The sequence below is a fragment of the Nyctibius grandis genome, chromosome 2 (assembly GCF_013368605.1).
Source record: "Nyctibius grandis isolate bNycGra1 chromosome 2, bNycGra1.pri, whole genome shotgun sequence".
Classification (NCBI taxonomy): Eukaryota; Metazoa; Chordata; class Aves; order Nyctibiiformes; family Nyctibiidae; genus Nyctibius; species Nyctibius grandis.
Window position 1 is genome coordinate 52941088 of NC_090659.1, and position 121896 is coordinate 53062983.

Here is a 121896-nt window from a genome sequence, read left to right on the forward strand (position 1 = left end):
AAAAGCCCAAGCTTCCCACTTGGGGAAGAGTAATGGTTCCATGAGTCTGGAACAGAGGATCTCCTCTACCATTTAATAAGTTAAAACATGCCTTCCCACATTTTTCCAAACCCTTAACAAGTTGACAGTCCCTTCATTTTGGGAATTGTTCAAACCCAAAGTGAAGCTTCTTCTTACATTACATTTTTATAATTAATATTAAAATGTACATTTACTTCAACTGGAATGTAAATAAAGTTAATATATGTGGATCTTGAATAAAAGCAGAGATGGGGATAAGCAATCACTCAGAGTACCCTACAGTCATGCCTCTGAGGCAAACTCAAGGAGAAGGCACTGAGTTGAGAACTATGGACAAGGAAATAATCCAGAGAAACTTCTCCCTGTCTGGAAAAATTTGCATTTCTATGTTTGAACACATTTAATTTCACCATCAAACTAAGAAATGAGAACTATATAGAGTTACTAGCTGAACCCTGAAGGAAGAAACTATTGTTTCAACAAAAAAAGTGATACCCTGGCACAGTGGAAGGGACAGCTGACCAAACCAGATACAAAGTAAACACTTACATGATGAAAAGGAAACAAAGCTCTGCTCCAAGTTGAGAAGTTGAGCAACCTCACGTGATGGAATATGTGAATGGTGGCACCGGGCACTCGCATGTCAGTCCTGGAAAATCCCAGGCAGAAGTGAGGGTCCCTGTACCCATTTCACAAGTGGGGTGCCGGATTCGCCAAGGACTGGTTTCACTTGTGCTACACAGGTCCTCAGGGCATGTGCAGTTACGTCTGGCATGGACACACCATGGTGCATGGGCAGGATCTGGTTATTTGAAGACAAGAAACATCTCCGCTCCCACCGAGCTGCCAGACGGGCGTCATCCCTCACCATGGCAAAGCCGGCATGCTGAGCTGGCCACAGGGCTCTGGCACTTTCCAATGCCAGCCTGGTCAGGGCTCACCATGAGCCCTGAGGGCAGCCTGAGGGAAAACTGGTGGCCACACAGTGCTGAAGTCAACTCGGTCGCCCTGGGATCACCGCCTGAAGGGGAACTAAACCCAGGCGTGTTGCCTAAAGGAAGTGGGTTGATGCCAGAGAAAACAGGGTTGGCTCAAACTTCGGGGAGATGCCCCCAAGGAGGCCACGCAGGAGGCCACCGTGAGGGCCAGCTCGCCTGCGCCAGGTGCTCGCACGCCCTCGGGGGCCGGTGGGGGCTGGCCGGCTCGCCGGGCTCCCCACGTCCATTCAGCCCACCCCGAAGCAGCCGGCCGTGCCCCCACCCACCGCCAGCAGGCAGCGGGCCGGCCCCCGGGCGGTGCAGGCGGTGGGGCGGGCCGGGGGCGGCCGCTGGCGGGGGCGTGGCGGGGCCTGCTGCCCGCCCCACAGCCCGTCCGCTCGCTGTTCGGCGCGGGTCGGGGTGGCCGGCGAGGCGCGGGGAGCGCACAGAGGTGAGGAAGGACGGCGGGCGGGGAGGGGGAAGCCGCCTCGCTCCTTCCTGGCGCTCGGCTCGGCTTCCAGCGCCGCCGGCGTAACGGGGAGGGCAGCGGGGTGTCCGGCTGCGACGGGGGCCGCTGGGCTTTTCCTTCGCCGCGTGTCTCCCGCCGCTCCGTGGCCCTGCATGGGGAGCGGGCGGTGGCGGGAGGGCCCCCTCCGGCCCGGCGTCCCCAGGCCGGTGCGGGTGTCCGCGGGTTGCGGCGAAGGCGGGGATCGTCTCCTCGACAGGTAGGCTGGAGTGCTGGTGGTTTGCAGAGAACCAACCCCCAAACCCGTCGGTTTCTGTTAATTTCAGGCGTGTTTTGAGGCGGTTTGTTGTGCTGCGCGGTGTGCCAGCACAGTCCCGCTGCCTCTGCGCCCGGCTGCCGGCTTTCCTGCTCTTACGGCACCAAATAGCTCCCTTGGAAGTAATTTTTTATTTAGCATTTCTGTCTGCTTCCTCGTTGTGTAGCGTATTATACAAACCCAGGTAGGAAGTACGGTGTAAAACTGAAAACTGACAGAGTGCCGAACGCTGCCACATTTTTTGCAGTGCTGGTAACAGGAAGCGGGATAAAGCTTGGCGTAAATCTTCTTGACCCGGTAAAACACTGCAGAAACTATTTATTGCACAACTGTGATAAAACAGGGGCTCCTGTTTAACTATTTGCATGATGACAAGAGCAAGGCTTTGGGTTAAAGAGGTGCCTGCAGAAATATCTGTATCAAACCTAGCGAGGAGCTGCTCTGACAGTCCTGGACCTGTGCCGGTCGCAACCAAGACGGTGCCTGGCAGCAGCCTGTGGAGCCACAGCTTGGTAGGAGTGGGCTATCCGTTAAAAGCTACTGAGCTGAATCAAGGTTCAAGTTTGTTTCCAGCAGTAGCTCTTCAGTTTAGAGAGTTTTCATCAGGGACTTGAGCAAAATGCGGGATGTGTTTAGGTTTTATTCTTCATAAATTTGGCAACTATATGTATGTTTGACTTGGACTGTTTTGATGTGCTTGGATTCTCAAAAAAAAAGGTTGGAGTGACTAGATGAGCAAGCTTGTCTTTCATACCGATTGTAAAATTGGAGTGCTATAAAAGCTGAGAAATTGGCATAAAACTCTAGCACAAAAATTGTTTTATAATGTAGAATCCTTAATTCATATATTTTAAATTAATCCTTAAATGAGAAATAGCCATTACTCTTTGTAAACAATATTACTGATTTCCCTTCTCCCCAACATTAATTTTCTAACACTTTGCATCACTTTGGTTTTGGTACATATAGTTTTATCTGCATGAGATCTGGTCCTTTTAAATGCTTCTTAACTGTACTTTGAAAATGTGAGTGGAAAAGTAATTACTTGCTTTGGACTTACAAAAGAAATATTCCACATTAAAGCCCACATTACTTTATATTGACAGGTATCAGGAGTTGAAATGACATGGAAAAGTCCTCAGAGTGCTAACTGCGAAATGAGCTCCTTCCACTTGATGCTGAAGGGAGGTACTGTTTTCAATTGATTTGAATACTGATAAAATCGCTGCTTTCAGGGTGGTTTGGATGCTCTTACTGCCTCCAGTTTGACGTGAAGTGGAAGTGGGTGGATAGGTAGCTCTTCACTGTACCAGAATCAACTGGTGGTGGCCAGTTAAGTAGAGCTACATATATCCATCTTTTTCCACGCCCCCCCTCCTGTGTTTTGGTGAAAGGTGAGGCAGTACCTGTAACAAACACTTTGTTCAGATTTAGAGTGGTTAATACACTCAAATGTCTCAAAGTTGAACTGGCATTTAGCTTATAAAGATTTAACTATTGCAGGCCTCTTTGTGAATATTCTTCTTTGATTTTTGTGACTTCATTTTGATGTAGCTTCAACAGAATGTCTTAGATAATGCGTTTCCCTTAAAGGTATGACTTTTCTGCAGTCCTTCAACTTGCAGGAAAGGAGGCATGTAAGGACTAAAGTTTGTGGTCATCACTTCAGTGTCAGAATACCACCACAGTGGATAACCAGATCCACTTCTAGAGGGTGCTTGTGCATCATTTTGTGTGACTCAGTGTTCACGCATGCCACTGTAAAACGGTCAGCTGCATTTACTTATATATTAAGCATGTTAGACGGGAAAGTTGGGACCTCAGGAAAGTGGTAGACTGGAAACAAGGCATGGTCTGTTAGAAATTTTATCTTGCATTGCTGTTGTGGTTTAACCCCAGTGGGCAGCTTAAGAGGACAAGGACAAGGTGTGAGCTGTATGAATTGTTGTGGTGGGTTGAATCTTGTCTTGGTGGTTGTACTTTTGTGCAAGTGGCCATACATAGGTATGGTTCTCCACACCCTCCCCCCCTCCATTTCAATTAATCAGTATTAAAGTTTTACTTTAAAAGTTAATGCAGTTCTTTCATATAGGTATGCCACTAAATTGGGGCACTTTACACATCTATGCTATTACGTTGTTTGCAGAGACGATAATGAGTTGCCTTTGAACCACAATTTCTCTGTTCTGTATGGCTCAAAGGCTGAGGATCTGTTGGTCCCTGGTGCTATAATGAGTCCTCATAGACAGTGATCAATATTGAATGCCACTTGCATATCAGCACGTTGCTGTCAATTTAATTGAGGGGCTTAGATGCTTTCTATGCTATGTCTTGAGCATTTTTTCATTGTGTTGGCCTTTGCAAGGATCTGTCATGTCCATGTATTTATAAATTATTTGCAAGTAAAATATTTTAAAAATTGGAGACAGAAAATTTGGAAAACAAAGATACAGTTATGTGTTTTGCACGGCTTCCCGAAGGACAAATTTGCTAATTCTACTGCATGCAGACTTAGGGACCCAACGTGTCTTTAAAACCTGTTTTTAAGGCATTTAAAGTTGGCAGTGAGCCTAAGGCAAGCAAAAGGGCAAGTTCTGTGAAGACAGACATTCTGCAAAGAACAAAATGTCAGTGTCTTAAATTAGGTCCACATGTTTTCTATTTCTGTTTTCAAGATGGTAATTTTAGAAATTTGAAGGAGCAGTAGTAAGTTGTGTTTTAATTACAGGTAGATAAATATTAGGGGAGTAACTTGGAAGTCAAACCTTTTCTTTTTTAGTAGCTTGAAACACAAGCATGATTGATCGGTGATGTGGGATTCTGTTTGTTGTTGGGGTTTTTTTTCCCTTATTTCTTAAAAGACTTCATGTACATTTTTCCTTTGAGCCCAGCAAGCTCTGAGCTGAAGCAGTTTTCTAAACTAAGTGTGTAGGCAGTGTCATCAGTGAAATTGTAGTTTTCTCTACATAAGCGGGATTTTTGAGCTTCTGTGATTGTATCACAGGGGCATTTCATATTGCTGAGACTGGGACAGAAGGCACTACAAGGCTAAAGTTGTTAGGTATGTGAACAAACATCTGCTTTTTAAGCAAAATTTGCTGTTTCACATTTGTGGATTTTGGATAGTGTTTATCTGTATATTCTGCTTAAGAAAAAGTGTAAAACCTTGTGTGGTCACTTGAAACTGTACTGACCAGAATAGAAATGCTCCATATACTGTGAGGTATTGCAACTACAAAAGCTAGAGGCCTGTTCTGTTCCTTCCAGAGTTTTTAAGCTTTACCGCTGCAGTATTTGAAGGGGGGGGTGTGTATGAATACTGAAAGAATAGAACTTTTTTAAAGTTGAGCACTAGAAGGACATCCACCCTTGATCCTGGAAACCAGCAATGGGTGCAAAATGTAAAGATTAACCTGTTGGATTGCTTAGTTATTTTTATCTTCCCCTAATTTTAAGTATTCTTTGTTTCCTTTTAGTGATTAAATCTGTTTTACAAAGTGGCTACATATGTCTGATTTTGTTGCTTGCTTGACACTTGTTTTTGACAGAAACTTAATTTTCTAAAGGTCTCTGCTAGAATTCTTGGTCAATCTTTACTGCAAGTTTTGTTGTTGCTCCTTTGTTTAAAGTCATCTCTCTAGTGGAGGCAGAGGGATGCTCTTGCTTCAACATTTAGGATGTCTGTAGAATTTGGTTTTGTATGTGTATGCTGCTGTCCAAATGATGTGTTTTGTAAAATCCTGTTTTACCCTTCTCCACTCCCCTTCTCCACTCTTTACAGGTAAACTGAAAGTCCAAGGATGATGATCAGCTTATTGGCAAGTTACAGGAAAACCACATACAAGGCAACTAAATAAAGACTATGGTATGAGTGCTTTGTCAGCTAAATTGTCCAAAAGAAGTACATACTTGGAGGCTGTTATACTAAAGTGTTGAACTTTGCTCTGTGTGTCCCTGCCTACTGCCCCAATGCTTTTGCGTATGAAGTATTTCAAATGAAGGAGCTGGTGTGGCTTATTTGTCACTAAAGTGAACTACATTGGATATAAAAGCAAGTCAAGGCCACGTGTGGTTTTCAGGGAATACCATCTCTTCTTCCAGTCTAGCTGGGTAGAAGGCAAATATTAACTAGGACCTGTGCAACGAATGTTTTGCAATGGACTGCTATGTGGGAAATCAGATTGCTCTAGAGAGGGAGCGGCATGCAAAATAGTCAGGAACAGAGGAAAGGCAAGACAGCTAAATGCAGACCTTAACCTACAAGGAGCTGTCAGGAAGGGAAAGGGGTTTAAGTGTTTGCCAGCTAGCTGACAGTAGAAGGCTTGGGAACGGCCCTGATGATATTGTTAAAGAAAATTGGCAGAGTCCGGGTCTCTAGGTTTGCTGGTTTTATTAAACAACTCAGAGTTGGACCACCACCGCAGTGAATGGTACCTGACTCAAATTCACTATCGGTTTATATAGAAACTAATAATCAATTACATCATAAACATTTCATAAGCTTCTGTTAATAATCCACTAACTATTTCAATTCCTCTTTCTTCCTTCGTCAAGAGTCCACAAAAGTCCATTCTTTTCCATTGTTTAGCTGATCTTTATGTTCTGGTTCCGCTCCGACTCCGGTCAACACCCCGTCCTCGATGATCTTGCTGTGATCGGCGTCCTTAATGTTCTTGCCGTGATCAGCGTCCCGTCCTGATCCAGGTTGACCAGAGTCCAGTTCCCACCGCCAGTGTCTCCTAAACATTCAACCTTAAAAACAACTGAAGCTATGTTTAAAACCTTATCTATACTAATTTTTATTTCTAAGTGTCCTATATTTCTTTTAAGGTAAAGAAAAGGTTAACCATACATCCCCTTGACTAAAATCATCAGAAGGTAATACTTCTAGGCCTACTCCTGCTTAGCTACTCATTAAGCTTTGATTGATGATTTGTTCAGTCCTAGGTCAGGGTTACACAAGGAGCTTTGAGAACAATATTCATGGATTCTGAAAGCCCACCTGTGTTTATTCAGATAGACTTATATTAATTATTCTATTCTTCATTCTATTTCACCCTTATTGATCCTTGTCTCCCTAACTCATAAGAACTTTTACATTAATTATGTGAAAATTTCTATAACAGATATCTTGCCAAGGAGAAGCAGGCACATCTCAGAGGGGAGCAGGACTTGGTTAAGATTTAGAGGTTTCATGAAAGCCACTTGCGGGCCATGAGGGCAGTCATGTGCAGTCATGTCTTGGAGAAAGCTGCAAAGAAGACTTGAGGTGTGAAGTGAAACTACAGTTCTTGAACACTTTGTTTTGTGTCTGACCACAGCAATTCATATTAGCCGCCATTTCCACACACGTTTGACCTCAGACGACAATTTAAGTGCCAGATCATACTGGAGTTACAGTGTGCTCGTCCTACTGCAAAGAACTACAAGTTCATGTGCTCTTAGAAGCAGTGCTGCCTCAACTGTAGAAGAACAGTTCAAAGAATGAAACCTCATACATCTCTGTGATTGTGTCTCTCACAAACGTGTCGAAAGAGGAGTATCTTAATCAAGCTTGGTTTCTAAATTATACAGTATAGCTTAGATCACTGTATGCTAGCATAACTTGTCTGTGCTAGAGGGCTGAGGGGGATTTTTTTGGCTTAACTATGCTAGCAAAAGAAAATTACACTTTATGCAAGAGTTATTCCAGTAGAAATTTGGAAAAATTCCAGTAGAAAGCTGAAAACTGAGCAGCCTTCTGTGGAGGCCAACAGTTGCTGTAGTTGAAATCTTCAAAGGCTGGGGCTAAATTACCAAACCCATTTTTTCCCTCCCCAAGATGACTAATGCTTCTCCTCATTTTTTTTAAGGAGTAATGCAGGGTGGAGAGGACAGTGCAGCTTGAACACTCTTACCACACTAATGGAAAAAAATTCTTCTTTGCAGCAGAAGATGACATCTACATTTTTGCTCATTGGTCATCTCATTCTACTGATACCTCTGTTCAGTGCTGGTAAGTTAAATACGTTGTTGAAATTACCATTTTAAAAAAAGAAAACCTGCAAGAGAGGAGTTGTGTGTATTTAGTAGAAAAGAGTTACTGAGAGCAAATAGTGGATTTGGGGTTTGTTTTTGCTTCAACATATTGAAGTTATGCTGAATGCCTCTTCTTGGTTTGAAGTTGCACTGGGGATGGAATGGACAAATTGACATAAATATTTTTAAATCTAGCTGCATAAATTTAGGGTACTGAGGCTTTGATTAGCCTCTCCCTGATTCCTATGAAGAAAGTCCAAAGAGGTTGTCTTCCTTGACTTCTTTGAATGCCTTCTTTAAAAGACATGCTGTAGCTCTAGTCCTGAAAGCAGTAGGGCTCAATTTCCTTAATAATTAATTAGTAATATTTTTTAATGGTAGATATAATTTTTCAGTAAAGTTTAGGACTACATAAATTAATGATGTTTGTCTTCCTGCTCTTGGCATAAACAGTGTAATATTAATGACACTGAATTAGTTTAAGCTCCATAGGGACCTACCTGGAAATATTTAAATTAGGTGATAGGAAGGTGGTGGGACTGGAAAGATTACTGAAGACTTTTGTGTTTTGAAATTGAAGACATTAGCTTTGTATTTGTACAGTCATTCAACAAGATTTGTAAAATCAGTTCAGTCAGTTGTTTAGCAGTTTCATAGGAATTCGGTGTTGCACATGTATGCAAAAGTTTGGAAGCTTTTAAAATCTGCTTTATAGCCAAATGGTCTGCTCTGTTTGTGCTAAACTGGTGTTCTCCAAGTAGTTTTCACTTGCATATTTGGGTTCTTAATGACCTCTTGCAGTATCTGTCCTTCTTTCGCTGGTATTTTTTTGGCTGATGTTTAAAAAACCTCTTGCTAGGCTGCATGATTGTGTCTTGTCAACTTGTTACACTGACATAATTATAAAAATTCTGTTTATGCTCGCCTTTTATGTGATGTTCAGAATAATGTTCATAATTTAAAAAGCCTTCTGGATAAAGATGACAGAAATTGCAAATGTAGTAAAGAAATAACACATTATAGTCAAGACTTCTTAATCTAAATACTGTGCCTCTCCAAATTTCCTTTGTATTATGACATTTTGGTTCATACACTTCTTTGGTGTGTTGAGGTCTTGATCTCATTCTGTACTGTCTTGTGCTTCAGGTCAAAAACCATCTTTTTTTTTTCCCCCCTAATTTGTTTTTGGCCCTCCAGTCATAATGGCCAAGGTACTGTGAGGAGCTCTGCACTGCTACTGTTTGCACCATGCTTTTCATAGGTGGTCTCTGCATTAAGAATCTGGTAATTCTGCAAAAGTACTAACATGCTCAAATAACAAGGACATGACAGGTGAGTTGTGAAGCTTGTGTTGCCTGGTGAATCCCATGTATCTTCTTATACCCTGGTTTGCACTGAGGCTATTGGACTTACATGTGCTTGTTGCCGACTTCCTTAATAGAGGGAAGTGGTGGCTTAAGCTTTGTGTGTTTTAGATCAACCAGAAGGTGCTGAACAAACAAAAAATGGTAGCCCTGCGATGTTTTAATGGTAAATTGATACATAAAGTTTATTTTCTAATTCCGTTTAACTTGGATATTAATACTTCTAAAACATAAAAGTACACAGATTAAAAGCATTGATTTTTTTTCTACTTCTTTTAATAGAAGAATGCGTTATTTGTGATTACTTTGTGCTTGTTGGAGAGCCTACAGCTATTAGTTGCCCAATAATTACATTGCCAGTGCTTCATTCGGATTACAATCCGACGTGGTATAAAAATGATAGTGCTACACCAGTAACCACAAAGAGAGACGCCAGGATCCATCAGCGAGAGGGCTTGCTTTGGTTTATTCCTGCAACGCTGGAAGATTCTGGACTTTATGAATGTGATGTAAGGTAAGGAAGGGAGAAGGGAAACAATTGGGTTGCTAACACTTACAAGTGTGATAATATATTCGTGGAACTTGAGTGTACAGGATTTTTCATTTTAGATAGAGAGCTTAGATCAGTTAAAAGCACTGTTTTGACCATGCTTTTTGTTTCTATGTGCTGCGTTTTTTTTCTCTTCCACACTTGCAAAAGTGCTACATACAGAAGACTTTATCTTAAAGCATGGTAATATTAACAATGGTCTGTGTGGGTTGGTTGTTTGTTTTGTTTGTTTGTTTTGAATGAAGTGTAAGGTCCCAGGGAAAAGTCTTAACTGCTTCAGCTTTTACTGTGTTCAAATTGCTGTTTGATACTGACAGATCAGAAGACTATTTTGATTTCTCCATTGGACGTGGTTAAATGGAAGAAGGATCTAAGAGGAGTAAACTCTGCATGTTATGCAGTATCACCACATACAGACTTTCTGGAGAGTGTAGCAACTTTTTGGGAATCCTTTTAGAAATTTACAAATTAAAAGGCAGAAAACCATTCTTATGTTTTATTTTAAAACATTACCAGATGTTACTGGTCAAAAATGAGAATGAATGTGAAAAACAAAGCAATGTGCTAGACAGCTTCAGAGACTGAAAGTAATGCATCCTCAGTACTGCTCAAAAGATCTGAGTGCACAGAGAAGAAGAAAAAAGGAATAGATTCTTTTCACCTCTTTGGTACTTCAAAGCTCTTGCCATATTTACAGCTCAGATTAGTGCACTGGACTTCACCACTTCAGGTTGTCAAATCTTATAATGGCTGAAATTCACTGTGTGCTGAATAGGAAATTAATCTTGGGAAGGCGCACAGAAATTGTTCCTTTCCTCATGGTCTTGCCACAGCACACTGAAACAGTCAATGCAGGCTTTTTGGGTGACCCAAAATTTGTTTTAGTAGTGTGTAGTTATGTGTACTGGTGTGCATACTGCACAGCAGTTATGCTGAAGGGGTTTGCGTTGTGAATGTAGTATCAGTGATCAGAAAAAACTTCCAGTGTAGGCACAGGTCGCAGGCCTTTGCACCTTCCTGCTCCAGAGTCGATAATGAAGCTAAAATTGGAAGTCAGAAGAAATGTAATCCTTTCAAAGTTACCCAGTTAAATAATTTTAATTTAGTCTTTCCTGCTATGTTTCTAGTTACTCTAGGTATGAGATGTGTTCCTGTGGGCACCTCACATCCCTGGCTTGCATAATGTCAGCAGGACAAAACACTTGCTAAAGTTCAGTTGTGTTAGCCGTAGGCTACGTTTTGTCCATCAGTCACTTAAACCTTAATTACAGAGCTTGCCAAGGTGCAGTAGATAGAAGTTAAAGGCAGGACTGTCAAAACATGCAGTTCACTCTTCTGGAAACTTCTCCCTTAGCATAGCATTGGGAAATGAAGAGTTGAGCAATGAATTAATAGAGAGTATTCCTTCACTTCTGGCATAGGCTTCTGGTTTCTAGTGCCATCTCTCCTCTGCAGAGCTACTGTACCACAGGTTCCTGTGAGCTCTTGGTGTGAAGTGGCTTCATGTTGATATTGCACCTTGATGGATATGTTCTTCAAAAGCTCTGTCTCTCTTCTGCTAAGAGTTATAGCATGTTTTTCTTGGTATGACCCCCCAAGGAACACTGAGATGAACCTGTCTTCTCCTGTTCATTTGGCACCGAGAGTGTTCCAGTGCAGATATGTTTTGGGTTACCCTGCACTACTGTGTGTTGGCAAATGTAGTGCTGAAAATGACAAGGCTGGGTTTGTGCTGTGGGCTCTGCAGAGCGTCAGCTCTGCGAAGTCCTGGCTTCCCCTCTGTGCTTCCATAGCAGACCCCACTTCTGCTCACAACACAAAATCAGAGCTCCTCAGGGAGTGAGGAGCTGAGGGTGGTGTTTAAGAGCTAGGGGGGCTGTAGCAGGGGTGTTAGAGGTGAGGCTGGTGGAGATGCTGAAGTCCCTCTCTGTAAACTCCCTGACTTGCTGGAAACAAGGAACCTTATTGTTAATGACCTGACTTGTCTGCTCTTCTCGTTACAGGAGCCTTAACCACTCTAACAAAAAAACTATAAATTTAACAGTTTTTAAGAACGATAACAGTTTGTGTTTTAATGGAAAAATGAAGTTTGAACAAAAAGTGACAAGCACAAATACTGGAAAGATTATATGCCCTGATCTAGAACATTTTAAAGATGAAGACAATAATCAGCCTGAAGTACACTGGTATAAGGTATTGTGCATATATATTTCAGATATACAAGATAGGAACTATTCTGTTTAAAATGTTATGAAGTAACTGTGAAAAGCAGTTTTTGGAAAGGAAGGTTTATTTTCTCTACAGTTTGAGTAAGCTGTCTATTTGCTACACTGCTGGGGAGGTGTAAGGAGGTATGGGAGGCATATTTTAAAAAAACAATTGTCCATTTTTAGATTGCAGGTTTTTCCAGAGTCAAAAACACGTGTTTTGGTTTGTTGAGTTGTGAAAATCTAGTTTACCCTTTGATTATTTTATGTAGATAATAAGTTTAAAAACTTGTATGTTTCCTTAAATACAAGGCTCTGCATAATTATTTCAGCTTCGCAGAATATTATGCTTGTCCAATCTGTTGATCATGGTGTGGTATTCTTATGCCTCTTGCTCTGAATCTGCCAAAATACTCTGTAGACCATGCAAGCTTAGAAACATGTATTTTGTCTGTGTTAAGGTAAAATTCTGAAGTAGTTCAACTCTTAATTCTGATGATGGCATTAAAGTAGCTACATGGGCTTGTACAGGAAAAATAACCTTGGTGCTGCACCTATACATCTTCTTTTGAGATGAAGTGATTCTAAACTGCTTACAGGTCAGGGAAGAGAAGGAAGTTTTTCACTGTATTTGCGTTACCACAGGAATGGTAATACACCCAACAGCACGAGGCACAGCTACAGCAGCTCTCATTCATCTCAGTGAAGTAGGAATCCAGGCACGTATTCTCATAAACTCAGCTACATACATAATAACTTTTATTGCACCTGAGACAGATAACTGTCAAGCTGCTAAAGGAAGGCAGTGAACTAAAACACAGCATTTGAAAACTTAAAGGATTGGCTGCAGTGACTTTTAAAAAGTGCAAATGCAGCAAGACATCATCGGGCTTCATGTTAGAATGTAGTGACGCTTGGATAAGAACCCACATTGTGGCTTACAAAAAAATCAGTATGTGTCAAGTATTTTAATAATCAGTAAAGTTCAGTAACTTACTTATCAGATTATTAGTTTCCTTAAATCACAGATACTTTTGATATATTTAGGAGTGTAAGTCTGGATTTCTTGAAGACAAGCGACTTCTTTTGGCAGAGGGTGAAAATGCTGTCTTGATTCACAACGTAACTGTACAAGACAGAGGAAACTACACATGCCGTATGGTATACACATATATGGGAAAACAATATAATGTTTCACGAACCATAAGTCTAGAGGTTAAAGGTGAGTGCATTGAGATTATTCTTTTCTCTTTTTGGCTCTGCTGTAAATATTTGTATGCAGGCATAAGCTATTTGGCATGTTACTTTTCAGCTCTGTGAAATTAGAGTTGCAAATCTTCTTTACTTAATTTTTTCCTGAATGTAAAATTAAAATACAATAATGCGTGTTGCTGCCCTTGAGCATTGCTTCTGAGGAAGAATTGTCATGGGGAAATGAGAAATGTGGGATTACGAATGAGAATTAGAAGGAAACAGTGGTTACTGAGGTGGGAGGGATTGTTTTTGCTAAAACAAATAATGCATTGTTAAATTAAATAAATAAATAAAAAAAGAGGAACTTTTGCTGAGACCATCACAGCAAAACACCTGCTTGTGGCCCTGTTGGTGAACTTGCTTACAAACTTCACTAGAATCTCAGTTGATGGGAGAGATGTGACAAGCTGTATAAATACTATAAAGTTAATAAATCTTCCTCTGGAAAGGATTGGCTTGCTGTTGGCACTTGGTTGTGCTTTTCTGCATCTAACAGGATGCAGAACTGTCTGTCTCACTCTCCCAGTACTGTCATTTGTAGCTGCGATCGTTGTAATTGCATCTTTTTAGGCAATGTTGTTGATGACCTGACTAGTGCCATTATAGTAGTCCTATCGGAAAAGTTGGCTGGAGGTAGAGTGTCCATCTTTTTAGGTTAAATCAAAACTCTGACTTTAGGTGATACAAGAACAGTGGTTTGTTAGCAGCGAGTCTATATATCGTGCAGAATGATGCAATTCCAGCCCAGTTTAAGTGTGTGGTCGTTTACTCTTTTACTTAAAAAGATGCTTACCTGATCTATGAGCTCAGTGAGACAATCCCTCTTCCTTATCCGTCTCTCTGACAAAGTTCATTGCATTTTTTGGTTTTGTGTTCTGTTTTTTTTATTCCTTTCGTATCAACTGCCAGTAAATTTGAGATTTTTTAAAAGTATTTTTAAGGTAAGCTAAAGAGCTAAAGCCTTCTGTTGACTTGGAAGCTAGAATAGAATAATTTGGAGAGTTCAGCAAATCTCATGAGAAATTTTCTGTTGTAAACTTGAAACGGGTAGTAAGTATGGTGCTACAATAGTACCAAACAGTAAAACAAAACCATTGTAAAAGTATTGGCTGAAGTAAGTTGTGGAACTCTTCTTGCCTGAATATTGTATTTTTCTCTTTGTTTCTGTTAGAAAGACCATTGCAGATGAGACCGGAGTTTATTTATCCGAAGAACAATACAATTGAAGTAGAACTGGGTAAGTAGTGACTATTTAAGAAGTCATTACCATACAGTAAAACAAATAAGCTCCTGGTCTTTCTGAAATAACATGTTAATGGTTCCACTGACTTCAGCAAGACTGGGAGGTAGGTACGTGGATTGAGGATATCTAGAAGACAGATGGTAGAACATGATTCCCACAAGTGATTCATAGGGGGAATAACTGTGTGCCTAAGATTGGAGTCTCTTGACCAGCAGTGTTGGGTGGGGTGCATATATTTTTTTTTTTTATTGCCATCTGTCCTTTGTACCACTTTTCAGTATCTATGTCTTGACATGTCCTTGGTATCTGTGGAAATATAGTTACATATATGTAACATGTTAGAGTAGTTACCAGCTGACCAGCAGTTTTTCCTCCTACTGTGTTTCCTGTCTCCCATTCCTCTCCACAACCTGGATTTTATTCCTTGTTCTAGGGTATTAAAAGGTTTCAGATACTGATCTTTTGTGAAACAGTGAGCTGCTAGTTGATGGATATCCCAGGTATTGTTTCTCTTAGAAATGTCTTAAACAAGAGATTCTGGATATAAGGAATAACTTTTTCCCAGTGAGGACAGCCAGGCAGTGCAGCAAGCTGCCTGGAGAAGTTGTGCAGTCTCTGTCCGTGGAGGTTTCGAACCTGACTGGATAAAGCTCTGACCAGCCTGGTCTGACCTCAGAGCTGGCTCTGCTTTGAGCAGGAAATTGGATTGGAGACCTCCCAAAGTCCCTTCCAACCTCAATTATTCTGTGATTCTATGGGCCAAGTATATGGTATGCAAGTCTTTTCCTAAGCAAACCTATACATGTTCAGATTGCACCATATATTGGACGGAGTTGTGTTCTACTGATGTTGCCCAGAAGAATGAGTTTTGGAGCTGCTTGGACTTTTTCTTGTTTTGCACCAACAACTGTTTCAAACAAAGTATTTGATTAAAAAGGGCATTAACTGATTTTGGAAAAGTGTGATTGGCTCTTTACTAGAATTTCCTAGTACAGGATCTAAGCTGTTTTGTAATCTTTTGAGGAAGGATTATTACCGATTAGGTCATTAGAGAAGCTCTGAGAAAAGGTTGCACTGGGGCTCTGGCACCATACGGGAGCTGAGGCCAGAGCATTGTGGATTATTCTTATGTACATCACACTGATGGGAGCCCTGCATAACACAGCTACTTTTGCTGCTGCTTTTTCTGACACTGAGCTTGAAACACTGTGTATATCAGGTGTTCTTTTCTCATGCTTCTTTTCACATTATGTGAAACATTTTGTCTGGCCCAAATTCTAACTTTGAGTATATGGTATTAAACTAAAGTGAACAGCACTGAAATACTGGTGGGTTTTGTGGTTTTATTTGTTTGTTTGTGGTTTTCTTTGTTGCAGTTGTTTTGGTGTTTTGGGTGGGGTTTTTTTTTCTTTTCTTTTTGACCTCAACAGCTTGTGAAAGAATCTCATTCTGAAGTTGCCAGGTTCTGGTGAGGATCAGTAGATTTTGACCAGAATAAAGACTGAGCTTTAATAGAAATTATGTTCCTCCAAAGTCCAGAAGGCTTTGTTTTAAACAGTGGAAATATTCAGGATCTGATACAAAGAGTATTATTTTATAGACTTACAGTCCTACAGTCTTCAGATGGGTATTTAATTCTGTTGGAAATATTCAGAAATGGCTCAGCAGCCTCTTCTTTTCTGGTAGTTACATCTTCTCAGGCTTCATTACAATTACATGGCTGAAAAGCTTTATTTGTGCTCTTCCACTAATAAGGAAATTTGTTCACCAGATCTTAGATTGAAATAGGGAGACTTGCCACAGTTATTTTTTTACCTCACACAACAATAATCTTTGTGTGAAAACTTACCTTTTCCTTTGTAATTGTAACTGTGGAAGAAATGAAGTAATATTACAGTGGGGCTTCCCTGTACTGCATCTTCCACCCATTAAAATACCATGTAAATCTTGTGCTGACTTTAATTAGTTATGACTTCTCATTTAATTCAGAAAAATTCTTATCAATGCAGCCTCTACTCAGAAGGAGTCTGATCTGCATAGGCCCTTCAAAGGCTCTTTAATTTACTGAAGACATTCTTTAGGATTTTCTTACTTAATCTTTGATAGTACTTGCTGAGAAAATGAAGAACAGAGCAATTATTAGCCCAGGGGTTGCCTGTGACTCTCAGCCTATATTAAGATGTGTTATGCAACAACTTGTTTAGGCTCCTTATTTTAGAATAGCATTTGGTCCATATTTGTTATGACTTGGATGCTACCTTAATTAAAAGTTGCCGGTTGGATGCCTTAGACCAGCTAAGATGAACAAACCCTGCTTTGATTGCCTTACAGACATTAGGAAAGCAGTCACACATGAGACTAAAAGGAAGCACAAAGCCTTCACTCAGAAAGTGGGTTTATTGTGGCTACTGAACAACTACAAATGTTTCCCTACTGCAGGGGGACCCTTTAAAGGAAGGTGGTGAAGTTTTTTTGAGTTCTTTTTGTTTTTAAAAAAGGCACCACCATTCAAAAGTAATATTCTCTGTTTAGTACCTTTAATGGGATGCTGGAAAAAAAATCTTTGCTCCTATTAAATGCCTGCCTGTAGGGCAGAACCTGAAAAAACCTCTGTGAACCTGGAAACACCTGTATTTTTGAATGAGAAATGGCAGGAGAAGGTTGTGCAGAAAGTTAACAGTACGTTCATGAGCGTATAGAAATCGAGGGCATGGGACACTTCAGGGGTTTTCTTCCTTTTGAAGAGCTGTGCAATGTACTAAACCCCATCTTTAGAAAAAAGTCATTATTGTGGCGGAAGAACATGAGAGAAGAGAATGGAGAGCATCTGTGATTTCTGTGTGAACTCTTGTTCAAGTAACTGCATATGAGCTAAAGGTTTATTCCATACTTTTGACAGAGACTATCCCTTGGTGGAAGCATCTAGATCTGATGTGGTTCTAGGTAATGAAACATTGAGATCTTTACATAGGTAAACTGAGAGCCCACCTCCTCCTATCAAATCATAACTTCCATGGGTAAAATACAGAAGAAAAGGACTCCAAGAAAGCTGCTTACCTTCCTATAAATGGAGCCCTCTGATGTACATTGGCAATAAATATATGCTGCAACTTGGCTTGCTTTCTTAATACTGATGCATTCCGTAGGATCTGGACTGTTACAGAATCACAATCACATAATGTTAGGGATTGGAAGGGACCTTGAAAGATCATCTAGTCCAATCCCCCTGCCAGAGCAGGATTACCTAGATCATATCACACAGGAACGCATCCAGGCGGGTTTTGAATGTCTCCAGAGAAGGAGACTCCACAACCTCTCTGGGCAGCCTGTTCCAGTGTTCGGTCACCCTCACCGTAAAGAAGTTTTTCCTCATATTTATGTGGAACCTCCTGTGTTCCAGCTTGCACCCATTGCCCCTTGTCCTGTCAATGGAGCCAGGCTCTTCTCAGTGACATCCATCCTCATGACACTTGCCCTTTACATATTTATAAACATTAATGAGGTCACCCCTCAGTCTCCTCTTCTCCAAGCTAAAGAGACCCAGCTCCCTCAGCCTCTGCTCATAAGGGAGATGTTCCACCCCCTTAATCATCTTCGTGGCTCTGCGCTGGACTCTCTCTAGCAGTTCCCTGTCCTTCTTGAACTGAGGGGCCCAGAACTGGACACAATATTCCAGATGCGGCCGACTGTTGGTGGCAAAGGAGCTGGGTGACAGGTGAGCTTGCTCTGGTGGCAGACTGTGAAGGTATTCAGAAACCATCCCAGTGGACAGTGTTGGCCAAAAGACTCTGATCTGGAGTAAAGATATGCATGGTCACTAAGAATGGGATTCAGCTCCAGGGTGTAGTTGTCTACACATGGGTATCTGCGTATCAGCTCAGGGCCTTAATTCATGCTGTTATCAATGGGGGCTCAATTCAGTTGCCTACATATAGATGTCCAGTGCTGTTTTGGGTGGTCTGGCTACTCTAGCAGTGCAGGTTTCTTGAAGATCTGAAGTCCTATCTGCCAGCTCATTATGGATGCTGGAGAGCATCTCAGATGTCACCATACTGTGTACATGCCACTGATTTGAGCCCTGAGATCTTTCAGTGGAGTCTGGAGAGCCATTCAGTTGATAAGGTACGGGTGTCTAATGTGAGTGGACGCCAGCAGAGCTGAACTGTGTTACTAGCTTAGGCATCTAGCTTACATGTAGACATGAACATTTAGACACCTACATCTAGGGTGGAATTTATATCCAGATTGGAGACACCCAAGCGCGGATTACAAATGGATGAGTTTTAAGGACTCTGCTTTTCATCAGGTAAGTGGGTTTTTTGATATCCCTCCTTTTCCCAGCTGTTCCCTAATCACTTGATCCTGCTTCTGTTACAAGATCTTCAATTGACGTATTTAAATGGTTTTTTGTAGGCTCTCATATAGTTATGGAATGTAATATATCAAGTGGCATAAATGGCTTGATTCCATTCTGGCAAGTTAATGATGAAGATGTTGATAGCTTTGATAGCACCTACAGGGAACAGTTTTATGAGTAAGTATCCTTATACATGGAATTGTAAGTGCATTTCTAGGTGAAGTAATCTGCAGTAATTTGCAGCGAATTCACCATAAAGTTGACTACTAGTCAAATGTCAATAGTCATTGAAAGACTGATTAGAAGTCTGCATCAAGTGCATTATATTCTTATTGCTTGTTTTTTAAAAAAATACATCAGTATTTATAATAAAATATTTATCTGATACAAATGTAATGAAGCAATCTTATGTAGGTTTTTATAATACTGTTGTGAAACATATAATTTTGTAAGGCTTATTTATGCATTTGTTGTTATGCAATCCTTTTTGCTAATAGCTTAAATCCTGTCCTCTTATCATTAATATGGGAAGGATAGATTGTTCCAAGACAAAAAAATCACCCCACTTATTTTTATTTGTGAACTTGGTCCTTTTCTAAGTACAGACACAGCTGCTAATCCTCAAGAACACAAAGCAGAAACTCTTGTTGTAGGACATTTAGGGTTTTTTATATTCGGTAAAATTAAACACAAATTAGGCTGATAAAACCAGCAATTTCTTTTGAGAGATCAGGACCTTGTTACTCAGTGGCTGGTATATGCTGTAGCAGAGTGTGGATGTACTGTTTGCTTTCTCATTATATCAATCACTGCTGTTAAATATAGCCCTTAAAATGTAGTGCAAAGAAGAAAGAAAAAAAAAAATCTCAGCTGATCAGTTCACACTCATGCAGAAGCATTGCCGTCTCCATGAAGTGCCATCATCAGTGCAAAATATGGCTAGAGAGTTAGGTTGCAGACTACTTTTAAAATGATCTTTTTCATTCATCTGTATCTGGCCTCCAGAAGGAATCTTAGTTCTACTTTGTCCCCAGGTTCCTTTGGGGGAATTATTTTCATTATAGATCTGTATACTTGGTTGTTTGCCTATAAATATTAGGGCCCCAGCTTATGGTCTCTAAGGCACAACTAAGTCCATTATTCTTTAGGGCATGAAGTTTCTCAGCTTCACCAGTTAAGACACATGTGCAGCTCTGTGTAGCTATGTTTAAAGTTATTATAACTGCAGATCCTTCTGAAGCCAGCTTGGTGCTGCTATTAAACACATCTTCCTGGAAAGTGTTTAATATATTTAACTTAAAGCAATTCTCTGTTAAGATTTTTGGCTTGCTAGGAAGTGATCTCCATTTCTAATCACTTCCCTGCCTGATAATTTTCCCATGCCAGAGATGGAGATATGCAAAATACATCCTGTGCAAGTTCTAATTAGGATGAATAGCTCAAAGTAAGTTATCCAGTATCAGAGAAATTAATCTAATTGCAATAATAATATTTTATTTCAAAAAATAGTAGCAATTTCTCAGCAATTAAATTTGTAGAGCATTTGCTAGTAGCAAAGCACACTGTAGGCGTGGCCAACATTATGGACTTCAGGGCTTACACCTAGGAGGTAACTCTTTCCTCTGCTGGTAGGAAAGTTAAAACTGACTTGAACAAATCTGAACATGTTACAAACCTCATCATTTTGCATTGGCATCCCATGACAGAAGTTGCTGGCAATTATATATGTAATAGAAACTGGTTCTTCAGGGTGTTCTGCAAAATGAGTTTTCCTCCTTGAGTATGCAAGGTCACATCACTTTGGTATATAGGGTAGGATGCCAGTTTGTAGTTACCTTCCTACTGCAGCCCCTCCCACCTTATACATGTAAATCTACCTTAGAGCAGGATGATATTTAGTAGGATAGCATATTATATCTCAAAGCCTCTTGTGGCCATAGATATCAGACATAAGGGCAGTATCACCATGTCTGTTGTCATTTGACACCAGGGTCACTCAGCTTTTGTGAATTTTGTTCATCATTATTTCCTACGTTGGTTAGCACCATTGACTGTGGACACTGTGGGCTCAGAGAGTCTTAGTAGGCTTGGAAAGGTTTCTGCTTCATTATCAGTATAAAGAATCCTGGAAGATAATTTTTCTATTGATACTTTTATTACTAGTTATTACTGGTTTGAATAATCTTTCATTCACAGAATCATGTAGGTTGGAAGGGACCTCTTGAGATTGTCTAGTCAAATCCCCCTGCTCAAGCAGCGTCAGGTAGAGCAGGTTGCTTAGGGCTGTCCCTAGTTGGATTTTGAATATCTCCACAGGTGGAGACTTCACAATTTCTCTGGGCAACCTGTTGCAGTGTTTGACCACCCTGACAGTAAAAAAGTGTTCAGATGGAATTTCAGATGGGAAAGTGTTTCAATTTGTGCTCATTGCCTTTTGTCCTGGCAGTAGGCACTACGGAAAGGAGCCTGGCTCCCTCTTCTCCACTCTCTCCTGTCAGGTGTTTACACACATTGATAGGGTCCAACCCCTCAACCTCAGCCTTCTCTTCTCCAGGCTGAACAGTCCCTGCTCTCTCATGTGACAGATCCTCCGCTCCCTTAATCATTTTCACAGCCCTGCACTGGACTTGCTCCAGTAAATCCGTACATCTCTTATACTGGGGAGCCCAGAACTGGCCCTGCTGCTCCAGGTGTGACCTCACCAGTGCTGAGTAGAGGGTAAGGATCATCTTCCTCATCCTGCTGGCAGTGCTCTTCTTAATGCAGTCCAAGATGCCTGGGGTCTGGTTATTCCTCCTCAGGTACGGGATTTGCATTTTGCTTTTAACTTGATGAGGTTCCTGTCAGCCCATTTCTCCAGCCTGTCAAGGTTCATCTGGGTGGCAGCACAACCTTCTGGTGTATCAGCCATCCCTGTGAGTTTTGTATCATCTGCAAAACTGCCAATGGTGCACTCTGTCCCACCCAGAAAAAAAACCCCCTAACAACCCAATGTGTGTGGAAAATGCCAAGTCACCTCTGGCCATGAAGCTGTTTGTTACAGGGGTGGTATTTACTGTGTTTCACTGGCTTCTTAGTTTATAGAAGTAAAAAATGAATGTTCTTGTATTTGTGGATAGATTAATCTATCCTGTATTAAGCACTGATATTTCAGTTTCTCTACAGATTATTTCCTTTTACTCTTTTTTAATGACAGAGAGGGGTTGCCTCATGGACTTGCTGTATCTGGAACAAAATTTAACATTTCAGAAGTGAAAGTAAAGGATTATGCTTATAAATTTTTCTGTCACTTCATATATGGTTCTCAACAATTTGTAGCATACGTCAAATTGGAACGCCCAGGTAAGAGATCTCATCTTGATAAAATGGTGATCAATGATGCTTACTTCTCAGTTAGTTTGACAACACCCTACTTCGAGCTAAAACTGCGTGATGTATTGTGGTGCAAAGTGGACAATGCAGCTCAATACCTTTCTTTGTGAATTTTTTGTCATATTCTTAGCAACATTAAAGAAAATAGCACTTTGTTTGCTTTATTTTCTCTCATTCAGTGTTTTAGGAAACATTAATGAAAGACTCCAGTTTATTTGAAGCAAGTATTTTACACACTTGACTTAAAGAAGCGTGTGGATCAGAGGAAATCATGTGTCTAGAAGAGCAGTGAAAATGGCCAATTCTTTAAAAGAGCTGAGGGGAAGACATAACTAAGTGTGGAACAGACTGTCAAAAGGACATGAATGTATATGTGGACCTGGTTGTCCTGTCCTTCAGTAACAAATAATGGGCTCAGATTGCCAGGATAAATAAAAAAAAAAAAAAAAAAAATCTATTAATACAGTAGGAGAAACTCTAACAGTGATGATAGTGAAGGAATGAAATAGATTGATTGGAAAGGTTATGGATTTCCATGACTGAGACATGTGCTGTGTTATCACCTCCTAGATAGGCTCATGTTGATTGGGAGCATCCTGACACTTGTTGGAAACACCAGTCTTGTGCTCAGAGACAAGGATGTTTGACCTATTGCTGGCTAGCGTGAAATTTTCTTTTCAGTAGGTGAACTTAAAGGTAAAGTGCAAGGCTGAAGAAATTAATTCTTTTTATTTAAAAGCAGATACACAGAAAAGCAAATCACCAGGTATTATAAGTGTCCATTTTTTTTTTTTTAAATTTAGCTACAGAAGAGCCTCTGGTCTATTGAGCTTGTGCTGAGCTGGCTTTGTCAACTGTGAGCCAATCCTTTGACAAATGTTATTCTCAAACTTTCCTTTAACTGGCCACATTGTGAACAGATAATTGACTGAAAGTGGATCTGAGCTCTAGTTTGTTACCTAACTGTAAGCTCTTCATAAAAATTGTTAGGGTAGGGTTTAACCTCGGAAATCCTTTAATATTAAAGAACTAAAAAATGCAGTTTGTGGAGGGTGTTTGTTTGTTTTAAGGAGAACAAACCTATTAAGGACAACAAATTAGTAGGTTCAATGACAGATCTTCAAAGAGGCTAGAGACAATGGAAAGCTGGTTGATCTGGGGAGAATAGCATGGTCAGGAAATTACCTCCCAACCTCTGACTTTCCTGCTTTCTGACTGATAAAATTTTACAAGAATTCTCACTCTACTGCTGCACTGGGATGTATGTCAATATTTTGTGTGTTTCAACTGAAGAGTAGCCTCATTTGTCACATTGCTAAGGTATCTTTGAAAGATAAAAGTAGGCTTGTCAAATAACAGTGTTTGCAGAAAGCATACATGAAAAACTTTAGTCTCATTCATTCATTTTTTTTTTAAAATATTTTAATGGCTAAACAATTTTTAACATCTCTTTTGTCTTTCTCTGGTTCTAGTGTATAACTGTGTTTTGTTTGTTTGTTTTTCTCTCTTCTTACTCCACTCTACTGCAGCTTGGAACATTCAGGGTTACTTAATTGGAGGAGGAGTTTCTTTGGTATTTTTAGTATTTTTTACTCTGTTTATCTACAAGATCTTCAAAATTGATATTGTGCTTTGGTATCGGGACTTCTGCCATCCTTTCCTGGGTAAAAAAGGTACATTTGTGTAACAGTGCTGTGTGTTGTAATGAACCTCCACCTTCCCTTGCAAAGTAATGAGTTAACCTCATGGAGTGTGATTGGTCTTCCTTGGGATTTTTGAAAGGATAACATGTTTTTAGGATGTTTAGAATTAGTTCAGATAACAAAAGCATCTACAGAGGAAAAATCAGCAACTTTCCAGGAATCCAGTACTATCTTTCCTTTCCCTGAAGACCCACTTCAGTGCTTTGAATTCTGTTCTGACAGCAGCTGTTCAGATTTCTTTTAATTACTGTTCTTACAGAAAGCAGTAATATAGTGGAATTGTTGGGTGTATTTTCCATAGATAAACCAGGACAAATTTCACTTTCTTTTGTTTTCTATTTGAAGGCACTTCTGCTTATTTTACTCTCTGTAAATTCATGGCATTCAGAAAAATGTTGATAGAGGTGCTGTCTATGAGAGTATGCTGAAGTATTGGTCATTTCCAAACATCTGAGAGGAGGTACATGGCTAGAGAAACAGAAAGTATCTTCTGGAGATATTGAGGTTCTGTTAGACTTCAAAGAAGTCTTTTAAATTTGGTCTTTCTGAAAAGTTTGTTCCAAAATATCTGATATAATTCAGACCTTGAAATTTGCCAAATACTTTGGTTTTGTTTTCATGTCTAAGGGGTTGCTGTGTTTTGAAACTCCAGGTTACAAAAATGACCTATGAGTTATATGGCAGCTGGAATTTGAAGTATTCAGTTGTACTACTGGAACTGCTGTTTTCCAGATAATTCAGTGATAACATTTTTTTTACTTAGAGTTGAAAAAAGAATATGCAAACCTACTTAATTTTGCAGGTGTCTTTTGCCTATTCAGATCCAGAATACTGAATTCTTGAAGGCCTGATTCTACAAATACCTCAGACTTAGTATAGTTATACACACTTAGATAATAGCAGGATTAGGATCTAAAACAATGATTAAAGTGGGGGAAAAAACAGAATTTGGAGATTTTTTTTATTTGTTCACTTGCTTGCTTTTGTGTCTTTAGAATCCATTTTTATATTACTTCTATTGCTCACTCTTTAGTTTCAGATGGGAAGATCTATGATGCTTATGTTCTGTATCCAAAGAACAGACAGAGCTGCTTGTATTCATCAGATATTTTTGCTCTGAAGATACTGCCAGAGGTCTTAGAAAGACAGTGTGGATATAACCTCTTCATATTTGGGAGAGATGATTTACCGGGAGAAGGTAAGCTATCTGAAGACAAATTATACTTGAGTTTTCTCATTGGCAACTGCACGTACAACTCAGAAACAGGCAATCAGATGTGATTCTAAATATCTCCCACCATCGAATGAGCTATGACTTTCTTATTCTCTCTGATGGAAAATGAGAAATACAGCACTGGGTGCTCCCATGAATTCTGTTTATCTCAGCCTTTCCCTTGTCATTATTTAGCTGTTCCAGGTTTTCTCAGTGTCTGGCTAGACTAGACATCTGGAGATGGAAGGAAATATGGAAAAGTAGGTCTTGTGAGTGGTGTGAAAAGAGCCCATTGCTTTGAGGTAGCATTTGACAGGATGAACTCTCTACTGTTTCATTTTTATTTGCTCTGAGAATTGCTGTCAAACCAGCGGGTTGCAATAAAGGGTGTAATGGATGCTTAGACAGTGCAGATGGGGGGAAAAAAAAAGAATACAAAGCAACAGTAAGTTACCAGGATCGATCGGCTGTATCAAAGACTACTTGTCCCTAGTGAAAGTTCTTACAAAGCATTGCCTTCCTTGTGAGACTTGAAAATCCTTGTGGAGATTTCCTCTGTGTGCATATGTGCATCAAATTTAAGTTTCTAGCATCTGATGCTGCAAAGTGAAAGTCTGTCCCACTGACTGCTTATGTGAGGTGAAATGATGAAAGTCTTCTGAATCCTTCCTGGTCTTACGACTTTAAGAAGATAATACTGAGACTGAATACATTTGCAGAGCAGGCCTTAAACAGAAATTTTTGCTTAAAAAAAATTGTGTGTGAACAAACGTATGTGAGGTAGTTTGTGGATCACTTTTTTTACATCTGAAGGCTTTTGGTAGTGGTTTGAGAAAGAAGGATTCTCTAAGAAGTAGAATCTAAAGTGCTGCTTTATTTTTCCAGCTTGAAAAAATGCAGTAGTCTGTTCTCAGGGTTAGCCTGTATGGTTTTTTGTGTGGTATTTACCATATTTTGCTGGTTTAGAATTAGTTGTCTGGAATGCCATTGAAGGGAGGATTCTTTGCTTTCTCTTCCACTTACATGTAACAAAAAACAATTAAGCATATCGGAACAAGCCATTTAAGGAAAAATGTCATAGTTTTATCTAGGCCTATGGTTTTGGAATTTGGTTTTTTTTTTTTGCAGTTGCACCTATGATGGTAATAAAATGGCATGAGTGAGATAATTAGTAGATAGTTGGTAGCTCTTCTCTGTTTATGCAAAACAAGACTGTAGACATGCAGTCTGATGGGGCCAGATTGTGTTGCATTGGCCAAATCTCTACTTGTTGGTTAACGCAATGTAACTGCTTGCGTGCTCTTATCCTGTCCCTGTTTGTAAGGTAAAGTATGTTGGCTCAAATATCAAACAGTGAATGAAGCAGCTGCAACATGTTGGTAACAAAAAATAGAAACGTACAGCCTTAATTTCCCGCAACCTTTTTCTCTACAGCTGTGATCAGCATTGCTGATGAAAAAATCCATCAAAGTAGAAGAGTGATAATTGTTTTAGTACCAGAACCCTCCTGTTACAGTGTTACAGAAGAAGTGTCTGAAAGGCAGCTAGCCATGTATAAGGCTCTTATCCAAGATGGCATTAAAGTGATTCTCATTGAACTTGAAAAAATACAAGATTATGCGGACATGCCAGAAGCCATCAGATACATTAAGCAAAAGCACGGGACTATCCGATGGAAAGGGGACTTCTCGGAAAGGACTCACTCAGCAAGTACCAGATTCTGGAAGAAAGTGCGCTACCACATGCCATCCAGAAAAAATGCATCTTTGTCAGGATTGCATTTGTTACCAAAAGACTTTAATTCTCCCTAAATAACAACAGAAAAATGACACTTATGGCCTAGTTCAGTTCACATAGTTGGTGATGGATTGATTGAAGGTCATATGTATCTGTTTTGTGCAGACAATCTCATCCAAATTTTCTGGATTGAAGGTACTACAACTTCGTCTACGGATGTGAATCATCCTTCCCTCTGGCCAGATCAACAGAACACCGTGTAATGTCATCAGTAGCACAGTGATGACATTGAAACCACGTAGGAAAGACATGAGGCCTTTTCCAAGAATTGCACTGTGCTTTGTTAGAATTCTTTTGGTATTAAACATGGAAGGGGAAAAAACTATCAAAAAACAGAAAACTTGTTTTTTGCAATTAAAGGTTGAATATGAAGGGAACTATATTAATTATAATTGTGATACTATGTAATGGGTATGGTTGATGCCAGTAAATGTTTGTTTCTTTTTTTTAATGAAATGACACAAAACTTTTCTTCATTACAAGTTCATTACTTGCCTTTGCTGAAAGTTTGCTGAAAGATAAATCCCTCTGTGTTCTGCATCAGTCTGTTATCATCCAAGAGAAAAGGTAAGAGACAATCCTAGCCCCCCAAAAGTGCTATTGAACCTGACAAAGCATAAATACTCTTCCCTGATCTTTTTTACACTTTAAAGAAGTGAACCATTTTTAGTCACTTGTCCCACGCAGACATCGTAAAAATACCGTTGTAATGCTGTACTGAGTCAAAAAAAATTCATCTCCAGAGGATTCTTTTTTCCAGTTGAGTGGCTTAATATATTTGTTCCTATTACCCAAGTGGAACAAAGAGCTAATGACACAGACTCTCATGGGGAGTACAGGATGTTTGGCCTCATCCCCCTCACTTTAAAGGTCAGACCAAAGGGCTTCAGGGCACCTACTTCTCTTGGGTCGCTGTTGCTGAAGAAGAGCAGGTCTCCCCTCCTGTTCCCAGCCAGGGTGCTGGCTCTAGCATTTGTCAGCTCTGAAACCTGAACCTGGCTGAACAGATTAATGTGGCAGAAATTCTTTTCCTTGCAATGGTTTTCGCCCAGATTAGTGAGTTTACCTGGTTCCCGGGGGGTTCACAGTACAATTGGAGAAGAAAAGGGGTGGTGAGGCTGTGCTTTTTGGCTCCAGGCACCTTTAGAAAATAGAGCTAAAATAGCATTGTTGCCCAGTGCTCCTTAAAGTGAGAGAGAGATGCCCTGTGTTACCACCTGTAGCTGCTTGATTTTCTCCTTTCCCTCTCCTCTGATCATGTGAGGAATCTGAGGTGACTGTGTACTGAATTTGGCCTGGGCTGGATGCATTCAAGCTGGAGTCGCAGTTTCCTTCCATACAGCTGTTTGGGAAGGGAAGTTGTTAAAACTTACTGTGCATGTTGAATCCTTTCTCTCTCCTTTTTCTGAAAATTTTTTTTTAAACAATATTAGGTATACCACAATTTTGTTAACTCCGAAGGTATGTTTGACTTGTGTGTAGACAGTGATGTAGTTTGTAATGACAAATTCTTTTTTCTCAAGGCAGGGAATTGATTTGATTGGTTTTAAGAAATTATCAAATCTGTTTAATGCCATGTTTATAGCTATGAATTTTATAGGAGCAGGAGATGTGAGAGCCAAATTGCCCGTGCTTTTCAGTCTGTGCTTGAAAGTTACATTTTTAAGTTGAGATCTATTTGTATATGGAAGCTTCAGGATTTGACTGTTACTGCCTTCAAGTGCTGCTTGCAACTCTGAATTCCTATTTGTGTCCTATTAGCTTCTCTCTTGCAGCATCTTTTGCTCTCCTCCCATGCAAACTCCAGCCTGTCTTTTCTCGTGCAGCTCCCTTATCTTGGAACAAGCAACTTACAACTGTGTCAAACTCCCATCACTTTCCAAGCTGTCCTTGAAGGCTGTTGCTAATACACTATTAGGCAGAAATTTTCCCTTTAAGTTCGTCCTTTGATATCTCCACTTTTTCATCTGAAAAAAACAAATGTTCTGCGTCCTTTAGAATCAGTCTACGCATTTTGACACTGCAGTGTTGCCTTTTTCTTCTTTCGTGGCTCAAGCATTTATCTTCTTATGCCTCCATCCTCAACCAAATGAAACTGATAGCGTGAGGTGCCATTCCACGGAAGAACTGCCCAGCGAACGTGGGATGGTGTGACCCTCTTCTGCCTGATAAGTGACAAAACCAGTGGAAATAGGTTCCTCTCCCATCTAACATGCTTTGATTACCTCAGTGTATGCTCGAAGTTTGAAACTTGGCTTCTGAGACACAGTGCCTTCTGAGCTTTGTGAGTTGAGTGTGTGTTTGGCCAGAATGGAATAAGAATCTCTTCACTTCAGGATAAGGGGGGGGAAAGTGCATTTGAAACATCAGACTATTTCAAACTGTTATGGTACTGGAGTGTTTTATTGATGAGTGTCATGTATGTATAGACCAATGCACGTGCTTACATTCTGTTCTCATTCTGTGTTTTAGTCAACACAGAAGTGTCAAGGGAGGAACAGTTCTGATCATGAAGTGCCACATTCACTTAGCTGTTGCACACAGTCTGCTTTTAAATACAATGTGTGTTCAGTGACAGTCTGTTGTAAAAGAGCCTTGAGATCCATCTGCAGTTACTGACATCCATCTGAGCAAGGCCAATTGTTATGGTTCACATCGATAGAAGAATTTACTGGGATGGAAGCTGTACGGTTTGGTCACAGAACTCTTCTGTAAGAAGATCTCTATATCAAATGTAAAGACTAGACACTGGGAGTATGGTAGTTGTACTCTGGGGACTAGGGTACAATACTGACTTTGCACTTCCACGTTGACAGCTTGCAGTATGCAGGCCAACAGGGTTCCAGCAGCCTCAGGCCTCCTGAATTACTACTTTTGCTAACTGGAATAGATGGAATGAAAACCTGCTACTTGTTATCCCTACCTTTAGGGATAGGAAAGTTATTTTACTGAGCCAAAATACTGGTTTTTAAAAAATATTTGTTCCTTTTGATATATTTATACAACTGATGATAAAGTTTTCATGTGTGTTATGTAAAGACACTTTGAAGAAAGGTCCATTTTTAATTCAATAAAGGCACTACATTTTTTTTTCTTACAACACTGCTGGTTTTTTTTCCTCATTCCTGCACTAAAGCATGTGGAGAATGAACAACAGCAAGCAGCAGTCTTGACTTGAAGTGTCTAAAACACGACTGCTATATTAGATCTTCATTCAGGCTGGTGAATGTGTGTGGGGGAAAGGATCTCATTACCCATTGTGTTAATCTTGTCTTGGCACAACATTAGCACTAACCACCTCACCCTGCCTGGGCAAACGGGAGCTGTGATCTTGGCTCTGCTCAGTCCTCTACTCTCCTTGCAGTGAGGTGGAGCTAGAGCAGCCCCAAGGCTGCTGCCTCGCTCTCTGGGACCAGCACGGTCCCCAGCAGTGCCCCACTGAGCAACCTTCTGCTGCAGCTCCTCAAGAGCTGGGGGAAATGCAGGAGACCTCAAAGGGAGGAGATGTGAAGGGCTTCTCATCAGTAGTGGAGAGGCAGCCTTCTCTGCTTGGCTCCTTGGGCAAGCCCTGACTTTCTGATCTGCTCCAAGAAAGCCAGAGCCTTGGCAGTTGGGCTGTAGGGGCTGGTCTTGCAGGAGACCTCATGTTGATTCCAGAGAGGCTAATGTACTTAACGTAAAGTTTACTGAATAATTTTCAATCCTAATAGATAAAAGGAGCTTATAAAAGTATGAGTTTTAAATTTGGTCTGTACTTTTTGCATTTTCATTGTTTTGAACTTCTTTTTGAAAGCTGTTACTGAATGCCATTTCTGCCCCTTTTTCTAGTAAAGGTAATGCCAGCTCTGCTTGCTAGTTTAATCCTGGGCTTGTTTTTTCATGCAAGACAGATAAGCAGATAAGAAAGCCATTAGAGGAGTTCGTCTGAAATGAGTGTTTACATACCTGTGTGACTCTCACAGTAGTTGTTTTTCAGACTTTAACTTTTTTTGACTTCTGTATAACCAGCAGCAATAAGTCTAATTCTATATTTAGACTGTATCAGCATTTTCATGTGAGATTTCCCAAATTAAGTATTTTCAAGACCTGTATTGATAATACTTCTGCTTTTTTTCATGCCTCATCTATACTGTACACCTGTCTAAAACCCAGGCAAGGGTTCAGGTAGTAAATTAATGTGTGTTTGAAGGTCCTATGCATTTGTTGCTTCCTCTTAGGAAAGGGATCACTATAAGCATCGCTTCCATGCTGACAGCAGCACAGCGCAAGTTCTTTTTAAACAAGGGTAGTGGACTATTTGCTTTTGCTAAGGTGCTCTTCATTCCCCAACTCTTCCAAGATACAACAGCTTTGAACTAAGTCTACGTACTTAGAGATTAAAAGATTGTGGTGGAAAGAGCCAAGTCAGAGAAAATCATCATTCCCTGGTAACTGGACTCAGCATGGTTTACTGTGCAAGCTGAAGCCAATCTGACCAGCAGGTTTCCTGCCTGGACTAGAGGAACAGTAGGAATGCGGCCAGTACTGTGACAAAGCTCTCCTATTTGGGCTTTTCATTAGTTTAGTCCTGTCTTCTTCAAAGCCATTGCCAGCAAAGCTTTCCATTCAGTAAGAAGAATAAAGAAGATGACCATGTGAGGTGAGTGAGGCTAATGTAGTTCTTTGATGTCTTCACTGGTAATTAAGGGAAGAAAATTAACCAAACCCTAAGCCCCTGGATGAAGCAAGAGAAAGAAAAGGGGTAAAAAGAACTGTTGACTTCAGGAGGACGCTAAAGCAGACATCCAGTGAATCAGTCTAATTTCTGCATGTAAAATGAACTCAGGAATAGGATTTTAGAAAGGGATTATGATGCAAAATTTACAAGTTTTGGCTATTATATTTTGGGTTGTGTGCATTTATTGTTTGAATGTTTGTCCTGCAAGAGTATTAAAGATACTCTCCAGCACCTACATACTTTTCTTCTGTAGTTCTCTGCTTGCTCTTTTTGAAATTCTTGTTTGATTTTGTTCCCATTAAATGGATATTTGCACTCTCTAAAAATATATAGAGAGATGATTGGAACAAGGCATTGTATAATCCATGTTTAGTGTTTGCAGAGAATGGGCAGCCCCTTCTTACGGATTGTCTATTAAGATCAGGGCCACGAGGGCGCTAATAAGCCTTATTGGCCCTGATCAACCACACCTTGGGCCCAGGAGCCCCATTTTAGCCCACCCCGCTTCCTTGCTGGGGACACTGGGATGGACGCTGCCTGGGAGGGAGCTGCCAGCCCGCATGGTATCCTGACAGGTAGTGAAGTGTCTCATTATTAAATGGACTTTAGCTTGACTTGGTACAGAAGCAGAAGCCAAATGCCTCTGAAGAGAGGGAGCCAGTCCAGAGCGCAGCCCTGCGAGAAGCTGCTTTGGTTTGTTCTTGCGGTTACAGATTTTGTTCCTAAGTGCAAGAAAACAAAGCACAAAAAAAAAAAACAACAGAAGGAATTCTATGCAAAACCCAAATGGCTTTTGTGGAGGTAACTCGGGGACTTTTGTGTTCCTGTTTCCAAAACTGCTGTGATATACTCACAAAGTAGAGCTTTCTGTTCTAATTTTAACAAGGTTAATTTTACTGCGGCTGGTACCCCTCAGAGATGAGCATCTCTAACTACCTTCAGAATTAAGCTAGCTCTATGGTGAGAGATGTTCAAGGAAAGTGATGGTTCCAGCAAAGCTTAGCAGTAGTGTAACTAAAATATTTTTAATTACTTAAATGCATTGTGATTAAATTGACACTAAAGCTGTTTTCTTTTCAGCTTCTGCTTAAATGGTAAATGCATCCTGCTGTAAAAGGCAAAGGTGTTGTTTATGTAAGAGGGAACTTTGTATATCAAGCTTTTTAGATATGCTTAGTTATTTTCTCTGCCCCTCTTCACTTTCTAAATTACATTTAAAAAGGACACCTTGATTTTATGTACATATATCTACACAAATGCATGTGATAAGTGATACTTCCTTTGGCTAGAATGGCTCTATGTGTAGCCAAAAGAAGCGAAGGCTGCTCAGTGCATCTAGAGCGCATCACTGAGCCTTGGTACCCTTTTCCACATGCCTTGTCTTGATGGACTGCTCTGGCTTTGCAGAGTTTGTAGTAGGCTTGTCAGCACATCATCGGCAAACCCAGCAGTTATTTATGATACGCAAAGTGGAAAACGAAGAAAAAAGTTTTCAGAGATGCCTTAATGAGTAAGGAATTATATTGTTACCAGCAAAATTAATTTCTGCGTTTTGAGAAGCAATATTATAGATTTTGAATTAAGTTATTTATGTGTATTATCTGTCCATGTTTTAATAATTAATTGTTACTGTATTTAGGAATGTAATCTGCTTAAAGACATAAAGTTTCTTAGATTGACAGATTATCTTGTACTAACCGATATGACTGTAAAATCAGTGGAGGGAATTACTTATGCAAAATCACATATTACTTGGGAAAACAATCTAACATTTACGTAAAAGTTATTAGTCAGTCTACTTTTCAGTCTTTGTGTAACAAAGTGGTATGATTCTATGGATTTTCTATCATTTCTTTATCTAAATCCAAAAGCTTGACATGATGATTCTCTGTATTCATGAGGAATGTTAAATTGAACCCAAGAAAACACTCTTCTTCAATTATAGTAAGCCTTTCTAAAACATGAAGTTATAACAGAATTACTGAAAATCTGTTAGTAGTTTTGTGTTTTGTGTGTTTAGAAGCATATTCATTTTCAAATTCAGAGCCCAGGAGCCCAGCCATTACCCAGTTACTCTTGGTGCTCTTGTCAGCATCTACTCTTTCCTAGTCAGGTGATGTTGGTTATGAGTGGAGAGTGAAAATGTGAGGTGAAAATCACCAGCCTGGAAGTTATATCAACACTTGCAATTTTTTGGAAGGTGAGTGTGCTGAGGAACAGGCAAGTCACAGTTTGTGGTAGTTCATCAGGCTGTGGAACGTGAATGTGGGCAGTTTGGACACCTTCCTAGCACGACATCGCACCTTCATTGCTCTGGGAATGGATGCAAGTCCAGTCAGGTAAGTCTTCTGGGGACGTGCAGAAAGGTAAATAGAACCTTTGAGAGCTCTCCATGGCAATAGCTGTATTACAGGGCATGTTTGTTCTTCAGTGCTATTGAGTCTAGGCGCACACCACAGTTGTATCCTGACCCCATAGTGGGATGTAATGTGGATTCAAACCAGCTCTTTGGCTTTCCCTGGAAGAAAACCCAGTCTGCTGCTAGAAGGGAGTCATGAGCACACTCTGCCCAGATCTCCAACAGAGCCCCAGCGTGCACTCCAGTGATGAACGGTCAGTGCTTAGAGAGGCTGAAATATTATGAGAAGTTCCAGCACAAACACTTGATTGAGTTAAAGTTGCCAGCCCCCATTTCCCACTGACCCCAAAGGAATAAGCAGCAAAGACCCATTCTGTCTGCTAACGGTGGTTCATTTTTCATTCCTTTTCAGACTCGACTATTGCTTTACTCACTCGGGAGCCCTGGATGTTGCTCCTTCCCTGAGCAATCTCTGTTCTGCCTAGGCTACCAGCATAAACATAAATACTGTTACAGTTCCAGTGTTGTGGATTTTCCAACAAACGACTGCTATGACTACAAACTTTGAACAATTACTAACATAAACCAGTCCTTTGCAAATGTCTTCCTTAATGTTACAGAAAACACTGGTGGTGTCAGTTGGATTATTTACACGGATCTTAAAAAGGCAACAGAGAGTTACAGAAGTCTGGAACCTGTAACAGTACCATGCTGGTCCTAAAAACAGATGATTATTCAAACAGTAAAGGGTGATGGTAAAGGTGCTTGCTTGTTTCTGGCTTAAAAAGGAAATAATGGAAAGGCAGGAGCTGGGTTGAGATAAGAACTGATGAGCAAATGAGGTACTAACCAGCCAAAAGGCTATTTTTTTAGTTTTCCTTTTTTATTATTTGAATAATTTGAATATTTGTCTATAACACAGGATAGGTATTTCACAAGAAAGCTTTATTTTAATCTAAAATAATATTGTTCAGGTATTTCTAGTAACATAACAATGCTTTCTCTTTTTCCCCAGTCTGTAATATTTTCTCAAATCTGTTGGAGCTTTTTTGGTCAATGCTACACTCAAACATAGCAGCCCAGACAAGTAAAGGAATACTAAAAAAAAATGTTATACCAGGCGCAAAGAACAAGAATTCAGGTGCAGACCTGCTTTTTTGCAGTTCATTAGTGAAACAATGTTGCTCTATCAGCTGCTGGTGATATTTCTAGGCTACTGCTATCCCACTTGTTTTGGTAGATATTTTTAGGCTAGTGCTTTTTTTTTTCAGACAACGTTTTGTATTTGCAGCTAGTTTGTTCGTTTGTTTGTTTGTTCTTAGAAACCCTCCTCTCACCCCTTCGGGAAGAAAATGAGCTGCTTTTTCCAAAAAACCATATGATGATTGAAATTAAACTTGGTAACTACTTAACGTATCTCTTCCATCTGTAGGTTATAAGAAGTTAATTTATCTCAGTGATGCACTTGATGCATTTATTGTGATTGTTCAGACTTGTTCTTATTAGAAAACCTTTTCCATACTCTCCACAAATTCTTGGATTTCCCTTTATGTTCACAGATTAAAAAAAAGGGTTCTTTGATTATGTATCTTGTGATATACATACAAAGATAGGCGGGGTGTGTAGGCCTCCTGCACAGTGGAAGTAATTTGTAAGTTTTGTCTCAGTGGAATATTGGGAAACTCACAGTGAGGAGCATAAGGGCGAAATGCCAGAGAAGAGACACATCTTATGGGGAACATGCAAAAAGATTTCTGTGGAGGAAAATAAGTACAAGCTGGCATCTGGTAGAAAATAAATTCACAGATGATGTGCTGAAACATCTTACCTTTTTCTTTCTCTCAACTCATTCTCCTTTAAACAGAGTTTTGCCTTCAGAAGTAGAGATATGCCAACCAATGCATGAAATCTGCTAGGTGATCTGCTACGACTCACGTGGGATGCACTGGGATGCTACAGTGATGAGTAAGAAACTGTGGTCCTAGAACTTATTTTATCAGAGCAGCAGAGAAGGGTACAGAAGACATGAGCCGGGAGTTTATTTGAATGCTAATATTCACAGTGACTATGAGTGATCACGTATTTTTAGAAGAGAAATTAAACTTTCTGAGTTTTGCAGAATCACAGAATGGTTAGGGTTGGAAGGGACCTCTGGAGATCATCTAGTCCAACCCCCTGCCAAAGCAGGTTCCCCTAGAGCACATTGTACAGGGTCGCATCCAGGTGCGTTTTGAATATCTCCAGAGAAGGAGACTTCACAACCTTCCCGGGCAGCCTGTTCCTGTGCTCTGTCACCCTCAAAGTAAAGAAGTTTTTCCTCATATTCAGATGGAACTTCCTGTTTTTCAGTTTGTGCCTGTTGTCCCTTGTCCTGTCACTGGGCACCACTGAGAAGAGTCTGGCCCCATCCTCTTGACACCCGCCCTTAAGGTATTTGTAAGTATTGATAAGATCCCCCCTCAGTCTCTCCAGACTAATATTTGCTGCTCTTAAAAGCATGAAGTAATTTGTCCTTGATCAAACAATCAAAATTCTTATGAAGACATCACCAGCACTAGCTTAGTCCCCAGCATTGCCTTTTTGGCTTCATCTCAGCCTTCTCAAAGGAAAACATGACTGCAATTAGGAATCTTAGACCAGAATTGGTGCCGGAAACATGCCTGTAGGCTTTTAGGTTCGTTTTGGACAACAACATTGTCTCATCTTTTTGCATGAAGAATAAATAGAATTGAATATTGATTGAAACAAGCTCTTTTTAAACTAACCAGTAGACACTTCAAAACCTAAATGATATAAAGCCAACTTTAAAAAAAATCTCTACTTAGGCACTTAAGAATCCAGTGCTTAGTACTTCTGAAAATGCTGAATGCAAACTTCCCTACACCTATAATTTAGGGCAGAAATGAAAGTTAATTGGAAATAACTTCTTTAAAAAAGGAAATTCTGAAAAATCACTTATTCTTCCATATTACTGACATTTTTGTACTATTTTTTAGCAAGACATGAATGTACTGCAGTAATGTCTTCCAGAAGTATTTTGCATCAATTTTTCACATGAAGAATCAGGAAGAGAATGGTTTGCAGTTGTTATTTGGAAGGCACCAAAACATTAGGTAGAAGGAGTTAAAAAAAGAGTCCAGTGTCACTGCTGGTCTCTGAAGGTCATTTTTGGTTCCTTCTTTCTATAAAGGGTGAAGACTACTTTCATTATGGTGTTGATGGTACTGTCTGCACCCATATGTGTTTCCTGTGATAACCAGTATCCAAGCCAGGAATCTTTATTGAAAACTCTGCAGCACTGCTTACTGTCACTTTGACAAAGTGCTGTGTTCACTTTCACAGAATCACAGAATCAATCAGGTTGGAAGAGACCTCTGGGATCATCGAGTCCAACCATTGCCCTGACACCACCATGTCAATGAGACCATGGCACTAAGTGCCATATCCAGTCTTTTCTTAAACACATCCAGAGATGGTGACGCTACCACCTCCCTGGGCAGCCCATTCCAGTGTCTAATGACCCTTTCTGAGAAGAAATGCTTCCTAATGTCCAACCTGAACCTCCCCTGGCGAAGCTTGAGGCTATGTCCTCTCGTCCTATCGCTAGTTGCCTGGGAGAAGAGGCCGACTCCCACTTCACTACAACCTCCCTTCAGGTAGTTGTAGACTGCAATAAGGTCACCTCTGAGCCTCCTCTTCTCCAGGCTAAACAACCCCAGCTCCCTCAGCCGTTCCTCATAGGTCATACCGTCCAGACCCTTCACCAGCTTGGTCGCCCTCCTCTGGACTCACTCCAACACCTCAACATCTTTCTTGAAGTGCAGGGCCCAGAACTGGACACAGTATTCAAGGTGCGGCCTCACCAGTGCCGAGTACAGAGGGACGATCACTTCCCTAGACCGGCTGGCTGCACTATTCTTAATAGAGGCCAGGATGCCATTGGCCTTCTTGGCCACCTGGGCACACTGCTGGCTCATGTTTAGCCGGCTGTCAATCAGCACCCCCAAGTCTCTTTCCGCCAGGGCGCTTTCTAGCCACTCTTCCCCCAGCCTGTAGCGCTGCATGGGGTTGTTGTGGCTGAAGTGTAAGACCTGGCACTTGTTCTTGTTGAACCTCATGCCGTTGGTCTCGGCCCATCTATCTAACCTGTCCAGATCCCTCTGAAGGGCCTTCCTACCCTCCAGAAGATCAACACTCCCACCCAGCTTGGTGTCATCTGCAAATTTACTGAAGGTGCACTCAATCCCTATGTCTAGATCATCTATAAAGATATTGAACAGCACCTTCAGACTTTACCTATCCCTAATCATTAAAAAAGAGAGTGAGGTCTGGTGCTAGTGCTCAATAATCCTAAATTTGCTTCTTCCAGTTAGTAAAATTCTCTCACAGTCTCAGTCTTTCATTCAATGTACTGTTTTGCTTTGCTGTATAGTGTTTGCTTAAAATAATCAAGGCCAGTTTGGGGGCAAATCCAAATGACACTGTTGCATTGTGCAGTTGGCTGGTTAGGACACTTGTCCAAGATGTGGGAGATGTAGTTTCATCTATCCCCTCATTACACACAGCAAAGGAACACCTATGATTTTTTAGCTTTTAAAAAGTAATTTAAAAAATATGAAAAAAAGTGAACACACATTTTTATAGCTGTCTCGAAGATATCTTGCCCTTTACAAATGCTCTTTAAAGGCCAGATTTAATACTGAAACATGTTAAATGGGCTTATTTGTGCGTTAACTTCAAGACCTGGAGAATGTTTACCTGCATATATACTAAACAGAAGCAAAAGTAGGGATTTTAAAACAGCCCAAATGTATTAGATGCTGACTCTGAGAACTTACTCGTGTGGGTAATTCAGGTTATGTGTGTTACGTATTATACTGGCCAACCTTCCACAGGAGCTACTTGTACTAGGACGCTTCTCTTTGTGTGCAGAAACCCTGGGTTAGTCATGTAGGATTAAAGGATTGCAAAAGTTCAGTTTAGAGGGTGTTGGGCTTTCTCAGTGTCCCTTTAACACTTAACTACATAAATGCCACTGGCTCTGGCTTAGGTGCCAAAAGAAGCTTTCTGAATCTCATGTTAAATAAGAGAATAATTTGCAGGACTGGGGTCTCAAAAAGCAAACATAATCTGAAAAGGGACCCAGAAAAGCCTTGTATTTCTAAAAAATGGTTCCTTTGTTCTGTCAAATTCCTCTTCAGCTTTGTGATGTTTCCTATCACTTGAACATCTCAGGCTACATAAAATTAAATAATGGTGTTTTTTTAGAGTATAGTATCACCATAGACTACAATGTATCAAGCTTCAAAGATAACTTGCTTGCTGTCCCTGGAAAGTCAGTAATACACTAGTCAATTCTTTTGTAGAGAGGAGAGTGAAAGAGGAAGATTTGTAGCTGTATTTGTATGTGGTTATCAGCTGTTTCTGAATAAAAATACTTGGCCTTTCACTTTTGTCTTTGTTTCAGTGTTTGAATAGGAGAAATACTAACATGACTCTTCAGAAGATATGGCTTTATAAGAGGACATTTTGTCAAAAAGAGGATGTGACCTCTGTGCATTATCCTTCTGCTTTGCCTTTGCCCTTCTCACTCCGCTTCCCTCACACACTCTGTTGGGCTTCATCAGTCTGACAGTCCTCTTCATTTAAGGATTTGGTCTGACATCTGCAGGTGCAACTCCCGTGTGCCATGGGGCAGGCAGGACAGCATAGGTATCGCCACTTCTGCTGGCACTATTTACCCGTATGCTGGTAGTACCAGCATGCAAATTATTTTTAAATGGACTTTAAAAAAACAAAAATGTTTATTGTAGATTTGGATTCTTCTATTTGTCTCCAGGTTAGTGAGCATCCATTGTCCACTTAGCTTATATTTTTAATTCTTTTTTTTTTTCCCAAAGGAAAATCTAGACACATTTGGTTTTCTTTGAAAGAGAGATTAAATTTGTAAGAGCTGGACATGTGTTGACATCCCAAAAACTGGCAGTGCTGTATAAGCCAATTTCTCAGTCTCTTTCCTCATTGGACTATGATACCATGAAATTTTTGTCTATTTTGAATGCAGCCTGTTTGGAACAGGGGCTGTATGCAACTATGGAGTACCTAGCCACAAAAAGCTCTGCTCACAGTCAATTACTCATGGGTATACTACTGCAATAGAAATATTTAACATTCATAATCTTAGATCTCTGTTCTCGGTATGTTTTGAAGACATTTGAGTGACTTTCAGGTACTTATGATGATAAAACATCTTCACTGCTGTGCTCTCAAAACAGAGCTGTTTTCCTAGCATCAACTTCATTGCTTTTCTTTTTATATAAAAGATTCTTTTCTTGATGGATGCTTCTTTTCTGCAGTGAAGCTCAATATCACATAAGTGCAGACAGAAGGCTACAGCCATTGCTTTGTGTGACATACTGACCATGTTGCAACATACATTGCTTTAAAATGACTAAGTTATTAAAATAGTGAATGCTTCCCTAGTTAGGAACAACAAAGTTACCCCTAATTCCACTAGTGTAACTGAGAACAATTTATGCAGAGACTTGGACAACTGAATCTCTAGAAGGAATATTAATGAAAACCAGAAAAATTTAAGGCATCTATTAAATAGTTAAGTATAACTAAAATAATTAATAAGTATAGAAAGAAAGCATTGAAGTTGTACCGAACACTTGATTCTAAGACTTTTTTTCCCAGTAAGTGAACTGAAATGCTCTGTTCCTTTGCTTCTACTGAAGCAGCTCACATGTTTTCGTGACTTACAGAGAAGTTCTTACAAAGAAGCTTGAATAATTTCTTGACTATTTTTAAATAATAAAAGAAAAACCACCACAAGTGGGAGATTTGACTCTCTATGAATTGCCCAGAGAACTCCCTTTAGGCAGCTTAAGGAGACCTACAATTCTGTGTTTTGCATTTGCTTGAAAGTTCCAGTGTCTGATGCAATACTTTAATTATGTCTTTCTTTTCCTTTTCTGGTTTAGCTCAAAATTCTGGTAGTTGCTTGGTTGCAGGTCTCCTTGCACCGGCATTTTTAACTGTTGCAAGACAGAAGTATTACTCTGCACATTTTTAAAGACTGATATTGTGCCTTGGCATTAAACCCATCATCTTTGCCTGCAGAAAGGGGGTATGCTTGCATAATCACGCAGATAAACTGCAGTACATACTCCTAAGACTGCTAAGAACTTTTTAACAAAGTAAGCAATTGTGAAGACTTGCAGAAGATGACCTCATAGGAGAATTTTGTTTGGTATTTCCCGTGTTATCTTTTCACCAGCTAAATTTTAAGCCCCTGCTCTGCCCTCTAGTTTTTAGAGGACTTCATCTCAAGCCCCCTAGACACAACTTTCTGCCAGTGAATGTCGCGTGTATTTAATTATAACATTATAAATTACAAATGCATTTTTTCCTTGTCTGTGACCAAGAACTTAGTTGTGTATACCTGTGCAGTGTATATATAGCACCTAGAAGGCCTGAGCCTGGGGAACACAGGATAGGAAAGGGCTTCCTCTGGCCTTTGGCTAGTTCATTTGCATCTCAGGTGTTCAGTTATATTCTTCTCTCCATGATTTATCATGCTTAATCCTAACAAAGTAGTTAGGTTTCTCATCTTCATTACTGCTGTTCAAGAATCTCATTCAACCTGATTCTTAGAAACTTATAAATTTGTAGCTTTAATATATTAATTGACAGCTGAGACATATTCTTCTCCTTCCTTGGTATCTACTGGATATGTTATTTATAGACAGCAGTTGTAGTCTGTCTTCAATTTAACCTAGACAAGCCAAATTAACTTAATCCCTTCCTGAAAGGTAAGCTTTTCATTTTCCCTAGTATACCAGTAGCCCTGTGAAGTCTCTTTGAATTTGTTAACATATTGACAGGACAGCACACAACACTTCAGCTGAAGGTGGGCCAGTACGCTGAACAGTGTTGTCAGGGCCCTAAACATAAGACATGTGCGCATGGAAGAGTTCGTGATCCCCGTGAGAGCTGATGTGTACCACATGGCTGCAGGACAACCTGAGACAGCTCACCCTGACGGAGAAGCCTGTAGGCAGCTCCCATTTGGTGCCTGACGATGACTCCACCCGCATGTCTCACATTTACTTGAAGTGAAACAGCCTGTTTTCATAGAACATCCTTTTGATTGACAGTACAGATGATAAATAGAGTTGTCTACTTCTAAGGACACCTCAAAAAACTCTAAAGGCTTCAGGGCTGGCAAATCTCCCCACAGACAGGATTTTCGTGGCATGCCATGCCCTAACTGGAGGTCTGGCTGATGCTGCACAGCTCCAGGTTCGCAGCACCTGAAGAGACATAAGATTATCTATGCTGTCTCCTTTTACCTTCTTGGATTATTTCCAATAAACTGAATTTTAATCACAGAATCATAGAACCATTTTGGTTGGAAAGGACCTTTGAGATCATCGAGCCCAACCATTAACCTAGCACTGCCAAGTCCACCACTAAACCATGTCCCTAAGCACCACATCTACACGTCTTTTAAATACCTCCAGGGATGATGACTCAACCACTTCCCTGGGCAGCCTCTTCCAATGCGTGATAACCCTTTCAGTGAAGAATTTTTTCCTGATATCCAATCTAAACCTGCCCTGGCACAACTTGAGGCCATTTCTTCTCATTCTATCACTTGTTACTTGAGAGGAGAGACCAACACCCACCTCACTACAACTACTGTCATGGAAGGAGCTTGCCAGGCGATCAGCCTGCGATAAGGAGCAATAAGGTCTCCCCCGAGCCTCCTTTTCTCCAGACTAAACAACCCCAGTTCCCTCAGCTGCTCCTCATAAGACTTGTATTCTAGACCCTTCACCAGCTTCATTGCCCTTCTTTCGACTCAATATCTCATGGAGTCTGAACACCATTATAGAACACTGGGTTCTATAATGAACACTTGCATCAGTGCATTACAGGTGCATTAGGTACTTCTCTAACTATACTGGAAATAGTTCACCTGATTTAAGACAGAATTTGCCTTTTTTTTTTTTTTTTTAATAGATATAACATACTTGTGAGTCATGGGAATCTTGACAATCCATTCTTCTCCTTAGTCTGTGATTCTGGATGGCAAGCCATTATTTTTGTGTAAAAAAAAACAATTTAAAAATGTTGTAATTTCTGAGTGCATGAGAAGCACATGAATAAACAACATTATGAGTCAGGCTTCAGGGTCACATAATTCTCTTCCAACTGTTGCGCCATTGGTAAATTACATACGAAAACTTCCATTGTTTTGTGCTGACAGCACTAATGAAAACATCGATATGGAGGCAATGGCTGATCGCCTGGCAAGCTCCTTCCGTGACAGTAACTACTGCCACACACTGGCTCTTCCCTTTTCAAGCATCTGCTGTCACCTTTCACTAGCTAGCTTCCCAGTCAGCCTTGCAATTCTGGTTTTGCAATATAACTCAGCTTTCTCTACTCTACCATGATAATCAGTTTCCAGGATGAAGGTGATAAGGATATTGAAACAAAACAACAGACTAACGTGATGCAACCGAACGGGAAAACATTACTTTTGTATTTTCCATTTCCAATTTTCCATTCCTATTTTAACCTTTCTGAATCAAAAGTTTTTGCATATCTAGCAGTTTACAGTTTGATTGTTTTTGAATATTTCTTCCTCAATGGAAGATTTTCTGTTCTTCAATTCTATAATACATACATTTTTTTAAAGTACTGTAGAATTTTTTTTTCTGCAGAAAAGCTTGTCTGTTCCTTCAATTATTTTAGATGGCCCAAAGAAAGATATTACCTCTTGCAGCGGCTCTCGCCATGCTTCAAGATTACTAGCTAGTGGGCCTGCAACTTCATACAGCTCTTACTCTGGAATTTAGGATAGAAACTGCTTGGCCTCCCTGAATGAAATATGCAGAAAACTTAATAATTTTGCTTTCTTCTTAGTTATCATAATTTCCTGGATCATATCCTTATTTCTGTTAGCCGTGCTGCTTTTGCCTCCCATAGTTGCCATTACCTTTCTCAAAGGAGATGAGAGGATTAATTTAGTTTTGTGGCCACGTGTAATTCTTTTGCTCATTCTGATTGCACTGAATTCCTATTTCATTGGTCATTTTTATAGCTAAAGTCTATTTTATTAAATGTTTTCATTACCTTGTGAAACTAAACTCCATCCGGCTTTTGCCAGTGTTCGTGGTTATGACCTTGAAAACAGATCTTTTACCCGTCTGTCCCATGTCCCATTTCTCTAATGTTTTTTTGCCAAGAGAGACTCCCCTAGCTGAGTTTTAAGCCTTCTAACCTGCAGGTAAAGTAAGAAAACGTAAATTTGTTGGAAGCATGAAAACCGATGAATCATTTTCTTTGGGGGAAAAAAGGATAGATTGTGCCATAAAAAGTGTGCCTGGCTTTTCTACTAGAAACATGCTAGAAGTACAAATTACTTCTAGTGCTCTACTGGTGAATAATTTGTAACTGCAAGATGTTTGATTACCACACTTAAAAGTCCAGAGAAATTATTGTAAGATGGATGTCTGCAAGATGTACATGCTAAGCTAATTGCTCAGTGTTAAAATCAAAAGTGGGATTGCTCAGTAAAACAAAATTACACATTCTCAGCATTGTAAGCACATTTAGATGGCCTGCACATTCTTAGTATTCTGGTTTGGGATAACAGGTATCAAAACAGCCTGTTTTATGCAGCTTTAACTGTATCTAAATAATTACTTGCAATTGTATTTCTTGATGTTTTTTCTTGTAGCTTTAAAATTTTTGTACATACAACAATATTCTTAATGTCTTCCTCAAAGTTATCTTGTGCAACAAAGCTTAAAGTAGAAATGGAAGAAAAATATACATAAAAGGCTTTAAAAATCTGTTAGGTTTTTATTTTCCCTGTTCAGTTTCAGACAAAAAAGATATACGATGAATACGTATTGCAGCCAAAACCAAAAAATAAGATTGTGGCTACAAACCACATAGTTTTGCCCTAAATATACTTCCGGATGTCTTAGAGACACCGTGTGATGATAGTCTCTTTTCATGTAGAAGGGATGATTTACTCGGAGCAGGCAAAACACAAGATTACTGAATTCTATAATTTCCTTTACGAAAGTAGCAATTATGTTTGCTTGTCATCATCACTTGTCCTAAAAAAAAAATCAGGGCAAGCGTTGCCCTGATTTTTGCAGGTTAAGTCAGTTGGTGTGGAGGACCTTGTGTCCACACAATGCACGTTCCAAGAGACTTTATTTCAGACTAACTGTTGTCAGGTACTGTTGACAGCGTGCCCAAGCAGTTGGAGCTTGTCTTCAAGTTTTGCCTCTTCTGAAAGGAATATTCTTCATGGGCTCCAGGATTGTTCGGTGATACAAAATGTGGGAGGTGAGGTGGAGAGGGAGATCAACTTTAAAAGTGTTCTCATGGTCCAAACAAAATTACCGATGCAGCCACATGCATATGCCCAAAGTGATATATGTGAATATATATGAAGAGGGAAAGTTGTCAATATTATAAATCGAGGACGACAAGTGATCTTGGAAGCTGGAACAAAACCACTGGAGGATGTAGAAAAACAAGAGGTTTGTGGTAATGAAAGGCAATGGTCTAAATTCATCCCAGGCAACTTCCCTCCCATTCCTACCTAAGCAAATGCTCTCACTCTGATTTCCTTCTATGCATAACTCAAAAGGACTGAATTATTTATTGCAGGTTGTGGGAAGCCTATTATGCCAGAGCAAGAGCCAAGAGGAACAGCTGAAGCTAATTGCTGCTGTCACTGACTCACGTGATACCACACAGCTGTGTCCAAGCAATCAAGAGAGGTGATGCCACACACAGCAATCAAGAGATAAAACATCCCCAGACTTGAGAAGAGAGGGACTGCTAATAGTTCTGGAGCAGCAACATTCATAGCTACTGCAGCGAGATAACAACTCTGCGATGTTCCTCAGAGCAAGCAGGCATAGATTGTGATAAACCAATCAGTGCCTGAGCTCCATCCAGCCTGCATCAACATCGGGAAGCAGTCCGCGACAGCAGGTAACATTCTTCCTTCATTGGTTATATAATATTTATCATATAAATAAAGTAGATGCATGCAGCCGTCCGATGGAAAAAGGACTTCCCAGTGATACCTTATTTAGCAAATACATTTTGGAAAAATGCAATATACCAAATACTACCCTCAAGTCCAGTCTCTTCATTTGCACACAAGTAGCCTTCTATGAACACCTCCTCAGCTGCAGAAAGATAAGCCACATCATGATCATTGCTCTGCTGCAATCCACTTTCAAACGTGGCACTGATGAGTTGTGTTAGAGCCCTCCTGTGCTAATTACAACAGTCATTCTATCTTAGAGCTTTATGAGACAAAGTACTTCTGAATGTTCATGTAGATTTAAACCAAAAAAGGTAAATTCTACTGCACAAGTCTGATCAGGAGGATGTTTGGAAAACTCTTCCCTTGGCATCACCTTCATTGCTGGAGCTGGTGGTTCTTGGTCTGCTCTGAAGTGTTCCTGGGGATCACATCAAATGTTCAAGCAGACTGGGGTCAATGTCTGCTTTCCTTGGACAACCTATTTCTCTGGTCTTCTGTGCAATTTTTGTCTTGTGACTGCTATATTCTGTATATTTTTGTTGCCTCACGAAATGCAGTCATTTCAGATGATATTCCTTCAGCTTTACTGTAATGTGTTTTTTTGAAATTCTGTTTCACATCAGTCACTGAATAGTTGAATGATTGAATAGTTCTCATTTTACCTATTCATTTTGATAATGTTTTAACAACATCTTTTATACCATAAACATTTTTACCTGAGACATTTTTTCACTATTAGTGGTATTATAATGAAGATATGAGGAAAAAAAAATACCGCATGCAGCAGAACATCTAATGTGCATGTCTCGGAAAGAATTCTTCAAAAATTATTTGTTTTTTTAAATCAGTCCTTCTAGAAAAATGTAGAGCAGATCAGGGAACACCTCATTTGCCTTTATGATAATCAGATTTAAACTCATAGATGTTTGTTGGTGGTGCAAAATATCAATACGGAAACTAGCAATCTTGCATAAAAAATATTTGACCTAATGCAGTGAGTTCATAAGAAACATTTCCAAAATGAAATAGGGATATAATTGTTGATGGAAGAGAGACTAGCTAACTGCATAAATCCTGCTGTCTTTGCTGAGCCAGGAATGAATTAATTCTGTGTTTCTCCCAACAGCATAATGTCTGGAGCTGTTACAACATGCCTCCAGCCAGCACTGCATACCTTGCATTGATGGAGGACAATATATGCAGGCATAGCGGGGTGTAATCTCTCATCTTTGCTTATCTGTGGCTTATCTGTGTTGAACATGTTTCTGTTTGGTAAATACAATAGTACCAGAAAGTGGAATGAAAGAAATACCAGAAGTAGAATGAAAAATCAGGGTGGAAGGGGCAGGACGTGTCTGTATTATTCTTTGCAGTTTTTGCAGAATACTTGTAATGTGCTTAGCAAATGTGCTATGATGTATTTTTAACAATAATGAGAACATCTGCCTTGATAATGCTAAAAGGTCCATGATTGCTGCTGACTTTGGAGGAACCTAAGAATGAGCTTTCCTGAACCTTACCATCTATTTTAGTAGTTAGTCAACAAGTAAGTGACAATGCAGCCTTAAAAATGCCCATATCTGATTCTGTACTCGGAATGCTACATTTGACGAACTTCTACTTTGAAGAACCCTGACTCCAGCCATGACGTGCGAATGAAGTAGAGAATTAGGAAACACCAGAATGTAGTGAACATGCTGTTCCCAGAACAGCCACAAGCTAAGTAACCTCTAAAAAATGTCAGGGCTACTTACTAGCTGGTAAATTTGTAGGTAAAAAAAGTGGGGGCTAAATGCGACTAAACCTGTACGTTCAAGATTCAGAGCCAAGTATCTCAGTGACATGTGGCTGTCTGGGGAATTTGGACGAAGCTGTCAAAGCAGCCTGTTGAACAAGGTAGCAAATCCGTCGACGTCGCGAGATGCTCCTGCCAACAGGCTCCAGAGCCTTGCGCGGATCTTTCTCTTCCAGTGACACGGTCTCTGCAGCCAGGGAAGCCTCCAGCTGCCCGTACTACAGAAAAAAAAAAAACAAACCCGCAGTCAGTCACCCCAAAGCTTGCAATCCTTCCTCGCAGGATTTCCTGCCGGCTCCCCCCGCGCCGGCCCTGGGCGGGGGCCGAGCCCGGGCCGCGGCAGCTCAGGCAGCGGGGTCGGGCGGCGCTTGAAGAGAGGCAGCCTCCTCGCCCGGTGCCACCGCCTGCCTTTTTCAACAGAAAGTGGTTCTGTATCAAACGCCTTGTTTTCGGCAGCCTGGGTTTAATCAGCACCGCCTGCCTCCGCCGGGACACCAGCCGCACCGCGCCGGGACGGGGGAGAGGCAGCCCGGCCCTGACACGGGGCCACCTCACCGCCGCGGGGCACCCAGGTTTGCAAGCGGCAGCCGGGGGAGGGTGAGGCCTCACCGGCAGGAGCTGTGTGCGCTACGGCGCTTGGGCTGGCAGCGGTGACGAGGTCCGCAGGCCGCCCGGACTTTCTAGGAGGTGGCAGCGGGGGCCGCCTCGCTCCGCCCCCGCATGGCCGGGCCGGCAGCCGCGCAGCAGGTAGGCAGCAGCGGGGACTCACTTGGGCGCAGGCCAGTCCTGGGGGAAGCCTCCTCACCGCAGCGCCGGCCGCCCGCCCGTGAGGGGGGCAGCGGGGCTTTCCCCGCAGCGGCGCGGCCATTCCGCAGCGAGGGTGGGGGCGACTTCTGTGTCAGAGCCGGCCGGGGGGGGGTGGGGGGGCGAGGGGCCGCGCCCGCCCCTGAAAGCCGGGGGTGGCCGAGGGCGGCAGCGGGTTGGGGGCGGCGGGGAGCGGTCAGGTGTGGCGGGGACCTCTGTCCTCCGTCGGTCGTGTGACAGGGCGGTGGGCGTCAGCCAGTTTGGGATAATCGGGGGGGGGGGGGGGGAAATCTGTAGAGACGCGCCGACAGTCGTACTTTGTTCCCGTGTCCCGTTTTTGGGACTGTGAGGTGGCTCAGCCCGAGGTGGTGTCACTTGGGGAAACGGGGGGCGGGGGATAGCTGAGGAGGGGGAGGGAAGTCTGTTTTAAAAGGTCAGCGTTTTTGTCTGACAGCCGGTTTCTGAGAGAAAGGCGGGGGGGGGGCACCTTTTCTTTGAAGTGAAACCTTGGCCCCTGGGGCTGGGGGGTCTCCTGCGAGCGCACCGCGGCCGGCACACCTCGCCCGCCCGGCCGATGGTCCCTCAGCCTCCCGGGACGGCGACGGGAGCGCGGTTCCTACGCCGCTAGAGGAGCTACAGCCCCTTTCAAGTCAAGTGTTTCCGAGAATACGTAAGAATTGAAATGAAGAGTATTGAAAAATGTTTTGCTGCCTTACCTGGTGAAGGATGTCAGCGATTCACAGAAAAATGGCTATCCAGTCTCAGTGCTGTAACTACATCCCAAGGCGGGGGCTAACCCACCTCTTCAGCACCACTTAAGTATGCCTCAACACTGAAGGAGTATCTGTATTTGTTGTAATTTTTCCTAGATCAAAAGTGAGGCACTTGAGTAAGTTCCCTTGAAGAGGCATGGCGTACCTTGCAGTTAACAGAAGCGTTTAAGGTAATATGAATATATTTTTTTTTATGATTTAAAATGTTCGTGGGCTTATGTAAAAGAAATGGTGTGATACTCTGGCTTTCTGTCAGTTCTCTCAATTCTGAGAAAAGGACTGTCGCATGTTTTAATCTGTCCATGTTTTTGAATAAGACATTCAAAGAAAAAGTGCCGCAAGTGTGCAAAATTTAATAACAGCCATGATTCTTCAAAGTTCTGATGAGACTAGTTTTTTTTTTTAATTGAGTGGATCAACTTTGAAAGGACTAGAGAGCAGAGGAGGAGGTGGCTGTACCAATTTAATGACAGATTTTAATGAGAATTATACTTTACTATGCGCTATCATGGGTGCTGTAATTGCAATTCAGGTGTGTGTATCATTGAAGACCTCTTTCAGACACTTGTCTTTTTTTTTTTTTTTTTTTTTTAAATCTTAAGTTGATACAAATATTTCCTTTCAGGGTGAAACTTTACAGACATGGCGTCAGATACATGGAATTTTTTCCCCTCTGGAGAATTTTGGCAAAGATAACTCCAGCTGAACTCTGTCCTGAGTGAAAAAGCTTCACAGGTCAATTGCAGGCTCAAGATGTGGACAAAATGGCTGGGAAAAGAGAGAAATTTAGCTGTTTATCATGGCGGAATGTGGTATGAAAACCATTTGCACTTGACTCTTCAGTCATACGTTTGTTAATTTCATCATTAATTATGTGAATGCATGCACAGAGCAGAGCCTAATTTTGCTGTTGGGTATACTTTCCACAGAAATGGAAGTTTTTTTCATAGTGAAAAGTCAAATCTCCTCAGAGCAGTTCATGTGTATGGTTTTACACAGGGCTGTATATATTTGCAGGTCTTCCATGTTAGAAAAAGGGCAAGTTATAAATTTAAATAGATACAAAGAACACTGAATTTATAGAGAAGCAGGATTGTGGAAGACTTTCCTTCAGAACATGTCAAAATACTACTGCTGCATCTACTGAATCTACTGCTGTGGCAAAAAACTGCTTGAGAGAGCACGTGTGAGACTGAACACTAGACTAAAGTAATGCTGTAATGGAACAGAGCTTATGAAAGACAAGTGATTCAGAGATGTCATAAAGAAAATACCAGGTCATTAAGTGAGTCTGTTCAGTTCCATTTTCTCTTTAAATTATTTCCATTATAATATTTTCATCTTTAAAATTGAAAACTAGAGTTACTGCCTGTCACAATTAGTGAAGAAAGTTGGAGCTTTTCTACAAACATGCATAAACGCTCTCCAATGATTTTGAAGTTTTGTGTATTTCTTTTTATGCTCAGCATTCTTGTAGGGACTCATTCCTTTTTACACCTAGGCAAGAAAAGACCTGCCTGGTAATTTGAGTGGAAATTTGCAATGAGGGAGGAGGGAAGAAAAGGGGAAGAAGGAAGAAAGCAGGCACTGCGAGGAGCAGTGTGGATGACTCAATATGTGGCACACTTCTGAGTCAGTTTTGTGAAGTAAGACACAGCAGTCGGAAGTGTCATCTTTGACATCTTTGTGATCTTTTTGTAGGAATCGGTGATCAGCTAAAGATTCTTCACAACAGGATGGGGTTCTTGTGCTCATCCTTCAGTTTGGATAATTGCATTTGTCCTTTCACAGTGCTGTTAAAGCTGTGGTAGGCTGAATAGAAAAAAAGCAGTAAGGCAGCCTAAGTTAAGGAACAACTTGACAGAGGCATGCAACTAATAGATCCTTCTCCAAACACGTTAGGGATAAGAAACCTACCAAAGAGAGAGCCAATAGATCTTTCAGGTATGAAAAACCCCTATGGGATGGACTATGGGAAGATACAAACATAGCAAGGGGGAAAAAAAAAAAATGTTTTTTGCATTTGTGTTCATCTTGGAAGAGCATGGATTTCAGTGCCAGTACCTTTTCTTATTGCTAGTCTTCCATGGCAGGATTAGCCTCAATTTGAAAAGTCAGTGAAAGGCAGTTATAGAACGAAATGATCCATAACAAAACACCATGACTGGATGATATTCACTCTTGTGTTCTCTTGTTGTAAATGTCTCATTTAAAGCAGCTTTGGGATCAAAAGATCAGAAATCGATGAATCTTTTTTTTTTTTTTTTTTTTTTTTTTATCCTCCCCAAGTGATCAAAAGAGAGCCATGCAAGTAGAGGCCAGTCAGCCTGGCATCAACAGCAGACAGCTGGGTAGAAACTGCTTTAAAGAATGGAACCAGTGGAAATTAAGATAAAATATATAGGGAAGAAGTCAACAGTGACTTTTGTAAAGGGAAGTCATGGCTCTCCAATACTAGAAGACTTCTGTGTTAACACAGGATACAGGAGACATGGTTGATGCAATCTGCCTTAATTTCCAAAAGGCATTCAGCAGAGGCTGTCAATGAAGCCAGACTGCCATAATATATTTATTCTCACATGTATAAATAAGTAGGTAAAAGATAAATGCTCAATTTTTCAGGTGGAGGAAGATCACTGCTGGAGTCCTGGACAACTCTCTTCTGCTCAGCATATATTTTTAATGATCTGGACAGAGGGAAACTGTTGCAGTGGCAGAATTTGCCAACAGCACAAAGCTATTCAGGCTAGAACACAGAGGTGTTAATTGCAAAGGTGGCAGAAGGATATCATGAGAGTGAATGACTGGGTAGTAATAGCAGAAGATATTTGTTGTAGATAAATATAAAGAAAATTTAAAATGAAAACATATGTCAAAATCTTAACATCACATGCTCAGCAGCTGACTGGGTTTACCTGATTTTTAACACTCGATGAGATCTTGGGATTTTCCTACATAGGCCCATGGAAATATCGGGTCAATACTCAGTAGTACTCGAAGAACAAATAGATTGTTAGAAATTATTAGGAAAAGAAAATCATTGTTTTAGTTTATAAATCTGTAATGCACCTATGTTTTGAAGACTGTATGCAAGTTATGTTCTCCCCTCCCCTCCTCAGACAGGCTGTAGCATAACTGGAGACGGTACAGAAGAGGGTGGTAAAGATAGTGAGAAATATGAAACTGGATTCTGTCTAAGGGACAGTTAGAGAGACTAAGACTGTAGGTTGGGAAAGCAAGAACTGGGGAGAAGTGTGCTAGAGATGTAAAAAATCCTGAGTGCTTGATAAGCTGAATAGGAAATGTTCACTCATTTTTTTTTCTTCTGGTATAATAATAAGGAGCTGTCGGGTAGGACAAACCAGTAACATGCTCAAAACAAGCCAGACAATTTCTGTATTTCCTGTGTCCTGTATTGACTGTGTAATTCCCGTATTAACTGTGTAATGAGAACATTGACTTTAAATTGTGGGTAGGTTTATTTTGGAAACCACTAATTGAAAGTTTTCTTTCCATTTCTGCAGGGAAACATGACAGCAAAAACATTGTTTTCGTGTAATATCACAACAGCATTTCTGTCCTTAATTATTGCAAGTAAGTTTATTGGTGGCTATGGAAGGTCTTGTTCTGAAACTTTTTTTTTTTTCCACACAAGTAATACAAATTTTCTGTGCAAATGGCTGTAAAAGTCAAATCTATGTGCATGCCAATGAGTTCTTTTAAACAGTTCTAAAAGCAGGAACCTATAAAACATGTAAGGTGATATTTTATGTACTATCTTACCACAAAATCACAGAATCATTAGGTTGGAAGGGAACTCTTGGGATTGTCTAGTCCAACCTCCCTGCCCCACCGTTAGCTAGAGCAGGTTGCCCAGTACCGTGTCCAGCTGGATTTTGAATGTCTCCGCAAATGGAGATTCCATGACCTCTCTGAGCAACTTCTTCCAGTGCTTGATCACCCTCACAGTAAAGTCTTTTCTTGTGTTCAGATGCAATTCTTTGTGTTTCAATTTGTGCTCATTGCATCTTGTCCTGTTAGTGGGCAATACTGGCAAAAGTCCGGCTCTTTGTTCTTCATTCCCTCCCATCAGGTATTTACACACATTGATAAGAACCACCCACACACTCCCCCAGCCTTCTCTTCTCTAGGCTGAACAGTCCCTGCTCTTTCAGCCTCTCCTCATGTGAGAGATGCTCCACTCCCTTAATCATCTACTCCAGATGTGGCCTCACCAGTGCTGAGTAGAGAGGAAGGATGACCTTCCTTCACTGCTGGCAGGTCCTAATACAGCAGATTTTTGTAAAATTGCTAGGCTGCTCAGTTGCAACTGCTTGTTTCTGCCCTTCAGCCGTCAACCAACAATCCAGTTCATGTTTAAAATATTTCAAATGCTTCAAATGAGTTGCTGTCATAATCTTGTCATTCCATCTGGAATCTTGCAGCAGTGCCAGACTGTTAAAATAAAAACTTCATGAATTTCCATTCCTTGAGTTTCTAGCAAGCTGTTTGTTTGGAAATGGTTTGGTTTGGGTTTTTTTTTTGCCTATGGAGGGACAAAGCTGCAAGGTTCACCAATCCATTGGATACTCTGATTTTTGACTAAGTCAATCATAAGGAATCATATGGAAAGGTGATTATTTGGCTGCCCTCTCCCCAGCAGTAGAGAGTTCTATTGTCTGCTTAGTTATGTTTGTACCTTATAATTCTTTCCTGCTTCATGGAAATAATGGAAGGCATTGGAGGAGGGGATTTCGGAGAAACTGAGGCAGGAAGTCTGTAAAAAAAGACTGTCTTTCAGAGTATTAGCATTTAGTGGCAGAAAAAGGTTATCAGTTCTTGTGGCCACAACATTTCATAACCATCAAAGTTATTATGGGGCATTCAATACAGATATCTGAGCAATTCAGCGTTTTGATAAATAATTTGGAAAAGACTTATAGAGAAGTGGTGAGAACTGTGGGTGACATGAAATTATCCCTGGTGGTTAAAACTAATGCTGACTATGAGGAGGATATTTGGATATTGAATGGTTTAGTGATAGAATGTCAATAAGTAAAACCAAATGGATGTGTAGGGGGATGGGAGGGTCATACACATATAGCAGAAACAAGCATACTGTATGTGTGCGGTGTGAACAGTAAGTTAATAACCACTTGGGAAAAATGCTACTTTGACATCTCTGGATGCTCTCTGGAAACATTAACTCTGTTGTCAGTGGTGGTCAGAAAAGCAGAACTTTTGTGAAGAGCAGGAAGGAGAAAGCTTCGTTATGCTACTCTATAACACCATGGTGAATGTGAATCAACAGACCAGAATCTGCAGTTCTGGTCATTCCATCTCAGAAAGACTGTATCAGAAAAGATAGAGAGATGAGTGACAGTGTTGTCAGATGTGGGATGGCTTCCATATGAGAAGTCATTAAATGAGTGAGGACTCTGAGCTAAAGGAAAGAGATGACTGAGGCAAGATGTGATGTAGTTCTATAAAATCATGTAATACCATACAGTAGGCAGAGGAGGGAATGTTTATTTTGGCATTTCTCTTCACAAGAAGTACATGATACCCAGAGAAATTATAAAAGCCAATGAATAGTTTTTCATACAGAACATGAGAGAAAAGAAAGGGGCTGAAAAAAGCATTACTGTACTTGTTCTGTCCTACTCTCTTTTCTTACACAGTTTCCACTGGTGGTTATCAGAGACAGGGTTTTGGGCTAGACAGACTTGCATGACTCTATGTGGCTGTTCTTATATTCTAATGAAACAAGGAGTTTTAGATAAATAGAATACTGACTCTGGATACCAGGGTCACGTTCCTGAGTTGGCACCTTCCTTTCATACTGACAAAAAAAAATATCTCACAGTGTTGCTGTTTTTCTGTGTGAATCTCCTGGGATTCAGGGGAAAGAAAATGAGCTCATTGGTAAGCGCTTGCTTGTAATAATTCTTCTCTAAATGCTCATAAAGTGAAGGGTGAGTTAAAATTTCCATAGCAAACTTAATATTTGTGCAACAGCAACTTTAACTTCAGTGTCCTCTTAGGACATTGGGGTACTGAAGGCATCATCTGTCTTGAAGACTTTCTTCGACTACAGCTAAGTAAAGTTAACAAATAAAGACATTAAAAGTGAAATTTGTGTGTGTGTTTGTGTGTATGCACATGAAACAGACTGGAGAACTACAAGTACTCTAGTAATTTGCAGCTGAACTAAAATGTACAAATGGCAGTGCTGCAAATGAAGAGATTCTGCTGAGTGTAAAGTTTGCATTCAAAAAACAGCATTTAATTTCAGTGGAGTAACTATAGCTGTATATCACTGAGCAGTACTCTCAACTGTAAAGATAAAGGATTGTAATTGTATTTTTAGTAGATAACTTAAGAATGGAGGTGGAAATTCCAATGAACTATGTAATCAAGAAATGAGTTCACTATATCCTTTTACAGTGTTTGAGGTATTCTTTAATGTTTATCTCTTCCCTTTAGAGAAATGTGGTGCCTATGACGTGATGTTGAGGCAAAGTCTTGTGCCTGATGGGCAGCCTCTTGCTATTAAATGTTCACTGGAAAAGAGCTTGGAAAGCGGAGACTACAACTTAACATGGTATAAAGTTGGTAACCAGACAGCTGTGCCTAGAGATAAACTTTCAAGAATTCATCAGCAGAAGAATTTAATTTGGTTTCTCCCTGCAATGTTAGAAGATTCTGGAGATTATGAATGTGTTACAAGGTGAAAGTTAACAAAAAAATTACATTGCTACAGAAATGAGTTGCAAAGGGAATAACTTTTAGAAAGTAGAATTTGGGGGGGTAAGAGAAATACTAACAGAGAAGGGAGAGTGCGTTCACAAAAACTAACTTTAGGTTGGGGGAAGTAAGTCTAGTTTGTTTTTTTTTTCTAGTAGGCAAAAATAAATTATTACAGAAACTGTAAATTTCTTATCCTCTCTTTCTTCTCCGAAAAGAATACAATATATTTTTGAGTTGAAAAATATACCAAATAGGTTAATTTAATTATGTTATATTAATTGCAGGAATTTGACAAGCTGCAGGAAAATGCGTACAAAAGTAACAGTTTTTGAGAGGATTGATGGTTTATGCTTAAATGAAAAATTTGCTGTAGAGGAGGTGATATTCACATTATCATCTGCAAAGGTTGTGTGTCCACATTTGGATTATTTCAGGAATAAGAGGAATATTCAGCCTGTTCGTTGGTATAAGGTGAGAATGCTGTGTTTTGTGCTGTCTTATAATTGTCCTTTATATAAAATACTGTCACGGTTTTAAAGCTGGGCCAGCTATTAAACCTATGGCAGATGCCCTCTGTTATTCCCCCCCCTCCCCCGAAAGGGAAAGGGAAAGGGAAAAGGGAGAGAGACTTCCGGGTTGGAAAGTTAAAACAGTTTTAATAAACTATAATAATGAAAAAGAGTATAATAATAATAATAATAATAGAAATAATCAAATATATACAAATATATATATACAAAACCAAGATTGAGCTCCCCTGAAGTCAGCCACGTCACCACCGGCACTGCAGGGCAGGCTCCGGGAAGGCCCAGGCTGGGCCTAGCGACGGTCGAGAGCTGGATTCAGGAACACACGGATCGGGATCGGGGGCAGCAGGAAAACAGACGGAGTCCTCCTTGGACACCGGCCACAGCAGAAAGAGAGCGAGACCCTCGTGATCCCCCCGCTTTATACTGAGAATGACGTGTATGGGATGGAATACCCTCGTTGGTCAGTTTTGGGTTACCTGCCCTGTCTGCTCCCCGCTGCAGCTGCGACCCCCCTTTGGCTCTTCACTTGTAAGCAGTGAGGAATTCAGCAGTGACCTTGGTTTCTCTAAGAATAAGTACAGCAAGAGCCTTACTGCACAACATCCCTACCGGTGCCTCAGTGATAACTACAAACTTCGAGCGTTATCAGTCCTGGAAGCAGACACTGTCCGCAAAAACATGCAGTTAGTTTCAGAAAGTGCAGTTACTTAGAGGAGACTTAGCTGAAAGTAAAAATCACTGAAAGGAAAATCGGCCTGGTTTAGGCCAAACCAGGACAAATACAAATCACTGATGTCTGCGAATTTTAAGAGAAAAACGAAAGATTGTTTGTAAATGGGAGAAAAATGCTTTTACAAAAAATTTGAAGAGGATTAAGACTTTTTATCTTTTCAAGGTGTATACAGGTTTTTTGATTAACAAGGTAGAGATTCAGCTTAGATGTAAGAGACATCATCCACGTATCCACCAGGTGGCATCTGTTTACCGGCCAGCGAGACACACAGTCATGAATTTCTTTTGCGCAGAAAGTTTTAGTATGTCATTTGTGAGAGATGGCGTATCCGTTATGTGCTCAATATTGTTCCATTAAATAAATGCCATTTCATATTGTTTATGCTTATTTAAAGGCTTTTTCCGTTACAAGAACATAGTGCCTTCTGCAGCATTCCTGCCTCATGCCCACGCAGTCCATATGGTACCAAGAGTATTTAAGTACTTAAAAAAATTAAGTCTAATTATTGAGTGATTCTTCTTTAATGAATACTTTTCCAAATCCTGACACTTGCATTTCATTTTCTTATTTCTCTAATATTGAAAGTTGTTTTCTATAGGAAATGAACTGGGGTATCTTTGAATTAAAAACTCAGAGCCAAAATGAAGTATGTTTTGTTTTTTATTCCACTACCCTCCCTCTTCCTCAGCCTCTGCAAGGCATCTATCCTTGTGCTGTGGTCCATTGAATGTTCAGATTGCATTAATGAGAGACAAACCATGGAAAGAGAGCGATACAAATTAACAGAATTGTCTACACATGTTTAGGACTGCCAGCTGCTGGAAGGGAAAAGGTTTGGCTTCTCAAACAGTGATCTTATAATTTTCAATGTGACGGTGCATGATCAAGGAAACTATACATGTGAAACAACATATACCTACAATGGAAAACAATATAACATTTCACGAGACATCAGTCTGATTGTAGAAGGTAAGTAGATAATTTCATTGTGTTTGTGTTCATAACAATGACTCCAAATTTTTGTCCAAGTTTCTAAAGCCTGGAGCTGAAAGACCCAATTTGTGGATAGACATGCTTAGGGCTACTAGTTTTTGCCTAAATAGAAAGGAAAGAAATGCTGACTGAGAGTTTATATATTTTTGTCTGTTGTTGCCACTGTGTTGAAGATTTGTTCCCCTGTTCAAAGTTGCAGTATGTCAAAGCTTTGCTGCCCAGACCAGCTGCCAAGGTCCCTGAACAGGTGCCCTGTAAGGCTTGGTAGACATAATACTTTCTGCTGTAGCTGCACTCTCTATCCTGCCCATCTTACTTCTCTCTCTTTTATGTTATCCTCTTGATGCAAGAATAATGAATTAACCGGCCCAAATTATAGCAGTATCTCGACTCTTGTGTCCCCTGTTTCCTTCAAACCTTTGTCTCTTCTGTTTTTGGTTTTAAGCTCTTCAGCACAAGAACTGCTGATCTCGTGATATTGTGTGTCTAGCTCAGTAGACCCTGATTTATATCGGGGGGCCACCAGAACAACAAAAAAAATATAAGAGAAGGCCTAGCTGTAAAATGTGAACTCCTTTGTTAGCACAGCATTATGAGATTGATACTGGATCACTGAAAAGGCTGTGCTATATCAAGGTATGAAATGCAATACTGTTTTTACAGTTCAGCTGATGAAAGACATTTTCAGGTTTATTAATAGGTTGCATTACAGTCTCTTTTTGTGCTTGCCTGTTTTATCTGTGTGTGTATATATATGCATACATATGTATGTAGATATATGAATAGTTGTCATATTTGTATAATGTCATATGTATATAATGTGGATAAACAGAATATGAGGAACATAAGGTCAGATCAGATGAAATGATCATTCTGATCTTAAAATCTCTCCCTAGAACTTCTCTCTTAGTGTAATTTCAGCTCCCACTACTCAGTAGAAGCAAAATCATATCACTCCTTTGCCTTAAATGACTGAAGGCAGCTCAGTTGTTTTTAAAAACTCCAGCTGAGCAAGTCTACACTAAAATGGGTGATTTGGGGTTCAAACAGTAGTGCAGACCCAGTTTTCAGAAGCAGAAGGGAAGGATATTATCTGGGACAATCCTGTGTGCTTCTCTAGGGGGCTCAAATGAACTGCTTTATGATTTCTTTTTGTTAATTTGTGCTCTTGGAGAAACTTCCTTGAACTTTGAATATCTGATAAGAAATGTTCTAAAATGTCCTACACCTGTATCAGACAGCTGTAAATGGTAGTTCAGTGGGGGACTCTCCAAGCTGGGATTCATTTAGCCATACTGAGATGTTTCTAGTGTAGAAGTCTAGATCTCCACCTGTTTATTACTCTCCCTTTGTAACCTGTAGAGAGAAAGAAGCTTTCCAGAGTGTCATGTGTCTAGTCTTAATGTAAACATCTAAAAGGGTCGCTGGTGCTGTACTTCCTTATAGATAGTGCTGTGGGGAGAATTGTAAGGCCTTTAACTAGAGTACAGAAATTAAATTTCCCCTTTATAATAGTAAAAGTCTGAAATAGATTAATTGCACTCTGAAAGTATTTTGCTCCAGTTTGTATCTGTGGGTTGCTGGGTGACAGGCTATTCAGACTGTAGAAGGGTAATACTGTAGATATTTCCCCATACCCTTCTCAGCACCTGTGCATGCAATATTAAAGCATTTTTATGCCATGGAAGAGCCAGTCTAACATGAGTGTGTGGAGGTTTGTGGCACTACATTTTGGAAGAGGTGGGGTGAAGAATAGTTAAGCTTAAGTCAGAAGTAACGACTACCTGAGCTATGATACTTTCAGTATTGAATGATGTCTGTTACAAAATCACTGACAACCTTGTCCATAGGACAGGGGTTTTTTAGTTGTACTTGGGTTATAGAGCATAGTACAGCCTGCAACTGCCCCAGGTTTTCTGAAAGCACTTTCTTTCTTTTGGTTAGTGAGCCCACCAAAAAAGCCCCCAGAAATATCTTATCCAAGAAACAACTCCATTGAAGTGGAACTTGGTAAGTACTTTTCTCTACAAGAAAATATGATTTTGTATCCTAGTGAAAATTTATACTTGAGGAGTGCCATATTCTGTGTTTTTTTGTTTATTTTTTTGATGAAAACTAGTTCAGTGACCAGTTCAGTTTCTCTATGTTGATCTCCTGAAGGAGGAGTGTTTGGGGGTGAGAGGGAAAGAGACAAGGCATATTGCTTACAAAGTCCTTCGGAAATTTCACAGATGTGAAGAAAATTGTAGGGAACCCAAGTCATTCTCTGTCACATCTGTTGCTTTCCATCACTCTGGAAGAGATTCGAAGAACAGATACATCTTTGAATCTGCAGGGAAAGTGATGTCCCAGTGAGAGGCATCTTCCTGGATTTAGCCTCTTCCATCCTACCAGTCTCTTTCTGAACCTGGAGATCACTGATATAGACCCTCTGTTAGAGTAACTTTCTGAAAGGGTGTGGGACCATCCTTAGCTGGTCTGTGTGGGCGTCTGTGAACAGAATTGTATAGACTTTAATCAGATTATGGAAATTAACTTTTCACTTTATAACACAATTTTATAGGCTCACAGGTTACAGTGGATTGCAATACAACAGGTGCTGATGGGTATGAGGTGTTTTGGACAGGCAACGGTGTGTATATTGGTGTATTGTATGTGAGCAGAATTTTTGCAATTCCCTATGAGTAAGTATATTTTCAGATTAGAAAATACAATGTTGGCAATCAAAGCAGAACTTTCTCCATTTGACACTGGAATATTTAGCAGCATTTTTTACTTGCTTAAATAGCTTCCTTTTTAAAAATGCTTGCCTCCTGCAATTCACTTTCTGCTTTGAAGTAGAAACTTGAAACATAGTAGGCACACAGACTTCACATGTGATTGTGCTCTTTTTGGTCATTGTAAAAATCTGTCTTAATTTCCAACCTTGGGAAAAGGTGTTTTGTAGACTTACAGTCTCATAATTGTAATACAGTTTCTATTGAGCAGGCTCTGGCCTGGCAGAGACCTCTTTCTGTTGGATCAAGCATGTCCAGGCACATAATCTCCAGACTGCCTCTTTCTTCTGCATTCTCTTTTCCCTTCACATCTGCAACTCAGAAAGGCTGCAAGGGGTCAAACCTGTGCTTTACAGGAGAAATTTAGACTTTCTGGTTTAAGAGCCTTGAGTTAGAGAAGTGTAACTGAGATCAGCTGCAGAGCTAATGGAAGACTTGGTTGAGGACATTTGTACTGAAGTTTAGTGGGGTGGGAGGAGAAAAGGGATACAGATTTCCAGTGATGAGTTGAGGTTTGCGAGGAAAACGGACTGAGTAAAGCATGAGAAGGGCAACTAGGAGATAGGGTGAGGGTGAAAAGTAGGTTAAATGGAGTTAGGAGGGAAGAAATTAGACCTGACTTGAAAAAGCAACTAAAATTGGAGCAGAAGGCAATCTGAAAGTTTCTTAGGTATGACAGGTTGGGAACTAAAATTTGCAGGTTTTTTGTTAGCCCTCATCTCATGGAGGTCCTATGAAGAAAAAATTTGATCATTTTTGTAAATTCTCAAGCAGTATCTATGAGTGAGAAACTGATGAAGAAATGAGAATATCTTCAAAGTAAGGATATGATTGTGAGAAGTAAGTCCTCATCATAAAACAGGAGGGGGAAATAAAATGCTGAATTCTTTGAGCATTCACCAAGAGAAAATCCTATATGAAAGTAATATATAGTACTGTCATAAAGAATTGTAATGCCATAAATAATTGGGCCATAATGCAGAGGCACACAGTCACTAAATTGATATAATAAAAGCAACATTGTTTTGTGTACTTCCTAGCACTTAAGTGGTCATCTTTGCAACCATTAGTCATTTGCATTAGTGTTGTTGGTTCATTCATTCCTTGTTACAGTGTTCAAGTTACTGTAACTTTTTGTTCAGAAAGTGATTTGTGTGGTCCTGTATATGCCCTTTTTGATGTATTTCAAGCTTTTATTTTTTCATTTTAAATGGTAACTAGAATACGTTTTCACGAAAGAACAGTTCTTGGCTAAGTAGACTAGTTAGTTAATTTTGCATTTGAGATCTATTGTTAACAAGGTAGTGATATCCCTCATTTTGCTGGTGGTTAAAAAGTTGTTTAGTTCACACATCAGTCACACATTACGATACACATGACTAACTGAATGTGCAGCATAGTGAGCATTTTTGTGCCCTTGTACAATGTATGAGGGATAATCTGTGTCTCTTAATAGTGCAGCCTGATACTTTAGCTGTTACAAGTCTGTTCTGATCCATGGGGTGAAGCAGCAGTGTAGACTCCACTCCCTGCAGCTGGAATCACACTGTGAGTTGGTGTTGTCTGCTGTGGGTCACCACCTTCGACGTCCTCCCTGTCCCAGAGCTGCTCACCGCAAGATGACGCCCTTGTGCCACGGCCTCCTTCTGTGTCATATCACATTGTGGAATTTCTCTCTCTCCACTTACTCTTAGAGGGGCTGGGAAGCCCGTAACAAGGGTTTGCTTAGGTTTGTAAGGTATATTTTTGTACTTCAGCCTATAGAAACCTTATATTCCTTTAGGGAAACACAGCTCCAGATAGGATAATGTCTTGATGTTTTCCAACATCTATGCTAAATGTCAGTAAGGGGCCTGACTGTTGTTTGGGTTTCCTTCATATAATGTAATTCCTATACATTTTGAAGTGTGGTTGACATTTGCAGATGGAAACAACCATTGTTGTGCTGCAGCTGTTAGTGATGAAGCCATTCCAGAAAGGGCTGTGGTTTTATGGCTCCCTTTGTTGCCTTTTGGATAGGGAAGAAACTTCTTATGATGGACGCCCTGTGCATTCTGTGAAGCTAATAATTTCAGAAGTGAATAGTGAAGATTATGAACAACCATTTGTCTGTCAAGCTTCAAATGCCTTTGGGCAGGTTGCATCGTATATTATATTAAAACACAGAGGTAAGAAATACCGTTCTTTTTGAGGCCTGTGTTTGTCTTGACTTCCCCAGAAGGGGTTTTGGTACTAAATGCACATATATCATGTTGATAGAAGACAGATGGATTACAGTTTGCTGTACGTATGCATAGGGGAGAAGTCACTGTAGTACTGTATTTATCATTATTAAAATAATAGGCAGATGGAAGTGTAAAATATGATACTCAAATTTGTATTACATTTGTGTGAAAGATCAGATTTGGACAAATTCAACATTTAAAAAACAATCTTCCTATATTTTTTTGCAGTTCCTGATATACGAAGATGGCTGACTGGAGCGGTTGTCTCTTTGTTACTTTTAACATTTATTACTTTAATAATGTACAAGATTTTCAAGATTGACTTGGTGCTTTGGTACCGTAATTCTGTCTGTGCCTTTGCAAGCAAGGAAGGTATGTGAGTGTGACCAAGTATGTGTGTAGCTAGCCTATTGACTTGTTCACTTGCCATTACTTCTAAGCAATAATGTGATTGTTTAGTAGAATGGATGTGGAATTTCCCTGAGGAATTTTCAGATACGCATGAAGACATTTTTTTGGGTATTTTTCTCAGTCATATGGGTAAAATACATAATAATATTGCAGGCAGTCATGGTGAGAGAGGTCAAAAAGCATGTTTTCTCCAGATTAGCGTGTTGCTTTTTGCTTTTCTGTGAAGTAGTTTCTTTACATGTAGATTTATGGTCACTCTGATAATGATCAATAGGTGTCAGCAGAGCTACGTCCTGTAAACTAGCTGTTTAAAGAAGTGTGTTAAATATTTATATTGAAAATCAGACTCTCATTTTCTCAGAGATAAATTCTGTTGGGTTTTTGTTTTTTTTGCGACTTCTTTCTTTTACCCAACACTTTCCTTCTAAATTCTGTCAATTATGATGTTTACATGCCAAAGAGAAAATATGCTACTAGTTCTCTATTCTGTGATTCTTGTGTTTCACAGGTGTGAAAAAATTGGAGTAAGTGCAACATTATAGATATTTTGTTTGCCAGCCCTCAGAATTAGAGTGTCTGAAGTTCCCCATAGTTTGAAAGTAAATGGATTACGTGCATTGAGATAGTTAACATTTACTCGTGGCTGTTCTAAGCGTTTTCACAGAAAAATAATTTCAACTTCTGGTTAAAAGTTTATTTTTCCCAGAACACTTTAATAGAGTTCTAATGAAAAAAAAAAAATCGAAGAAACTGTATTTTCTAGCTTGTTGAGCTAAATTTAATTTGTTGAGTTAAATCTTATTTTGGTTTGGTTTTTTGCATCCTGTTTATTACGCAATTCTAACTCTCAAAACCTCAGCTGCCTTCTGGCCTTTTCTTCTACCTGCCTTTTCCTCACCTAATTATTACAAGAAAGAGCTGCCATTTTCCACCCTCTCTCGTGGTTAGTCAGAAGGGGAGATAACTGCTGTTGAGTTTGTTTCAGGAGAGGTGGTGAAGAAAGTCCTGCAAGGGGACACTATCTTAATGTCTTGGCACCTCTGGGGTTGGGGGCTTCTTCCTGGAGGTCCCAGGTCCTGCATCCAGCTCACTTGCTGGCACATCGGTCCCTATGATGGGAAAAGAGGTCAGGTTCTGTGGCTGAGCATCTTTCTTTTGATTTGTAGAGCATTTTAGTGCTTTGATGTTATTATGTCAGATAGGTGAATCAGCCCCCCCATTACTGTTTTTAAACAGTCCAAAATGAAACCTTGCAATAAAGCCATGTTGCTGGTTTTTAGGGTTTTTTAATATAAACATTTGTATTTGTTTTAGATGGGAAAATCTATGATGCATATGTCCTGTACGCAAAAAGCAGTGGAGGCAGAAGCTTTTATCGTCTGGAAACCTTTGTTCGTAGAATACTCCCTGACGTTTTAGAACAACAATGTGGATATAATCTCTTTATATTAGGAAGGGATGATTTACCAGGAGAAGGTATGCTTTAATTAGTAGAGTTGACAAATTGTCTTTTGACACATTGTTCTCGGGTTAGAAAATGATATATACAATTAAAAACCATCTATTTTTGGAAAACAAAGCTCTATTTGTTTATTTTTAATGGATAATTTGTCCATTTGTTCATGGGCATTTTTTTTTATTTAAATTTTTTTTGTTTCTTACGAAAAATTCTCTTCTGATGTTATGAGGGTCTGCACTTTTCTTTTTAGTGATGAACAAATGAGGATTCAGCAGCATTAATAATATTGTTGAGGTTCTTTGAATGATATCTGCTCCTGGGGACTGAAGAAAACAATTTTTATCAGGAATTTCATGCAATAGATCATGAATCATGAATGGCAGTTGGGAGATCTTAAACCTACCAGTCCTCTGAGCTAGCCACTGCTCCATATACATGCAATTTTAAAATTAAGAAATATTTTACATCAGTTGTAAAGTTTTTATGCAAACTTTGTTCCTTCATTACTTACAGCTGTTGTCAGTGTTGCTGATGAAACCCTTAAGCAAAGCAGAAGACTGATGATTATTTTGGGATCAGAAACATCTAGTTGCTGCCTGTTAGAAGACACCTCTGAACAACAACTAGCTATGTATAATGCTCTCATTCGTGATGGGATTCAAGTGATTCTTATAGAAATGGATGAAATACAGGACTACACAAGCATGCCAGAATCAATCAAATACATTAAGCAAAAACATGGTGCTATCCAATGGAAAGGGGACTTCTCAGAGAAATCTTGTTCAGCAAATACAAGATTCTGGAAAAATGTGCGCTATCATATGCCATCCAGGAAGAAGGTATCTTATTCTGAAGTGTATTTGTTGCCCTTAACGTTGGACAATTCTGCAACAAAGGGAAGTTAAGATGCACTTACTAAAATGAGACTGGGAAGGTAATTCTGAAATGTGTTTTTTTTTAACACAAATTATTTTTATTACAAAGTAGATGTTTTCTTCAAGGAGCAAAAGCTAGTCATCCCTACCCCAAATTACACCCTAAAAGAAAAACTCTGTGCAACTTTATTTCTGTTCTGGGTTTAGAATAGTGACACAATTTGTTGTGTTAGTCTCACATAAATATGAGAAGTAAACGTTGCTGATGGTGGTAGACTATTAAAAAGTCACAGTCCACTTAAATGTTAATATCCACTGAATAAGCAGCTGTGAAGTCCATTTTTTAAAGTTGAAGCTACAGTTGATAAATTAAAAATCTGTTTCTGTTGTCAGCATTTGCCTAGTCATTCTGTTCCTCTTCTTGTTGCCTCTCTGTGATTGTCTGACTTCCTCATTACTGCAAGAATCTGCACTGTGCAAGCCTTGGTGTTCCCTCCTGAACAACATGCATTATCCTTGCTTCTTGAAGCGGTTGCGGAAATACATGACATAGCAGGTATATTTAAAACTCCTCACAACACTAAATGTATTTCAGCTGAACAGTTGATACCAACTATGTTCAACAAATGGGATGGGATCCGTGGCTTTATAGACATTTGTTGAATAATTCTGTGCTGTCTGGTCTATGGGGTGTTTTTAAACTTAAGTCTCCTGAAATGGTCAGGAAACTGAAAATATTTCAGATTTCTTGCAAACTGGAAACTTTTTACACTGTGTTGCTACTCTGGAAACCAGGTGTTCTCATTCCATGTCTCACCTGTGCTAACTACAAGCACAGAAATTCACTGAGAATCTGTCAAAGGACTGTGCTTGGGCTGGGTATCCTGGAGAGAGTAGAAAATGGCTAGTTCTGAAACATGACCAGGTGCTAATGGCAAGAAATAACATCTTGTCCACTGATGAAAGAAAAAATTAGAGGCATGTGGCTGTATCAGCCTGCTTGGGAGTAGCTTGGTATTTCTGGACCCCAATCCATTGTCCTGTGTGTATCACCATGAGAAAATGACATGCTGGTTTCTTTTCAAGGTGGTCTGAAGTGGCAAGAGTTTTTACTCTTCAGCCTTGAAAAGCATCATCTGATCACAGAATTGAATTCTGCCTGCTTTTTCTGTTCTTTTCTGAAGTTAAGTGTGTTCTTACGTTATTTTATTGCCAAGATAGTATCTGTCACTGAATTCCTTTTAGCTGGTTTTCAGAAGTGTGTATGCTGCAGAATATACTCTTCGTTAGGCTATATTGATGGGAGAGAAAACAAGGTCCAGGAGTGGAACATATGTTTAAAGTGAAAGGTTTGGAATTGCATTTCATAGTATCTTTTTCTTTGAGAAGGTCTAGCAATACTCCTTATGAGCAGTGTCTCATTCTCCTGGCTGTGGGGTTCACAGCTGTGTAATTTTCCACAGCCTTCACTGACTAGAGACTTCTCCTGAGATATCACCGTGAAAACCGAGAACAGGATAGATCCATCAGATGAGGTACTATTGTTCTAGTAGATGTTGAATTGGTCTTCTTTGGAAATATGTAATGTTTAGGCTGGAACCTTTAGAAAATAAGTTTGGGAACCTAGAGAGTTTAGATAATCATTATTGTAAAATTTTTACATTGTGTTTAGACTTAGACTTGCTCAGAAAAGTGATGAAAACTACACTCCGCTTCAAATTTTTTTTCCACTTGTGTTTAGAAACAGAACCCTCTTATTTTCATGTAGAATGAGAGAAATAATAAGGAAAAGATGTTGAAACTGTGGTAGATTTTTTTTCAACTTCCTAATTTCGTATGCTTTGAAATGAAAAAAAAACCCCAATGACTCTAGGATTTGCAGTACTACAGACAAGTACATTGATTTGCATGGAGTTGTGCTGGTATTTTTTCTTTCTCCTGCGAATGTGTCGTTATGATTTCTGGCCACTTTTTCATAGTTCTTTTCAGAGGTTTGCTATGATATTCAAGACAAGCATTTTCCCACTAAAGGAGACTCCTAAAGACTCTTAAGTGAAGACAGATGATTGTGAGTCAGCGTTTTTCTACCTGGTACTTTCTTTTAAACAACCACACTTAGTATGATTATTTAAGCATTTTCGTTTTCTTGTGTGAAAATGAGTATGGAAGAAAGGTTTTGTTTATCGTGGTTAATTGTTAGCTAACTATTTGAATGTAGCGTGACATGAAGCGGCTTATCCTTTTATCATGGGACTTTATTTTGAAGATGAATTTTGTCTGTTTTCTCCCCTTGGAAACTTTTTGCAAGTCACATAGGAAAACACACTTTTTTTTTGTGGCACAATAAAAAAATTCCCATAGAGACAGATGTGCTGATTGCTCTTTATTTAAAAAAAAACCCAACAACTATTAGTTGGCCAAAGGCCTGCTTCTGGAAATTTGGTAGCTTCAGAAGGAAAAGGCAAATGCAATGTAATCCGTGAAAAAGTATTTGTTCACCACAATGTGGTAGACATATTTCAGTTTATCATATATCTATGTTGACAGAGAAAACAGTGGTGTAAGATACACTGAAAGCATTCTCTGCACCATTTTTTGCTTTTCAACTGTAACTGTGTGATACTTCTTCTGTTGGCTTGTCCCTGTCAATTTATTTGGCACTCCAGATTGCCCTTTCCCTTTCTTGCCGTGTGATTAACTTGTCTCAGATTATCTAATTCCACTGCATCTTTCCATCCATACTGTGAGGCCAGTTTTTTTCTGGGAGACTTTTCTCCTTTCCCAGTTTTCCTCCCATATCCTACTTTCTTGCCTTTATGACAGCTAGTGCCGAAATATAGCCTGTTTCATGTTTTAATGTACACATCTATGATTGCATTAATTTATGGATAGAGGCTTATATAATGGGGAAGGTCATGTGCTCTGAGCCCAAACTCAGAATGAGTTGTTGCAACCTGGTGGAGTTGCAATGGCCCCAGACAGGACAGCCCTGACTGACTTTTTCTTTTTTTTCCTTTTAATTTACCTCTGTATTGCATCCTAGCAGAAAAGCACAAAGGTGATTTCATGTTTCCCCTTTATCTTGCTGCCTTGAGCTTCTGCTAGATGAGGAAGCCCTTTCTGCTTTTTGTTCAGAGGCTGCAGTGGTTTAACTACTGTATCTCCTTCCATAGCTGCAGTTAGCTTGAAGATTGAATCATAGAATCCTTTTGTTGGAAAAGACCTTTAAGATCATCAAGTCCAACCATTAACCCAGCACTGCCAAGTCCACCACTAAACCACGTCCCTAAGCACCACATCTACATGTCTTTTAAATATCTCCAGGGATGGTGACTCCAGCACTTCCCTGGGCAGCCTGTTCCAATGCTTGACAGCCCTTTTGGTGAAGAAATTTTTCCTGATATCCAATCTAAACCCCCCCTGGCACAACTTGAGGCCGTTTCCTCTCATCCTATCACTTTTTACTCGGGAGAAGAGACTGACACCCACTTCACTACAACCTCCTTTCGGGTAGTTGTAGAGAGCGATAAGGTCTCCCCTGAGCCTCCTTTTTTCAAGACTAAACAACCCCAGTTCCCTCAGCTGCTCCTCACAAGACTTGTGCTCTAGCCCCTTCACCAGCTTTATTGCTGCTCTTTGGACTCGCTCCAGCACCTCAATGTGTTGTAGTGAGGGGCTCAAAACTGAACACAATATTTGAGATGCAGCCTCACCAGTGCTGAGTATAGGGGGATGATCACTTCCCTAGTCCTGCTGGCCACACTATTTCTGATCCAAGCCAGGATTCTGTTGGCCTTCTTGGCCACCTGGGCACACTGCTGGCTCGTATTCAGCCGGGCTAAGATGAAGCAGGCAGAATACAGTTAATGTTTATAAAAATCTGGGCTAAGGTGAGACTTTTTTCCTAGAAATACTTCAGGATGTATTACATTGTAGAGCTTCAGAATGCATGTAAGTAAAATCTGTGGCTAGCAGCTTTACTCCAGAGTACTCCCAGGTCTCTGGTTTCATCATAGATGCTACAACGCATGAACGCAGAAGGAACAGAGTTTACTCCTCTCATCCCTGAATTCATTATTCACAAGAGTAAAGGCAAAGTACATCACTTGACGTGTATGCATGTTCTCTTAAGATGGGATAATATTAACCAGGACTTGACACATTTGTTGAGAAAAACTGAACATTAGTCACCAAAAGTGAGCTAGAAAGTAGTACAAACCACTTGTGTCCTCAGCCCACTCCAAGATTGCTTCCCATGTTGAAACTGAAAAAGGAGTCTGTTGTCTGCTAGGCAACAGGGGACACATTTTAAAAGTACAGCTCGTGTTACTTCCTCTGAGAGAGCACCCGGGTCACTGTGGTATTACAGCTAGAGCTCTGCTTGACAATGACGGTGACTATCAGGAGCTGGTATTTCACCCTGACAAAAGGTAGAAAGCTCACCAAGTCATTAAGGTGAATTTTCTGCTCCAGGAAGGCTGCGTTTGAGTTGCTGCTCCAGATCAGGTGACTTAGATATGTAAATTCTTTTTCTGTTTCGTTTTTGTCCCCAGCCACTCATTTGATCTTGCCCTAAAATTTTTTTTGAGCACAGCAGTGGCTGTAGCAGAAGGGGCATTTTGAACACTGTCTCATTAGATTTTTTTTTTTTTTTTTTTGCACTAAGCAGTTTCCCTGATGGGCTTTATTTCTGTTGGCAATTATTAAAATCCATGTTCTCTTTCCCTTATCTCACCAGCAATATGTATCAGGGGAGTGCTTCCTTTTTCTGCATTGTCCATGGTAACACACTCCAATGCTGCCTCATCTCTCCTGATGCTAACTTTGATCTTTTGCACTTTCTTGCTCAGTTTATATACTGTGAATATATACAGATTCTCTGAAAGATGGGTAGGGCTGCATTCAAGCCCTTAAGAAGATATTTTTTCTCTCTTTGAGCACATTGTTTCTAATATCCATACTGTTTGTTTGTTTTCTGCTTTTCAAATATATGTAACTATTTCTTCTGTTCCGTGGAAGTGGGTGACTTGGACAAGCAGTTGGTTTTGGAAAGAAATTCGAGCTATCTGCTCTTATCCTACCTCTCACTCTTAGGGAAGCACACTCAGACTGTATCAACTAGGTGTGTACTTTTCTGGGTAAGGTGTGCCACAGCCACATCATTTCAAGTGGAACATAGGAGAAGTGGCAGGACAGATGCATCTTTGAGAAGTAAAGAAGTTACAGACGGACAAAGAAGGTTATAAATTCTCCCACTTCTGAAATGGCAAATAAGCAGGGTATTTGGCAGTTACAAAAAATAAGATTCATCTCTCCTTTTAAAACAGAAAAAAATTGGCAGTTAACTCCCCTACATATTGCCTACAGGAACAACTAGTGAAAAAGCTAAAGAGCTGTCTTGACAGGGGCACTCACAGTGGGAAAGAACTTGTGTGCCATATGTCCCCCTACCATCTGTGTATGCTCTCTTCTGGGTCGTGACATCTGGTTCTGCTTGATATCTGGCTCCGATTCCTGTATTTTTAGAGTAAACAGGACTTGATTCTTCTCAGAGACTGAAGAAAATAGACCACATGCTGACTTCTGCAAGAAAAGCCAAGTTTTTTTCATAAAAATATGTCTCCTCAGCCTAGATCTGAATGGCTTGGTACATGTATGTATTTAAATGAGCCAAGGATGTGCCAGCACCGTCTGCTGTCACTTTTTAAAAAACGCTAACTTAGGTGTGTTTGACACTTTTGGAGGGTTGGGCCATAAACTTAGCTGGATGTCTAAATTAGGAGATGAACTGGCTTATTACTGAGGAGAGGATCACATCCAGGAGAGCAGACAGCTGAGGATGGGAAAAGATCAGGGGTCCCAGGGTGAGGGAGTAATAACATCTGCCATAGGGAGTGGATGTGGGGATCCCCAAACCCTGAAGCAGTGAGTGGCGCTGGCGTTGGGCTGTGCAATGCCTCCACCTAGTGATGCCTGAGACTGAAGCTCTCCCCTTTTAAAAAAGCCACTCTGTTTACATAAGATCATAATGAAGTTCTGTTGCTAATAACACCAAGCCACGACACTAAAAAAAAAAGAAAAGCCACCAAGAGGGAGTAAAAAAAAAAAAGATATTCTGATGACTGCTGTTCTGAATTATACTGTAATTATTCTTTTTAGTGCTTTCCCCATCATTTGTAGGAACTAGCAGAGAATTTAGTGGAAAATGAGATTTTTGGCCTTTGAGTCTGTACAGCTATTAATTCAGTGCCTCAGAAATTGGGAAATAGGGAGCAGTTATCCTCTGTGGAGCTGTGTTTCTTTGTCAGCCTCCAGCATATGTCAATTAGATCTGGCTGCTTTATGTTGAGCAACACTTCCCATTGATTATTCCAAGAAAAAGACAATGAATGGAGACCGCTTCATCTGGTATCTGCATTCCCACAGATCAGCCATGCATGATGGCTGGAAGACCATTACGAGCCAGGTGCTCCCCAACTGAGAGTCCCACAGGTCACCTGACATGGTGAAGTACGGAGAATTTGTGCCTAGTTTAACTATCTAGCCCACGGAGCTGGGAACAAATGGATCCAATGGTCACATGGTGAGAAGATCTTGGAGTCTGGGATGGTGAAGTGTTTGTAGGACCCCAGACTGCAGATGGACAGTAGGCAAGATTCATTAGTCCTAGAGTCCTTGAAGAAGAATTGTCTCAGGGCTGCCACGAGGGAGGAACAGTCAGGTGCATCATGAAGACCATCCAAAACTGAATGTCACAACATTCCTGGGAGCAGGAAGCACTGGCCAGTTCTCCCTGTCTCTGACAATTTGGGAGTACAATTTCACAGGCAGTGTCTCTGCTACTTGAAACAATCAGTTCCCAATCCTTGCCTTGGATGGTGTGCCCAGGCCCCAAGGGACCTTGCAAACCCTCATTTCCTTGCTGGTATGTAGCCTTTTCTTTTTTTTTTTTTTTTTTAAGAATTAATCTACAGCCATATGGTTTGTAAGTTGAAGAGAGTTGGCAAAATGGAAGTGATTGGGTGGTTTCAAAGCCTATCTAGAACCTTTGCCAAAATCTCTGTGGAGCAAAACTTTGTACTTGAATTAATGCCTGCCTTAAAATAATAATATTATTAACATTAATAATAATATTACTATTGCTATTAATATTAATAATAAATGCAGCCAAATTAAAAATCCTGCCATGGCTTAGGCAAGATGATTCTGAGTTCCAGAACTAATGGTGAAGATGAGACTTTGCTGAAAGTGATTAAAGCAAATAGCACAGGACGACTGGGGCAGGGTGATTCATAATGCTATCGTCAATTCAAGAAGCTCTCACTAGTAGTTGGATTTTGTAGCAAGTGCTGAGATGGCAGTTCTTAAAGTGTTATAGTAGTATATGCATTAGGATACATGAAGGTCATCTGCTGACTGAAGGGTCCAAGAGCAGCCCCAGGTGTGCTTTGTGTGTAGGACCTCAAATGTACAGTGCTGCCAAAGCTGAAATTTTCTGCTCCAGCTGTGAGGAGACTATGAGCAGTCACTGGTACGCTGGGGGAGGCTGGGAGTTATGGGAGAGAGGGGGTCAGTGAGTTTGGTGGGGCTTCAGGAGTCTGGAAGTCAGGCCGTGCACTTGTTTCTCTTCTTCTTCAGTCCCTTTCTTCCTTGAAACCTGCCAAAAGAGGCTGCCTCTTGCTCACCTCATGCTCAGTGGCACACAGTTGCGTCTCACAAAAAAACCCCACCTTACTCATATGCCTGCACTTGTGAGTTACAACAGGTCCTATCTGGAACTGGGCTAGAGTGCTTGAGAAGGGAGTCACTACATACATTTCTCTCAAGGACATGAATAATACAGAGTAATGGCTATATCCATTTATGGAGTAGGGTCCTGGTGGATAGTATGAGATGATCTTCACAGGAAATAAAATGAGAATTCTTGGCCATATCATAATGGAGGTTAAGTCAAAGTGCATATTTTGCGAAAGAAAACATGCCATTTTTAAAAATAACCATACGACTTCTTCTTTGGCAGCTAAATACCATCTCAACTGAGTAACAGACTAATTGGGGAAAAAAAATCTTGTAATGCTTTAAAAGTGTTTAGTCAATTTGACCTAGACCTGGCAGCATTCTAAAGTCTTTGTGGCCTGGCCTGGGGGAGAAGAAGGGACGAGATGAAGAAGAGCACTTCTATGAAGAAACGCTGAGAGAGTTGGGGCTGTTCAGCCTGGAGAAGAGAAGGCTTCAGGGAGACCTTATTGCAGCCTTTCAATACTTAAAGGGGGTTTATAAGAAAGATGTGTACAAACTTTTTAGTAGGACCTGTTGCAATAGGACAAGGGGTAACAGTTTTAAACTAAAAAAGCGTAGATTTAGACTAGATAGAAGGAAGGAATTTTTTACAATGAGGGTGGTGAAACACTGGAACATGTTGCCCAGAGAGGTGGTAGATGCCCCATGCCTGGAAGCATTCAAGGTCAGGTTGGACGGGGCTCTGAGCAACCTGATCTAGTTGAAGATGTCCCTGCTAACTGCAGGGGGGTTGGACTAGATGACCTGTAAAGGTCCCTTCCAACCCAAACAATTCTATGATTCTATGATTCTATGAGGAGGAATAAAGCCAGCAGCACCCTACATAATTACTGTTTAAGATAGCGTGTAGCATTTTGAGCTGCTTGTGGGACATGTGAAGCAGCAAAGCGCTGGTTTATCTTTGTAAGTACCTCTCTCTAACCACAAATGTGCTTACCATGCGCGTATTTCACTGCTCTTGGCTTTTCTCCTTGAAGATAACTCCAATCAGCCTGATGATCTTCTTTTGATTTCCTGAGCGAGGCTGCCTCTTGGATCACAATGTTCCTCTCACAAGATCCAGTGTTGTGGAAATTCCCTTGCCTCAGATGCCGAGCAGATTTTTTCTTCCCCTAAAAGCTCCTGGTTTGTTGTCAGCGAAGTATTTTCAAGCAGTGAGTACAGAGCACTTTTGAGGGGAGGTGTGGAAGCAATTATTTTTGACCTACACTGAAAACCTGCACCTGTATTTCATAACAGAGTGCAGGATGTACCCACCTGCAGGTGATCCTAAATGCCTCGGGGAGGAAAATGAGGCTTTTGACGTAATAAAGTTTGGTTACAGATGCTGTGAGTCTGTGTGTTCCTCCGGCTAGGGGCTTGTAAGGGCTGGAGGGAGACGTGCTGGCTGCAATAGCTCCAGCTGACCTATTCCTTGGGCCAAGAGCTGTCTCACAGCCAAAGGACCCAGTTTACTTATGAGGGCTGCTGGGAAGAAAGAGCAACAACAAATGCTGGACAAGAGCATGAGAAATGCTCTGCAGAGTCAGGCCAGCAGCTGACCGAGCTAGGCATTCTGTCTTCAATAGCGGTGAAAGGAGCTGCTGAAAATCCAGCTGATATCTCAACAGCTGCCCCAAGCCACTGGACTGGCTCTCTAATTGCCAAGGCAGCCGGGTAGGTCACTGTTACCTTCTTGCCTCACTGCCCAGCCTCAATGCACTCCAGCTTCTGGCAGGATGCTCTGTCATTGCGGGGAAAAGGGTGATGTTTCTGAGGGCTCAGGTGGGTGTCCAAGCTGAAGCCACCCTTGCTCTGGTGCTGCACCTGCATGGACAGCCTCCCAAGGGTGCCGGCTCCAGCTACACCTCTCTTTGCTGTCAGCTCAAGCCAGCTTGGCTCCTGTGCCGTGGCTATGCTATGACCATCCTGTAGGCTGCTCATGCAGTGTCTCAGCTCTGATTCTGGGCCTGTCATCCTTATCACTTCCTCACGCAGTCCCTCAAGGCCAAGGAATGGAGCCAACAGCAGGCAGGCCCCTAAAAAGAGCCCTTCCTGTAGACCAGAGATGCTCCCACATGAAGTCTCTCTCCTCTTGCTTGATCTGGCCTTACCAAGCTGCAGCACTGGCTGTAGACACACCTTGTGCTGACAGGCTAATGGGTTTTGCCCCCACTAGCTGTTAGCTAAGATTAGATGGGGTGTTTTAGTGTCGCAAGCTTTAGAATGCAGTGGTGGTTGAACAAAAGCAAGTGACATTGTCATGTAAGCACTCCTGGTGCTCTGAGCTTTGGTCTCCTGTCTGCGTGTTTGCCTACAAATGTCAGCAGGGAGCTGTGCGCATTTGCAGCTGCTGGGCCATGGCTAATTCAGACTACATGGATTTTATCTCCAGCACTCAAGATGTGAAATCTGAGCTCCACTGAAACCCTGGGATCAGGATAACATCTGGTGTCCGAACCCTGAAGTTTCTTTAGTATTTTGCCTCCTTTTCCCCTCTGTAGCCACAAAGACCCATGTGAAACCTGCTGGGTTTTGTGTAGCTTGTTTGGCCTGTGTTGCTCCAGTATTTCATGGCATTTTGCCACTACCTGTAGCAACAGGTGTCAAATGAAGTTGTGTATTTACAATGAGATGCTTTTATCGTGCTTACTCAGCAAATATTTAGACTCGGGCAGGCTGTTGACTTTCTCTCTTGAGAGTGAAAAAGAGGTTTTTGTGCTTTCTGCAAAGTCTGATGCTATTGGTAGGAAACTCAGTCCCTGGGGTGAAGTATCAAAACCCAAACACTATTCTGTAAGCCTTGAAAACCACACAGAGCAGGGCTTATTTCTATTCAGATACAATAATGCTGAGTTGGTCTGTTGTTATTGCATAACACAATTAACCACATCCTCCCCAGAAAAACAATTGAGCTGTCTTTCCATATTAAGGTGACTTTGGACCCTGGGAGGTATTAACACAGTCAACTTTTCTCTTGAAGAAAACAGCCTTCTTCGTTGGTTCTTTGTTAGCAAACACTCATGAAACATGCTGTTACCAGAGAAATGTCTGCAGGCATCATGCTGCTGCGGCCATCCAGTGCAGCTGGATATCAGGAGAGTTGTGACGCTTTTTTGCTATTCTTCTGGCATGGTCTAACAGGTGCTTATTGCTGGTCCTCACTAGTTTGGACTGTCCTGCTCCTTCTGTCTGCCTACACCCGCTCCAAAGCTGCCCTTTCTATTGTGCCAGCACAGCTTCCTGTCCGTGAAATCTGCCCAAGAATCAAACCAGCTTCTTTTGTCTATCACTGCATGTTCCTTTGTGTCAACAAAGTTTGTCATCATTGTCCATTACATTGCCTCAACAGGCTCCACAGTTGCTTTTTATCCTCTTGAGAACTTGTTATTTTTTCATGATTTCAGTAATCCCAACTAGCTGTTTGTTGGTTCAAGATCTGGTATTTCCATTTTTTGTTGTAGTAAATTTATTCTTTGTCTTTTCAAGCTTTAATGGACCATCTGAAGAGATCCTGTTGGTGAAACCCACCTGGAAACATTTTGCTAGAGCAGGTTTTACTTCTTTTGTCATCACTATTCTATTGTCTTAGTCTTTGGAACATAAATATTTATTTTGTCTTGATACTGATGATAATTTTACTGCTTCCTGTTGGATATTACATTTTGACTGAAACTTCTGGGTGCTTTTTCCTTCTCATTAATTTACCCAGAATTTCAGTCATAAGAAGTTAGCTCCTTTTTTCCAGACATTTTGACTCAAATGACCAAAACAGAAAAAATAGGAGGTAGTAGTAATTGAGTACAAACGAGCACATTGACCTACAGTGAGTTCAATTGACTTTGGCATATATAAAGAACAAACAAAAAAATGTACCTGGAACCTCACAGACTTTTCTGTTGGCATGGTGCAGGGAGATGCATGGACTAGACATAAATGCAGTTATAACAGTGTATTTGGAATTGAGCTTCTCCTAGAGTCAATGTGAGCCTCTGTATAGTTACAACAAATACTGCTTACAACCTCCTTAAATTCTACCTTTTAGGTATGTCGGTAGGTGGAATTGTCCATAACAATGATGTGCAGATGCTATTTAATGTTAGGATTTCCATTCTGGGCTTTCTGTTCTCCAGCTCAAAAGAGCAACAACAACAAAAAGAAAAAAAGAAAAGAAAAAGAAAAATATAATCAGAATTACTTATTTCTACTTTAGCTGGAATATAGGAAATATTTACTGGCAATTGAATTTCCAGGAGTTAGAAGTGAAGTTGGTGGAAAAAATAGTTACAGATGGGAAGCTGACTGATTGACTGAAAGGAAAAATAACCAAAAGGTACACCCACTGAAGTGTACAATCTCAAGGTTTTTTTTTTTTTTTTGCACATAATCTCATTCCTCTTCATGCTGGCTAAAAGAGGCTATAGTAATGTTTTTTACAATATTTAGCCATGCATTTGAAAGTTTCTTCTTCTGAAATCTGCAGACTGGAGATGTGTCCCTGCTTTCCTCATGCTGTTTCTTGAAAATGTAGCTGAGGTGTGTGCTGTTATGCTGGGCTTATTTGCTAATCTTCTGTTGTGATGAATATGCTGGAAAATATGCCACAATCTTGTTCATTTTCTATTTCTTTTGCTAAGTGTATGTAGTTTCCATCTAGATTTCAAGTGTTTACAGAGACTTAATTTTTCTTTTATTTAGATTTTCTCATCAGACATGTTCTTGTAGTGTAATTCAGTATTTTCTGAAACTTCACAATAAACTACTCCAGAAAGACAACACAAACTGAACAGAATATTTTTAATAAGAATAATAACTCAAGGACTTTAGTTATCTCCCAGCTATTTTTCAAAGCGTATATAATGTAGCAAGTGCTTTACGGATATGTTTCCCTCATTGGCTTATCAGCCACAGAGTTGCTGTTCTACTTATGACTACTTTTAAACTGTATCTTTCCATCCTTTAGCATATGAATTCATAGAAGAGTGCTTTTGCTAGTGATGTGGAGAGAGATTAAGCCTATTTTCTGGTTTTATTTCATATGATAGACTGACATTTCTGCTAAGCTCTTAAAATTCAAATGTCAGATCTGACACCTGAGGTTTTGCTGACACTTAACTTTACGCTGACTTTATAGTATTGTTGCAAATACTCTGACAAAATAATCAAGATTTGATCATATAGAAGAATCAGGTTTGAAATAGGTAACCATAGGCACTGTTAGGTTTGAAATAGGTAACCAGAGAAACTTCACCAGGAAGTTACTGGAGTTTTTTATGTTTTGTTTAAGAAACTAAGGAGACCATCACGGACACCAGTTATGCTGCTTGGAAACCCCTTACCCTTCCCATCCTGATTTGAATATCTGGGATAGTTTCCAATAAGTAGAGTAGAACTAACCAATGGTTGTTTTAGAATAAGAATAAGGTTATAATTAACGGAACCAATCGTTGTAAAGGTTAAATTTAAGAGCGAGCATACTATGTATTTTTATGTAAAAGAACTTATGAAATAACTACTCGACAGAAAAAGTGTATAAAAACTGATCGATTTTAATGTTTGGTTGGACACAGAGGGTGGAGCTATTCTCCGTGTCCCCAGCGCTGAAATAAAGAGGTGCCTGCTTATCTGCTTCGTGTGGATGAGTTTTCTTCCCGATTGCTAACAGTATCGATAAGCTTTGTGAAAGCAGCAGGAGGAAAGTCTGTGGAAAGAGCTCTCCACACAAGCACTCTCATTAAGAAAACTTCTGTTTGTCTGAGAAAATTAGGATAAATTAATTTGCATGAATGTTGTATTGCTTCTGTGATACCCTGCAGAGCTAGAAATGTCAGTGCCTATAGGCAATGTCTTTGCCCGAATTTAGACACACACACCCGCCAAAGGGAAAGGGGATGGTCTAATGTGGTTAGTGGCAGAAGGTGAGGACCTCTAAGACCTTCAGAGGGAGCTCTACTCCCTAAATTGGCTACTCTTGACCCTTACTGTTGACTGTAGAGAGAACTAATAGGAAATGCTTACTTCCACCCACAGGCATGATGTAAACTGACTATCTGCCTCCTGAGAATAGATGCTAATGGAGCAGAAATAGCTCTGATAATACAAAAAAACCTGAATGCATGGTGTGCCCCTGCTCAGTTCTTTGTTCTCATACTAGGCTTGTGGTTAGATCAGTCATCAGGAAACTGGTGACTTGCCCTCTCTTGCCCTGAAGGAGAACGTGCTCTCTCAAATCCTCCTAGGACACTTTCTGCTTCTTCTGAGGTACCTGGGCCAATTTGTACATGGTAGTGCAGTTTTGCTTGTTGAAAGCAAATGTGAGGGAGCCCAACCCACTTAAGAGGAGTCAGAGCCTCAGAATACAAATTTCTTATTAATGTCCACCCCCAACACATGACTACAGTCAAATTCACTCTTGGCTGTTCTCTATCTTCCCCATGATTTATAGACACCAACACATAGCATCCCAGTTTCAGTGAGCAGGGTGGAGGTTCTTCCCATGACATAGAAGAGTCTAGAGACCTTAGAAGCTGGGTCTTCTGGTTTCTGGATAAGTGTTCTGACTGAAAGCCTTGTCTGGGCATTGTGGATCGTTCTCAGTCTTGTGTTGTAAATTATTTTATGTTGGAGAGAAATCCTTGTCCTTTTCAGAGAATGGGGTTCTGAGTGTGTAGAGTGCCTGTCTTAAGCACAGAAGAGACCTTGAATGAGCTCAGGCAGTGCTGGACATCAGATGCATGGGATTTTTGCCTGAGGTGTGGGTCAGTCCTATTTTCTAAATCCCAATCCAGGCAATATTTAGCTAGAAATACGTTACAGCTGGAGCCTGAATGATAGACAATTTGTGACCATGTCTATGTTGTCTGTGCTTGAATGGCCTTTGGGAACAGCAAACTGACTCTATCCTTTATAATGCACCAAAATAACCCTTTTCCTGGGTAATGGAAATGAATACCAGGAAAGAAGTCTCCTGCTAGTCTGCAACTTCTTTAACATAAGAAAACAGCAAATCTTATTACTGTCTGGATGTGCAGCATCTGACTCAATCATCTCCATGTCACCCACCTGTCCTATTGCATCCACAGCACTGTGGGCATGTCTGCACTGAGGCTGCTGAGGCAATATGGAGTTGGCGAGGGAGCATACTCGGCTCGGTGGCCTAGCCTATGATTAGTGTGTTACGTATGTGTGCGCCTATGTAATGTCATTTGAGGATGTCAGACAATTTGTTTAAGACACAAGAGCCTCAAGAACATTAATGAGCTAATCAGTAATCTGGACACAGGCTGTAGCACTTGCTCATGTGCAATTACCCAAATGAACCATGCAGGGTGGCTGGCACTTGCTTGAGAGTCTGGTACATGGTGCACACTGACTCCATAGAATAAAGAGTACATGAGGGCTTACATGCCATGATTTATCAGTTTTTGCAGGACTGGTATTTGCTGAACTCATATGCATTTTTAATAATTTTATATCATTTTTGTTACTTACTTCTGCTTCTGCATTAGGGATGTTTATGTACCCTGAGAGATACCAACAAGTTGACATTAGGTAATAAAACTAAGCATCCCTGAATTTTCCTTCTCTTAGGCCTACTTGTTTCAACTGCTGTTTTGTAAAGACAAAGGAGGTGGAATATGGTTTATCTTATCTTTGGCACTAAGGTGTAGTTTCCCCAGCAATGGAAGGGCCCAGAAATGCCCAAAGCAGTTGTTTTTGTATGCATGTTTTTTTCCCATATTCCCCACTTTAATCCAAATGTAGTCTACAGTTGACGTGGTGGCCTTGTCAAGCTGTGTAATGTGTCTAAAGTCTAGAACTTACCTCTGTGGAACAATGTTCGCTTCATATTTCGATGGCAATTTGAACACAAGATAGGTTCCATTTCCTACAGCACTCACATAGTGCTGAGTGACCGGTTAAAAAAAAAACAACAGGTGGAGTGATGGTCAGTGAGGCAATGCCTATAATGGAAGAGCATAGCTCCAGAACTGTAGCTCATGTGCTGCTGAGATGGATGCCCACAGGCCCTGATACCTAGCACAGGTGAGCGAACTAGGTGAGGTTTCAACAGAGCTCAGTGCTGTGGTACTTAAGTGGCTAGTGAGAAAAACCATGGAAGAGACTGTGACAGAAAAGGGCTTTGACATGCCACTGAAACTGGGATTTGGAACAGGAAACCATCTCTTGGCATAAAATAATAGGTTTCTTTGCTTACAAATGCAAAAACTTGCCAGCTTGCATTTATTCTCAGTGCTCAAAATCCATCAGTTTCATTGGCTTCTCTCTGGAGAAGCATTTTTCCATATATCTGCATTTCTCTATATCTCTGAGCCACAAAGAATGGAAATCTGTTACGTTGACCTTCTTTTTTTTCAGCAGATTTTTCTGCTCCAAAGTAAGAACAAAGGGAAGGAAAGGAACAAGCCTTTTCAGAAAGCACAACTTGAGACCTTATGGGAACAGATCTCCAGGCTCTTCAGGAATTCCTGGTTTCAGGGAAGGAAAATTGCTCTTTTGTCTCTTAGCAGAATTATTAATCACAGTATTTGTGAGATGACATGAAATAACTGACAAAAAAAAAGAATTTAAACTCAAATAAGAGTTACCTCCACTTTTGTGTTTCTTCTGTTTCTCTATTAATGTAAGAAAGTAAGAACTATCATACCAGCTTGCACAACCTCCCCCACCCCCCATCCCCAGGTCTTTGTCCTGTTGCTAACCAAAAGCACAAGCCATCAAAAACTGGCAAAGGAGAGGATGAATAACCCTGCCAGGGTCAATCATGTGGGATGGACGTCCTCAGTTTAAAGTAGTTTTTCCAACAGCATCTTAAATGGTAATCAATGTATCTCACCTTCTTAAATTCGAGTCATGCCTTTTGAACCGAACTGTGCATCTACTTTTGACAACTTCATGTGGCAATTAGTTTCTGTTTTTCTTTATGTGAAAGAGTACTGTTCTCTGCTTTAACCATGTGCCTGATCATTTCCCTATTTCTTTTATCATGAGAGGTACTGAAAAATCGTTCCCTGTGTAATTTTTCCTAGTGCTGAAAGTACTCCTTTTCTCAGCGGCAGAGTGCCAGTCAATTTGGTTTATCCTTGTAGCAAAAGCCCTCTGTAGCTCTGATATCCTTACTGCTCTTTTTAGTAACTTTTTTCATGCTATTATATCCTTTTTGTCACTGGTGACCAGAATTACATCCAGTGCTCAAGACAAGGATATGTCGCATCAGTATAATAACATTTCCTGTTTTGTTCTCTGTTCTTTTGCTAACAGCTTCTCACAATCTGCTTGCCCTCTTGGCAGCTGCTTAACATCAGGCTCTTTTCAGAGAAAATCCAAAATGACCCCAAGATATCCTTCCCACGGAGTGACAGCTGATGGCTTTCTATGTGTTAGTAAGATTATTTCTCTGAGAATAGTGCTTTGTGTAGATCAATGGCTAACAGTAACAAACTGAATAAAGCTAGAGGACACCTGATCTCATGGGATTTCCCATGAAAATTTATCCACTGTCCAAAAGCGATCATTCTGCTACAGAACTGACTGGCAGAGTGGCCTTTGCATTTCAATTAGTTTCACAGGATCTAGGAAACTTCCAAAATTTGGGTCCTGTCCTAGAGCCTCAGTCCTGGACTGGTGTGTCTGGGAGCCACAGGTGGTTAGTATGGCTGTCAGGCTCCAACATGTGAGGCTGTAATGTGGTGTGAGGAGGACAGAGAGACATACCTGCTCATGTCATACAATGCAGAGCACACTCTTCACTGCTTACATGGGAAGTCTCGGACAAGCTTGTTTCTGCAGACTGTTAACTGTAGAGCATGAGTGTAGGAACAGTTTGGCCTGTGGTTACAGACTCTCAGAGTAATCAGGCAGGAGTGCTTGAAACCTGCAGCTCTTGAAGGCACTGAGGTCCTCAGAAGCTGCTAGGAGACTATGCAAGCTCTGCTGCTGGCCATAGAAATGAGGTGGAACAGAGACATTTCTAACTGAACACTTTTGGGTAAAAAAACAGACATGAACTGGCCTCCATTTCTGGCTGAATCCATGCTGAGGACTCATATTTCTAGTGTAGGCATTGATTAACTGCGGCTTAATCTCCTCACAGGGACTCTGGAGGAGCTTGTGCTCCACTGCCTCAGAGAGCTGCCGCCCAAAAGTCATCCATGGACCCAAAATCCAACGAATAAATGGTGTTAAAAAATGTTTGCCAAATGGGAAGTAACTCCACCATTCAGCACTGAATTCCTGTGTAGTAGTGGGTTGCCCTATTATACCGCCTACATCCTACAGGGAAAGCAGATGATGTAGGGCTTCTCCTGTGTCTTCCCAGCAACTGCTGCTTCTTATTGGTGCCTGGCAGGTCAAATTGTTGTACACAAAGACCTCTCAAATCTTTGAAGTAGCCCTGGTGAAGACCTGCCTGTGTTTGCAACAGGCCATAGTTACATACAGGTTGTTTTCCATGTAGAATCCTACAGAAATGAGGAGTTTGACGTGGGGGACAACAGAAAGGTGGCAATTGATACACCAGTACTGCGTTAGGCAGTGGTAGTAGGCATGGTGACCATGGATGAGAACAAATAGCTCATTTTAGATTGACGGGAAAAGAAGCTTGGTTCCTGGAACAGCTCATCTCCCAAAATGACTTGGAGGAAATCATGTGGAGAGCTGCAACAAGGTTTTCTGTAAATAGAAGAGTTTTGATTAGTGAGGGGAGAGAAAAAAGGTTGTGTTGAGTTTGTATTTTAATGGTGAAAGAAATAAGCCTGAAACCTGAGGTAATAAGTGCTGAAAGGAACTCTGCATGCTATTTGGTACCTCTACAGCATACAGAGATAGGCAGCTGTCTGTATTCCCAACATTTCTTGCAGCTGGCCAAACTGGGTACATACAGTCCTACAATAAACAGCCCAATTGCTGTCATACTCTGTCCTAGTTTCCGTGTAACTAGCTGCTGGGAGCCAGGGCTAGAGAAGGTGTTCATGCTCATAGCCCTCCCTGCTTTGACAGGTGCTCTAAGGTCTAAGGATTAGGTGCTCTAAGGATTTCTGAACTTTAGCAGGGGACTCCTTGGGGCCTGGACATCTGGCTGCTTCAACTATAGAAAAGCTAACAAAAATGTTGATTTTTTTATTCTAGAAAAAATAAATTGGGTGACATTTCCTTTTCATAGGAAAAGCTCAGAAGTTCTAGTTTTCATGAGAAGCCTTGTTTTTATTTCCAAAATATTTTAAACTTTCAGGGAATGCAAACTCCAAATTGCAGCGAGATCTGGTAATAAATACAATGAGATAATTATCACAAAGAATGCTCTTCTAAAAACCCAGTCCATAACCTGTAGACATTTTTTAAAATAGTGATATTATCAAGAATATAAATAGTTTTTACAACTAAAGCTCTGCTCCTGCATGCTGTCAGTATGTCATGACCTTCTTTTATCAGTAAGAAATGAACTTCAAGTAATTCATATACATTAAGGAACGAACAAGACTATTTAGTGAGAAATCATTTTAAACAATATCCTTTGTCAACAAATTATCTTCAGTGACTTTCCAGAGAATCCCCATTCATTTTAGTTGTGTAAATTAATAAGAACCGTTTTTCGCATCCGAGTTACGATTTCCAGAATGCCATGTATTCGTAGAAGTTTCTTCCTAAGAAATCGTGTGGAAAAAACTCCTTATTCTCAGGGAAGAGGTCAGATAGGACCAACAATGATGTGCTGAATAATCTTCTGTTTCCACAGTAATGGGAAACAGAGTGGGTGCTGCACAGAAAGAGGTTAGCTTCCCGTGGACTCCGAGGGGAGGGCTGGCTGTAAGGGCCTGGGACTTCTGGAATTAGTCTATGCTGTTGCACCAAGCAATGACCTCTGGGATCTAATGGTCTTTGACTTAAAATTTGGAAGATTTCACTTAGGCATGTCTTGTCTGCACCCTGAAATTACTTGGACACAGGAGGGCTGGTTTCTTCAGGTTTTCTTTTGTGGATAAACTTTGGATAGGTTTCTTGCCCAAAGATACTTGCCTGCTCAGACTCACTCTCATCTCTGTACTGTAAGGCACTCTGGCATCCAAGGACAGGACCACCTGTGGGAAGGGAAGATCCTGGAGACTCAGAAGAGTATTTCTATTTCCATAAGAGCAACAGATGTACTGCACCGATCCTCTCTCTAGTGGGCTTTGTGGTCTCCCCACGGGGATCCTACTGGTGGCCTGGTGACATGCAGAACAGCTGCTGTTGTTTTCATTCTGGCTGGCTGTATCCAGCCTCCGTGGGATGGCAGCACAGCTGCTTTCCTTTTGGGGCAAGGCATGGAGCAGAGAAATTGAGAACTTCTTTAGAAAGGGAATCCCATTTTAAGATAGAAAGGCTTTGGTGATGAGGTTAATATTTTTGTTTGAATATTGTCCTTGGCCTGACAAGCATAACCAGCATTGTTAAGATCTTCTATAAACTGCTGGTGATCAAACAACTTCCCAAGTAGCATATCAATATGTAACCCAAAGGTAAATACATGCCAGCCACATTAAAAAGGGCAGATATAATTCTTATTACTTTGGCCAATTGCTTCCTTCATGATATTCTCACTTCCATTTTGCATCCTCTGAACTTTAATACACTAGCTGGCAACTATAGTGGAGCTGAAAACCTGATAAGAGACTTAATAACTCTGCCTTGGTGGAATGAAAGGGAAAGATGAGTATGACAAAAATACTGATGGCTTTGTAACATTTAAATTCTTATTAATCCTTTTCTGTCCACATGCATGTCCTCTCCTACTGTTGTGTGGAACCTTGGCTGGCTGCCAAGGGGCTCACCAAACTGCTCTATCACTCACCCTCCTCAACAGGACGGGGGGAGGAAATAGTATGAAAAGCTCATGGATTGAGATGAGGACAGGGAGATCACTTACCAATTACCATCAAGGGCAAATCAGACTCAGCTTGGGGAAATTGATTTAATTTATTGCCAATTAATAACAGAGTAGGATAGTGAGAAATAAAACAAAACTAAAACCACCTTCTCCCCACGCCTCCCTTCTTCCCAGGCTCAACTTCACTCCCAACTCTTCTACCTTCTTCCCCCAAGGGGTGCAGGGGGATGGGGAATAGGGGTTATGATCACTTCATAACATTTTGTTTCTGCTGCTCCTTCCTCCTCACACTCTTACCCTGCTGCAGTATGAGGTCCCTCCCATGGGAGACAGTCCTTCACAAACTTCTCCAATGTGGGCTCTTCCCATGGGCTACAGTTCTTCACAAACTACTTCAGTGTGGGTCCCCCACAGGCCACAGGTCCTGCCAGAACACCTGATCCTGTGTGGGCTCCTCTCCATGGCCTCAGTTCCTGTCAGGAGCCTGCTCCAGCGTGGGCTCTCCATGGGCTTACAGCTTCCTTCAGGGCACATCCACCTGCTCCAATGTGGGGTGCTCCACAGGCTGCAGTGTGGATGCCTGCGTCACCATGGTGTCCTCCACGGGCTGCAGGGGAATCTTTGCTTTGGTGCCTGGAGCACGTGCTCCCCCTCCTTCTTCACTGACCTTGGTGTCTGCAGGGTTGTTTCTCTCACATCATTGTCTCACTCTTCTCTCACAGTTGCTGTGCAGCAGTTTTTACCCTTTCTTAAATGTTAGCACAGAGGTGCTACCAGTGCCGCTGATGGACTCAGCTTTGGCCAGCGGTGGGTCTGTCTTGGAGTCAGCTGAAACTGGCTCTGTCCAACATGAGGGCAGATCCTGGTGTCTTCTCACACAAACCACCCCTACACCCCCACCAAGTGCTGCCATATAAACTCAATACACTCTCATTAGGCATGTACCCCCCAACAGTGTGGTACAATGGAAGGAACCAGCAGAGCTATCTCGGGACCAGCCCATTCATCTTTATCACAGCGTGGGTGGTAATAGGACTGCATGATTAATGATAAAGACCAGGGGAAACTCTTACTTTGGGGGAAAAGGAGTCCATCCCCATCAGAATATTATAAGCTTTGAAAGATCTATTTTCTCTTTTGCATAAAGCATGAGGTGCCTATGCTAGCTACAAGTAAGGCACCACAACACAGAGGAACAGGAAGGACACTGCAACCTCAGTAGGGTGGATTCCCACTAGCTAATAAAAATTAGACCTACCACCGGTGTGGACACACCCAGCAACAGCTTCCCCTGCCATCTGACCATTTGCTAATTCCACCAGTGCTCTCTAGGTTGGCCACAACAAATGGAGATAGTGAAAGCTTCCCTGCAAGAGTCACTTCTGTCCAGGTGTCCCCTACTGTGTGCAATGACAGTCTGCAAGCAGGGTGCAAAAAATGTATACAGCAATTATTTCCTGGCTAATAGAGGTAGGTATTAGACAGCCAGGACTAATATGCTGCTAGACTAAGCACTGTTTCTTGGGGCAGAGTGAACTCTGATGTTGCTGAGTTGCTGTTTTCCTATCTCTGCTTTTTATCTCAGGATTTTATCTTTTTTTCATGTCATCATTTTTCCTCTTGAATGCTTGAACTCCTAACTCTTAATGATCTCAATAACTTCATTCGATTTGGGTTTTCACTTTTTGTATCTAGCAAGGCTTTAACTTGCATACTTTTCACAGCTCAGGAGTAATTTTGCCAACACAACTGAAATAAGTTGGCTGTTGAATCATAGACAGCTGAGTCTCTGGGCCATTGACTCCTAGTGCTGGTAAGGACCTGTGCGGCCAACTACAGCATCTAGATACCAATACCAGATTTTTAAGGTCTTCACTACCTAGTGGCAGCAATACTAGGTTCCCAGCAAACTCTTCAGTGCTTCACTACTTTTCCTGTTAAAAGATTTTTCCTGCTGTCTTGCCTAACTATTCCCTGCTTTAGTTTAGGCCTGTTACTTCTTGAACTCTTTGCTTGGAGAACAGATGATTCTCTTGCTGAAGTGCTATGCACACAGGCTGCCAGGGGTGCATGATGCATCTAACTCCCCAAAGAAATTTCTTGATATATTTCTGTAAGCACATTTTTCCATATACTTATCAAACAGGAATTTTTGTAGAAGCTGGGCCAAAAGTAAAGAAGGATTGAACATTGATTGTAGTTTCTGGGACAGAGTCCAGTTGGAGGCCTGTGTCTAGCGGAGTCCCTCAAGGGTCGGTACTGGGACCAGTACTATTCAATATATTCATTAATGACTTGGATGAGGGAATAGAGTGCACTGTCAGCAAGTTCGCTGATGACAAAAAACTGGGAGGACTGGCTGACACACCGGAAGGCTGTGCTGCCATTCAGAGAGACCTAGACAGGCTGGAGAGTTGGGCGGGGAGAAATTTAATGAAATACAACAAGGGCAAGCGTAGAGTCCTGCATCTGGGCAAGAACAACCCCATGTATGAGTACAAATTGGGAACATACCTGTTGGAGACCAGCATAGGAGAAAGGGACCTGGGGGTCCTAGTGGACAGCAGGATGACCATGAGCCAGCAATGTGCTCTTGTGGCCAAGAAGACCAATGGCATCCTGGGGTGTATTAGAAGGGGTGTGGTTAGCAGGTCAAGAGAGGTTCTCCTCCCCCTCTACTCTGCCCTGGTGAGGCCACATCTGGAATATTGTGTCCAGTTCTGGGCCCCTCAGTTCAAGAAGGACAGGGAACTACTAGAGAGAGTCCAGCGCAGAGCCACGAAGATGATTAAGGGGGTGGAACATCTCCCTTATGAGGAGAAGCTGAGGGAGCTGGGTCTCTTTAGCTTAGAGAAGAGGAGACTGAGGGGTGACCTCATTAATGTTTATAAATATGTCAAGGGCAAGTGTCATGAGGATGGAGCCAGGCTCTTCTCAGTGACATCCCTTGACAGGACAAGGGGCAATGGGTGCAAGCTGGAACACAGGAGGTTCCACATAAATATGAGGAAAAACTTCTTTACGGTGAGGGTAACTGAACACTGGAACAGGCTGCCCAGAGAGGTTGTGGAGTGTCCTTCTCTGGAGACATTCAAAACCCGCCTGGAAGCGTTCCTGTGTGATATGATCTAGGTAATCCTGCTCCGGCAGGGGGATTGGACTAGATGATCTTTCGAGGTCCCTTCCAATCCCTAACATTCTGTGATTCTGTGATTATGTGATTCTTATGAAAGCTGCAGAATGGCTTTTGCTCAGCTGGCAACTATCCCCTTTAGCCAGGAGCTCAGTTTCCCACCTGCATGATGATCTGGGAACAACCTGGCCATGGGGAACAGACTACAGGATGAAGAGCTGTTCTGAAATATGGAGCAACACAATGAACATCTCTGATCTAAGTTTCAGTGGACTTAATGATAGAAGAACTTATTCTGTATCCAGGCAACGGAAATTAGCTTGAGCTGAATATAGTTAACCTTTCCCTAGAGCAATCTGACATGTTGCGATGAGAGGATGCTGAATCTACTACTGAATGCAGATGGTTACTCCAGACTTTTTGCCTGAGTCTCTAGTGTCAGGAAATGAGGAAGGCCTTGATTCCGATGAAACTGCATGAATCTAAGCAGGGAGGGGCTTGTGAGTTTTTCAAGGTAGTGATCTGAGCTGACCCTGACCAGTTGACCAAAGCATTGTCAGATTTTATTGTTGCAAGTTTTCTTTTTTTAGCTCTTTTGCATTTCCTGTGTCATATGGGAAGTACAAGCCCCAGTCCACTTCAAAGGAAGTGCTATACCAGGAACTGGGGAAAGTATGGGTGTGATATCAGTAAGATTTTTGCATACTGGCGTATAATTGCGGCATCTTTGTGTATTGATGTGGAGCTGCTGCATGCTGACAGCAGAGTCCCAGGGACACTGGAAGTGATAAATGGATTTATAACTCTGCCAGGGTAAAATAAGAGTTTGAATGACCATAGTATAAAATCTTGTTTTGTTAAAGAACGAATGAATAGATGATTCTCAAAATGTCTTTAGGGGTTATTCTGCTAAGATGTACATGCTGATTCGTCCCCTGGAATTTGGCTGATTTGGTACTGAAATTGCCCCTTTAGACTGGCTGCTGCACAAGAAGGGGATAGTTTTGGACCTTTGACCTGATGGGTCCAGGTTTAGTGCTGATGCTTGGAAAGCTGCTCAGCAGTCTTGAACAGTGCTCCCTAAAAATGTCTTTCTGACATTTGGTGACCGATATAGTCTCCTGAATACCTGCTCTTGTTGGTCACTGTACACTGGGTCATGCCCACTGCTGCGGTGACGTCTCCCTCTCCCTCTTGCTCTCCCAGAGTTGCTTCTAGATGTTCTGTGGAACTGCTCTGCCCCTCCAGCCTTCTTTCCCTCAGAGATTTAGTTTAGCTGCTGAGGTAGCTGCCTTTTTTATCAGCTAAACTTCAATGAAGCAGTTTCCCTCACTGAAAACTGTAAGGAACTTTTAGAGCTGTTCTCTGGGAGCTGCTGCCTAACGAGACCAGGCAAACCTGTCACTTTTTTTCGAACAAAAACTGTTTCAAAGAACCCTCTGCCAGATGAGTGTCCCTTCTTTGCTCTCCCCAGGCATGTGAGAAAGCCAATAACCCACCAGCAGATTTATTGCAGCATAGTCATGCTAAAATGGAATAATTTGTGATTAATGAAAAACCTATGCTCTTGGTAAAACATGCCTGATTAATTGAAACTATGAGATGTCATCCCTGATAGGTACTTAAGGTTACTACAGTAACTTGCATGTTCTGCGCTGTTCAGTGGGAGGTGTCTCAGGCTGTGTATCTTGCTCCGACAGATATGAATCACATAAGCCAGTTAAAAAGAGTTCCCAGTAATATCTGCTACAAGCTACAGCAGAGAAATCGGTGCAGAGGACCCAGGCACAGAAAGCAAGCCACTTCTTTGCTTTCTGAATTTTCCAGATGGTAGGTCAAATTTTTATATTATCCTTTAACCAAGAATAACTGAAGTATTTTATAAGAAAGTTTATTTCAATTCATTTATGCTCTGAAGTGTATTTAGAAATGGATTTGCCCCCAGTTTTCTGACAGATATTTTTACTAGTTATTCAAAGACACAGAAAATATTTACTGCGCAATGAATTTTTCAGAGTTTAGTATATTTATGTACTTTCTTGCTTCAAAATATTTTGTAAGAATAATGTGTATATCAATTCTATCATTTCCATATATATAATTTAATATTGAATTTCCTAACTTTTACACTTACAGCTGTAACTAGCTTAGGTGTTAACTACAGTTGAGTTCTAGTTCTGGAATAAGTTCAGTATTACTGTTGCTATTTTAATGGCCCATTCTCAGTCAGAATGGGTTTTCTGGTTTGATAAAAGAATGAAAATAACTTTCAAAAGGTGAATAAATGAACTCTATGTCTTAGTAAACAAATCTCACACAACTGCTATTTCATGGTATGTTTACGCTGTAAAGTCTGTTAAAATTTTTAACTTAGAAATTGCAATAACATTTCCAAGTTTTGTTAGTATGCAAGGTATGGTACCTTTATAACGTTTGGTCACTTATATAAACATTACTATAAACTGTTGCCAAATACATTTTTTGGAAAAATACCCACAAGTATGTTACTAACACAGTTGCATTTGGAGAAGCAAGGAGTTAAGCCCTGTAGACTACTGCTTCTGCAACATAAGTAGGGGGTTCCCAGTTCTTTCATCTTCCTTTGATATTGGATCATTAGGGGCTAGGTTTTGACATACTTAGGTAGTTATCTCAAATCTCTGTATTTGGATCTAGTGCTTTTTCATCATCTGAAGCTTTCCTTCACAGAGCTTAGAATTAAACTCATAATATACAATTATTGTGAGCTCTAGTAAGAGAGAGATTTATGGAAGCTTCCTCCTTATCTTTTTTTCCCCTGAATGTTAGCAATCTAAATTTACGGTATACTGAGAACCCAAAAATCTGTTATGCAGGTTTTACTTCAGACAAATGTAATAAAGCATAAGTTCTAAATAAATCTGCAAAAGCAGAAAGAAAACTCATAGTTATTTCCAGAAATTATGACCTTTGTCTCTCAGTGCTTCAACCTACAGGAACTTCTTCCTTTTGACTGTGGGACGTTAGGTGTCTTTGTGCCTTTGTCTTGTGACTCATAATACCCTTTTTATTTGACCTAAGCTTCAAGGGTGTGTGAATGATTCTATTTTGCTTTGTTCAGAGTAATGCCACAAGCTGTAAGGCACTAGTGAACCAGTCCTTTTCTTGCTATTTGCTGCCTAGAACCGCAACCTCTGCCTCGGTTTTTATTGAGGAAATTTGTCAGTTTGCTGCTGACTTTGGAAAAGGCAAACAGAATGACATTGTTCTTTTAATTGCCTGAGCTCTTTGTATTTTCAGGGAACATTCCTCTTTAATTAGAGCCCCATATATTGCATGTATTCACACACATGAAGTCCAAACTATACTTAAACTGCTGCCAATTCATGGCAACTTAAAAATGGGGAGAAAATCAATAAAGCAATTAACAAAGTTAGGTGGGGAGAATCTGTCCCTTCAGCACAACTATTTTGCACTGTTTTGGTGCAGGCTGGTAGCCCAGTATGTGTAAAGTCTCTTGAAGACACACTTTTCAAGAAACAGAAGGCTAAATACAACAACTGGCAAGTACAATGACAGGCAAATACAAATTTCTTACTCCTGGATCATTCTGGCACTTGTTAGAAGACTTGGTGAGCACAAGTAATTGTCTGTCTCCATTCTGGACAAAGCTGTATCTCAAAAACGGAGAAAGCACAGCTACTTGCAACTTTTTGTTGATCACCAGCCTTCTATTTCTAGGACTGCAATAGCACTGGCAAGAAGGGACTCACCAGTATTTCTAATAGTGGTATCAGTTGTGGTGAAATACAAAGTAGACACATACAAGTAAAACATCAAAGGAGAAAGAACCTTGTTTCAGACAGCCTCCAAATCTAGTCTATGAAACTGATTTTCCTTTAAAAATCAATTGTTTTACTTTTTGTCATCTTGCTGAAGTATCTGCTTGCTTAAACAAAATAGCTCTAAACAGTAGTAGGACAGTTAGTGTAACTGCTGGTATACCTTGTTGGGGGCAAATAAGTTTGTGGGACAGAACCAAACACTTGGAGGGAAAAGGCTCCCAGCAGAGAAGAATTATTCTGAATTTTTTTTGTGTCTATTTAATTACTCAAATAATCTAATGATATTAAATTCTATTTATTATTCAGCTTAGAGTTCTTCACTTAGCTGATTCTTAAGGTCTGTTTGGAGACTTCACTAAGGAGACTCAGTTGATATAGATGTATCCAATCTCAGTTGCATGAACTAGCCCTGCTGCAGCTAGTGCTTTGCATATCATGTTTGCTTATGTGTATATACATACAAATATTTTGCATGCTGTAGGCATTCAGCATCTGATGGCACAGTGCTCTGGAAGGCTGCATAAATACCCTTTGGAGGGATTCACCTTTGGTTGCTATACAGCTAGGTCTGACTGTGTATATACCCTGCAGCAGTCCCAGATGTGTCAGTCAGTCCCTCTCCGAAACAAGCGAGCCATTCCAAATGTATGTGGGTACCAAATAGCTTAATGTCAGTTGCAAAACTGGCCGCCTGGCAGGACAGAAGGACCTTTTAGGACGAAAACGTCTCCTCTGCATAAGCCAATGCTAAGTAGCAAAGTCGCAAGTATCTGGAGATGGTGAATTATTGGGAATGATCAATAATGGCTCTTGTGAGTTGCAAATGAAAAAAGTCATTTCTGTGAGAAAAAACAGGTGAGACATAGGCTAACCAAAGCTGAGTTGAACCAATAAGGTTAGGTACAGTAACAGGTAGGGAAAGACAGTTAACTAGAGTGGAAATTAATGCAGAGAATTAAGTGGTGTTTTAGAGCAGATCTGCATCATAACAAGGCTCAGTGAAACCAAATCAAGGAAAATCACTTCTCGGAAAGTTTAGGGCTGGATGACAGCGTTTTGATTTTACACAGAGAGACAGAAATGGAATGGGTAGATATCCCACAGATTATGGAAATGAGGTGCTCACTGCAGCGTGCCAGAGACACTTTCATCACTTGCTTCTGATGCACTGTTCAGGAGATTGAGACACCATCTATCTATCAAATGTTGCTCATATCAGCTGAATAGTGAACCATATTCCAAATATGTGCAGGGCATTTGCACCTCCCTTTTCTTTCTCAGAAGAATATGGAGCCATGTGTCCCCATATAATTTTCCAACTGTGATCGCAGTAGACCTTAGCTGATGAATGAAGTCAAGAGAGTTGTTGGCAAATATAAAACTGTTTAGGTCCTGAACTGGATCCAGGCCTCTAATAATTGAGATATGTGAAACTCAGCTTCCCATTCCTACCTGCCAATCTAGTTTGCTCCCTGGTAGTGTCGGAAATAATTGGCCTAATATTTCTTTAAAATTAAAGAAATCAATAGACTGCATGTGCTTGTACGTGGTGCTTTTCTCCAGCTCTAATGAAAATGAGCAGCTCCTCACGCAGGTTGTTTCTTGGAGCTCCTGGCTGGTCACTCATGTCCCGTGAAAGGCATGGCACCAGCCTTGCCGTGACGTTAATGCTGGGCTGCTGCTTTTTCGATCTAAACCTCATCTTTTCTGTGATCTGTGAGTATCCCTGCAAAATGCCTACACTGAAATTCTCACGCTTTTCTCTTCCAACATTAAGTTTTGTTATTATTTTTAAGAGTTTAAGAATAAGCCTCTGGATGTTATTAAACCTTCTAAAAGATGGACCTTTCCATATCAATACAAAGCTGATGGCATTTCTGAAAGCTCAAAATTGAGTTTGTTCTGAATTTCAGATTTGGCAAAAACGTAGGTCTTGATAAGGTCTGTCAATGTTTGTTTAGTCTGGAAATCTTTGGCACTGAAATAAAAATTCCTTGCAGTAGGTGTAATGACAGTACTTACCCTGCCTGTTCATTTTTTGCCTATTTTACACTCCTCCTCTTGTGCTCACTATCTACAAGATAAATTATAATTTGTTTCTAACTTGATTTCTCTTGAAAACTTATCTGCCATCTGTAGTACCATGGGACCACTTCTTCCTCGCACACAATAGTAGAACCCACCGCTCCGTGATCTGCAGTGAAGGACAGCATTCAAGTGAAGGGTTTATTAATGGTAAGTAGAACGCTTACAGCTGTGTAGTAGCTGGATTGCATGTCTGCTGTCTCCTGAGATGTTCCTAGATTAGGTCAATTTAACGTCCATGGGTAAATAGCCAGTTTCTTTAATAAATGGGTTTGCCGGAGAATGCCTGAGCCACACCATGAGGTGTGAGTTACAGCAGGTGCGTATCAACTAGACACAAATGAAAACATCAAGGAGGCGCAGGATCTGCCCTACTGCTGTTACACAAGTGTAGTATATGTTCCTTTACCTACCTTTCCAATCCATTTCTTCAGTTCCCCTTCAGGTTAGCATTGCTGATGGCACTCACCTGGTTTTGTTCTTACTGCTAAACTCTTACCTACAGAAGCTGTCACTGAAGATAGCTCCACTTCCATAGAATGCCAAAAAGATGTTGTGCACCTAAGCAGTTGATTGGATTTAAGCTTAATTCAAAGCCAGGGTATATATTTTCAAATCCAGAATCTATCCTTTTCTAAATCAAGGTATAATTTTTCCACGCTTGACTATGAAGAGAATGCCAATGTACATTTAGCTTCCTTAAAAAAAAAACAATCAAGCAAGAAGAGGCTTCTGCCTGAGGCCCACCATGGCACAGTAATTCCCCCACCCCCATTAAACTAAGTCATAACAGGAGTGTCAATGGAACATCAACTATTGCATTGATTATAGATCAAAGAGCATCATCTCAAAGCTGCAAAACCACTGCTACACACACACACACACTCTGTACACAGCAGCTCACATGATGCAGTTTATCACTACATGATACCATTATCTGTTAGTAGATGTACATCAGTACCATGGCAATAGCATAACTGATGCAGTCAGGGTATATTCTGAGATATCAATGTTTTTCTTTTTGGCTTAGAAATATGATGGGGTATGTACATTTGATCTTCCTATCTACCTTCCTCTCAGTTTCCGTGACATCTGAAACAAGTAAGTCACATTTTAAAAATACTTTCTGATAAGGTTTATTCTGTGGAAATATGTAGGCTGTTCTCAAACTGTTATTTTTTTAAAACCTAAAATTAGCTAGTTTACCTCAAGCCACAAACCACAGCTTAAAAACCAGTTTTATGTGTTTTCTCTGTATGTTAAAATGAATTGAGTACTGTCCATTTCTGTGACATTATGTCTAGGTTCTACCTCTGCTCCTTGGCATCTCTGCAAGCAGAAAGGAAAGGGTCTTTTTGAAAGGATTTGAGAGTAGCTGGTGTTCCAGGCCCCAGCTGGGCAAAGTCTCCAAGAGCATGCTTAAATTGCACTGAACAGGGCGTATGTGTATAGACCCTGCTGAACCAGGGACATAACTGGGCACTTTACTCATTAAAAATGCTTTTTAATGTCCTGTTTTTGGGGGTGTTAACCCACAAGTGCAATGTAACAATAACATTTCCCTGCACATAGGGGATATTCAAAACAGTAAGCTCCTTCTGGCAGGTCAGCTCTGCTGACTCAGCTGTATAATGCTGATCAGTGCTGACCAGTGACACAGCGTTAGATAGCACTCACGTAGACCTAGTCTCCAGCTGAGCTCCTTATTTGTCTGAAAAATATCGTAAGATATGATCTTTAAATATTTCCCCATATTCTCAGTTTTACAATATGAATGCTAAGTTTCAAACGAATTAGATGTATTAAGAGGCCAAATTCTGCTGCAGAGTTTGCCAAGATAATTTTCACTAATGTCACTAAGTTTAGATGAGGCCTCTCATTTTCTGTGTGTTCCCTCTCTTCCTCTATTTTTCCCTGAAGAAAGCTGTATTTCCAATGTGTTCCTCCTTCGGTGGGGCAATGCTGCCTTTCCTGACACCCTTGATACGTCCTGCTGTCTTTGCAAGGCTCATGGGTGGGAATGCTGTTAAAATGATGGGACTGGGGGTACTCATACTTCATGTGACTAATTTAGGTGCCTGAATTAGTAAGCGAGATGACATGTAACATCAGTGGAGAGGGACCACTTCTTTAGAAAGAACCAGAGCAGAAGCCAAGTGTTCACCATGTAGAGAGACTCGCCACCTGATTTGTGCGCCTATGGGTCTAAAGCCAGGTGGTGGCAATACTCCCACAAAGTGTCATTTTTGGTAGAGATTCTCTATTTTGTTTAGCTATTTTGTCACCTACTCTCATTTTCATGTTCCCTTATCTACTGTAGCTCCTCTGCTAATCTCCATCTTTGTTCAGTCTCCATCCTTGCTTATTTTCTCATCTTTCTGTTCTCCAGAATGCAATTTAACTCAGATTAGCGTTTCTGTTTTCAGCAACCAGTTCACTGTTTAAGTGCCTAGGCACTTAAATATCTATCAAAATTGCTTGATTCAAGTTTCTCTGGACCAGTTTCAGTATTCAAAGGTAGAAATATACTTAGTTAAAAAAAAATTAGTGTCTTACTCCCAACTCATTCCTCTTTCTTCTTATGTGTGAGCATGTGTGGTTTGTTTTCCTAAGCTTCTTGTTTGTCTCTCATTCCTTTCTGGCATCTTTCCACCTTCCCATCAGATTGTTCCTTTCAGTCTGTTAAATTTCTTTCATTTTTTTCACATTTTCGATAACTTCAGAGAGAAGCTCTTCTCGATTTTGTCTTTTTTTTTTTTTTATGATCTTATCTACAGGATTCCTCCTAGTATTTTTTTTCTTCCATTAAAAATTTATTTATTTCCTTTTTCTATATTAAAAAGGCAGAACTTGAGCTCTTCTCTGTGGTATAAATAAATATTCATTATACTGAAGTAGGGAAAGCTAACTTCATAGTACAGCATTAAAGCCAGTACTTTTCTTTGTGTTTAAATTCCCGTTTTGAATAAAACCAAGATTTCAAGCAAAGATTTACATAAGAAGTTCTTTTCAAGAAATCATTAGTTTTCAATTAAATCCTCATATTTCTTAGTGTATATCTGGTTTGAATCTAGGTTTTTTGTTTGTTTGCTTGTTTCAGTCCCACACATTAATTGCTATTTTTGCAAACAAATGGCTCCATAACTCAAGGTAAAAAAAAAAAAATACTGAAAAATATCTAGTGAGAATAAGTTTGCTATATATCATCTCTGAAAACCCAAGGAAGATAGAGGGACATGACTGGCCTACTGATATAGGAATGCCAAGTTCTCCTCTGTCTCAGTGGGGCTAAGGTTTAATTCATCTGAGATTTGTATCTTTCGTTCATTTGCAGTTGATGCAATGGAAGGTGAAGCTTTAGTTATCAAATGTCCCCGATGGAGTTCATCTGTGAAAGTTACCTGGTATATGGATACTAACAAAATAATTCCTGCAGAAGAAGAGGGATCAAGAATATTTTCCTTAAAACGATTTCTTTGGTTTCTGCCAACGTCTAGAGAGGATTCTGGAAACTACACTTGTGTTATACTTTTGTAAGTGCAACATTGAAAAGTGAAAGATGTGAGACCAGAAAGAAACATACGTGTTTTAATAATACATTCTAATTATTATCTGTGGAAATGATGCTGTTTTTTCAGGGTAACATTTCATCCTGCAATTGCAATTTTTATGACAGGTCATTAAAATAAACCTGTGACTGAACTACAGTAACCATCTATATGTTTATAAAACACGACTCACATTTGTTACAAATTTTTAATATATTCTATATAAAAATGCTATCGTTGACATACCTTTATTCCATTTTTAAAGTTCAAATAATCGCACAAAGTCGTTCAACATAAGTGTGCAGGTGCATCCATACAAGCGAGGAGTATGTTTCCCAAGTCAGATTCGTTACCCAAATGACACTGGAAGAGGAAAAATTGTTTGTCCTACAATTGACAATTATATGAATGCTACTATCATCCAGTGGTACAAGGTAAATAAAACCCTGATAAATGCCAGTTGTAGATCAGATTACTGTGAGAAGCTATTTGCAGCCAAATAAAGAAAGTTTTCTTTTCCAGGACTGCAAACCTCTTCAGGGAGAGAGATACTTTAAGGGAGAAAAATATGTTTTTATTAACAACCCAAGGAAGGAGGATGATGGTTATTATACTTGTCAATTTATCTACACTCATAAAGGAAATGTGTTTAATGTATCAGCAACAAGGATTTTCATAAGTAAGGGTAAGACAGTCATTTTGTAGCTTGCCAAGATAAAAAAGGCTGAGTACTTAATGACAACTTCTTTGAGTTTTTATCAGCCCTTAAAATTAGTACGCTGATGAGTGGAGCTGTTATGTTTTGATAATATTGGCTTCTGACGTACATTCCTGTTGCCTTGCAGATCCACATTGACCCAGAGGACCTTCTGCCTCTGATTGCTGGCAGCTAAGAACTTAACCTAGTCAGCTAGCTAGGAAGTTACTAACTTTCTCATGACTTCTTTTTTTTTACCAGATTCAGCTAATGAAAATTAGAAACAGTTAGGATGGGTAAAGAGAAATGCTTTTCTGGCAGCCTGGGAAGCAGGGGGTTAAATGAGTTCCTGCAGATTTTTTAGGGAAATACGGTTATGGGTTTCGCAGAGGTGCCTTAAGATGGAAAAGCTTAATAAGGGAAGGGATAGCAAGCAATGTGTTTGAAGTGAGAAATATGAGACAGTATAAAGGGCAAGAAAAGATGAAAAAATGCATCAAGGGACAAAAATCTGAAAGATCTGAAAGCCTAAATCAAGTCAAGCTGCTGGATGTAGTTTGGAACTGTCCATAACAATTATTAGTGGGGACGGAAAATAAATATATCAAAGAAAAAGTAGCATTCCTTCTAGAAAGTATGATAAGGGATGCTCAGTGTAATGTCAGACTGATGTAATGGGAAGCAGTTGCGTGTAGCAACGGTGTGCAGAGAGCAGAGAGAGAGACTTGGGAACCAGATGTGCTTGGCTGTCAGGCTGCAGAGATGGGCAAAACAGAAGGGAACATGGGCAGGCAGCTGTGGGCTAGAGGGTCCCCAGTTCAGATACTGCATAAAAGTACATGTTAGCTGTTTCATATCATGGATATGAGTAACTTCTCAAATGTCAGAAGGAATCTCTTTATCTCTTTTAGAAAACAAAATAAGCAACTGAGATAACACGCAAAGTATTTGCTTTTTTTCCCCACTCAGCAGCTAAAACAGTATTTGAGAACTCAAACTTTTCCTTGCTCTTTATGTACAAAGGTAAAAATTAAATAAATGGGGAGAAAATACTTAAACTCTTAACATGTGACTCCCCAGAAATATTTGGCCAGAGGAATAAAACCAGATGAACCCAATAGACATCTAAAACACTGTTGTAGTGTTAGTATGCAATTCTGCTTGGATCTTAAAATATTAACTGTACAGATTATAATAATTGTCTTACAAAATGCATTTTCACAACTTTCTAATATATGCTTTCTTTCCCTCCTTAATTTCTAAAGCAAAACACTCACCTCTACCTCCTCAAATTTTATTTCCAAAGGATAAAGATGTAATAGAAGTGGAGCTTGGTAAGTACAGACTTTAAATTGTTTTTAAATTAACGTTTTGTCATGGCTTAGTGAACGTGGGGATCTTCAAGATTTAATGATGGAATTTTTCATTACAGTTTTCCACCATAATGTTTACCAGATCTAATTCACCCCAGGCACAGTGATGTGAAGTTACGTGTAACTGATGGGTTGTTTAGGCATTAAGCAGCAATTTAAGGGGATTAAAATAACCCATTCTACCCTCACTGGGATAGACTAGGATTACTCACATGGTCAATTATTACATCTCAGCTGAAGGGGGGATGGCTGCATCCACTTCAAAGAGGGCTTTAGCTAAATCCCTTGAATCTGCTTGATGAAACCCCTGAGAGAGAAGGATGGACTATTCTTGCAACTAGACATACTCCTTGTTACTTGCAGTCCCCGTGTGGAGACAGTGGCTGTGTCTCTGTTGATGAATGAAGGAGAGCAAGGGACTGGTTGCTGGCCCTGAGACTGAGGAGCACTGCCTGGCTCATGTCCATGTTGGCTAGCATTGAGCAGACCTGTCTGGTTGGAAGATACTGGGAGGGCTGAAAGACAGTACCAAGGAAGTAGCAGGTTGGAGAGCCCACAATGCAGAGCTTGCTCCCTGCCTCCCTTTCGTTTAGGAATGTAGAGGTTCTCAGTGATTCAGATTCACCCTCTGTAACTTGCAGCATCAGAGCAAGGTGCTTGTGGTAGGAGTGAGAGCTGTCTGGGGTTTTTGTATAGTCAACGGAGAAAGGTGGATGTCTCCAGAAAGTGACTGAGCCCATCGGAAACAGAAATAGGTAGCCCAGGATGCCTGTCTGCCAGGGCAGGTGGGGTGAATCTGGGCCACTGGGAGAAAGGATCGCCATTACCACTCCACTGTTTTTGTCCTACAGCAAGACCGCTCTGGTAGCAGGTACTGCAGGGCCCCAAGGCCCAGTCTGAGGTGCTGTGTACTGTGGCTTAGAGACTTGCCATGTTGATTCTCATTTCCGTTCTTTTTTCCTCTTGCCCCCAGTTGCTTTGTCACTCAGAATTAGATGATCTGTACTCCAGGACCACCTTTCTCTAATAAGATGGTCAGTCTCTAGTGCTCTGTGGACTCAGCCCACCCCTCTAGGACAAGGAGTAATCTGGCACTGCTTGCATGGAGCAAATTCGCTTTACATTTAACAAACATTTGCTGTGCTGGTTCTATTGTCTCCTATTTGCAAAAATGAAGGGATTTCTCCATGCTCCCTTATACCAATTCAGGACGTAAGTCGTAGGAGTTGTTAATCTTATCTAAGCCCTGCTTAGATGCAGATTTACATGGAAATAATTTAAAGTGTTTTAATTAAACCTTCTTCCAGTGCAATGGTGACTCTTACTTTGGAATAAATATTTCCTAATGACAAATACTTAATAAGTAATTTCCTGTTTTAGTTTTACTTGGACTGGTTTACTTCACTTTTGTCCAGCTTGAATAAAATCCAAGACTCTGCACACAAGACTTACACAAAATAATATATACTGAAAATTAATGGTGTTATTTCCATGTACGTTTGTGTGTAAACCAGCATTTACTTTCCATGTTCCTCAACAGATGATTACATGGCTTAAGCATTACAAGTAAAGTCTACGTTGCCTTCATCATAACAAATATCAACAATTCCTTTTGAAATCCTTGGTGTTGTATTAGATCATTTGGTAAAAATCTCATTTCTATTTGTTTTCGAGTCTCTTCTATGCATCATTTTGTCAGCAGTAGTTCAGAAAAATATGTCAAAATTGTTAAAACAAAACTCACAGGTGGTATGAAGATTTGCAGAAAAAAATGTTATGAGGAAAATAAAATCATACTTGTTTTTTTTATCAAGGGGTATTTACATCTCTCTGTATCTTGATTAGGTGCTGCTTTGTCTCTGAAATGTCAGGCCCGCCTGGGGATTAGGAAACCTCCGATGGCTGTTGTCACATGGGATGTGGATAACATTCAAGCAAAATACTTAGATATTTCAAGATTTCATGAAAAAACTCATTTGTAAGTACACATAACACAGAATATTTTTTCTTCTATGCAAACTGTGCCTAGCCACTAAAGCCAATGGTACCAGCTCTTTCTCTATTAGTTTTGAAGGACGTGAGCAAGAATATTACAGAGAGACCACTTTACATATTGCTGAAATAAAAAAGGAGGATCTGCAGGCAAATTTCACGTGTGTAGCATTGAACGAAATGTGCAACACAAAGGCCACGGTGACGTTACAACTCAAAGCACAATGTGAGGGTAGGATTTTTTCATTCTGTTTTCTTACACTTTGCACTCAGTTTGAAATATGTTGGTGATTTTATTTTGTTATTTGTTTCTGTTAGTAAGAAAGTTTCTGTTAATAAGAAGAAAAAACAGCCTGCTTCTTCCCTAAAGATTCAAGCCAGTGGCTAAGTTCTCATGTCTTCATTAGGTCATGAAAGTCCTTGGAGTAAATTCTGCTGTGGTGGGGGGACATTACTCAAACGGTGTCAGTGAGAGATTGAATATGCAGAGGACAACTGTATCAGCCCTGTGATAAGAACATCTTGTTTCTAGGATATTTATGCTTGGTGACAAATTCCCCTTGCCTTGATGGCAGGCAGTGCACTTGGATTTGAAGCACACTGGTATAGTGCAGTCTGCTCTACAAAATACTCAGGCTGTAGAGGAGCCTCTGCAGATGAGGGCCAGGCAAGGAGCTGACCTTTCCTTTGGTCATCAGTTGTGAGGAGCAGAGATTCGTCTCCTTTTGAGAATCAAACTGTTGTTTCTAGTGTGGAATCATGGCAGAAAATAGGCAAACTTTAAAAACAAGTGTTTCAGCTGCCAGTTTGCCAGTTTGCTTGCCTTCCCTTCCATACCACATCCATTGTAGTGCCTTGTTTTTTGACTAAATGTGGTGTGACTAACTTCTGTGATGCCTGGCTTTATCCTCTCTCCCTCTGAGTGCCACTGTTTTCACTGTGTGCCACACAGAGGTGTGAGTAACACTTCGAAGGCTTTCCCTTGGTTTTGTTCTTAAATTCATGGTTCTAGTAATTTCTGCTGGAGAAGGAAAATCCAGAGCAGTAAGTGGTGGGGATGGTCTTTAGGTCCTATGGAAGTTTTTTTTTAATAGGGATAGCCAGATCCCTAAGCACTGTTGCCAGCACCACTGAGTTAGATTCTTATGGCAGAAAATGCTATTGTGCCTGTGAAGGCACAAGAAGAAGCTGCAGTCAATGGTTTCTTTCTTATCCTTTCAGATATGCTGAACCACCAAGGTCCTTGAGAAGAAATCCTTAGGCCTTTAACAGGGATTAGTTTTCTATAAGAGAATGGTGGGAAGAGTAAAATCAAGAGTATTGTGATCACAGGGTGTGCACAGCTGCATGTCCTGCAGTATTCTTGACTGCTCATAACTTCCTACAGGAACATGGCTTCAAAGCATAGACATATTTCCTTGCTATAGCCTAGACTAGAAGGGATGTAGGTGAATTATAATAGAGGATGGGGTATCATCCAGCAGGAAGCACCAATTCCCCCCAGAGGAAGGTGGCAGGAGATGTTTTGGTTAGATGTTACTAAGTGATTGCGAGTGTAGCATCACTCAGGAAGCTGGAAGCCCATCAGCTCTGGACTGAATTATCTGAGTGTGGGAGTGTACTTACAGAGAGGGAAGGAAACTGAGTAACAGTTCCTGCTTGCTCCAGTTCAGGCAATACAAGTACTTTATTGGCCCCGTATTACAAACTAGATGAAGGAAAGTGTATATTTTATATTCTGTATTCATCAAGTGATTCATTGAATCTGATTTCTGTTGTAGACAAATCTTACTTTGTTTTTTATCCATAGGTCTTCAGTAAATGTTCATGAAAGCTCTTGATTGTGACCTCCCCCTTTGCTGCTACCTGTTTTGTGTGGATATCTGTCCCCTTCTCCTTGTTGCTGTTATTGTCAAGATGCCATGTTGATGTAAGCCATGCTACGTCCAGAAATGGTTGTGCTCTGCTTTAGTTTTCTTCACTAGCTCCTCACACAGCTGAGCAGTGTTTATGCTAAAACAATGTCAACTTCCTCTAAGTATAATAAAAATGCTGTAGGGTTTGCTTGTGCCTCTCATCTTGTAAATGTGTAATAAAAATGTGTACTCTCCTTCTTTTTTGTGTTTTGTTTGTTTGTTTAACGGGAACAAACAGTTTGTTTGTTTGTTTTTTTAAATATGTTGTTGTTCCTTGGTGTTTCCCACAGCACAGCTTGTGTCTGCTAACTACTATTCTGTTAATGTTCTTTTTACACAAGTTCCTACTCTGTATTCTGATTTTTTTTCAGGGCATTCACTATGGGTTACATTATCATTATTTGTAGCACTGATCTGCGATAGGAAGTAAGAGATGAATAGGTGGTGTGCCACTTACTACTCAAATTAGTCTGTTTTGGGGGTATTTAATGAACTAGATAAATAGTGTTTAGCAGCACAGGTGACAGATTAAGGGAGGAAGTAAAGATGCTGTAAAGAATTCCCTTAGAGCTCCTCTGTGTTAGTACCTGTTCAGTCTTACAGCAATAGCCCCTGTCTTCAAAAACCTGCTGAATGAATGATTTGGCACCTCATGGAAATTTTCTGTGGGAACCAGGAATTAAATCTATTTTTCTGAGCTGTAATCAAATACAGTCCTAGTTCACTGTTAGCAGTATCATTATAATTAACCCTAACAATTTGCTTTGATAACAATTGTAATCCACATAAGAATAAAAAATTGCCAGAGAGGAGTGATGAGAAAAGGAGGAGTTTCTTTCACAGTCAAGAGTGGTGAGAGCTGTTTGTTTTTGTCTCTATGGAAAACAAAAATATTCCCTTAATACTGCCAGGAACAGATGTCAGTGGCAAAGCTGCTTGACATTTCACAGGGAAAAATGTGTATTTTCCAGTTTAGGATATATGCTGTGCACACACGTATGTATTCACATAAGTGCGTGAAGAAAAGTGCTGTATTGTGAACAAAATGTCTGTCTCAAGTGTCTTTTCAGTGATCTTTTCAAATAGGAAATAAATGCTGCTAAGAGAAGCTGATCAGCTCTTTAGAAATGAGCTACATGACCTAAGTACTTCAGTTATCAGGAGTAATGCGATGCAGTCAGCTCCTTTTTGTGTGATTTGATAGCATCCAGACTACGCACACTATGTCTTTTAGACACAGAGAAATCAGCCGAATTCTTTCTTTGTTTTAACAGAAGAATTTAATGGGGATTTGGCTATGAATTTTGACAGTCTCTGCAGCTATGTTCTTTCCTCCATTAGGAGGTGCTAATGTCCCTGCATCTTTCAGCTGCTGCTACATTCACAGGTTGCTTCTCCTGCTGAGGAAGATCTTTCTCTGTTTTTTTTTCTCATCCACACCCTGCCTAGACTTTGATCACCCCCAGTCAATATGGAACCCATCCTTCCACACTAATTCCCTTCCTGTCTCTCCCCTCTTTGCCTGAAGCTTTTCGGTATATTCTGACTCCTTCACCAACACTGGTTTATAAACGCATTCTTCATGTCTCATAATACCTCTTTACAGAAAATATAGGCTGTCTTATTTCCTCCAGATCTTTCAGTCCTGTATCTCCCTTTTTAATTCCAGAGATGGTGATCATCCCAGATTTTACATTCCCTCTCTGCCACAAGACATGTCCTTTTGTGAGGAGGACATCACTGTGATCAGGAGGACGCACTGAGATCATCTGTGTAACTTGTTGTGTCGTGTGTAAGGTTAAGGAATTTGTGACAACTTTTAATTCCCTTTTCTTCCACCTTTTGTGACAAAGATATATCTCATCTTGCTGGACACCTGGCAAGAGACAGCAACTCTGCCTGCCAGACTACTCCCAGTTGCCCTCCATAGCTTCTTGGTATCCCTCGTGCTGGAAGATGCCACCTCTCAAGAATGAGAAAACTAATCGGCTACACTGTTCGCACCAGTTCAGCTCATTGATAACTGCAGTGGAGCAATGCCCACAAAAGTAGCTCTGCTGGCAGAGGGAAGCTGTTAGCTCCTGAGACAGAGTGTTAACTTCTACCAGCAGAGCTGGGTCAGGACAGGAACATCCCTTCAGCATCCCCTTTAACCTGTCTGCTAGGGAGTACACAGGCAGTCTGAATACCTTCGAAGTTCTTCTCTTTTTATTAATTTATAAGCTACCACTGGCTTTTAGTTCCTCATCTCGATTCAGGGCTGGTTAAATAACTGGATGTATATTTTCATGTGTCTGTCCCACAAGCATAATCTTATTTCTCCCTCAGCATTCCACAGATCTCATTCACAAGGAAATGTAAAATGCACAGAGGACCACAAACCTTTCTGGTGTGAGCCCTCTACTCTTGAGAATGCCAGAAATTCTAGTCATTCGGAGCAGAGAAGAAGTTCAGACTGGAACATCATCTCGGTTCTTCGTCAAAGATATTTAATGCCGAACCTAAACTTTTGGCTCATCTTTGGTAGATGGATGTGGACAGGACTTCCAGACCCAGATCTCTGCCTTTACTGTCTGGAAGTGCACTCACCTTAGAACCCAGAGAAGTTACAAAAAACTGCTGTTCTTCCAGAGTTTATCAGGAAATCCTTCAAATGTTGCTTTCTGACTTGTTTTCTCTGGCCTCTCCAATATTATTTCTTGTGAGCTGATAGTTCTGTATTCCCACTGCTCTTGAATATAAATAAATAGTATTAGAAGACAGTGTACTCATGAACTCTCTGCCGCTAAATGATGCAGCAAAGTCAAACGGAACAACAGGGTCTGTTCAACCTTGTTCAGGGCCTCCAAGAGTGGCTTTTGGCTCTTGCCCCCATTGTGCTGAAGATAACTGATTTATTCCAGAGAAATGAGAGGCTGAGTCAGCCTTACTGGGAACTGAACCTGCTCTTCCAGGAAGACTCCTGGGAGGTTCTTATCTGATGCTTTACAGGCTGTATAAGCACAGGAAATTTGTCACTTCTCTTCCATCCTTGGTCTAATCAGTGCAAAACCAAAAGTAAACAGCATTTTTGGGGTTCATAATTACAGAAGTTGTTGTTGAAACCTGTTTCTTCTCTAGATGTTTTATAGATACTTACTCAAAGTTACAACAGTATTTGTAATGTTGTGGCGAGCACACTGTCAACAAGTGAAGCAATAAGAAATAGTGGCAATCATCTCTGATGCTTGGGTTGTCCTCACCAGGTAGTGGAAGGGGTTTCCGGATTTTGTCTGTGTGTGTGTGTGTGTATTGACCAGGAAAATGGATCAAATCATAAAATTTGAAGGGGTCCACAAGGACAAAGTTCCTTCATGGGCATCAAATAACAATGTTAATACTACAAAATGACCAAACTTCACTATAAAAGAAACTGGTTGTTTTCTTGCCTACTTCAATCTTATTAGAAGGTGTTTTTCCCCAGATCTCCTAGTTCTGGTGAGGTATGCTTCATCACATGCCTGATATTTCTTTCTCCCCTTAAATGGCAAAGAAAGAAACAGGAAGAGTGTGAAAATCACGTCAAATTTACCTCACATCCTACCAGAGGAAAGGGAAAATGTAAACTCTTTATTTATATACCTTTTCAGTGGAATTTCTCAGGCAGTAATATTTTCGGGTTGCCTCCATAAGTACTACTCAATACACTGCCTTATTCAACATCTTCTGGAGCAGCCAGGAAACTTGTGAATTTCAATATGAGAGACTCTTCATTGCTAAATATTTTACCTTTTTTCATTCACTTAGTGTCAAGTCCAAGTGAAAGCTCTGAAATTGCTCCTTGGTGGTGGTCAGTGCCTTCACCTGGTAGCATACTTACTGACTGCATACAATCTGCAGTATTTTCCAATCTGTCTTGCTGGTTCTTCTGTGAAGAAAATTGAGACTTGATTCACCTCAAGTGCTGGTGAATGGCCTGCTGCTGCAGCCATGTGCCTTGCATGTGTTTTGCAGGCAGCGGGAGGAAAAGCCCTGAATGTCTGGTCCCTGCTCTGAATGCACAAGGCTTGGCTCATGGAGTTGCTACCGGTACATATAATCACCCTCCATGGGTTGAGATGCTGTGAAGGGTCTTTACAGTGAGGATGCCAGAGCTGACCTCCATTTTTTTGTATTTAAATTTATATGTGGTCAACATTCAAAGGAACATTTCTTTCCTCAGCTAAGATAATTCTGAAATTGCAGCATACCTCAAATCTCATTGTAACACTGAAGAGATACACGCTTCTAGTGATATTCCAAGCCAGGGCATTGCATCTGGCAATTATTATATTTGCTATATCATAGTAAAATAAAAATAGATGGGCCCTTTTATGCAGATATGATGCACAATCTGGACATTTTAATGTGCATTTCTTTGCGGTAAAATTCCATCACTCAGTCCGACACCCCTGGAAGTATATTTTTTAATCCAAATCATTTCAGTGATCCGAATCACAGAAAAGTCCCCAAAGCGGCTATATTATTACAACTATGGGATGATGACTTGTCATGCTGGGGAGGAATAATTAGGTAAAGAATGTGGACGGCAAATGGAAATCTCTTAATGAGTTTAGTTGTCAGAGAAAAAATGTACACGGAACTGCTCTGAGTCTACATGTTCAAACTAAGTGGAGTAGATTTAGGTATCTTTCATTTTTTTAGGAGCAGATTTCCACTACGAGACAATTGCCATTAATCTTCTCTCCAAGGGAGTAATGAATCCTCTTTGTGTAACTGCTGTATAAAGCCTTTGATATTTTAATTTCAAACTTGGCTATATATAATTCATAGTGTTTTCAATACTGAATCCTGGGTGAATTCAATATGTCCAGGACATAGGTGAAAAGTATCTTCTTCAGCTTTGTGGCTGTAACAGTCTGTGGATTAAGCTTCCATCTTTCGAGTTTGGAAAGAGTACAAAATGACCTTGCTTTTACCTCCCATCGTCTCTTGCTGCAGCAGAACTAGATGCCATCAAAAGGATGCACATATCCAGATTGACTTCTGCTCTGAATCACAGAGCAAAAGGAAAAATGAGCTGTTACAGAAATGCAGCTATCTGGGTTGTGATAGAAATGTAGCTCTCTCCTAGAAGAGTGATAATCACAATCTTGTCCTAGACTAGCTGTGTGCATATGATGACACAGAGCAGGTGACTGCCATCCTTATAGAATTATAGAAGCACAGAATGGTTTGGGTTGGAAGGGACCTTTCAAGGCCATCTAGTCCAACCCCGCTGCAGTGACCAGGGACATCTTCAACTAGATCAGGTTGCTCAGAGCCCCATCCAGCCTGGCCTTGAATGTTTCCAGGGATGGGGCATCTACCACCTCTCTGAGCAACCTGTTCCATCATTTCACCACCCTCATCGTAAAAAACTTCTTCCTTATATCTAGTCTAAATCTATCCTTGATAAGTCTTCATCTGTGAGGTGGAGATTTAAGAGCTCTTCCATGAGGAAAGCCAGAACTAAAGTGGGTGGCTTCTTTCTTTCCCAATTTTCCTTTCTCGTCACTGCTATTTTATGGTCCTTGACCCTCTTCAAAGGAAAAGCCAGGGGAGAACGTCATCTGCCTCCAGTATAGTTTATTTTAATTTTGTGACCAGGACATGCTCTGTTTTCCTGCTTGTTTTGCATACTTTGTTCTTATCTTGTAGATTTCATTATTTGCACGTGTTTCTCTCTACCCTGTTTGTGCAACTCTGCCAGAAGCCTCCACTTGTCCTTTTGTGGACACTTATGGTTGTTGTGCGTAGGCTTAGATACCTTACAAAATCCTTGAACATTGTTGCTGCTTATGTTATTAACAGTTTTACAATGTTACAAAATACTTAAACATCATTGTCAGCTGTGGTATTTAGTGTAGGTAGGTCTTGATTCAACAGATGTAAATATTAATTATATACTGCTTAGTATGCTTCTAGTTTAGGGGCCTCTGTTGGCTACACCAGCTGGGGAAGGAAAAAAGCTTTGTCGTCTCTGTTGTGAGCTCCTTAAAGCTGCAACAGAAGTAAGGATATGAGAGGCTGAGGCTTCAGCCCATGTGTTAACTTCTCTATGGCTAACAATATATTCCTCTTCTTTGCAGTGGGTCTTCCTAATGTCCTCTTGATCGCAGGATCTCTAGTTCTGCTAGTTGCAATAGCAGTCTCTATTATACTTTATCAGTCCTTCCGAGTTGATATCGTTCTATTTTATCGGGAGATATTTCAGCCCTACTCAGTCAAGGACGGTGAGTAAGAATTGAGTAAGAAAGTTTTAAAAAAGGAAAAAGGCAAATCATATGGAAATTGATTTATTTGATAGTTGCTTACTAACTCATGTGATACCTGAGCCTGATCCTTCTGAAATCGTTCAGGTAAGAAGGGACACACATAGTTCTGGTAGTGCTTTACATTCCTTTGTTTCCTGGGTTCTGTACTGATATCACAGAATCACAGAATGTTAGGGATTGGAAGGGACCTCGAAAGATCATCTAGTCCAATCCCCCTGCTGGAGCAGGATTACCTAGATCATGTCACACAGGAATGCGTCCAGGCGAGTTTTGAATGTCTCCAGAGAAGGAGACTCCACAACCTCTCTGGGCAGCCTGTTCCAGTGTTGTTACCCTTACCATAAAGAAGTTTTTCCTCATATTTATGTGGAACCTCCTGTGTTCCAGCTTGCACCTATTGCCCCTTGTCCTGTCAAGGGATGTCACTGAGAAGAGCCTGGCTCCATCCTCATGACACTTGCCCTTGACATATTTATAAACATTAATGAGGTCACCCCTCAGTCTCCTCTTCTCTAAGCTAAAGAGACCCAGCTCCCTCAGCCTCTCCTCATAAGGGAGATGTTCCACTCCCTTAATCATCTTCGTGGCTTTAATATATCTTCGTGGATATATTACATAGAAGAGGGATTCATCCCTGGATTCATATTTTTTTAACAAAAGTATTTGCCATGAAACGTTGAATGACAGTGAAAATCTGATTTACAGTGCTATTAACTGTACTTGTTTTGTGCTCTCTAAAGCAAAGGAACCAGCCTGCTGGTTAATGTGTTAACAGACATATGCTAGAGCAATACAGTTTTTACAAGCCAAAAAGAAAGGTACCAGTATTGTGGAAGACACTTTTGGTGGGAATACATCCCATCCAACTTTAGAGGTGGACTTCAGCTCAAAATTAAGACATCTAAATTTAGTCTCATGCAAAGAAGGTGCACACATGCAAGTTACCCTCATAGACATGAAACCTGGAGACCTGGGGCTGGGTTCAGCTGTCTAACTGTAAGTAGCTAGTGCCGTTGGAGCTCCCTTAGGACTTAAGAGGGACCTGAACCCCTCTGCAGCAGCAGCTGAAGGGCAGGAAGTGCCTAATGATGCTATGTGGTACATGTTTTTTGGGCTACCAAATCCAACTCCTCATCAATAAAATCAACGGAGCTAAGCAGACCCTGGGACCTTGCATCAGTGGTCTCAGCATGGACACCTAGAGTCATTTGGGATGGCCAAAAAAACAGACACATAACACAGATCTGCTGGATGTTGCAGACTTCAGGCAGGGTATCATAGGAAGCCTCAAATATCACTAGATGCCCATGTTTAGGCAACTCAGCTGGGCCTCTGGCATTGACATGAGAGTAATCTGAATCACTCTAGAATTCACTAACTGCAATGGCCACTGATTGTAGCAGGAGTTTAGACACCTAGTTTTCATGTAGACACCTAAATTTGCATTTTTTAAATCTGAAGTTGACTCCTACCACAGGTGTCTGCATGGTAGATATCTACAGCCAATCTAGTTACGTATGTTCTCTTTAAAGAGGAAAGAAGTATGCTTTTTAGGGAAGTTTCTATTTAAGTATATTTTATGATGAAATTAATCAGACTCTGGAAATAGCTATTTCTTTTTTATTGTAAGGATGGTCTGGACAAGAACCTCAGATAGCAACAAAAGAAGGGATATGGTCATCTCCACTGGAAAGAAAGAAATGAAACATTTGGGATTAGAAAACAAATACTGTAATAAAAAACATATTTGAAAGACATGAAAAAAAGCAAAAGAAATATTTGACTTTGTACTTGGTTCTGATTGTAAGACTACTTCCTGAGTAATGGAGCTTTTCACTCATAAGTATGATACATCATGGGAACAATAAGTAATTTCTTCAAGGTGGAAGAATTTAAGTGGAGTGTCTTGTCCTGAAAGACAAAGGCTCTTAACAGTCTATTGTATCACTCAAATAACAAATGCTGAGCTTCATCTCTATTTTATTCTAATATGCATCGATCAATTGAATTCTTACTCTGCATACTTTGGGATACTGCCTTCACAATACAAAGGTCGGATTCTCCAAAGTTACAAACACACAGGACATAACAATTGAGCATGGAAAACACCAAATGTGCACGGTGTCTAATTTCCAAACATGCACCTGATGATATACATTATTCAGATTAGCAGGAACTTCTACTTAGATCTATTTCAAAGACTGTTATTTTTATTCTCTTCTAGCTTTTGCAATAGAGAGCTCTAATTCATGTTGACACAATATGCTTTCCTCTTGTTTTGCCTTACAGATGGGAAGATATATGATGCATATGTTATCTACCCCAAAAGCCACACCAATGAAGCTAATTTTGTGGAATATTTTGTTTACCAAATCATGCCAGATATTCTAGAAAATAAATGTGGATATAAACTGTGTATTTATGGGAGAGACATATATCCCGGAGAAGGTAAGTTTCAGATTCAGATAATGCACTGGATGACTTGTCAAGCTTGAGGAAATTGTGGTTCTAGTCCCTTTTAAGGGTATAGGAGGTCCCTTTATGTTCCTGAGCTTCCTGCTTATCTCCTCAGCAGCTGTATGTCTGCTCTTTCAGGCAGGGCGACACAATGGCACTTTGTGCTTGCCAGTGTGCTAAGAAAAGCAAGCTGCAGGGCAGGGGCACAGATTGTTTATCATCTGCTTGGGTCATGCAGGAAATGTCACCCCAAATGTCCCTCTTTTAAACATACACCTGCTCTTTGTATCGTGTAAGTCTGCACAGCCATTATCGGGGCGAAGCCACAACCAAACTGTGCGTGAGTAGGTCTACAAGACACAGAAGAGGATAAAACCAAAAACCAAGTTGAGGAATGAACCTTGCTGTTATCACTCAGGGTTTTTCAACCTGTTACGAGGGTGTTAGAGTCACAGGAAGTTCAGCTTCTGTTCACTGACATGACCTACTTTCACTTCACGCAATTCCGAGCGCTAATTCAGGAGAGCGTTGGTATTCTTTATTCCCACTTCCTTGTCTTCCAGAATGGAATCATGTTACTTAATCTGTGCTAATTTCTGTATGGACACCTCCACACTCTCTCTTATGATTGCTGTCATCTAGGTGCTATCTGCTTTCCTCCAGAGCCGACTTGTCTGGTTATCTTGTGCTCTGGTTATTTTGTGGACCAGATCTTCTCTCCCTGTCAGTAAGCAAGCATGAAGCCAAAGCTGACACATTTTCTGTTAGACATTTCTGAAATCATCTGCATTGGGCCAGGTGTCATTCATCTGCCCAGAGCTGGGCCGAGGTCTTTGATGTCCTTCTCTTCTGGAGAGTAGCAAAAGTGCTGCCTGGCCCTGGGAAAAGCCACTGCAACAAGAATGTAAAAAAAACCTGCAAGAGTTGCTGAGCCAGACCATTCCCAGATCCAGAACAAGGAACTAACAGTAGCTCACAAAAGCGCCAATGACAAAACCTTATGCCACATCTTCAGGTGATTTGGGACAGTGCAATATTTTGTTATGGGGGACTACTCTAAAACTGTGGTTTATGAATGGTAATCCTGAAGAAAACCGAGTGTGGCATGTGACTGAGGTGAAGATTGTGGGACTAACAAGGGCTCTAATAAGTTGGATGAAAACAAAGACATTTTCACTGTACGAAGGTATGAATGGATGCCTATAACCCAGGAGTGACAGACAGAAGACTCACCAAGCCAGCCTTGGACAGTGAGTAACTTTTGTTTGACTTGTTAAGTCTGATTTAATCAAAACTCTAAAAACGTCCTGAGCATTGACCATTGCCCTTCTTCTTCTGTTTTTTACTACTTTCCCAGCCTTCTGCTTTTCTCTTCCTTGTCCACTTTTTTGCCCCAAAATGCTTTCACTTGGGTGGAAAAGCTATTCTGAACCTGCCTGCCACTGAGAGCACTTAAAAGATCTCTGCTTCCAGGCAGATGGGCTTTACCCATACACTCCCCACTCTTGTCTATTTTCTGATTTTGAGCCTTTCATTACCAGATTTCCAAATCCAAAACCTTACAATTAGAATATGCTAAACAGAGTAAAACAGGAAATGCCATTTCAAGTTATTGTAATCCTTCCTGAACATGTATCATAGTGTTTACTGAATCATATTTGTTGCTGTAAAACTCCATGTATTTCCAAAAAAAATAAATTGCAGTGAGGGTATAAAATGGGATAATTATTTCAAGACATGCTTATGACTCTTGGTTCCAGAGCAAAGCTTTGTTACTTGAAACTTGTGTTCTTCCAGTAAAAAGGAAAGTTAAACAGAATGATTCAAGTGATAAACAGCACTGAGTAGCTCTTGGACTCCCATAATGGTTTCCTGAACTAGCATTCTTTTTGTTTCCTGGTCTTACTGATTAATGGCATTTTCTACAACCTAACAGTTGCCTGAAGAGGTGCAAATACGAGTATTACCCAACAAACCGAGAGTTTTCACCATCACCTTCTACTCCATTCTTCTCATGGTCTCATTGTCCTGCCAACCGCGTTCCTTGCTGCAGAATCTAACCAAACACTGCTGGAGCTGCTGGAGCTGTAATACACAAAATCATGAGCAAATAACAGAGGAATGACTGTGCTTCACTGGGGCAATGTTCTGTGTAGCCAAGTGTCCTATCTTCAGCAGTGGCCATGGGCAAAGGACTGGAAAAGACTTTAAGAACAGGGCAAGCTTATATTATACTTCCACTAATGTACTCTCCCAGCAGTATGTGGACTTCAGATGCTCGAATTTTTGTGTGTAAAACTTCTGATGGATTTTTCTTTCACAATGTTTTCTCTCACTTTCTGAAGTCATATAAACTTCCATCATTCACACAACAGGTTGCAATGAATCCCTCGGTTAAAGTATTTGCAGCATGCAGCCCCATCTTTCCTCTTGCCACAAGTATGGCATCAGAAATCCAAATGGAGAAGTGAATACCTCCCCATTTCCATGGTCTTTCAGTCCTGAGCAAAATGGACTGCACTTTAAAATTCAGAAAGATGTTTTTTTAAAAGTGTTGTTATTATGGGAACTAAACATATGACAGTACCTGCTTACCTTAATTTTTCTCACCTTCCAAAGGATCTATTCTCCTAACATCAGGAAAATTTAATGAAAAAGAAGAAAATAAAAGATATTTGAATTGGTGAACATCACAGAAAGGCAAATTGTTTTCAAAGAATACTCTCAAAGCCAAGAAATATGATGGAGAAGTCATTGAAAGGGTTCTCTTCCTGACCCAGGAGCTGAAAAAGCTGGGCCTTTCTGAGACTGAGAAGACCCTTGCAATGGGCTGGCAGCCCCCAGCAGAAGAAAAGAGGATGCATATGCAGCTGGCTGATGATACCTGCAAATCAGTGGCTTTGTTAAATAATTGTTACGTTGAATTTCCTTAGCTCGTCTTCCACCTCCTTTCTTTTGGCCCAGCATCACATGCTCCCACCAAAACAACTCCAGCTTTCATTTGACAGACCACAGAAAACTCTTCTAACGGGGATGAACATTTCACTGGACAGGCATTCATCTGCAGTCTTCCTCCCATACACAACTCAGCAGGTCATTGAGAAAAGCAGCTCCTGGAGGCTTGATGTGGAGCTTTCCAAGTCAGCCCAGAAGTTTCTCCCATAGCATGCTGGCTCTTGAGTTTTTGAGGTTCAACACCTCCAGCATCACTGTCCCAGCTGCAGTTAATCAGCTCTCCCTAACACGGCAGTGGGAAAGAAAAACACCTTTAGTTGTGCTGACATGCAAATACCCTGCAAGTCTGGATCCACCCTGCAGGGCAAATGCCAACCCAATACACAGGTTAGCGTATAAATTAGCATGGTATAGCTGATGAGAATTAACAGTCCCTCTGCTGTTAAGTAAGCCTCTTAGAAGCAAGTCACCCAGAAGTCTCCAAATGACTAGTTTTCATGGGTAAGTATTGCAGGATCAGTCTGTAAAACACTAAACTTGAGAGAACGTGATTCCTTACATGGAGACTATGGATCAAGCACAAATTTGATGCAATTCAGATCTACCAAACTTAACCCTAGGCTGTTGGATTAGAAATTCCTAACAATTCTTAAGAGAAGTGAAAATGTTAATGTTTCAACCAAAAAAAACATTTGAAAAGAAAGCTTTGTTTTTTGGTTGTTTTGGGTTTTTTTTAAAGCTCTTTTTCTAATGAATAAATTGCATGAGACTGAAGTGAGACAGGAGTTATTTCTGGTTAAAAAGTAATGAAGATGAAGTGCCTAAACACAAAAGACTTAATAAAGGAAATTTCAGGGTCTCATAATTTTCTTGTACATTCCTAGATACAGCCAGTGCAATTGAGAAGAGGATGCAGAAGAGCAGACGGCTGATCATGCTTCTAACACACCAGCTGATTAATTGTAAAGAACCTGCTTATGATCAACACATTGCTTTGTACAATGCTCTCATTCAAAACAATACAAAGGTGATCCTGCTGGAAATGGAAACAATTGGGACTTATGAGAAGCTTCAGGAATCTCTTAGGTTTCTTATTAAGCGTCAAGGTACCATCAAATGGAAAGAGCAGCACACTGTGCACACACAGTCACCCAGTTCTAAGTTCTGGAAACAGGTGAGGTACCATATGCCACTGACACTCAAGTCCTCATGCTCAGCTAATGCCAGGTGAACAGTCTATGAGAATACTGTTACGCTATCAGGATGGACCACATGCCTGCAGCTCTGTTTCCTTTCAGTAGGTACACGATTTTACAGTCTGGAAGTCCGGCTGTATTTTTGAACTTTTTTCAGTCATTCAATTAAGTAACGATAAGGTAAACTGGTGGAAGAGGTCTGGGGAACTGAGGGGAGTTTTTATAAGTACGGGAGTTCTGTAAATAAATCATTCTAGTCTGTGTGCAGAATTTTGCATGTCACAGGAAACAAAATGTACCTATATTCTCTCTCTATATAGTTGTACATATAACTGAAAGTTATTATTCTGAATAGCTGAATGCCCTGCAGTTGATCAAACATAAATGCCTTCTGTATTATTTGACTGGAAAGTATAATGTGTATTATGCAACTAGAAAGTATAATGTTGTGCTTTTGTTAATTTTTTCCACCACTTATTCCTTTTTGATTCCATAGTAATACTCATACCACGAAATTTTATTTTTCCTTAGTATGGATGCCTCAGTAAAGGCTCTTTTGAGACTGATGTGAATACAACATTTTTAAAAAACGCAGCATTAAGGAAAATAAATACAGTGATATATATTTATATGCATTTTTTATATTTTGTATATATAGGTATTAAAATGAATCTCACACAAAGGGGAAATTTTAAATCTTTCAGGTACAACAGAACATGCTGTTACTGTTGTTATTATCTCCAGATAGAAATAACATTTTAAAATGTAGGGCATTTTTTGTACACTGGGAGCATTCCTTTAAGATACTGAAAAAGATTCCTTTAAGATACTGCTTTTCATAACAGGCAGTATCCACTTTTTCCCCTGCTTTGGCCTTATGCCTAGTTATACTTTCTTCTGACAGGGAATATCCTGAGATGCAAAGGTCAGAGCCAAATCTCCTAGTTCAGGAGAGTATGAACAAAACATGTTCTTGCACAGATACCCTTGCAAACTTTAATATTTTTAGCTTCTTAAAACCAGGAATTTCCTTACTGTCAAAGAAGGCTTGGTTTTGAGCTTCAGGCTTGCTACAGAATGGACTTAAAAAGTGAAAATTAGATGCAGAACACCTAATGTTACCAATTACAGAACAGGCAAGTCCTTTCCTTTTACTGTAAGTTTTTATTGAATGTGGATCTTCAGACTTATGGGTAACTATTTGGAGTAGGAAAAATGTATATGCAATATATGTATAGCTTTATTTTCAACATTAAATAAAAAGATCTATGGCAAACTGAACACCTTTTCACTGATGAGTTATATTTTCAAGTTTTCATGCACTCATTGCTCACTTCACCACAACTATAAAATATCTAATGTTACATTTTATTATTGTCTCATTAGATTGTGAGCAGCATCAGGTCCTGTTCCTAAAGATCCCTCTAGTAAACCTCACTATCTCTGTGGAAGCTCCACAAAATGGATTCATGCCAATGTAAGAGGCTTGTTTTATTCCTACAGCACCATTTCTTCCCACAGAAAGACCACTAATACTAACACACATGTAAAGGCAGGAAAGCCTGTTGCTTTACACTATGAAGATTTTTCACAGCAGCTTCTGAGCAAGACAGAATATTCACTTCCAAGATTATTACAAGATCAATTTTTAATAGAGTTTGAGTCCTGGGCACTTAATGAGGAAGAAAGGGTGATAACTGAGTATCTCAGAAACAAAAACTCTAGGACGAATTTTGAAACCAGAAAGGGATATGAGAAGGTACAATGAGGAAATGCATGGAGTCAGCCATGAACCAAATTACTCTGAAACATACTGATATCTCATTGACCTCTCTTAGCCAGGCAAGTAGTTATGATGGTGAAAAACAAACGCACTAAATGGCTCTTGTGGTGACACTCCTTTTGTATCAAGCCTCATGGTCAACCAAGAAAAAAAGAGGAAAACAATATCAAGCAAAGCCTGACAACTCTTACTGTGGTTTACCAGCAGTGAACAGCATGGCCTTGACAGGAAGAAAAGGGGCAAATTCTGAGAGTGGCAAAGAACTTTCACAGAACCAGGGGGTGAGTATGTGGCTATAATAATAACAAAAAGTACTGCAGTTGTCACTTCTTTCTGTATTCCTTGGTGGTTAGTAAAGAAATCTTAGATACGCATTAAAATTAATGTCCTTCTACAGATGTTATCACATTAATATCACATTAAAGAGAAAGCATGAAAAGAACTGTGGAATTCTTTTGCAATATCATTACAACATCAGCACTGCTGAGGTCACACCTGGAGTCCTGTGTCCAATTCTGGGCTCCTCAGTAGAAGAAAGACATGGACGTACTGGAGAGAGTTCAACAAAGGACCGTGAAGTTGGTGAAGGCACTGGAGCATCTCTCCTATGAAGAAAAGCTGAGAGAGCTGGGACCCCTCAGCCTGGAGAAGAGAAAGTTCCCATCTGAAGGGAGGGTACAAAGAAGAGGGAGTGAGGCTCTCCTCAGTGGTGCCCTGTGACAGGACCAGAAACAACGTGCACAAACTGAAACGCAGGTGGTGCCCTCTGAACATCAGGAAACACTTTTTTATGATGAGGGTGACACAGCACTGGCACAGGTTGCCCAGGGAAGTTGTGGAGTCTGCATCCTTGGAGATACTCAAAACCCGCCTGGACATCGTTCTGGGCAGCTGGCTGTAGGTGGCCCTGCTTGAGCAGGGAGGTTGGACTAGATATCCTCCAAAGGTGCCTGCAACCTCAACCATTCTGTGATTATGCGACATGCAACTTACAAAACATCTAAATTTTCAGAAACATGTTTTTAAAGAAAATTGGCAATTTTTATATTAGGCAGTCTGCCTTAGTGGAGTAACAGGACAGACTACTCTGTGCAAAAAATCTGTCCTTTCACCATAGAAAGCTCATAGAAGCATCAGTTGGGATGCTTAAAGCTTGAACTACAGAGAACAAAGGTAATTTTGTTGCTGAATTAGAACTTCCACGTATAGATTTAGTGCACTTTAATTTCTGCTCTGTGCTTCCCTGGTTTTGGCACCTCAAGGGATCCCGGAGACCAGATGAGCTCTCTTAATCGTGCAGAGTCATCGTGCCATCTAGTGGTTGAACAGGTATCGAGACATTCAGAGCAATTAGCGATAAATCAGTTTAAGAGTATCATTAGAATCAACCACAGTGAAATTTTCAGGGTGTGCATACTGCTGTAATCTCCTGAAACCCATACAGAATTACTTGTAAACAACAGCTCAGAATCTGGCATTGAGAGTACAGTGCTGGCTCTCTTATAATAACATATTTTGAAGGAACTGAAGTGTCTCCTTGCCATATAACTCCAGTCATAAAGAGTTGTATGTCCCCAGTTATAAAATCTTATCTCTGGATACTTCATATCTGAAAAGTATATGCTGCATTGCTGGCAATAAAGAAATAACAAAGAGACAGGAATAAGCATCGACATTACTGACACTCATGTCAGTGATGAAGCTCCTGGTAACTTCCAAGGTATGAAAACCAGCTCCTGCCCATATGAAGTAGGATAACTGCAGACAGCACTTAGAATATACTGCCCTCCCCACACATGCATTTAATATACACCAGCCCT

General features: G+C 40.6%; 3 protein-coding genes across 7 annotated transcripts; all 3 read left to right on the top strand.

The window, feature by feature from the left end:
• Window positions 1-1383: 1383 nt before the first annotated feature.
• Window positions 1384-29958, top strand: LOC137677711 (interleukin-1 receptor type 1-like). 5 transcript variants are annotated; one of them, XM_068425202.1, is made up of 13 exons: window positions 1384-1449; window positions 2887-2968; window positions 5562-5645; window positions 7709-7775; window positions 9445-9676; window positions 11716-11905; window positions 12967-13141; window positions 14345-14410; window positions 18830-18950; window positions 21970-22115; window positions 23675-23818; window positions 24882-25046; window positions 26496-29958. In XM_068425202.1, the coding sequence occupies exons 3-13, from the start codon at window positions 5643-5645 to the stop codon at window positions 26870-26872; spliced, it is 1686 nt and encodes a 561-aa protein (XP_068281303.1). In that variant the 5' UTR covers window positions 1384-1449; window positions 2887-2968; window positions 5562-5642; the 3' UTR covers window positions 26873-29958. The 5 variants fall into 5 exon arrangements, 4 of the variants coding, with proteins under 4 accessions (XP_068281303.1, XP_068281306.1, XP_068281304.1 ...); XM_068425205.1 differs by having other exon boundaries at window positions 7712-7775; XM_068425203.1 differs by lacking the exon at window positions 1384-1449 and adding an exon at window positions 1463-1723.
• An 18228-nt stretch (window positions 29959-48186) lies between these two features.
• On the top strand, window positions 48187-66540 carry LOC137675783 (interleukin-1 receptor type 1-like). Its single transcript, XM_068422003.1, has 13 exons — window positions 48187-48573; window positions 49500-49573; window positions 50029-50215; window positions 52928-52997; window positions 55890-56133; window positions 56438-56624; window positions 58223-58385; window positions 60354-60419; window positions 60973-61093; window positions 63206-63354; window positions 63640-63783; window positions 65137-65298; window positions 65795-66540. The coding sequence occupies exons 3-13, from the start codon at window positions 50168-50170 to the stop codon at window positions 66184-66186; spliced, it is 1746 nt and encodes a 581-aa protein (XP_068278104.1). The 5' UTR covers window positions 48187-48573; window positions 49500-49573; window positions 50029-50167; the 3' UTR covers window positions 66187-66540.
• A 25116-nt stretch (window positions 66541-91656) lies between these two features.
• Window positions 91657-118328, top strand: IL1RL1 (interleukin 1 receptor like 1). Its single transcript, XM_068395267.1, is given in 11 exon segments — window positions 91657-91710; window positions 91712-91784; window positions 99198-99396; window positions 99677-99845; window positions 99934-100096; window positions 101374-101442; window positions 103327-103459; window positions 103548-103705; window positions 111500-111643; window positions 113975-114133; window positions 117982-118328. Coding segments are annotated over 11 exon segments (1668 nt in total).
• The last annotated feature ends 3568 nt before the right edge of the window (window positions 118329-121896 follow it).

Excerpts from the sequence above, each read along its gene's own strand:
- LOC137677711 (XM_068425201.1), top strand. The coding sequence starts at position 7,685 with ATGGAAAAAAATTCTTCTTTGCAGCAGAAGATGACATCTACATTTTTG. Across the intron at positions 22,116-23,674 it reads CGTCAAATTGGAACGCCCAG|CTTGGAACATTCAGGGTTAC; the intron begins GTAAGAGATCTC and ends ACTCTACTGCAG. Across the intron at positions 23,819-24,881 it reads TCCTTTCCTGGGTAAAAAAG|TTTCAGATGGGAAGATCTAT; the intron begins GTACATTTGTGT and ends CTCACTCTTTAG.
- LOC137675783 (XM_068422003.1), top strand. The coding sequence starts at position 50,168 with ATGGCTGGGAAAAGAGAGAAATTTAGCTGTTTATCATGGCGGAATGTG. Across the intron at positions 56,625-58,222 it reads AGCCTGTTCGTTGGTATAAG|GACTGCCAGCTGCTGGAAGG; the intron begins GTGAGAATGCTG and ends ACACATGTTTAG. Across the intron at positions 60,420-60,972 it reads CTCCATTGAAGTGGAACTTG|GCTCACAGGTTACAGTGGAT; the intron begins GTAAGTACTTTT and ends ACAATTTTATAG.